This window comes from Jaculus jaculus, chromosome 2 (assembly GCF_020740685.1).
Source record: "Jaculus jaculus isolate mJacJac1 chromosome 2, mJacJac1.mat.Y.cur, whole genome shotgun sequence".
NCBI lineage: Eukaryota > Metazoa > Chordata > Mammalia > Rodentia > Dipodidae > Jaculus > Jaculus jaculus.
The window spans coordinates 48048173-48192351 of NC_059103.1; the positions used below are offsets into that span (position 1 = coordinate 48048173).

The following is a 144179-nucleotide window of genomic DNA, read 5'->3' on the forward strand; positions in this document are numbered from 1 at the left end:
TTTAATAATAAAGGTGGAAGATTTATATGGTCTGAAGAGAAAACAGAGTATATATACCTTTTTGGTGGGTTTTTTTGTTGTTGTTTTTTCCCCCCTAGGTAGGGTCTCACTGTAGTTCAGGCTGACCTGGAATTCACTATGTAGTCTCAAGGTGGCCTTGAACTTTCAGTGATCCTCCTACCTCTGCCTCCCGAGTGCTGGGATTAAAGGCATGCACCACCACGCCCAAAAATAAACACTTTAAAAATATTTTTATGCAGAGATAGAGAGTATGGACACATGCCAGGACCTCTAGCCACTGCAAATGAACTGCACGTTGTGTATATGTAGCTTTTTTATTTTTTAAATTTTATTTATTGTGTGTGTGTGACAGAGAGGGGTGACAGATAGAATGAAAGTGTCAGGGCCTCTAGCCACTGCAAAAAAAAAAAAAAAAAAAAAACTCCAGATGCATATGCCCCCTTCTGCATCTGGTTTACGTAGGTACTGGGGAATCAAACCTGGGTGCTCAGGCTTCGCAGGCAAACACCTTAATTGCTAATCCATCTCTCCAGCCCTGTTTGTTTTGTTTTGGTTTTGGTTTTTCTTCAGGTAGGGTCTCTAGCCTAGGCTGACCTAGAATTCACTATGTAGTCTTGGGCTGGTCTAGAACTCATAGCAACCCTACCTCTGCCTCCTGAGTGCCGGGATTAAAGGTGTGCCACCACCATGCCCAGTCTGCAGCTTTCTAAATTTTATTTATTTGTAAGTAGAAAAAATGAGAATGGGTGCTTTATGTGGGTACTAGGGAATTGAACCCATGCCTTCAGGCTTTGCAAGCAAGTGCCTTTAACCACTGAGCAATTTCTCCAGTCTGTATATGGCTTTTTTTTTTTGATAACCCTTAGAATTTTATTAGCTCCAAGTCCAAAAGGATAATTCTAAAAGTATGTTTAGAAAACATCTTTTAAAACTAACATTAGTATTTACTATGTAAGCAATACAGCACCCCAGAAATCTGATCTTATTAAATCTCAAACAATGAAAGACATGTATTAAAATGTCCCTTTCCTCAGTGTAGATAGTCTTCCATCAAAAATAAAGTCTAGGGCTGGAGAGATGGCTTAGCAGTTAAGCGCTTGCCTGTGAAGCCTAAGGACCCCGGTTCGAGGCTCGGTTCCCCAGGTCCCACATTAGCCAGAGGCACAAGGGGGCGCACTCGTCTGGAGTTCATTTGCAGAGGCTGGAAGCCCTGGCGCGCCCATTCTCTCTCTCTCCCTCTATCTGTCTTTCTCTCTGTGTCTGTCGCTCTCAAATAAATAAACAAATAAAAATTAAAAAAAAAAAAAGTCTAAATGCTTGGGTGCCATTACTATGTCACACCAGCTATGCTTATACAATTTCAGGATTTTGCTTTACAGAAAAAAAAAATCAAAACAGAAGTCAGAAGTCTTCAGAGAAGGCTTGTATTTATCATCCTGTACCAAGAAAGTTCAAGAATATAATATTTAGGATATCTTTATACCAGATTGCTTTTTATTTACACTGATTTCCAGAAAGATCTGATCTCTATATGCTATCATGTCTTGTACAAGCATTTCCTCGAAAGACAACAGCTTAAAGTCATTCAGGCTGAATACAGTGCTATTCTTCACAGCATTTAACATCTTCAGGGATGCTGCAAATGACTCTGTCCTCGAAGAACACACTGGGAAAATGTGAGCATTCCACAGACTCAGACGCACCTTGCTCCCGGAGAAAAGTTCCTCTGTAACTTTAAGATTCTACCTAGCTAAGCAGTTTGGAAAACAGACTCCAAAGAACTGAAGTTCCTTCATATCTGATAAAGTTTTTACAGTGTTTTTCAGGTTGTCTTGCATGCCAAATACCATAGTTGAATACTGTGAGTGTCCATTTATCTTTAAGCTTAAAGAACACACAAAAGAATTTGCAGGAAGGACAGTGTGTGGTGTGAAGTGTGAGCTGCTGACAATGCAGTTTTCCCCAATGGACACATTGGTCCCCAATCTGGAATAATTGACCGCTGAGCCAGGTGCCACGGAACATCTTGAGTCAAGTATGCTGTGAATGATGCAGGACACTCTACCAGAGCACACTGTGTTATCAGGAAGGACACTGAATGCTATGGGCTGTAAGCCAAGCTCGGTCCCCAAACTGCTACCTGAAGTAAAATGAAAGATACTCTTCTGTTGTTCCCAGATGATAAAACTTGGAGTCATTAAGAGCAATGACATCCAGTGGTGTTCCTTTAAGATGAAATATTCTCTTCCTCATATCTACTAATGGTGATTCTTCTTTCATGACATTTGATGTGTTTCTGGTGTATTCCACAGTTGCCCCACGTCCCGGTGCCTGTAGAAAGTCACCATAGGCATCAGTCTCACAGTTCAAGGTACCTGTGTCTTCATAGAAATCAAGTAACTTTTGCAGATTTGTGATCCATGTAAAATAGGCTATCTGTGTAGACATACTCAGAATCCAACTGAAGACAGGCAGTGGCACCCAACCCCCAAGCCAGGTCCTGCTGAGGCGCATTTCCAGGTCCTCACACAGCATGAAAGTGCTGCATCTCTTCGACACTCGGCTTATCAAGGAAGCGATGGCAGAGCCTATATTCAAGGTCTCTGTGTTCCAAAGGATTAGAAGAAACCAGGACAAATACTCCACGTGTGGTACCTACAGCCACACTGGAAGGACGGGCTAGAGCAGTAAAGCCAGGCTTGTTGAAACTAATACACTCAAACTCCCCAATGCTGTAAAGTTTGATATCATCAGCACTGGTAAACAAAACCCCAGGACTCATGCGTGCGGGGAAATCAATGTACACAGCCAGCTTTTTTTAAATCTTTTTTTTAAATTTTATTTGAGAGAGACAGGCAGAGAGAAAGACAGATAAAGGAAGAGAGAGAATGGGTGCGCCAGGGCTTCCAGCCTCTGCAAACAAACTCCAGACGCGTGCGCCCCCTTGTACATCTGGCTAACGTGGGACCTGGGGAACCGAGCCTCGAACCGGGGTCCTTAGGCTTCACAGGCAAGTGCTTAACCGCTAAGCCATCTCTCCAGCCCCACAGCCAGCTTTAACTCCAGCATCTGATAGACAGGGTTGCCAAGGGGCATAGCCATGAAGATTTTTCCCAGGACACTTGCATTGGGAAGGCGCTGATTGTAGCCACCGGAGTGAATTAACAGAACAGTGAAAGAATTCCATGTATCTCCATACAGACTTTCAAAACACTGAAGAGCACAAGGTGTTGACCCTCCATTTCCAATTTTCGTTCCAGCAGGATCAACAAAAACATGATATCGAACGCCAAGTGGTACCTCCTTCCTTCTCAGCTTTTCAGTCAATTGTTGCTTATAAGCAAGTTCCTGCTTGTCATCAGCTGCTGTAATAGCAACTATGTCCCAGAATTCCCTAGCTGCCACAGGTTTTCCTTTTCTGGTTTTGTTTTTGTTTTTCTAGGTAGGGTATCAATCTAGCTCAGGTTGACGTGGAATTCGCTCTGCAGTGTCAGGCTGGCCTCGAACCCAGAGCCACCCTCTGACCTTGGCCTCCCCAGGGCCGGGATCAAAGGTGTACGTGACCACACCTGGCTACTTTTCTGTCTTCTGCTTTACTTTTATTCGTTTGCTTATTGATTTGGTTTTCGAGGTATGGCGGCTGTGCCCTCTAGGGTCCGCATACGCCCGGCGTGGCGGCACTTTCCAGGCCCCAGCCGAGTCCGGCTTCTTAAATGCCAGGTCAGATCTCCCTTCAGAGTTAAAAAAAAATCTAATTTTCAGGCTGGAAAGATGGCTTACTGGTTAAGGTGTTTGCCTGCAAAGCCAAAAGGACTCAGGTTTGATTCTCCAGGACACACTTAAGCCAGATGCACAAGGGGGTGCACACATCTGGAGTTCATTTGCAGTGGCTGGAGGTCCTGACACATCCCTATTCTTCCTCCCTCCATCCTTCTATCAAATAAAGAAAACTAAAATACTAAAAAATCGAATTTTCTAATTGGATGCTTAAACCTCAAAATCGAAAAAAGTTATAAATAGCTGTAAAACTGAACGATATCCATCATCTCATCTTGCCACATTGTTCATCTGGCTTTACATGGGTACTGTAGAATTGAACCTCGGGTCCTTCGGTTTTGCAAGCCATCTACTTAACCACTGAGCAATCTCTCCAGCCCCCTCCTTTTTAAAATTTGTATTTATTTACTTTATTTGAGAGACAGAACAGAATGGACATGCCAAGGCCTTCAGCTGCTGTAAACGAACCCACAATGCATGTGCCTCCTTGTTCATCTGGGTTATGTGGGTCCTTTCACAGGCAAATGCCTTAACCACTAAACCAGCTCTGCAGCCCTTGTTTTGAGAGAGAGAGAATGGGTGCACCAGGGCCTCAAGCCACTGCAAATGAACTCCAGACCCGTGTGCCACCTTATGCAATTGGTTTTATGTGGGTACTGTGGAATTGAATCCAAGTCCTTAGGTTTGCAAGCAAGTGCTTAACTACTGAGCAATCTCTCCAGCCACTCCCTTTTAAAATTTTTATTTATTTGAGAGAGAGAAAGAGACTGATAGAGAAAGAAAAAGAATGGGCATGCCAGGGCCTTCAGCTGCTGTAAATGAACTCAAGATGCATATCCCACCTTGAACATCTGAGTTCATGGATCCTGGGGAATTGAACCTGGGTTCTTTGGCTTTGCGGGCAAACGCCATAATTGTTAAGCCATCTCTCCAGCCATCCTCCCCCACCCCCGCCTTTTTATGGTTTTGTTGAGGTAGGATCTCACACTAGCCAAGCATGACCTGGAACTCACTCTGGAGCTTAAAGCTAGCCTTGAACTCACAGTGATCTTCCTACCTCTGCCTTCCAAGTGCTGTGATTAAAGGCAGGTACCACCATGCCTGGCATGTGTCTACTTTTTTTCTTTTTTTTAATTTTTTTTTTTTTTTTTTTTGAGAGCAACAGACAGAGAGAGAGAGAGAGAGAGAGAGAGAATGGGCGCGCCAGGGCTTCCAGCCTCTGCAAACGAACTCCAGACGCGTCCACCCCCTTGTGCATCTGGCTAACGTGGGTCCTGGGGAATAGAGCCTCGAACCGGGGTCCTTAGGTTTCACAGGCAAGCAGTTAACCATTAAGCCATCTCTCCAGCCCTACTTTTTTTCTTGAAACAATTTTTCACGGCCTGGAAGCTCTACCATCTGGTCAGCAAGTCCCAAAGGCCTATATTCATCTCTCCAGTCCTGGGATTGTAAGTGCATGCCACAACATCCAGCTTTCCCTGTGTGGGTTCCTGGGACCTACCTCAGGTCCTTGTGCTTACAAGGCAACCGCTTTACTGACTGAGCTATTTGTCTAGCCCTCTTTTTTGCTTGTGTATGTACTGTGGTGTGTACATGTGCCTGTGCACTTGCCTGAGGCAACTGCTAGTTGATTGTGGTGGCTGGAGCTAAATGTTGAGAGTCTGGCTCCATCACTTTTGTGCCTGTTATCTGAGCTGGAGTGTTTATTATTATTATTTATTTATTTGAGAGACTAAGAGAGGGAAAGAGGCAGACACAGAGAGAGTGAGACAGAGACAGAAAATGTGCCTTCAGCCACTGCAAACAAGCTCCAGACACACGTGCCACCTTGCACATCTGGTTTATGTGGGTCCTGGGGAAATCAAACATGGGTCCTTTGGCTTTGTAGGCAAACCATCCCTTTAGCCCTGAGCTGTAGTTTTCTGTGATACTGGTGCTTACTACTTTTCAAAAGCCTGGGTAATTTCATGGTCTCTGCTCCCTGTTGCAGAACTGGGATTATATGGGTATGTGGTCATGTGCAGCTGTTTTCATACATCCGGAGCTCCAGACTCAGGCAGTTCCAGACCCCTAAGACTTCGATGCTTGCAAAAAGCACATGTAACCTCTGAGCCACCTCTCCAGCCTGACCACAAGCAGCTGATGGAAGGAAAGGTATTTATTTTGGTTTACAGTTTCAAAGGGAAGCTTCATGATGGCATGAGCGGAGGCTGGACAATCACTTCCACCACAGCAGGTGGAAAAATGCAGCAGGAAAGGAAGCAAAGTTCTAGCGAGGGAGAACTGGCTATAACACCCCTAACTCCACCCACAACAACACACCTCCTCTGGTAGGGCACCACCTGAGAACCACACAACACACCTCCTCTGGTAGGGCACCACCTGAGAACCAAACATTCAAAACACATAAGTTGCTAGGTGTGGTGGCACATGCCTTTAATCCCAGCACTCAGGAGGCAGAGGTAGGAGGAGCGCCGTGAGTTTGAGGGCACCCTAAGACTCCATAGTGTATTCCTGGTCAGCCTGGGCGAATGAGACCCTACCTGGAAAAACCAAATAATAAATAAAACAAAACAAAACACATAAGTTTATGGGAGACATCTAATTCAAATCACCACAGATGGCCTATCTAAAGATAATAGCAAGGGGGCTAGAGAGATGACTCAGTGGTTAAAGGTGCTTGCTTGCAAAGCCTAAAAGCCTGGGTTTGATTCATCAGCATCCACATAAAGACAGATGCACAAAGCAGCTACATCTGCACAGGCAGGGCCTCTACAGGAACAGCCATAACAACAGCTGGATTTTTTAGCCTTGTAAGACTGATCATTGGGCACGTGACTTCTACAACTGCAGGTACAAATAAACTGCTGTTGCTTTACACTACTAAGTTCTTGATAATTTATTATAACAGCAATAGAAAGCTAGTACAATATTGGTCTAAAATAGAGATACTTGGGGATGGAGAGATGGCTTGATAGTTAAGGTGCTTGCCTGAAAAACATAACAACCCAAGTTTGATTTCTCAGTGCCAATGTAAAGCCAGATGCACAAGGTGGCACATGTATATGGAGTTCATTTACAGCAGCTACAGGCCTGGTGTGCCCATTCTCTCTCTCTTCTCTCTCTCTGCTTGAAAATAAATAAATAACTTTTAAAAAGAGTAAATAGGGCTGGAGAGATGGCTTAGCGGTTAAGCGCTTGCCTGTGAAGCCTAAGGACCCTGGTTCGAGGCTCGGTTCCCCAGGTCCCACGTTAGCCAGATGCACAAGGGGGCGCACGCGTCTGGAGTTCGTTTGCAGAGGCTGGAGGCCCTGGCGCGCCCATTCTCTCTCTCCCCCTCTATCTGTCTTTCTCTCTGTGTCTGTCGTTCTCAAATAAATAAATAAATAAAAATTTTAAAAAAAGAGTAAATAGAGATACTGTTAAGACAAATTGATTATGAAATAAAAGGTTATTATAAAAAATTTATATTTATTGTACAGGATGACAGACAGCAATTTTTTTTGTTAACTCTGGTGCTTTGAGGTTTTCTGGAATAACACACATTTGGTAGCATATTTACCAGCTGTGTTGGTAATGACTATCTTGGGATATGTGGCATAAGACTGAAAGCAGATCAGAACAGTGCAGGGGGAAGCCCACTGCCAAAGAGCAGCCTCCAAGAACTTGGGAACTTCCATGGCAGGGTAGAGGGTTTGGAGTCACTCTGCAAATGAAGAATGAAAATACTTTACTCCTTCAACCTTGTCATCACATCTCCCTTCATTCCAGTCACTCTGCTAGGCTTCATTGTTAGAAAAAGTAAAGCAGTAAGTTTCTATGTCTTTCTATTGAATGAACATAATTTCAAGTTTCAACTCATAAAGATACCAGAACAGCTACTGACAATATCTATTTGGTAAAATAAAATTTGAAAGGAGTAGGGTGACAAGTGTGGTGGTGCAATTCCAGTGCTGGCAAGGTGGAGGCATGAGGATCAAGAGTTCAAGGTCACTCTTGACAAGGTGACTGAGACCAACCTGGGCAATATGGGATGTCTCAAAAACAAAAGCAGACAGGCGTGGTGGCGCACACGCCTTTAATCCCAGCACTTGGGAGGAGGCAGAGATAGGAGGATCATATTAAATTTGAGACCAGCCTGGGGCTGTAGAGTGAGATCCAGGTTACTCTGAGCTACACTGAGACCCTTCCTCAGAAAATACACATATACACCCGCCCTCCCTGCAATTTGTGATAGTTATCGGTCATTATAAAGGGCAGTCTTGTAAAAAGCTCATTTCCCACACATACTGCATTCATTCAGAGAGAAAAATCTGTTAATTATAACACACCCAACAGCTACAGTACTGCTAACTTTATGCAACAATTTTGCTTCCTTCAAACACTGGGTTCGAAGAATATTTATTTATCCTCATAAGAGGCTTTCGGGCATTATTAGTGTAACAGGAACCATGAGTACAAGAGAAATTGGGGTTTTCCTGTCTGGAAAGTTAGTCTTCATGAAACTGTAAATAAATTTTCATCTAACGATATGACTTTATTTAACATAAACCTTTGCTTATTCTGTCTATGTAGTCATAAAACACAACATAAACATACACCCAGACAAATCAGAGGCTCGTGCTGTACAACTTACACAGGGCTTGGTTATCTGAAGCCACTCATTCAGATACTCGACAAGACCTATTGCATCTGGGATGTTGTCCCCTTCTGAAGCGAATTTCAGCAGGACTGCCATCTGGATTCCTTTTGAACAGCTGGAAGAAATAAAAAGATAATGCTCCCTCATATAAGATATTTATACTTGTGTGGTGGTTTGAAGGTAAGTTAACCTGTTTGGTTTTAGATGGAAAAGAGAGAGAGAGAAAAAGAGATAGACAGATATCACATCATAAGAGATTTCTGCCTTTAATTCCAGTACTCAGTAGGCAGATGTAATAGAACTGCTGTGAGTTCAAGACCACCCTAAGACTACATACATAGTGAATTCCAAGTCAGTCTGAGATACAGTGAGACCCTACCCTGAAAAACCAAAAAAGTAAGTAAATAAAAATAAGTTGGGTGTGGTGGCGCACACCTTTAATCCCAGCATTCAGGAGAAAGAGGCAGGACGATCCCTGTGAGTTTGAGGCCACCCTGAGACTACATAGAGAATTTCAGGACAGCCTAGGCTAGACCAAGACCCTACCTTGAAAAACCAAAGAAAGAAAGAAGAAGGAAGGAAGGAAGGAAGGAAGGAAGGAAGGAAGGAGGAAAGAAAATCAGGGCTGGAGAGATGGGTTACTGGTTAAGGCGTCTGCCTGCAAAGCCAAAGGATCCCGGTTTGACTCTCTAGGACCCACGTAAGCCAGATGCACAAGGTGGCGCATACACCTTGAGTTCGTTTATAGTGGCTGGAGGCCCTGGCGTGCCCATTCTGTCTCTCTCTGCCTCTTTCTCTCTCTCAAATAAACAAGTAAAAATAGCATAAAAAGACTTCCTTATATTTTTCTACTTCTCTCCTGGGGAGTTGTGGGGAATTGCAAGTTTATACCTCACCCAAAATTGCAGGAAAAGCCATCCTTCTCTTCTTGGTTGTAACACAAGAGGTATGTTCTGATCTACTCCAAAAACATTTAGAAGATTGTGATTTTCAGAAGCACCATACCAAAAATTGCCCTTAGTTTTCTCCTTGGTTTTGGTTTTTCAAGGTAGGGTCTCGCTGTAGCTCAGGCTGACCTGGAATTCACTACATAGCCTCAGGGTGGCTATTTTATTTTATTATCTTATTTTATGTTATTTCTGAGACAGGGCCCCATGTAGCCCAAAGTGACCTCCCACTCACTATATAACTAATAACAACCTCAAATTCCTGACCTGCCCACCTCTAGCTTCCAAGTTTTGGGATCACAAGCACATACCATCAAGCTTGGCTCTTCCCTTGTAATTAATTCATCACTTAACAGAGTTAAAAAAAAAAAAAAAAAAAAAAAAACTAAGGGCTGGGTGTGGTGGCGCACACCTTTAATCCCGGCACTTGGGAGGCAGAGGTAGGAGGGTCGCCATGAGTTCAAGGCCACCTGGAGATTGCATAGTGAATTCCAGGGCAGCCTGGACTAGAACAAGACTCTACTCAAAAAACAAACAAAAAAAAAAACTGAAAGCAGAGAAAATGAAATGATGAAGGGAAGAAAAATCACTCCTTATAGACACTATTTAATATTTATTATGTACTTAGCATTAGTATCATTCATTCGCTACAATAACTATTAAGGAAGTTATAATTATATCCATGTTATAAATGAATCATATGAAATAATGGGAACAAAGAATGCCAAGATTCAGGGGTTGGAGAGATAGATGGCTTAGCAGTAAAGGCATTTGCCTGCAAAGCCTAAGGACCCCAGGTTCAATTGCTCAGTACCACATAAACCATAGGTACAAGGTGACACATGCATATGGACTTCATCTGCAGCTGCTACAGGCCCTGGCATGCCCATTCTCTCTTTCTCTATCTGCCTCTTTCTCTCTCTTAAATAAAAAGAAAATAAGTAATTTTAAAAATTAAAAAAAAAAACCATAGAGGGAGACTAGAGCGATGGCCTGGGATTGATTCCCCATTCTCCATGTAAAGCCAGATGCACAGAGGCGCATGCGTGTGGAGTAATCTGTAGTGGTAAGTGCCCGTTCTCACTCCCTTTCTTTCTCTCTCTCCCTCTGCTTGCAAATAATCATAAAAAAAGATTTGTTGGGCTAGAGAGATAGCTTAGTGGTTAAGGGGTTTGCCTGCAAAGCCAAAGGATCCCTGTTTGATTCTTCAGGACCCACATAAGCCAGATGCAGAAGGGAGCACATGCATCTGCAGTTTGTTTATAGTGGCTGGAGGCCCTAGATGCCCATTCTCTCCCACCCCCTTTCACTCTCAAATAAATAAATTAATTAAATTTTAAAAAGGATAGGGTAACAGAAAAAAAAAAAAAAAAGATTTGGCTGGGCCTGGTGGCACACGCCTTTAATCCCAGTATTCGGGAGGCAGAGGTAGGAGGATCGCCGTGAATGCGAGGCCACCCTGAAACAATAGAGTGAGTTCCAGGTCAGCCTAGACTAGTGTGAGAACCTACCTTGAAAACCCCAAAATAAATTACTTAATTTTAAGAAATTAATTAATTTTTAAAAAAAGGCTGGAGAGATGGCTTAGCTTAGTTAAGGCACTTGGACCCACATAAGCCAGATGCACAAGGTGGCTTATGCATTTGGAATTTGTTTGCAGTGGCTAGAGGCCCTGGCAGGCCCCTTCTCTCTGTCTATCTCTCCTCTCTCTATCTCTCTGCTTGCAAATAAGTAAAGATATATTATTTTAAAAGTTTTTTTAAAAGGGGGAGCTGGTTTAGAAGAACTGGAAACCAGTTATGGTGCCACGTTTACTTTTGGTGCTTTTCCCTTTTGTAAAATAAGGATTTTTTTTTCTTTTGTTGGTAAATAAAATTTCTCCTAACTTGTGAGAAACATCTTAATAAAGTCCCATTAAAAAGCTTCCATCATCATAGTGTGTTCTCTACCCAATTTAAAAAATAACCTTCATTGCACTCAATTGATAATAAAATAGAAATTGGATTCATGAAATAAATTATTAAAAATGTTAAAAAAAAAGGGGGGGGAGCTGGGCATGGTGGTGTACAGCCAATGTCCTGTTTTGTTATTTTAAATATTTACTTTATAAGCTGGAGAGATGGCTTAGCAGTTAAAAGGTTCTTGACTGCAAAGCCAAAGGACCCAGGTTCAATTCCCCAGTACCCATGTAAGCCAGATGCACAAGGTAATACATGCGTCTGGAGTTCGTTTGCAATGGCTGAAGGCCTTGGTGCACCCATTCTCTTCTCTCTCATTCAAGTAAATAAAATAGATTTCAAAAAGGTAACATAAACAATTTACTTGAGAGGGAGAGAGAATGGGCACACTAGGGCCTCTTGCCGCTGTAAATGAACTCCAGACCTCCAGACACATGTACCACTTTGTGCATTTGGCTTTCCATGGGTATTTGAGAAGTGAAAATGATCAGCAGGCTTCTTTTTTAAAAAACAGGGACTCACTCTAGCCAAGCTGACCTGGAACTAAGCAAGCTGAGTCATCTCCTTAGCCCAGGTTGTATGTTGTTGATGTTTTGAGATAGGTTCTTTTTTTAAAGCATTTTTTTGTTCACTTATTTTTATTTATTTATTTGACAGCGACAGACACAGACAGAAAGACAGATACAGAAAGAGAGAGAGAGAGAGAGAGAGAGGGAGGGAGGGAGGGAGGGAGGGAGGGAGGGAGGGAGGGAGGGAATGGGCATGCCAGGGCTTCCAGCCACTGCAAATGAACTCTAGACGCGTGTGCCCCCTTGTGCATCTGGCTAACGTGGGTCCTGGGAAACTGAGCCTTGAACCGGGGTCCTTGGGCTTCACAGGCAAGCGCTTAACCGCTAAGCCATCTCTCCAGCCCTTGAGACAGGTTCTTGCTATATAGCTCTGGCTGGTCTCATACTGGTAGCAATCTCCTGCCAAAGGTTTCTGAGTGCTAGGATTATAGGTATGCACCAAAACATCCAGTTTTTTTTTCTTCAAATATTTTTATTTATTTATTTGCAAGCACACATGAAGAGAAGAGAGACAGAGAATGGGTACACCAGGAACCAGGACCTCTAGCTGCTGGAAACGAACTGCAGATGCATATGTCACTTTGTGTATCTGGCTTACATGGGTAATAGGGGAATTGAACAGGGTTGTTATGCTTTGCAGGCAAATGCCTTACCCATCTTTCCAGCCTGTTTGCTGTGTTTGAGATAAGGTCTCACTGAGTAACAGAGGTTGGCACTGAATATGCAGTTCTACGGCCTCCGCCTCCCAAGTACTGGGATTGTAAGTAAGTACCGCCACAGTACTAGCCTCTCTCCAGTAGGTGGCAGAGGAAGAACCTGAACCTAGGTTTTTCTAACTCTAAATCTAAAATGGGACTGGGAAGGTGGCTTAGCAGGTAAAAACACTTGCTGTACAAGCCTAAGACTGTCGGGGTTCAGTTCTTTAACACCTGTGTAAACTGATGGACATGGCCATGCATGCCTATAACCCCAGTGCTGTGGACAGCACAGACCAGACAACTGCTGGGGCTTTCTGGTCACCCAGTCTTCCTCTATGTTCTCCTCTGGCCTCCACACATACACACATGGAGCACATGCATCTGCACATATGTGTGTACATCACACACACACAAAAAACAAAACACAAAATTGTCTACTATGCTATGTATGCCTCAAAGCAAATGACGATGGAAAAATGCTAATGTAAGCAGTTTCCTGTTAGTAGCTGGGTAATGTGCCAAAGGATGGATCAGAACTTAGTGTCTCTACTGCTGAGCTGTCACACAACAAGCAGAAAGACTTTTTTTTATTTATTTATTTGAGAGCGACAGACACAGAGAGAAAGACAGATAAAGGGAGAGAGAGAGAATGGGCGCGCCAGAGCTTCCAGCCTCTGCAAACGAACTCCAGACGCGTGCGCCCCCTTGTGCATCTGGCTAACGTGGGACCTGGGGAACCAAGCCTCGAACCGGGGTCCTTAGGCTTCACAGGCAAGCGCTTAACCACTGAGCCATCTCTCCAGCCCAGAAAGACTTTTTTGATAATACCCTCTGTTAAAAAAAAAAGAAGACGCTGGACGTGGTAGCGCACACCTTTAATCCCAGCACTCGGGAGGCAGAGGTAGGAGGATGGCCATGAGTTTAATGCCACCCTGAGACTACACAGTGAATTCCAGGTCAGTCTGGACCAGAGTCAGACTCTACCTCAAAAAAAAAAAAAAAAAAAAAGAATAGGAGCAGAGAGGCTGTAGAAATGGCTTAGTGGTTAAGGCATTTGCCTGCAAAGCCAAAGGACTCTGGTTCGGTTCTCCAGGACACACGTAAGCCTGATGTACAAGGTAGCACATGTACCTGGAGTTTATTTTCAGTGGCTGGAGGCCCTGGTACACTATTCTCTCTCTCTCCCTCTCTCTCTCTTTCTCTCTCTCAAGTAAATAAATAAATAAAAATTTTAAAAAGGGTGGAGGCTGGAGAGATGGCTTAGCTGTTAAGGTGATTCTCTCTCTTAAGTAAATAAATGTTTTTATTTTTTCCATTTATTTTATTTATTTAACAGAGAGTGAGAAAGAGGCAGATATGGAGAATGAGTGTGCCAGGGCTTCTAGCCCTACAAACAAACTCCAGACACATGCATCACCTTGTGCGTGTGACTTACATGGGTCCTGGAGAATCAAACCGGGGTTCTTAGGCTTTGCAGGCAAGCGCCTTAACTGCATAGCCATCTCTCCAGCCCTAAGTATTTTTTTAAAAAAGGTAGTGGCAGCCGGGTGTGGTGGTGCATACCTTTAATCCCAGCACTTAGAAGGTAGGAGGATCATGAGTTCAAGGCCATCCTGAGATTACATAGTGAATCCCAGGTCAGCCTGGGTCAGAGTGAATCCCTACCTTGAAAAACAAACAAACAAACAAACAAACAAACAAACAAAAACAAAAACAAAAACAAAGGGAAAACGATTTATTTTTTTCACAGTTTGTAGCCCTTCATTTATTCCACACAGTATACAGAGTTTGGGCAGTGCTGTGACAAGTTTATTACTATTTCTGATATTAAGTCTAGCTCATGAGAGATTTCCTTATACGGGCTGAGCATGGTAGCACAATCCTTCAATCCCAGCACTTGGGAGGCAGAGGTAGGAAGGTCACTGTTAGTTTGAGGAGAGCCTGACAGTACATAGTGAATTCTAGGTCAGCCTGTGAGTCTGGCTTTACATGGGCACTAGGGAATAAAACTAGGTTAGTAGGCTTTGCAAACAAGCACCGTTCACCTTTAACCACCTCCCTAGCCCTGGATCACTATAATTAAGAAAGGTCTCACTGCACTGCCCAGGCTGGTTATGAACTTCCACACGCAAGCGATCCTCCCGCCATAGCGCTGCAGGTTCTCACACTACAGACCTGACATAGACGTCCTCTCTCTACCCTCTATCTTTTTCTCTGCCTTCCTATCCACCTATTTTCTCCCTCCACTGCATACCCCACACTTTATTTTACTTTATTTATTTTTTGCTCATTTTTATTTATTTATTTGAGAGTGACAGAGAGAAAGAGGCAGAGAGAGAGAGAGAGAGAGAGAGAGAATGGGGGCACCAGGGCCTCCAGCCACTGCAAACGAGCTCCAGACGTGTGCGCCCCCTTGTGCATCTGGCTAATGTGGGTCCTGGGGAATCAAGCCTTGAACCGGGGTCCTTAGGCTTCACAGGCAAGCGCTTTACCTCCAGGCCATCTCTCCAGCCCTAATTTCATTTTTAAATGATATAAGAAAAGCTGGGTGTGGTGGCACAGACTATTATCCCAGCATCCAGTAGAAAGAAGAAAGATCAGGAGTCCAAGGTCATCCTTGACTATACAGAGTCCAAGATCAGCTCTGTCTCTAAATATAAATTAGTTACTTACATGAAATTAAATTAAAAAGGTGAAAAACAAATAGACAAATAAACTCACCTTTCATCATACAGTGTTTTTGTGATACCACCTCCAGGAATACGGATACAAAGTTCAGAATCTTTCATTTCAGGAATACAGGGACTTTTCTCCATTTCTTGCCAGTTAAGGTTCTTCATTTTGTTTTGAACACTCTTTTGCATGGAAGGTGTAAGTAGGTACCGGAAAGGAGCACTAAAAATAACCATATAATTATGTTTTAAAAAATTAAACTTGCTGGCCTGGAGGAATGGCTTAGTGGTTAAGGAAAAGCCAAAGGACCCAGGTTCAATTCCTCAGGATCCACGTTAGCCAGATGCACAAGGGGGTGCATGCATCTGGAGTTCATTTGCAGTGGTTGGAAGCCCTGGCATGCCCATTCTCTCTCTACTAAATAAAAAGTATTTAAACCCCCCCCCCAAATAAACAAAATTTATAGATAACATTAAGGCAAATACCATGTTTATATCATCATCATCATTTTTGGTTATTTGAGGGAGGGTCTTGTTCTAGCCGAGGCTGATTTACTATGTAGTCTCACGGTGGCCTCGAACTCACAGTGATCCTACCTCTACCTTTCAAGTGCTGGGATCAAAGGCATGCATCTCCATGCCTGGCTTTATTTTTGTTTTGTTATTTTTAGACAGGGTCTCACTTTGTAGACTATGCTGGTTTTGAACCTGTAGCAATTCAACTGCCTCAGCCTTTTGAGTGCTGGGATTTAGGTATGACCCACCATGTCCAGCTCCAATACCAGTTTTTTTAACTAAAACCTTGTCTCCATATACTCTGTCACATAAGGCAAAGTATGAACAACAGCAAACCATGGAAAGATAACTTATACAAAGAAAATCATTCTGGCTTGCTGATCACGTATTTATGAGAGAATATAAAGAAGGGAAATCATAAACCAAGGCAAAGTCAATGTAAAAATAAACCTGTTCTTGGGCTGGAGAGATGGCTTAGCAGTTAAGTGCTTGCCTGTGAAGCCTAAGGACCCTGGTTCAAAGCTCGATTCCCTAGGACCCACGTAAGCCAGATGCACAGATGGCACATGCATCTGGAGTTCGTTTGCAGTGGCTGGAGGCCCTGGCGTGCCCATTCTCTCTTATCTATCTGCCTCTTTCTCTGTCACTCTTAAATAAATAAAAATAAACAAAATTTAAAAAGTAAAAATAAATCTGTTTTCTATAGCTATGCTCCCTATAATCTAGTGCAAGGTTTCTCATTTTGAAAGTTAACTTGATATTTTCCATTTGACTTCATAGGTATATTAAATAATAAAATTTATGATCTAGGGTTGGGGACATGGCTCAGCAGTTAAAGATGCTTGCTTACAAAGCCTACCAGCACAGGTATGATTCATACAAAGTGTTGCATGTATCTGGAATTTGTTTGCAGTGACTAGAGGCCCTGGTGTGCACATTCTCTCTACCTGCCTCTTTACCTCTCTCTCTAAAAAATAAATTAAAAACTAAATTAAAGTATTTATTTAGCTGGGCATGATGGTGCACACCTTTAATCCCAGCACTCAGGAGGCAGAGGTAGGAGGATGGCTAGTGAATTTGAGGCCAGCCTAGGTCTACAGAGTGAATTCCAGATCAGCCTAGGCTAGAGCTAAAACAAAAAGAAAAACAAATCCTTATTTAAAAAGTATGATCTGGGCTGGAGAGATGGCTTAGCAGTTAAGCGCTTGCCTGTGAAGCCGAAGGACCCCAGTTCGAGGCTCGGTTCCCCAGGACCCACGTTAGCCAGATGCACAAGGGGGCGCATGCGTCTGGAGTTCGTTTGCAGTGGCTGGAGGCCGTGGCACGTCCATTCTCTCTCTATATCTGCCTCTCTCTCTCTGTGTGTCTGTGGCTTTCAAATAAATAAATAAAAATAAACAACAACAAAAAAATAAAGTATGCTCTTTCCAGGTGTGGTGAACACCTTTAGTCCCAGTAATCTAGAGGCAGAGGTAGGAGGATCACTGAAGCCATCCTGAAACTACACTGTGAATTCTAGGTCAACCTGGGCAATAGTGAGACCCTACCTTGAAAAACCCAAAAATAAAAAATAGAAAGTTAGCTGGGCATGGTAGCACACACCTTTAATCCCAGCACTCAGGAGGCAGAGGTAGGAGGATCACTGTGAGTTCAAGGCCACCCTGAGACTACATAGTGAATTCCAGGTCAGCCTGGGCTAGAGTGAAACTCTACCTCAAAAAACAAAAACAAAAAATCTGGGTGTGGTGGTGCATGCCTTTAATCCCAGCACTCAGGAGGCAGAGGTAGGATGACTGCCATGAGTTTAGGCCACCCTGAGACTATATAGTGAATTCCAGGTCAGCCTGGGCTGGAGTGAGACCCTACTTTGACAAACCAAAAAAACAAAAATAGAAAGTTATGGTCTAAATGAATTTTGAAGTCAGATCCTAGAATATAATAGTAGTAGTCCACGTAATATCTTACTATTTGAAAATGATAAAACATAAGTGCTTATATTTCTATTCCTGGAATACTGTCCTTTTTCTTTTTTTTGCTTGAAAAAGCCTTTAATTAACTGTGTATGAAAATGAAAAACATTAACAACTAACATTAGTATAACAGAAAACCAGAAGGTAATTATTGAAAATTTATTTTCATTTTTCATTTTAAGTTTATTTGTTTTGTCAATGTATTATTAACAATGCTCGTAACTGGTCCTCACTTTGTGTTTTCCTTAGCTTTTCAGTGTTCCTGCTGTGGAGGGGACCTGGATATTTCCCTGCAAGCTGACAAGACGAGCTGATAGTGGAGGCAGCGCCTCTACTGTTATGGAAGGCACACTGAAAGCCTAGAGAGGCTTACCCTAGAGTGTCACTATCTCTAATGACGAGTGTCACTATCTCTAATGACAGATTTTCTGCATAAGAAGAAATGTAAGGGGTTGTCTTTAGCAAATGTTCCTGGCAGTCCACTTAGCTGGAAAGATAGCTTAGCAGTTAAGGTGTTTGCCTGCAAAGCCAAAGGACCTCAGTTCGATTCCCCAGGACCCATGTAAGTATTTCTGGCATACTGTCTTATATTTAATAATTTATTTTGGGGTCAGGCAGAGAACCTGTACAAGTCCTTTGGCTTAATCCCCAGTGCCAAGATAAAAAAAATAATAATAACAGAAAAAGAACTTACTCAGACACAATAAGGAGTTATACTTAAAGGCAACTGGATTTCTATTAATACAAACGTTGCATATATAGAAACAGATTGGTGTCAATTTAACATTTCAAAAATTCAATATGGCTGGGAGTAGCTCCCTGAGATCGAGTGCTTTCTAAGCATGCACAAGGCCCTGGTTTGACCCTCAGAACCACCTAAAAGAGTTATCCATCAGCAAATCTCCTCTCTTCATCAAACTCTGTTGTTGCCACATGTAAGACCGTGAACAATGTGGTTCTAAAATCCCCTTTATACCAAAGCCTTCTTTTGCTCAACTGCACTAGCCTCACAGGAACTGAGAATATCTGTGCAACTATGTACAGCCCCTCCTTTTCCTACTTTTCTCTGATCTTCCTCTTCCTAAATACCAGTTAGGAGAGGACAGGACACGCAGGCTTTAACATTTCATTTTCAGCACAGTGACACAGTACAAGCAGTAATAAAGCAAGAGCACACCTGCGGAGCTGTAGGTCATTACGGTGGTAGGAATGGCTGCTTGAGAGCACGATGACCCTGGAAAAGCCACTACTCTTCACCCAGGCCAGCAGTTTTTCACAGAATGACTTGGATTTATACTTTGGATACCATCGAGATAGTGAAAAGAAAATGTGAACGTGAGGTCTATGTAACATTTTACCAACTTTATGTAATAACATATAAGTTAGAGACACCAAACTCATTAGAATGGCCAAGACATTTGCTGCTTTTAAATTGAAAATGAAAGATAAAAAGAATCAGTTAATTCGTATCTTTGCAGTCATGAAATAAATTGTGAGAAATAGCTGGGTGTGGTGGTGCATGCCAATCCCAGCACTTAGGAGGCAGAGGTAGGAGGATCGCTATCAGTTCGAGGCCACCCTGAGACTACATAGTGAATTCCAGGTCAGCCTGGGCTACAGTAAGACCCTACCTTAAAAAAAAACAAAACCAAAAATATTGTGAGAAATATAAATGATATGAAATTATAAAATAAATTGTGAGAAACATAATAACAATACAGGCTTCTATATATTTACTTTTATTATTTGGGGTTTTTTTTGTTGTTTTTTTTCAAGGCAGGGTTTCACTCTAGCCCAGACTGACCTGGAATTCACTATGTAGTCTCAGGGTGGCCTCAAACTCACAGCAATTATATCAGGATGAAAGCCAAAAATTGATGTGGCAAAATATGAAAATGTTATCAGCTATCAGGGAAAAGCTTGGGAAGCCAGGTGTGGTGGTGTACACCTTTAAAACCAGCAATCAGGAGGCAGACAAAGGATTGCTGTGAGTTTGAGGCTAGTCTGGAACTACAGAGTGAGTTCCAGGTAAACCTGGGCTAGAATGAGACCCCCCATCTCAAAAAAACAAACAAGAAAAACCCCTTGGGTATATAATACTGTTACCTTAAAAAAAAAAAAAAAGAGTAATTTATTTGCATGTGTGTGTATATACACCAGGGTTTCTTTTTTTTTTTTTTTTAAGTTACCACCAGATCCAGTTTATTTTGATGGCACTGACGGGAAAGCCACTTGGGGCCAGGTACCCACACAAGCCTCTTAATGCATTTATTTTAGAATCTGACATCTGCAGTTTCCGTCAAGAAAATGACAAGCCCAGGGGTCCCACCCGCGCCCCACACCACTGGCCGCCAGTCCCTGCAAAGGGTGTCCACTGCCTTGGAACCCCAAAATAAATAGAAACGCATTAAGTGTTGGCGCTGGGCCATGGCACAAGACGATGGCACAGGCAGCCAGGTAGCCCGTGGGACAGTCCGAGGGGCTGGGACGCAGGTGGGCGTATTGCACCAGGGTTTCTTGCCACTGCAAACAAATGTTCATCGAGCTTGACCTGTGTGGCTGGCAAATTGAAACTGGGCTGGGAGGCTTTATAAGCAAGCACTTTTAACAGTTGCTGAGCAATCTCCATAGCTCCAAGAAAGGAGTGATTCTAATATAAATATTAAGAAATAACTAGTTGGGCGTGGTGACACATGCCTTTAATCCCAGCACTCCAGAGGCAGAGGTAGGAGGATCACCGGGAGTTCAAGGCCATGCTGAGGCTAGAGAGTGAATTCCAGCTCAGCCTGGGCCAGAGCAAGACCCTACCTCAAAAAAATCAAACAAAACAAACAAACAAAAAAAAGAAATAACTGAGGGGTTGGAGACATGGCTTAAAGGTTAAGGTACTTGCCTGTGAAGCCTTAAGGACCCAGGTTCAATTCCCCAGTACCCATATGAGCCAGATGCACAAGGTGGCACATGCATCTGGAGGTTGTTTACAGTGGCTGAGGGTCCTGGTGTGCCCATTCTCTCCAGCTCTGCCTTTTTCTCTCTCACTCTCAAATAAGTAAATAAATAAACTATTTTAATAAAAAAATTAAAATATAATTGATAGGAAGATTGCTGTGAGTTTGAGGACAGCCTGAGACTACATAGTAAATGCCACATCAGCCTGAGCTAGGGTGAGAGAGACCCTACCTTGAAAAAAAAATTGGATGCCATGTGTGGTGGTATGCCTTTAATCCCAGTACTTGGGAGGCAGACGTAGGAGGATAACTGTGAGTTTGAGGCCAGCCTGACACTCCAGAGTGAGTTCCAGGTCAGACTGAGCTAGAGACAGACCCTACCTTGAAAAAGAAGGCTGGAGGGATAGCTTAGTGGTTAAGGTGCTTGCCTATGAAGCCTAAGGATCCAGGTTCAATTCTCCAGATTCCACGTAAGCCAGATGCACATGATGGCACATGCACCTGCAGTTCATTTACAGTGGCTAGAGGCCCTGGTATGCCCATTCTCTCTCTCTAATAGATAATTTAAAAATAAATAAATAAATAAAGCCAGGCGTGGTAATGCACACCTTTAATCCCAGCACTCGGGAGGCAGAGGTATGAGGACTGCTGTGAGTTTGAAGCCACCCTGAGACTACATAAGTGAATTCCAAGTCAACCTGGGCCAGAGTGAGATCCTACCTTGAAAAAACAAAAATTAAATTAAAATTAAAAAATCAGCTGGAAAGATGGCTTAGCGGTCATGGTGCTGGAAAGAAGTGACCGGAGCATTCGGTACTATAATTTCTCTATCACACCTTCCAAGGTTCAGGGTACATTATGGAAGAGGTGACAGTAAGAATGTAAGAGCCAAAGGAAGGGTAGGACTCCTTACAACGTGCTCCCCCCAGACACAAAATGGCCTGGATATCCATGACCTCACAGTGCCTGACACTACCTACACAAGACCTTCATAAGAGGAGGAAAAGATCATGACATCAAAATAAAAGAGAGACTGATTGAGATGGGGAGGGGATATGATGGAGAATGGAGTTTCAAAGGGGAAAGTGGAGGAGGGAGGGTATTGCCATGGGATATTTTTTATAACCATGGAAGTTGCTAATAAAAATTTGAAAAAGAGTAAAGGGGACTACAGTTTTGTTTTTTTAGAGGTAGGGTCTCGATCTAGTCTAGGCTAACCTAGAATTCACTATGTAGTCTCAGGGTGGCCTTGAACTTACATCCATCCTCCTACCTCTACCTCCTGAGTACTGGGATCAAAGGAGTGTGCCACCATGCCTAGCTCGAAACTTAATTTTTAATGACTCTGAGTTTGTATGTTGTTATTACACTTTAGTCTATAAAGGTAAATATTATATACCAACCTTAATAAAAATGGATCTTAACTGAAGAGCCACTAGCTTCCGTGAAGGCAATGAATAAACTATAAAGATAAGAAGACAATGAAATTATAGGAAAGGTACAAGGAAGGCAATATGCAAACTGAAATTATTTGTATGATAAATACATTCTGAATTATAATAGCTTTTGCATCTGAATACTTTTATTTTTTATTTTATTTAATTTTTTTTTTTTTTTTTAAGGTAGGGTCTTACTCTAGCTAAGCTGACCTGGAATTCACTATGTAGTACCAGGGTGGCCAATCCTCCCACCTCTGTTTCCTGAGTGCTGGGATTAAAGGCGTGTGCCACCAAGCCCATCTTAACATGTGATTTTTTTCCTTTTTCTTCAAAATACATATATATATTTTTTTATTTGAGAGAGAAACAGGTAGAGAGAGAGCGAGAGAGAGAATGGACGCACCAGGGCCTCTAGTCACTGCAAACTACCTCCAGATGCGTGCACCCCCTTGTGCATCTGACTTACGTGGGTCCTAGAGAATTGAACCGGGGTCCTTTGGCTTTGCAAGCAAACGCCTGAACCATCTCTCCAGCCAGACATCTGAATATTTTTAATAAGCCATGTGTGATGGTACATGACTTTATTTCCAGCACTTGGGAGGCAGAGGTAAGAGGAAGGCCACGAGTTCAAGGCCTTCCTGAGATTACATAGTGAATTCCCAATCAGCCTGGGCCAGAGTGAGACCCTACCTCGAAAACCAAAAATAAAGAAGAGGGGCTAGCGAGATGGCTCAGTGGTTAAGATTACTTGCTGCATAAGCATGAGGGCCTCTCAGGCCAGAGACCTCTGAGTTTGACTCCACAGAACCCAAGTAAAAAGCTGACTATGCACATTTGTAATCCTAGTCTGTGGAGAACTGAGGTGTTTCACTAACAGACAGGAGCTCTAGGTTGAGGGAAAGATCCCTTTTCAAGGTAAGAAATACGTTAATAAAGACCCTGCTTACATGAGCAAGGTGTGCACATTTGCATGCACACATGAATATAACACACACCATCAAACCATACCTACTACACACACACACACACACACACACACACACACACACACACACAGAGAGAGAGAGAGAGAGAGAGAGAGAGAGAGAGAGAGAGAGGGAAGAAAAAGACTACATGTGATTTCTCAGTACTTGGCATTCTGCCCCAAAGTGAGACAAAGAGGGTGAGAGGAGCCTGAGCCTACCTTGACCTTGGCCCTCGCTTACACTCACTTGCATTGGATCTTTTCTTTACTAGCCTCTCCAGTCTTGAAGAATGCATTTTCTTGGACCAGAAGTCAGGTATATCACTATACCTCTTACGTGTTTTTCACCTGAGGCCTTTCTTTTTTCCATTGAAAATAAACTATCAGGGCTGGAGAGACTGCTCAGTGGTTAAGGTGCTTGCCTGCAAAGCCTAAGGACTGAGGTTCAATTCCTTAGTGACCACATGAAGCTGGATGCACAAGGAGGTGGTACATATATCTGGAGTTCGTTTGCAGTAGCTAGAGGCCCTGGTTCACCCATTCTCTCTCTCCTCTCAAATATTTTTTAAAAAAATTTTTTAAGACTCTTTTTTTTAATTATTGTTTATTTATTTATTTGAGAGCGACAGACACAGAAAGACAGAGGGAGAGAGAGAGAATGGGCGCGCCAGGGCTTCCAGCCTCTGCAAACGAACTCCAGATGCGTGCGCCCCCTTGTGCATCTGGCTAAGGTGGGACCTGGGGAACCGAGCCTTGAACCGGGGTCCTTAGGCTTCACAGGCAAGTGTTTAACCGCTAAGCCATCTCTCCAGCCCCCCCAAAAATATATATATTTTTTAATTATCAGAAGCTGGGCGTGGTGGCACATGCCTTTAATCCCAGCACTCAGGAGGCAGAGGTAGGAGGATTGCCATGAGTTCAAGGCCACCTTGAGACTAAATAGTGAATTCCAGGTCAGCCTGAGCTTGAGCAATATCCTACCTCAAAAAACAAAAAACAAACAAACAAGAAAAAAACTTAACATTTTTATTTTGTCATTTAGCACTGACATCCACTTTTTACCTGCTATCCTTAGCTCTGCCTTGATGGATCTTTTAGTAGAAAAATCATGCCAAAGGCATACCTTCAGTATTTATGCTGAGTTCTGCTGAATTCTCTTCTGCAGTTGCATACGGATTGTTTCCAACCATTGGCACAAGGCAGTCAGTATAGAAATAACCAATCTTACACATATTCAGTGTAGAAATGATTAGATCCATTGCAAGCTGGCCAACATTTCCAACGGATACAGCTGGCTAAAAGTTAAAAAAAGATATGACCAATGAGTCAACAATAATAGTAGTGCTATTAAAAGTATAGATGATGGGGGAGGGGGGCTGGAGAGATGGCTTGGCAGTTAAATGCTTGCCTGTGAAGCCTAAGGACTCCAGTTCAAGGCTTGATTCCCCAGGTTCCATGTAAATCAGATGTACAAGGTGGCACATGCATCTGGAGTTCATTTGCAGTGGCTGGAGCCCATTCTTTCTCTCTTTTTCTCTCTCTCTGTCCATCTCTCTGTCACTCTCAAATAAATAAGTAAAAATAAACAAAAAAAATTTCTTTAAAGTATAGATAGGGAGGGAGGAGCTGGAGAGATGACTTAACAATTAAGGCACTTGCCTGCATAGCCTCAGGACCCAGGAGTGACTCCCTAAAGACCACATAAGACAGATGCACATGGTGACACATGTGTCTGGCATTCAGTTGTGGTGGATAGAGGCCCTGGCACGCCCATTTTCTCTCTCTCTCTCTCCCTCATGAATGAATAATTTTTTTTTTTTGCAAATTTCTCTACCTCTTTCTCCCTCTCAAATAAATAAATAAATATTTTTTAAAAGAGAAAACACATACATATACACTTGCTTTTTAAAATATTTTATTTTCATTTATTTATTTGAGAGAGAGAGAAAACAAGGCAGAGGAAGAGAGAGAGAGAGAGAGAGAGAAAGAACGCGTGTGTACTGCAAAAGAACTCCAGATGTATGCATCACCTTGTGCATCTGGCTTAAGTGTGTCCTGGGGAATTGAATCGAGGTCCTTTGGCTTTCCAGGCAAGCACCTTAACCGCTAAGCCATCTCTCCAGCTCTATACTTGCTTTAAAAAAAAAAAAAGTGTTGGAGAGATGGCTTAGCAGTTAAGGCATTTGTTTGCAAAGCCAAAGGATCCCGGTTCAACTCTCCAGGACCCACGTAAGCCAGGTGCACAAGGGGCACACACATCTGGAGTTCGTTTGCAGTGGCTAGTGGCCCTGGTGTGCCCATTCTCTCTGTGTCCCTCCTCCTCTGTCAAATAAATACATAAATAAAAATAAAATATTTTAAAAATATATTTAAAATATATATATATATATACATGTATATATATATAGCTGGAGAGATGGCTTAATGGTTAAGCGCTTGCCTGTGAAGCCTAAGTACCCTGGTTTGAGGCGCAATTCCCCAGGACCCACGATAGCCAGATGCACAAGGGGGCGCACGCATCTGGAGTTCATTTGCAGTGGCTGGAGGCCCTGGCGTGCCCATTCTCTCTCTATCTGCCTCTTTCTCCATCTGTTACTTTCAAATAAATAAATAAAAATAAACAAAAAAAAATAAAAAATATATGTGTGTTTGTGTGTGTGTATAATTTACTTATTTGAAAGAGAAAGAGAGAAAGAGTGCATCAGGGGCTGTAGCCACTGCGAATGAACTCCAGATGTATGTGCCACTTTGTGCGCCTAACTCATGTGGGTCCTAGGGAATTGAATCTGAGTCCTTTGGCTTTGCAGGCAAGTGCCCTAACCTCTAAGTCATCTCTCCAGCTTTGCACTTGCTTTTTTTTTTTTTTTTTTTTCCCATAGCACTTGCTCCTGTATGATTGATTGATTGATTTTGCTTTTTGTTTGTTTTGTTTTTGGTTTTTTTGAGGTAGGATCTCACTCTAGTCCAGGCTGACCTGGAGTTAGTCCCAGGCTGGCCTCAAACTCACAACAACCCTCCTACTTCTGCCTCCCAAGTGCTGGGATTTAAAGGTGTGTGCCACCATGCCCAGCCTTTTGTTTATTTTAACGTAAGTAAACAACTGACATACTAGAACGGAAGCTCCACAAGGCAGAGATTTTCATTGGCTTGTTTTACTGCATGTAAGATAAGCATCTTGCTGTGTGTCTGAGCATGAGCCTTGGGTTCTTCTGGTATGATTTGCTTCTGCTGTCTACACTTAATTTTTCTTTTTTAATTGAGAGAATGGTGCACTAGGGCTTCCAGCCACTGCAAACAAACTCCAGATGCATGTGCCGCTTTGTGCATCTGGCTTAAGTGGGTTCTGGGGAACCAAACCTGGGTCAATTGGCTTCATAGGCAAGCACCGTAACTGCTAAACCATTTCTTCAGCCCCATACGTTTATTTATTTATTTATATATATATATATATATATATATATATAGTAACTTTTTTTATTAGAGACAGAGAGAATGGGCTGACCAGAGTCTGCAGCCCCTGCAAGGAAATTCCAGTCTTGTGCGCCACCTTGTGGGCATGTGCAACCTTGCACTTGCATTACCTTGTGCATCTGGATTACGTGGGATCTGGAGAGTCGAACATGGGTCCTTAGGCTTCGCAGGCAAGGGGCCTTAACCACTAAGCCATGCCTCCAGCCTGTTTTCTTTTAAGTAGGGGGATCAAGAGGGAATGACTAGAGACCTGAAAGAGGACAGCCACACAGGAATCTGGAAAAAGGACCCTCCAGGCTGTGGCAAGCAAATGGAAGGGCTGTGACATGAGCAGCAACAAAGCCTTGGGTATCCTTTCAGTTTACTTTGCTAATGTCTCCTACTCTCTCCACTCTGAGAGGCTGTAGTGTCTCCTACTCTCTCCACAACCAGAGGTTGTAAGTGTCTCCTACTCTCTCCACTCCCAGATGTTCTAGTATCCCAAAGAGTTTCTGATAAACACAAACAACTCATGATCTGATCTGATGTGAACTGGTGATTTCTCTTGTGCTCAGACTCCCCAAAGCTTTGGCTGCCTGAAACAGTAACAGCTGACAGTACACTCAGTTCAGGGAGCACTCCAGTGCATCCCCTTTGCCCTCCTTTAAATCATTAAAAGAAATTGTGTCATTTATTTATTTGTGATAGAGAGAGAAAGAAAGAATGGGCACACCAGGGCCTCCAGCCACTGCAAACTGTAGATGCATGCGCCACCATGTGCATCTGGCTTGTGTAGGTTCTAGGGAATGGAACCTGGGTCCTTGGGCTTTGCAGGCAAATGCCTTAACTGCTAAGTTTATCTCTCCAGCCCCTTTAAACCACTTTTGTGTGTCAGTGTGTTCATTTTGTGTCCTCCCAGGCACCTCTGGACGGTGGTGACACAGGACCTATGTACACTCTGCAATGTACACACATTACGTCTTACAGGCAACAGGGACTACAGCTTGTCTACCACTGCTGTTTGGCTAAGTGGATATAGTGTGCCCAGGTTGCCCTCTAAAATTGTTCTGCTCATGTTCATATATGAAAGCCAAGCTCACTTTTGGTTTAGAGAAAATCCTTTTTAGGACAGCGATGGAGTCACGGGGAGATTCCAAATTCATCAGAGTGCTGAGAAGTGACAGTTCAGTGTTCAGCACCGAGACATTTCTATCCTACCCTCCAAGGCTGGGGGAGAGGGCGGGCTGTAAGAGCCACAGGATGGGGAAGGCGCTTTGGAACGTTGGCTTCCAGACATGAGGTGGCCATCGCATTCATGACCTCACAGACGCTGACCACACAAGACCTGCATAATGACGGCATAAAAAGTGATGGCATCAAGATAGGAGAGACACTAGCTGGAAAGATAGGGTTCAGTGGAGGAAGAAACAGGACGGGAGACAAACGAGGGGTGGTGGAAGGGATTATGCTCAGGGTACATTGTGTATGTATGCAGACTGAAAATAAAGTTCTTTCTTTTTAAAAAAAAAAAAGATTACAGCTTGTAGGTGATTATGTATATAGCAATGACAAGAAAAAAGAAAGTTCTGTTTGGACAGATGCTTCTGACAACAACTTCCCTTCCATTTTTTTTTTTTTAGGCTCTGAAAGGCTGAAACAAGAACGCGTGGGACTTGCAAGGTCAGGGTAGCCCCAACCCCAAGCTCAAGCGGAGACTCACCATGAGGAGGGTACAGCCCGTCAGGTCGGGGGCGGAGTCGGTGCAGGGAACGAACATGGTCGCGGAGGGGCGGGAGGGACGGCGCGGCACGGGCCCGAAAAGCAGCGGGACGGGGCGGCGGCGGAAACCTGAGCGCGGTGCTCTCGCGCCGCGGCGGGGTCCTTCGGGGCCCTGGGTTCCGGGGGGCGGGGCGGCCGGCGCGGTGCCTGAGCGGCGCGCGGGGCGGACGGGCACCTCGAGCGGGCCGGAGGGGCCGGGCGCGCCGCTCTCTTCTCCGGAGAAGCTCGCGGGCCGGGCGTCCGAGCGCTCCGGGGCCCCGCGGGTGCGTACGGCCCGTCGGCAGGTGCGGCGGATCAGGCACCGCGGAGGACAGCTCCCACGTCTGTCGGTCCCACGCCGTTTGAAAACAGTTGGTGGCGCCGGTTCCCGCCCAGCCGTGGGCCGGACGCGGCTGCGGCCCCCAACCCACCCCCACCCCCGGAGCGGCGCGCGGAGCGCGGCCCAGCCGCTTTGTGCTGCAGCCGGGGATTGACGCGCTCCGCGACCGCGTCGCGCCTGACCTCGCTGCGGGGCTGTGACGCGCAGGAGCGGGCAGCAGGCGCCGGCCGCCGGCATGTCGCTGCCTCCGGAGAAAGCCTCCGAGCTGAAGCAGCTCATCCACCAGCAGCTGAGCAAGGTGAGCGCGGCCGGCGCCGCCGCCGAGCTTGGGCTTCGCTGCCCGCCGTGGCTCTCGACCGGGGATGCTGGGGAAGCCTGCCGAGCTTCTAGCCTCGGTCTAAGAGAACCAGCGAGGGAGCTCTGCGGGGTTTGAATGGATAGCCTGAACCTTTTAAGGCAAGGAATTTCTCAAAGCCAGACCCAGTTTTAAGTTGTTTGATTTGTAGTCTGAGGAGACATATACGGGCTCACTTAAGAAGTGTGGATACTGTTGAAGTTATTCAGGACTTCCAATCACCTTTTCCTCCCTCTCCCTCTCTCTCTTCTCTCTCTCTCTCTCGGTTTGTTTGCTTGCTTTTCATTTTTTAAATTTTTTTCAAGATAGGGTCTAGCTCATGCTGACCTGGAACTCACTGTGTAGCTCCAGGCTGGCCTCGAACTCAGCTTGATCCTCCTCCTATTTTAACCTCCCTGGTGCTGGGACTTAAGGTGTTTGCCATCATGCCCAGCCTAGATGAGCAATTCTCCAAGAAGTTACCGGAGAGAAGAAGGCAATAAAATGATTTATAATGAAGGTATTTGTCCCACGTTGAGCTTCTGGAAGAACCCTGTGTTCAGATACACTCCATTTATTGCAGTAAGCTGAAGTTATGAAAGCTTTTTTTTTTTTTTTTTGGTGGTGTGTTTGCTCTCTGGAATTTATGTTGGTTTTTAACTTATATGGAATACTCCAAAACTGACTTATTTTTTCATCTTAGAGGTGAAGAAACAATGCGATGAATAAGTTAGTTCAAGCTTGCAAATTAAGTTGAAAATTGAAATAATATGCATACTCCAGATCTAAACTCCATGTCAAGAGACTTGTTTTTATTGAGTCATTTTTTTTGGGGGGGGGGAGGAAGAAGTTTAAAGAAGGTAGTAGATATGCAGATTATTTCTACAATTTTATTCAAAAGTTTCACCTTTTAAAAGCCACCTGCCTTTAAAGCCAGGTGTGGTGACTTACACCTATAATCTTAGCGCTCAGGAGTCTGAAGTAGGGGGGTTGCCTGAGTTCAAAGCTAGGCTGGGCTACAGAGTGGGTTCCAGGTCAACCTAGGCTAGAGTAAGACCTCAGTCATGGTAACAATTAAACATTTACTGTTTGTTCTAATAGCCTAAAACTCCAGAAGGGGTACTTAACTGTTTTGTAATTCTGGCTGTAAGTTATAATAAGAGCTTTCTACACAGATGGATGTCCATGGTAGAATAAGAGAAATTCTTGCTGAGACTATACGGGAAGAATTGGCGCCTGATCAACAACATTTATCAACAGAAGATTTGATCAAAGCTCTTAGACGTCGAGGAATCATTGATGATGTGATGAAGGAACTTAATTTTGTTACCGTAAGTACTTTTAAAAAATATTTTGTTTGCAAGGAGAAGGATACAGAGAGAGAGAGAGACAGACAGACAGACAAAGGGGAACACCAGGCCTTTAGCCACTGTAAACAAACTCCACTACTTTGTGCATCTGGCTTTTGTTTTGGGTACTGGAGAATCAAACCCAGGCCCTTAGGCTTTGCTGGCAAGTGCCTTAACTCCTGAGTTCTCTCTCTCGCCTTCTGTGAGTACTTCTTTATAGTAACGAGTTGATACTATAATACCTGCTTGGTCATAGCACTGTTTATGGGGTCCATACTTCGTATTTTCTCCTTTTGTAAAACCACTAGTAATTCTGTCTAGGAATGAATACCCTTGTTTTAATGTTAGGCTGGCTCTACCTTGAGTATTGCAAGCAGTGTAAATGAAATTTGACTAATACTCTATTCCTTTCTTTGAAGTGACAGGTTATTTTCTGGATCTGTCACTATTTAATCTTGGTCAAATTCATTCACCATTTTGCAAAGTTCTTTTTCACTAAGATTGTTTTTTGTTTAGATTAAGCTTGATCTTAATATCAATACACTAACAAAATTCTTTAAGAAAATAATTAGCTGCATAAGCACCCTTAGATCTAAATACAAATAGGTCAATAGTGGGATATCTCTCAGTGCAGTTAGGAAGTAGACCTTATTTTGAAAATGAGGAAATAATGAAACACTATGGCCTCAATACCTGGGTTAGTACACTATAAAAATAGGATAGACATCATAACACACCAGAGAATTAGGTATTTTAATACAGCACCCACTTTTGGTTTTTGAGGTTTACAAACCTATTTGTTATAAAAATTGACCTAATAACAGTCTCTACTGTGTGAATGTCACTTTATGAAAGTCATTTCATGGTGGAATTCTACGTCAAGTGTTATGTAATGTTTTCAAAAACTTTAACCTCATCTAAGGTGTTAAGAATTTGTTTTTAGCCGGGCGTGGTGGCGCACGCTTTTAATCCCAGCACTCGGGAGACAGAGGTAGGAGGATCACCATGAGTTCAAGGCCACCCTGAGGCTCCATAGTGAATTCCAGGTCAGCCTGGGCTAGAGTGAGACCCTACCTCGAAAAAACAAAACAAAACAAAACAAACAAAAAAAAAAAAGAATTTGTTTTTAGGGCTGGGGAAGATTGCATGTGAAGCCTAAGGATCCAGGTTCAATACTCCAGGACCCACACAAGCGAGATGCACAAAGTGGCACATACATCTGGAGTTTGTTTGCAATGACTAGAGGTCCTGGTGCACCCATTCTCTCAGTCTTTCAAATTAATAAGTATAATATTTAAGAAACTTAATAAAAGAGATTTTGTTTTTAGTATTCTGTGAATAGCAAGACTTAAAAGCAGTTAAAGTTTAGTATTAAATTTTGGGTGACTAGTTATACATCTTTCATTCTTTTTTTAATATTTTATTTTTATTTATTTATTTGAGAGTGACAGACAGAGAGAGAAAGAGGGAGAGTGAGAGAGAGAGAGAATGGGCACGCCAGGGCCTCCAGCCACTGCAAACAAACTCCAGACGCGTGTGCCCCCTTGTGCATCTGGCTAACGTGGGTCCTGGGGAACCGAGCCTCGAACCGGGGTCCTTAGGCTTCACAGGCCAGTGTTTAACCCCTAAACCATCTCTCTAGCCCTTTTATTCTTTTTTAAAAAAAAAATTTTATTAACAACTTCCATGATTATATTCTTTTTTTTTTTAATGTTTATTTTTTGAGAGAGAGAATGGGTGTGCTAGGACCTTCAGCCTGCTGCAAACCAACTCCAGACATATGCATCCTCTTGTGCGCATGTGCAACATTGTGCACTTGTGTCACTGTGTGTCTGGCTATGTGGGACCTGGAGATTTGAATATGAGCCTAGCTTCACAAGAAGATGCCTTAACCACTAAGCTATCTCTCTAGCCCACATCTTATTCTTTTAGGCAAGTTTGTTTTTTTTTTTTTTCAAGGTAGGGTCTCACTCTAGCCCAGGTTGACCTGGAACTCACTATGGAGTTTCAGGGTGGTCTTGAACTCCCAACAATCCTCCTACCTCTGCCTCCCGAGTGCTGAGATTAAAGGCATGCACCACCACACCCAGTTCTTAGGCAAGTATTTTTATTGTAACCTACAAACATAAGATTTTTTTTTTTTTTTTGAGACTTTGTAGCTCAGGCTGGCTGTGAAGTTATCATTTTTTTGCCTCCACATTCCAGAGAATGATGTTATTATTATTTTTTTTTCCTTTTTGGTATCTTAAGATAAAGTCTCACTCTAGTCAAGGCTGACCTGGAATTCACTATGTAGTTTCAGGGTGGCCTTGAACTCATGGTGATCCTCATACCTCTACCTCCCAAGTGTTGGGATTAAAGATGGGCACCACCATGCTCAGCTCTTTTTTTATTTAAAATATGTTCTTTCTTTTTATTTATTTTTTTATTTCTTTTGAGGCAAGCCCAACAGACTGGCCTTTTTTTTTTTTTTTTTTTTTTTTAATGAGAGAGAGAGAGAAATAAAGAATTGGTGTGCCAGGGCTCCAGCCATGGCAGTTGAACTCCAGACATGGTACCACTTTGTGTACATATACGACCTTGCATGCTTGCATCACTTTGTGCGTCTGGCTTATGTGGGACCTGGAGAGTTGAACATGCGTCCTTAAGCTTTGCAGGCAAGTCCTTCGACTGCTAAGCCATCTCTCCAACCCTATTTATTTCTTAGAGAGAGAGAGAAAGAATGGGCACACCAGGGCCTCTAGCCACTGCAAATGAACTCCAGATGCATGCGCCACCTTGTGCATCTGGCTTACTTAGGTCCTGGGGAATTGAATGAGCCTCAGTCCTTTGGCTTTGCTGGCAAGCACTTTAATTGCTAAGCCATCTCTTTAGCCCTGTTAACATTAATTTTAATTTCTAATTTGTTTTGATTTTTTCCCCATTTTTCTAGGACAGTGTTGATCAAGAACCCCCTTCCTCTCCAAAACAACCTGGTGGTTTTGATAAACAATCAACATTAAAAAAATGTATGTATATATCTATATCTGAATATTTTTTAAGCATCAGTTTAGTTGTTGTTAGAAATGGATATGATATAGCATACATAGTGTTTGTCATATGATAGAAAACATTCCGAGTTTTCTTTCCAAAATGAAATGCTTAAAGTTTGTCCTGAGTTAGCCTGAGACTTAAGCCCTATTTCCATAAAGTATATCAGAAGGTTTCATGTAGAACACAGCAGGTACAGGGTCAGGAACATTGGTTCCTTTTTTTTTTAAATAACTGTGTGGGTCAGGCCTTTAATCCCAGCACTTGGGAGGCAGAGGTAGGTGGATGGCTGTGAGTTTGAAGCCACCTAAGACTGCATATGGAATTCCAAGTCAGCCTGGACTTGAGCAAGACCCTAACTCAAAAAAAAAAAAAAAAAAGTCAGAAAAACTGTATGGCTTTGCTCTTTTAATGTAATTATTTGACAGATACACTTACTAAGTTGATAATGTTCTGATGTGGTTTTGGAAGTGATAGGATGTAAGCAAAGGTACATTGAAAGGTCTGACCCATTCTTGAAAGTAGCCAGAATATAAACTCAAAAAAGAATGTCATATTATATATCTTCTCCCAAATGCAAATGATTCAGTTCCACTGTAAATTGCTATTCTTTTTCTTTTCTTTTTTTTTAAGTTTTTTTTTTTTTTTTTGCCAGGCGTGGTGGCACACGCCTTTAATCCCAGCACTCGGGAGGCAAAGGTAGGAGGATCACCATGAGTTCGAGGCCACCCTGAGACTACATACTGAATTCCAGGTCAGCCTGGGCCAGAGTGAGACCTTACCTCAAAAAAATGGGAGCTGGAGAAATGGCTTACCAGTTAAGGCATTGGCCTGTGAAGCCTAAGGACCCAGGTTCAATTCTCCAGGTCTCATGTAAACTGATCCACCTGGTGGTACAAGCATCAGGATTTCATTTGCAGTGGCTAGAGGCCGTGGTGTGCCCATTCTCAACGCACTCTCTTTCTCTTTCCTTCCCTGTGTCTCTAATAAGTAAATAAATAAAAATAAATCATTAATTTTTTTTTTAATTTTTTATTTATTTATTTGAGAGCGACAGACACAGAGAGAAAGACAGATAGAGGGAGAGAGAGGGAATGGGCGCGCCAGGGCTTCCAGCCTCTGCAAACGAACTCCAGACGCGTGCGCCCCCTTGTGCATCTGGCTAACGTGGGACCTGGGGAACCGAGCCTCGAACCGGGGTCCTTAGACTTCACAGGCAAGCGCTTAACCACTAAGCCATCTCTCCAGCCCTCATTAATTTTTTTTTAAGTTTTTTTTTTTTAAATACTGTTTCAAGGTAGGGTCTTACTCTAGCCCAGGCTGACCTGGAATTCACTATGTAGTGTCAGAGTGGCCTTGAACTTCTGGCAGTCCTCCTACCTCTGCCTCCCGAGTGCTGGGATTAAAGGCATGCACCACCACACCTGGCTAAAAGGTATTTTTATTTGTTTGCATGCAGAGAGGAGACAGAGAGAAAATGGGTGTGCCAGGGCCTCTAGCCACTGCAAACAAACCCCAGATGCATGCATCACTTTGTGGATCTGGCTTTATGTGGGCACTGGTGAATCAAACTTTTGTTGTTAGGTTTTATAGGCAAGCACCTTAACCACTGAGCCATCTCTCTAGTCCATGTTTTGGTTTTATTTCTGTCAAGTTGTTGTTTCCTAATGTCTTAATCACATTAAGTTATTTGGCAGTTTCCTCATATGTTGCTGCACTTTACAGCTAATATTGATCCAACACGGAGGTATCTTTACCTTCAGGTTTTGGGTGGAAAAGCGTTCTTGGAACATCTGCAAGAACCAGAGCCTTTACCAGGACAAGTCTGTTCAACCTTTACTCTATGTTTACATTACCGGAACCAACGCTTCCGATCCAAACCTGTCCCATGTGCCTGTGAACCAGATTTCCATGATGGCTTTTTACTTGAAGTACACAGAGAGAATTTAGGTAAGGAACTTAATTGAGCAACTCTTTGGTTTTATTGCAAAACAATTGCAACAGCTTGTGCTATAAAGGCAGATGGTAGTGGATATATCTCTCTTCTCATTTTTGTCCCATTGCTGTTTTTTTATTGGACTTTTACCCACCTTTTAACTTTATTGTCAATTTGCTAATTTTTTCTAAGGGCTAATTATTATTGTGTTAAATCTTAACTATTGGTTCTTCAGTTTAAACAAACAAACAAAAAAAAAAACCCGGGGCTGGTGAAATGGATTAGCAGTTAAGGCGTTTGCCTGCAAAACCAAAGGATCCCACATAAGCCAGATGCACAAGGGGCGCATGCATCTGGAGTTCATTTGCAGTGGCTGGAGGCTCTGGTGCACCCATTCTCTCACTTTCTGTCTCTGCCTCCTCCTCTCTCTCAAATAAATAAAATATATTAAAGAAAAAAAAGCTAGTTATGGCACACACCTTTAATCCCAGCACTTAGGAGGCAGAGGTAGGAGGATCGCCATGAGTTCAAGTCCAACCTGAGACTACATAGTGAATTCCAAGTCAGCCTGAGCTAAAGCAAGATCCTACCTTGAAAAACTGTGGTGGTGGGAGGGAACAGAAACTTCACTTATATGCCTATTGTGTAAACATATTGTGCAAGGCTGGAGAGGTAATGGAGGGAGTACTTAAGACTGAGCTTAAACTCCTAACCCTCTTGCCTCCATCTCCCAAGGAATTATAAGCATGGGTCACCATGCCCAACTTTATAATTTTCTTTTTAGTTTTTCTTTATTTCCTTTGTGTGTACACACACTAGGGTCTCTTCATGCTGCAAAGAAATGCTAGATTTATACGTCACTTTTTGGCTTTTCGAGGTAGGGTCTCACTCAGGCTAACCTGGAATTCACTGTGTAGTCTCAGGGTGGCCTTGAACTCATGGCAATCTTCCTACTTCTGCCTCCCAAATTCTGGGATTAAAGGCGTGCACCACCATACTACGTCACTTTTTTTTTTCGAGGTGGGGTCTCACTCTAGCCCACGCTGACCTGGAATTCACTATGGAGTCTCAGGGTGGCCTTGAACTCATGGCAATCCTACAACCTCTGCCTCTGGAGTGCTGGGATTAAAGGTGTGCACCGCTACAACTGGCTATATCACTTTTTATGTCCAGCTTTATATCAGTGGTTGGGGATTTGAACTCAAGCAGGCAGGCTTTGCAAGCATTTGCCTTTAAATGTTGGGCCATCTTCCCAGCCCTGGGTATAAATTAAGTCAAAGTTTAAAGCAGGGTATGGTGGCTCCTTCTTGTAATCCTATCATTTGGGGGTCTAAGGCAGGAGAATTGCCAGTTTGAGGACAACCTGGGCTACAGAGTGAAACCTTGACACCAAAAACAAACAAACAAAGTCAAACGCTTAGATGTGTATAAAGGCATTTGATGCATTTTACTTATTAACCTAGAAAATGTTGTAGTCATAAACTAAGTAAAACTGCAAATTATGCCTTAATAATTTTAAGAGTTTAAAATGTATTGAATACATTTTCCTGGCTTTTTTTTTGTTGTTGATTTTGGTTTTTCAAGGTAGGGTCTCACTCTAGCCCAGGCTGACCTGGAATTCACTATGTAGTTTCAGGTGGCCTTGAACCCACAGCGATCCTCCTACCTCTGCCCTCTTAAGTGCTGGAATTAAAGGTGTGCACCACCAAACCAGCTCATTTTCCTTATAAAATTTGTTAATAGAATAAATTGCTAGCTTTAGGGTATTGAGTCTTTCAGTTTTTTTTTTAAATTATTTATTTATTTATTTGAGAGCAACAGACACAGAGAGAAAGACAGGTCTTCCAGCCTCTGCAAACGAACTCCAGACGCGTGCGCCCCCTTGTGCATCTGGCTAACATGGGACCTGGGGAACCGAGCCTCGAACCAGGGTCCTTAGGCTTCACAGGCAAGCGCTTAACCGCTAAGCCATCTCTCCAGCCCTGAGTCTTCTTGAACCGAGCCTCGAACCGGGGTCCTTAGGCTTCACAGGCAAGCGCTTAACCGCTAAGCCATCTCTCCAGCCCGTCTTTCAGTTTTATATGGACAATGTGGTGATATTTTTTGGAGGTTAAAGAAAAACGGTAATTAGAGGATTAATGTTGCTATTATTTATTTATTTAGGCAAGATCTCACTCTAGCTGAGCCTGACCTGAAACTCACTCTGTAGTCCCAGGCTGGCCTGGAACTGACAGTGATTCACAATGATCCTCCTAACACCTGTACCTCACAAGTGCTGGGATAAAAGGTGTATGCCACCATGCCTGGCCCAGGACTATTCTTTTTATTAGGAATGTACTTTTGTTACTAGTCTTCAGCATGCTTTCTGGAACATCACCAAATTATTATCTGGTTTTATATAAGCTTATTTTTAAAAATATTTTATTATTTATTTATTTGACAGAGAAAGAGGAAGAGAGAGAGAGAACAGGCACGCCAGGGCCTCCAGCCACTGCAAACAAACTCCAGACACTTGTGCCCCCTTGTGCATCTGTTTAACATGGGTTCTGGGGAATTGACCCTGGGTCCTTTGCCTTTGTAGGCAAATGCCTTAACTGCTAAGCCATCCCTTCAGCCCTAAGATTATTCTTTAATATACTTTTCAGTAATATTATTACTGTTATGTGTGTCATGCTGGGTTTGGATCCAGGGCCTTGGGCATGCTAAATAATCACTCCACCACTGAACTGCATCCTCAGCCTGCAACATTCTTTGATGTTCCCTAACAATATGTAATGTGATGTATTTTTTCTTTGGTTTGTATTGCTGCTAGGTGATGGAACTAGAATGGCTGATTCAACAACAATGCTATCAATAAGTGATCCAATTCATATGGTACTAATCAAAACAGACATATTTGGTGAGACCACTTTAGTAGCATCCTACTTCCTGGAATGGCGATCAGTTTTGGGCTCAGAAAATGGAGTGACTAATCTGACTGTGGAACTTATGGGTGTAGGTATGATGATCAGTGTCATTGTTGCCTTTTTACAGATACTCTAAACACAGTTTATGTCTTCAGAGTAGTTCATAAGACAAGAGAGAGACCTATAAAACAAAATTTCATTAGAATTTGAGTACTAAGTAGATTTAGGTGCTGTCTTAAAAAAAACAAAACAGTATAGTATTTCAAAGTCAATCTGACCTATCTTAAGGAAGGTCTTTATCTTTAGAAAATAAATATAGAAATTTTAATGATTTAAAATTTTGTTTACTTGAATAAATATAAGGCTATAGAAAAAATAAGACCATTTGAAACATAAATACACATAATGCAAAAAATTTAAAGACCATATCCTATACCACCAGCAATGCTCTGTTTTAGAGGGAAAAGGCTATTATTATTATTTTTTTGGGGGGGGGGTAGGATCTTATAGTGTAGTCTAGGCTGTCCTCAAACTGGCTATCTTATCCCAGCCAGACTGCTTCATGCTAAGATTACATATGTATGCTGCTATGCCAGGATTAGTACCAGTGGTTCTTGAAGAATATGGAGTAGGTATTCTTCCAGCCTTTTGCAGTGGACAAGTGAGACCTGAAAGAGGTGATAACTGTCAATGTCAGCATCAATGAATAGTAAGGACAAAGATTGTACATGTCTTTTTTTATCATTGTCTGAGCAATCTTGTGTATTGCCTATATGTAATAAATGTTTGCTTATAAAATAAAGAAAAACCCAAAGCCTATTAATATTTTATGCATGATATGTATTGGGATTGCATTGGTGTATTGCAACATATTCATAGAGTTAAACTTAGCTAGTAAACAGGAAGGCCTTAGTAATTTGAATACTTTTTAAGGATTAGAGAAATTTTATTAGATTATAGATATAAATTAAAGTGCTTAAGAAACAAAAAGAGAATATAGTGAGCTCTTGCTCATAAGAAGGTAGGACCTGAGTAAAACTCCTCATTTGGATTTTAAATCATACCCATAATAATAATTTTTCCTTAAATGGAAAGTAAAGAAAAAGTTCTCTTTACAAGCAAGCAAACAAGCACCTTTAACCACTGAGCTATCTCTGTAGCCCCTAAAATTCTTTTTTTTTTTTTTTGTTTGTTTGTTTGTTTTTTGTTTTTCAAGGTAGGGTCTCACTCTAGCCCAGGCTGACCTGGAATTCACTATGGAGTCTCAGGGTGGCCTCGAACTTAGGGCAATCCTCCTACTTGTGACTCCCGAGTGCTGGGATTAAAGGTGTGCACCACCACACCTGGCCCTAAAATTCTCTTATAGGAGATTTATTTTCAGAAGTGATATCCCAGTTGCTTGTCTTTAAAAAAAAAAATGGGGGCTGGAGAGATGGCTTAGCGGTTAAGCGCTTGCCTGTGAAGCCTAAGGACCCCGGTTCGAGGCTCGGTTCCACAGGTCCCACGTTAGCCAGATGCACAAGGGGGCGCACGCGTCTGGAGTTCGTTTGCAGAGGCTGGAAGCCCTGGCGCGCCCATTCTCTCTCTCTCCCTCTGTCTGTCTTTCTCTCTCTGTCTGTCGCTCTCAAATAAATTAAAAAAAAAAAAAATGGGCCCAGGGATGAAGAGATGGCTTAGCAGTTTAAGTGCTTACCTGTGAAGCATAAGGAGCCATGTTCATTTCTCCAAGTTCCATGTAAGCCAGACACACAAAGTTGACTCAAGTGTGCAAGGTTGCACATGATGGTGCGCGTGTCTGGAGTTTGATGGCAGTGTCTGGAGGCCCTGGTATACCATTTCTCTCTCTGGCTCTAACACTCTCACTCTCACATTAAAAAACAAAAAAAACAGACTGTTAGGTTTGCCTCAAGGGAAAAAAAAGTTGGCCTAGAATGATAATCAGTAATGATCTGGAAACAAATACATAAATACATACTGATGAATTGATTTAAAAAATTAAATAATTATGGTGTGAATTTATGGTGTGGATTTTGTTTATCAATTATTTTAAGTCTAGGCATGGGTTTAAAATTTGTTCTCATGTGATATAAGAAAGGATAAATGAAATTACTGTACATGGTCGACAATACATTCTCTCTTTTATAGAGATAGGATAACTTGTTAACAGTTGCTTTAGCTCTGCATTTAATGTGAATCTGGTTGGTAGTGTACATTTGGTGAAAATAAAAACTGAATTCTAAGTTTATCAGATCAATGAAGTTTATTAAAATATGATTAGAAAGCTAAGAAAAGAATCTCCTTGTAATTAAGTAAATGCCATTGTATAAAAGAGTTCTAATTTGATTTGGTTTATTTCATATGAATATTAAATGTCATATTGAATATTATTATTCCATTTAAGTGATAAGCACCTCTTAAATTATTTTGATTAGACTTTAGTTGACTAAATATGCATAGAAAGTTCTGAAATTTTTAATATTCATTTATATTTGTAGGCACAGAGTCAAAAGTTTCTGTGGGAATTTTAAATATAAAACTTGAAATGTACCCACCACTGAACCAAACATTATCTCAAGAAGTAGTGAACACACAGGTAAATAATTCTTTGTGCTTTTCTTGTCATTGTAATATTAATCTGAGGAAGTACTTCTTTTTAGAAAAATAACCCTTTCTTTCTTTGTGGATTAGTGTTCTAAGACAAACAAAAGGAGGGCCTGGGGAGAAGCTCAGTAGATAAAGCACTTGCTATTGCTAGCGTATAGGCCAGAGTTCAAACTCCCAGGACCCATATAAATGCTGGATGGGCAGGTATGGGTGGCTCGTGTATAATCCCAGCCCTGGAGAGGCAGAGATGGGATCCTCTGGGCAAGCTGGCAAGCTAGACTAACCAAGTCAGTGAGCTCTGGGTTCATGTGAGACACACTGCCTCTGTAAATCAGCAGGAGGGCAATGGAGGAAGACAGCTCACATCAACCTGGGACCACATAGATAAAAAATTAACAAAAGGAATGAGAAAGAAAGTAATAAGGATGTTTCTCTCCAGGAATCCACTGTCTAGTTTGGGAATGGAATGAGTATTCAGTGGAACCAGACGAGACTAACAAGATAAAAACTACATAGCTAGTGCTGGGGATATAACTCAGTGGTGGAGTGCTTTCTTAGTGTGCAAAGGCCTAGGTTTTGTCTCTAGAACCAGTGGAGAAGCATCATTAGGATGGGATCTTTCATATCATTTCACAAACCGTTACTAAGAGTCTGGTTTTCCATTTCACTTCTGCTGTGTATTGCCAGTATTTAACACAGCTGAAATGTTTGGAGAAGCTTTCTTTCCTAATTCCATTGTTAAGTCTCTGCAATTACTTTCTTCCTGGCTTTTATAAGATCAGCAGATGTCTTTAACCCTTTGAGTTGGATTTGCCATCTGTGTTCTTGTTAATCTTTTTTTTTTTTTTTTTTTTTTTCTCAAGGCAGGGTATCACTCTGTAGTACCAGAATGGTCTTGAACTTACAGAGATCTTCCTACCTCTGCCTCCCAAGTGCTAGGATTAAAAGTGTGCACCACCACACTGGCAAGTCAAGTGCTCTGCCACTGAGCTATGCCACTAGACTTCTTGTTTGGTTTCTCAGTTTTTTATTTTATTATTATTTTTTTTTTTTTTGAGAGAGAGAGCGGGTGGGAAAGAGGCAGACAGAGAATGGGCACACCAGGGCCTTCAACAGGTAACGAACTCCAGATACATGTGCCACCTTTTGGATTTGGTATATGTGGGTCATGGAGAATCAAACCTGGGTCCTTTGGCTTCACAGACAAGCACCTTAACAGCTAAGCTATGTCTCCCGCCTGGTTTCTCAGTTTTTCATTTTTATTTTTATTATTTATTTATTTATTTTTGGTTTTTCGAGGTAGGGTCTCACTCTAGTCCAGGCTGACCTGGAATTCACTATGTGGTTTCAGGGTGGCCTCGAACTCACAGCAGTCCTCCCGAGTGCTGGGATTAGAGGCGTGTGCCACCATGCCCAGCTTCATTTTTATTTTTTAAATTTTATTTATTTATTGTGTGTGTGTGAGAGAGAATATGTGAATGGGCATGCCAAGGGTCTCTTACTGCTGGAACAAGCATGAGATGTTGCACCATTTTTTGTGTACAGTTTACATGGGTCACTTGAGAATTGAAACCAGACCTGCAACTTTGTAAGCAAATGCCTTTAAATGAGCCATCTTCCCAGCCCTAGTTTCTCAGTTTCAGATTATTAAACCAGGAATCTGTTTTAAGTCAAGTGATTAGGGAAGGGTCTGAATGGCAAGAAGCAGTCAGTCATGCAAAGACAGGGCCCTTAGGAAAATGGTACCCTGCCCTTTTTTTCTGAAATAACTTCTTTCTGTTCTGAATTCTCATTTTTGGTTTATGGTGTCTGTAGTCCAGCATCTCAGATGTATAAGTGGTATTTATACCTAAAACCATATGGAACCAAATTGATGATATACCTATGATAAAAAATATACACCTGCATTGTATGTATAAGAGTTTTAGTTATGCTATATAAATGTATGTGATATAGAAAGAAGTAAAGAAAATGTTTTTTAGGCAAGCCCATCAGACTGCTTTTTTAAATTTTATTTTAATGAGAGCATGAGAGAGAAAGAGAATTAGCATGCTAGGGCCTTCAGCCACTGCAGTCGAACTTCAGACGCATGTACCCTTTTATGTGCATCTTCAGTCTTGTGTGCTTGTGTCACTGTGTGTCTGGCTTACGTGGGACCTAGAGAGTCAAACATGGATCTTTAGGTTTCACAGGCAAGCATCATTACCACTAAGCCATCTCTCTAGCCCTTGTTTGTTTTTCTTCAGATAGGGTCTCATGTAGTTTAGCCTGGCCCTGTACTCATCTTTTTTTATTTTTATTTTATTTTATTTATTTATTTACTTTTAAAACATTTTACTTACTAGTTAGCTAAGAAGGAGAAAGAGACAGATATATAAAGAGAATGGGTGCACCAGACCTTCAGTCACTGCAAATGAATTCCAGACACATGCATCACCTTGTACAGGTGGTTTACATAGGCACTGGGGAATCGAACCTGGGTCCTTAGGCTTCACACCTTTGTATTTTTTTTTTCTTTTTCCCTTCTTTATTTTTATTTAACATTTTCCATGATTATAAAAATTATCCCATGGTAATACCCTTCCCCCCCCACACTTTCCCCTTTGAAATTCCATTCTCTATAATATTACCTCCCCATCTCAATCATTGTACTTACATATATACAATACTAACCTGTTAAGTACCCTCCTCCTCTCCTTTCTCTTCCCTTTATACCTCCTTTTTAACTTACTGGGCTCTGCTACTAAGTATTTTCCTTCTCACGCAGAAGCCCAATCATCTATAGCTAGGATCCACATATGAGGGAGAACATGTGGCGTTTGGCTTTCTGGGCCTGGGTTACCTCACTTAGTATAATCCTTTGCAGATCCATCCATTTTTCTGCAAATTTCATAACTTCATTTTTCTTTACCACTGAGTAGAACTCCATTGTATAAATGTGCCACATCTTCATTATCCACTCATCAGTTGAGGTAGGGTTTCACTCTAGCTCAGGCTGGCCTCCAACCCATGGCGATCCTCCTACCTCTGCCTCCTAAGTGCTGGAATAAAAGGCGTGCACCACACCTAGTGCTCATAATCTATAGTCCAGGCCAACCTCAAACTGAGGATTCTGCTCCCTCTGCCTCCCGAGTGCTGGGATTAAAGGCATGGGCCATCATGACCAGCTTGTTTTTTTTTTTAGAGTTTTACATTAGTTTAGGTTGACCTGGAATTCACTGTATAGTCCAAGGCTTACCTTCAATTCATGGTAATCTTCCTACCTCTGCCCCTGTTTCTGATATATAAACAACATCTAATTTATCAGGTTTTCTTTTTCTTTCTTTTTTTTTTTTTTTGTTTTGTTTTGTTTTTCAAGGTAAGGTTTCACTCTAGCCCAGGCTGACCTGGAATTCACTATGGAGTCTCAGGGTGGCCTCGAACTCACAGCGATCCTCCTACCTCTGCCTCCCAAGTGCTGGGATTAAAGGCGTGTGCCACCACGCCCGGCTTTTTTTTTTACTTTTTTAAAAAAAAGCTGTTTATTTACTTACTTGAGAGAGAGAGAGAGAGAATGTGTGTGCCAGGGCCTCTAGCCACTGCAAACGAACTCCAGACACATGTGCTACCTTGTGCATCTGGCTTGCGTGGGTCCTAGGGAATTGAACTGGGGTCCTTTGGCTTTGCAGGCAAACACCTAACCACTAAGCTATCTCTCCAGCTCAGGCTTTCTCTTTAAAAGTACATTGTTATTAAACTTTTGGGGTTTTTTTGGTTTTTCTAGGTAGGGTCTCACTCTAGCCCAGGCTGACCTGGAATTCACTATGGAGTCTCAGAGTGGCCTTGAACTCATGGTGATCCTCCTACCTCTGCCTCCTGAGTGCTGGGATTAAAGGCATGCACCACCACGCCTGGCTTGTTATTAAACTTTTTAAAGTCAGAAATATTTGATCCCAAATTTATGTTATACCATGACTTTTCCATGTCCCAGAGCTGTAACGGTGCATAAAGCAGGTAGCTTGTTCTCAGAAAGTCTAGATTCTAATAGAAAGACAAATACATGAGTGAGCAAGTAAAATGTCAGGTATTGGAGTTGAGTGAAAAGTTACTACAGGGTGCTAAGTGATAGAGTGGTTAGTGCGAGGTGAGTTAGATAAGTGATTGGGGTAGAGAACTCTGAATAGCAAGAGGCCGTGCTAGGATGAGGCCTGGATATTCCAGGCAGTAGGAATAGCAGGATCCTGAACAAATTCACTCAGGCAGTAGTTTTCACTGTGGTGGAAATGATTTAAGTGCTTCCAACAAGGAAATCACACAACATGGTTTGTTATTTGAACATTTCTATCTTAGAGAATAAAATCACTTTGTTTATCGTATTGGTGTAATTACAGAAATGGAAATATTCAGGTTCTTGAGATAAAGTGGTACTGGCTCAGATTAAAGTGATGGAGGGAAGAATTGCTTTGTGTGTTTTAGTGGTTATGGAAATTGTGTAGAAATTGAAAATGTTCTTTTTTAATTTCAAGCTTGCCTTGGAACGTCAGAAAACCGCAGAAAAAGAACGATTATTTCTGGTGTATGCAAAGCAGTGGTGGAGAGAATATTTGCAAATTCGACCGTCGCACAACTCACGACTAGTTAAGATATTTGCACAGGTTTGTATACTACGTTAAAATTTTTTTTTTTTTTTTTTTTTTTTTTTTGGTTTTTCGCAGTAGGGTCTCTCTCTAGCCCAGACTGACTTGGAATTCACTCTGTAATCTCAGAGTGGCCTCGAACTCACAGCATTCCTCCTATCTCTGCCTTCCAAGTGTTGGGATTAAAGGTGTGCGCCACTACGCCCGGTTGTTGGAAAAATTTTATGCTATTTTTGATGTGTAGTATTGTATGTATAAATATTTACTATATGCATATATTTTTTAAATTTAAATTTTTTTAAATCTTTTTCTTTATTTATTTGAGAGTGACAGAGAGAGAGAGAGAGAGAGATAATGGGCATGCCAGGGCCTCCAGCCACTGCAAACAAACTCCAGATGCGTGCGTCCCCTTGTGCATCTGGCTAATGTGGGTCCTGGAAAATCAAGCCTAGAACCAGGGTCCTTAGGCTTCACAGGCAAGCGCTTAATCGCTAAGCCATCTCTCCAGCCCCTTGTTTTGTTTTTTGAGGTAGGGTCTCACTGTAGCCCAGACTGACCTGGAATTCACTATGTAGTCTCAGGGTGGCCTCGAACTCACAGTGATTCTCCTACCTCTGCCTCCCGAGTGCTGGGATTAAAGGTGTGTGCCACCATGCCCAGTTTATTTTTTTTGTTTGTTTTTAGTCTAAGGCTTTTATTAACATTCATATACAATTATTTGTCTTCTGGTTTGTTGAAGCAGTTAAGCCAGACAACACTTGCCACAATAATGTTTATCAAAGTGGCTGGCCATAAAACGCCCAGCCCAACACTCATCAGAAGGACACTGTTGATGAAGGCAACTGATTTTACCATTTTCATCTACCTTATAATATTTCAGGACAGCCAACTTAACCTTCTTTCTCCTGTGCGTGTTTTTCTTGGGAGGGGTGTAAGACTTCTTCCTTTTTTCAGCACCACCATGAAGTCTCAGCTCAAGATGAAGGGCAGACTCCTTTTGAATGTTGTAGTCAGACAAAGTATGCCCATCTTCCAGTTGTTTTCCAGCAAAGACCAGCCTCTACTGATCAGGAGGAATTCCTTCCTTACCCTGGCTCTTGGCCTTTACATTTTCTGTAGTGTCCAAGGGCTCAACCTCGAGTGCGATGGTCTTCCCTGTAAGGGTTTTCACGAAAATCCGCATCTTGGCGGCAGCCACCTGAGATGGCGGATCTGAAAGCTTATTTTTTTGTTTTTGAGGTAGGGTTTCACTCCAGCCCAGGCTGACCTGGAATTCACTATGTAGTCTCAGGGTGGCCTCGAATTCATGACAATCCTGCTACCTCTGCCTCTCAAGTGCTAGGATCAAAGGCATGCACCACCACACCTGGTTTAATTCATATTTGTAAAACAGAATGCAGATTTTGTAATACTCTTTATTGGGTGGATAGGTCAGGGGCATATTATAGTTGTTGTTTTATTTTACTGCCATCATTGAGCTTTCAAACCTTTTTTGGAGCCAAGTGTGGTGGAACTTGCCTGCAAAGCGTAAGGACCCAGATGTGATTCCCCAGTACCCACATAAAGTCAGATGAACAAAGTGGTGCATGCACCTGGAGTTCATTTGCAGCAGCTAGAGACCCCAGTGTGCCCATTCATATTCTCTCCCCCTCTCTCTTCTTACAAATAAATAAAAAATTAAAAATATGTATATTAAAATTTTCATTTATTGATTTGCAAGCAGAGACAGAAAGAGCAAAAGAGAAAGAGTAAGCCAGAGTCTCCAACCACTGCAAATGAACTCCAAATGCACGCACCACTATGTATCTGGCTTTACATGGGGGAACGGAACCCAGGTTGTTAGGCTTTGCAGGCAAGTACTTTAACCACTGAGCCATCTCTCCAGCCCCAGGGATATGTTTTTTAAAACTATTTTTTGTTTTCATTTATTTACTTATTTAAAGAGAGAGAGAGAATGGGCATGCTTTCTTTCTGCCTCTTCAGTATTCCATGAGCCTTCGAGGGGATGATAAAGATGTCTGGTTTAGAGCTGAGCACATAATAATCACTTTCAGCACTTTTGCCAGCTATGTGGCTCTGCATTCACTTCTGTGCACTGCAAGAGGAAACTTCTGTGATCTGTGCTGACATTAGCATTAATTTATGGGTGTAGATATAAATGCTCAGAAGGCCTATCATCCTAGCACTTGAGAAGTGGAGGCAGGAGGATCAAGGTTATCCTTGGCTACATAGTGAGTTTGAGGCCACCCTAAGACTACATAGTGAATTCCAGGTCAGCCTGAGCTAGAGTGAGACCCTACCTCAAAAAACCAAAGCAAAACAAAACAAGGAGCTACAGAGATGGCTTAGCAGTTAAGGCACTTGCCTGTGAAGCCTAAGGACTCATGTTCAATTCTCCAGGACCCATGTAAGCCAGATGCACAAGATGATATAAGGGCATACATGCACACAAGCTGGCGCATTTATCTGGGGTTCAACTGCACTGGCTGGAGGCCCTAGTGTGCCAATTCTCTTTCTGATAAATAATAATAAAAAGAAAAAAAAAATGAGTGTGGTGGCACTTACCTTTAATCCCAGCACTTGGCAGGCCAAGGTAGGAGGCTCACTGTGAGTACAAGGCCAGCCTAGGACTACAGAGTGAATTTCAGGTAAGCCTGAGCTAAAGTGAGACCCTACCTCAAAAAAAAAAACAAAACAGAAAACAGAAAAGTATCAAAAGCAAAACAAGAGGTGATCGTGGTGACACACACCTTTAATCCCAGCATTCAGGAGGTAGAGGTAGGAGGATCACTGTGAGATTAAGGCCACCTGAGACTACATAGTGAATTCCAGGTCAGCCTGGACTAGAACAAGACTTTGCCTCAAAAAAAAAAAAAGAAAGAAAAAGAAAAAAAGAAAGAAAGAAGTCTTGTATACACACTAAATTATGAGTAATGTTAACAAAGATCACCGGGGCTGGTGAGATGGCTCAGTGGTTAAGACCATTTGCTTATAGTCTGCCATCTGGAATTTAATTCCCAGTACTCATGTACAGCCAGATGCACAAAGTGGCACATGTATCTTGAGTTCATATGCATCAGCAAAAGGCTATGGTATTCCTATTCTTTTTCTCTCCCTCTCTGTCATAGGTAGACAGACAGACCTACCCGTTCTCTTTTTCTCTATGTCTTTCCCTCTCAGATAAACAGACAGATAAAAAATGAAATCATAGTTTTCAAGTGTACCTCACAATTACAATCTTAATTTTCTTTTAAAAGTGGTTGCTGCTGGGTGTGGTGGTGCACGCCTTTAATCCCAGCACTCATGAAGCATAGGGGGATCACTGTGAGCTCAAGGTCACCCTGAGAGTCCATAGTGAACTCCAGATCAGACTGAGCTAGAGTGAGACCCTACCTTGAAAAACCAAAAAAAAAAAAAGATTCATGGTCTGGGGCGCATAAGTTCTGCTGCATAAGGGTGCTGATCTTGGTTCAGATTCCTAGGACCCAATTGGAGTAACCAGTGTCTGTGATACTGTGGTGAGATGGGAGAATGCCAGAAGCTTGTGGGCAAGCCAACTTTATGTTTACAGCAGTGAACAGTAAAAGATCCTGCCTCAAATAAGGTGGACATTAAGGACCAACATTGAGAGTTGTGCTCTTTGGTGGTCTGAATCAACTGTCCCCCATAAACTCATGTGTTTTGAATTCTTGATCTTCAGCTGGTGGCAATTTGGAAGGTAGAGCCTTGTTGGAGGAGGTATGTTTCTGAGGACAGGCTTAGGGTTTTATAGCCAGCTTGTCCTTGCCAGAGTTCAGCTCATTCTCTTGCTGCTGTTTTCCACACCTGCTGTGGCAAGGAGGTGATGTCCAGCCTCTGCTCTGTCATCTTTCCCCTGCCATCATGAAGCTTCCTCTTGAGACCGTAAGCCAAAAGAAACCTTTCCTCCCATCAGCTGCTTTTTGTCAAATGTTTTGTCTCAGTAACATACAGGTAACTACAGCATGCTCTGACCTCCACACCTGCAATATGGTACACATATTCCCATACTCATACTCACACATAACAAAGACTTAACAAAAGGGGCTAGAGAGATGGCTTGGTGGTTAAGGGTCTTGCCTGTGAAGCCTAAGGACCAAGGTTTGGTTCCCCAGAACTCACGTAAGCCAGATGCACAAGGTGGCACATGCATGTGAAGTTCATTTGTAGTGGCTGGAGGCCCTAACATGCTCATTTTCTCTCTCTCTCTATTTCCTTCTCTCAAATAAATAAATAATTTTTTTTTTCACTGTTCCCACTTTTATTCAATATAGTACTGGAAGTCTTAGCTATAGTAATAAGGCAAGAGACACACATAAAATGGATACAGACTGGAAAGGAAGAATCAAATTATCATTATTTGCAGATGATATGATTCTATACATAAAGGACCCTAAAGACTCTACCAGCAAACTCTTAGCACTGATAAACATTTTTAGCAATGTAGCTGGATACAAAATAAACACATAGAAACCAGTAGCTTTCCTATATATTAACAAAAAACATGCAAAGGATGAAACCAGGGAATCTCTCCCATTCACAATGCCTCAAAAATAATAATAATAAAGTATCTTGGAATAAACCTAACCAAAGAAGTGAAGGATCTCTACAATAATAAATAATTTTTTAAAAACCACGAAAGCTAAAAAAAGAAAGCTTCCAGGCATGGTGGCATATGACTTTAATCCTAGCATTTGGGAGGCAAAAGCAGGAGAATCGCCATGAGTTCCAGGCTACCCTGAGACTACATAGTGAATTCCAGGTTACTGGGGCTATAATGAGGTACTACTTCGGAAAAAAAAAAAAAAAAAAAAAAGCTCATTGAAGGTGCTGGTAGCTTTTGGGGGTGTGTGCAGTTTCTTCATGAGCAGTTGGGCCTATGCACAAGCATCCATGTCTAAAGAACCTATTGTTGGCTTTGATCTTGGCATCACCTACTCTTGTGTGGGTGTCTTCCAGCTTGAAAATGTGGAAATAATTGCCAACAATCAAGGCATTCAAACCATACCAAACTGTGTCCCCTTTACTGACAGCAAACAATTGATTGGTGATGCTGCAATAATCAGGTTGCGATGAACCCCACCAACATGTTTGAAGCTAGACATCTAGTTGGATGGAGGTTTGATGATGCTGTTGTCCAGTCTGACATGAAGCATTGGCCCTTCATGGTGAATGATGTTGGCAGGTCCAAGGTCCAAGTAAAAAGAGAGATAAAAGCTTTTATCCACTTCTAACAAAGATGAAGGAAATTGTAGAGGCATACCTTGGGAATACTGTTACAAGTGCGATGGTCACAGAGCCAGCATACTTTAATGACTCCCAGTGGCAGGCAGCCAAAGATGCTGGAACCATTGCTGGTCTCTACGTACTTAGAACTTAGAACTATCATTGAGCCAACTGCTGCTGTCTTAGACAAGAAGGTTGGAGCTGAGAGAAATGTGCTGATTTTTGATTTAGAAGGTGACACTGATGGGTCAGTCCTCACTATTGAGGATGGAATCTTTAAGGCCAAATTTGCAGGTGGAGACACCCACTTGGGTGGAGAAGACTTCAACAACCAAATGGTCAACCATTTCATTGCTGAGTTAAAGCGCAAGCATAAGAAAGACGTCAGCGAGAACAAGAGAGCTGTCCAATGGCTCCGTGCTGCTTGTGAACCAGCTAAGCGCACCCGCTCCTCCAGCACCCAGGCTAGTGTCGATTTAAAGAGCTGAATGCTGACCTGTCCATGGCATTCTAAATCCTGTAGAAAAGGCTGTTCAGGATGCAAAACTGGACAAGTCACAGATCCATGACATTGTACTGGTTGGGGGCTCTATCGGGATTCCCACTATTTAGAAGCTTCTGTAGGACTTCCTCAGGGGAAAGGAACTGAACAGAGCATCAACCCTGGCCAAGCTGTTGCCTGTGGTGTAGCTGTCCAGGCAGCCATTCTATTTGGTGACAAATCTGAGGATGTTTAGGACTTGCTGCTTGTAGATGCTCTCCTATTTTTTGGTTTTTTCGAGGTAGGGTCTCACTCTGTCCTGGCTGACCTGGAATTAACTCTGTAGTCTCAGGGTGGCCTTGAACTCATGGCAATCCTCCTACCTCTGCCTCCCAAGTGCTGGGATTAAAGGCATGCGCCACCACGCCCGGCTGTGCCCTCCTATTTTAGTATTGAAACTGTTGGTGGAGTCATCATGACTGCGCTTCTGAAGCAGAATACTACCATTCCTACCAAGCATACCCAGACCGTCACACTCTATTCTGACAACCAGCCTGGTGTATTAATTTAGGCATATGAAGGTGAAAGAGCCATGACCAAGGATAACAGCCTGCTTGGGATGTTTGAACTCACAGACACACCTCCTGCACCCTGTGGTGTTCCTTAGATTGAGGTTACTGTGGATATTGATGCTAATGGTATCATCAGTGTTTCTGCTGTGGACAAGAGTACAGGAAACGAGAACAATAACCGTCACCAATGACAAGGGCCGTTTCAGCATACAGTCCAGGAAGCTGGGAGGCACAGAGCTGAAGGTGAGAAGCAGAGACAGTATCCCCTAAGAATTCCCGGGAGTCCTGTGCATTCAACATGCATTCAACTGTTGAACATGAGAAACTTCAAGGCAAGATGAACAATGAGGATAAATGGAAGATTCTTGATAAATGTAATGAATTCATGAGCTGGCTAGGTAAGAATCAGACTGAAGAGAAGGGAGAATTTGAGCATCAGCAGAAAGAATTGGAGAAGATCTGCAACCCCATCATGACCAAGCTGCACCCAAGTGCTGAAGGCATGCCAGGAGGAATGTGCGGGGGCTCCCTGGTGGTGCTTCCTCAGGGCCCACTGTTGAAGACATTAACTCAGCCTAGGCAGCTACAACATGGTCAAATATTTGAAGGACCTAAACTAGCACATTCTGAGCAGTTTAAAAGCTTAGCTGCTGTAAATTTTATTGAGCATTCTCAAAACTTAAATATGGAACATAAGTGCATAGGGAGAGGAAGTAACATTGCACTTTATAAGCACTGTATGAAAGTGAAAAATGCAGTGTCTTAAATAAAAACTACTTAAAATTGGCAGCAAAAAAAAGTTACAAGTGGGGATGATTAATAATGTAATTCTAGCCGGGTATGGTGGTGTACTTTTTTTTTTAATTTGAGAGCGACAGACACAGAGAGAAAGACAGGGAGAGAGAGAGAATGGGTGTGCCAGGGCTTCCAGCCTATGCAAACGAACTCCAGACACGTGCGCCCCCTTGTGCATCTGGCTAACGTGGGACCTGGGGAACTGAGCCTCGAACCGGGGTCATTAGGCTTCACAGGCAAGCGCTTAACCACTAAGCCATCTCTCCAGCCTGGTGGCGTACATTTTTAATCCCAGCACTTGGAAGGCAGAGGTAGGAGGATCGCCATGAGTTCAAGGCCATCCTGAGACTACATAGTGAATTCCAGATCAGCCTGGGCTAGAGTGAGACCCTACCTCAAAAGAAATGTGTGTGTATATATATATACACACATACATCTATCTCTATCTATTTATATATGAAATTCAGATGTTTTCTTCCTCCTTCCTCTAGGATGAAAATGGGATAAATAGACCAGTCTGTTCTTATGTTAAACCACTTCGAGCTGGACGTCTTCTGGATACCCCAAGGCAAGCAGCAAGATTTGTTAATGTACTTGGTTATGAACGAGCCCCTGTTATCGGAGGAGGAGGTAAACAGGAACAGTGGTGCACTCTGCTGGCCTTTCTCTGTAGAAACAAGGTATCATATACGCAGAATTAAATAGTAGTACATCATAATTATTCTGAATTTATACCACACTTATAAAAGAAGCTACTTAAGAAAAATGTATATTCTATCAACTTAAACAAGTCACATCACCATTTTTGTAACATTTATATATCAGTGCATAATGAAAATTTATCTCTCTTATGAATTTCTTATTTAACTGAATGTGATTTCTATGAGATAGAGACATATAAGTGTTTGTCAGAAACAGTTATAGAACTGGATGTGGTGGCTCATGCCTGTTATCCCAGCATTTAGTAAGCTGGAGCAACATTAGCTTCTTATAAATCCTCAGGGAGGGTGAGGCCTCATGTTCTCCCCTATCCATGACAGAATGTTAATTGGCTCAGTCTTGTCCATGTCTTCCCCCCAACCCCAGGTCAGGTCTCACTTTATTTAGCACAGACTGACCTGCACTTCACTATGTAGTATCAGGGTGGCCTCAAACTCAGGGTGATCCTCCTACCTCTGCCTCCCAAGTGCTGGATTTAAAGGCGTGCGCCACCACAGCTGGCTTGTCCATGTTTTGAATGGTGAGCACAGCTGCTGTGAATTCATGAGTGCAGTAGCCATGCCACGTCTAGAAGATAGCATTCTACAACACTCCTTCCTTTCCTCCAGCTCTTACATTCTTTCCACCCTCTTCTGTGAGAATGACTTGCCCTGAGCCTTGGAGGGATTGATGTTGGTGTTCCATTTAGGACTGAGCACTCAGCATTCACTTATTCTTAACACTTTGACCAATTATAAGACTCTACAGTAACTACTGCATCTTGTAAAAAGAAGCCCCAGTGTTCAAAGCTGAAAGCACCACTGATATAGGCAGAAATGTAAATATTTAGAAGCCATTGATTATAGGACCTTTTGGCAAAGCAGGAGCCCAGAAAAATCCATGGTTTGTGAGGGCAACATTAGCCACCCATGCATAGTATTTCTGTTTATAATCTTATAAAACAACACCCCAAGGCTGGGCAGCTGTGCTTCTTGCAGAGCCTGCTGGTCCAGGTTCAAGTCCCCAGCCACCCGTATAAAGATGGATAAGTGTTTGTTTAAGCAGCAAGAGACCCTAGTGTATAAGCATGAATACATAAATGTTTTAAAAGTACATGTGTATAATTTTAAATTTTTAATATAGTTTAATATTACATTAGATAATGTAATTAGGATTATAGGCACGTACCATCTCATTTATGTGGTATTAGGGGTTGAACCAAGGGCTTGTACCCAAAACCAGTCCAGGATTCTACCAACTGAACTATATCTTGATCTCCAATTGTATACTTTTAAATTGTAAAGATAATATAACCAGGGTCTGCCATGGTGGCACATGACTACTATTCTCAGTGCCCAGGTGGCAGAGCTAGTAGATTATTGTAAGGTGGAGGCTATTCCAGGCCAATCAGGGCTATATAGTGAGACCCTATCTGAAAGAAACAAATAAAACAAAATACGTATCTGTAAGAATCTAGAAAGTAGACGGGAAATTTTATGTAACCTTCCCTGATAGTAAGCATTGTTGTCATTTTATTGTTCTTTTCCCATTTTCCTATTTCTTTAGAATTATATGCAAGTACTATATAACTCATTCGTTTAATTTGAGCTTTTTTCCATTTATTTACATTTCCTGCTGCATGATTTCTCAGTCATCTTTTAACCCTTCTTTGTGCATTAGAGTCCTTTAACATGGGTATTTTTTCCCATCATTGTTTCAGATTAATTAACACTGACTGATGACTAAACTTGAAAATTTTTATTAATGTTCACTGCAGTTTTTTATTTTGTTTATTAATAAGGATACTATGAATGAGTAACATAATATTGTTTTCACTGATTTTTGTCTGTTAGGGTGATTGTGAAGATCATGCTAACCTTCTGTGCAGCCTCCTTCTTGGATATGGACTAGAAGCTTTTGTCTGTGTGGGAACTAAGGCCAAAGGAGTGCCTCATGCATGGGTTATGACCTGTGGAACTGATGGAACCATCACTTTCTGGGAGAGTTTAACAGGACACAGGTTAGTCAACTAAGTTTACAAGCAGATTAAAATACAGGTATATGGCCTGGAGAGATGGCTTAGCGGTCAAAGTGCTGGCCTGTGAAGCCTAAGGACCCTTCCCCAAGACCCTTATAAGCTGGAAGCACATGGTGGCATATACGTCTGGAGTTCATTTTGCAGTGGCTAGAGACCTTGGCATGCCCATTCTCTCTCTGCTTCTTTCTCTCTCTGTCTCTTTTCCTTCTTCCCTCCCTCTCTCAAATAAATAAAAATACAGGTACAGTGTTTTTATTTTTGTAGTGCTAAATATTAAATCCAGGGCCTCACAAGCATTATACCTCTGATATACACTCCCAGTCTTAAATATTTTAAGTTACAGCAGTTATATTCTTTGGGTGGTTCTCAAATGTTTATAATTGTTGTTACCAGAGACGTTTTGGAAACAATGTAAAAATTATTTATGACAGGTTAAGTCAGTGACTTCTAAGAAAGTCTGAAATTGAATGTAAGTTGTAAATGAAAATTTAAAGTAGATACTGACTCCATGTTGATAAGTCCACTTGGGCATTCCTTTTAGTAATTCATCTTGTCATCAAAGTGTGAGAGTTGAACTCTCTTTCCATCCTGGACCATTCTTTCTTCAGCTTCTGTCATATCACTTTTTTAGTTTTCATTCTTTCTGGATATTCCATGTCTATCTTATCTTTAGACAAAGAGAGAGAGTGTGGGCACACCAGGGCCTTTAGCCACCGCAAATGAATCTAGATGTATGTGCCACCATGTTCATTCAGCTTACATAGGTTCTGGGGAATTGAACTTGAGTCTTTAGACTTTACAGGTAAGTGCCTTATCCGCCAAGCCATCTGTTCAGCCCTTCAGCATTCATTATTCTAAAGACAGCCCTGGACTACCTCTTCATTTTCCTGTTTTCTCTCTCCCTGGATGATATTCATATCATATAGTCCTACCTCATTATGTATAGTTACTTTAATTATGTTATCTGAGATAAAATTTCTTGACTTTTACCATATGTATTGTATTTTTTTTAAGTATATGCATATATATATATTTGAGAAAGACAAAGGCAGAGATAGGGACAGAGGAGAGAAAGAGAAAATGGGCGTGCCAGGGCATCCAGCCACTGCAAACTTACTCCAGAGGCATGCGCTATCTTGTGCATCTGGCCTATGTGGGTCTGGGGGAACCTAGCGGTTAAATGCTTGAACCACTGAGCCATCTCTCCATCTCTGAATATTTATTTTAATGGAGAAAACTGTCCAATTCAGTTTTTTAAAATATTTTATTTATTTTTATTTGAGAGGGAGGGAGAATGGGCACACCAGGGCCTCTAGCCACTGCAAACAAACTCCAGATGCATGCGCCACCTTGTGCATCTGGCTTACATGGTTCTGGGGAATCAAACTGAAGCCCTTTGGCTTTGCAGGCCAACACCTTAACCATTAAGCCATTTCTCCAGGTCCCCTCCCCACCTTTTTTTTTGGCTTGTTTTTGAGGTAGGGTCTCACTCTGGTCCAGGCTGACCCAGAATTCAATATGTAGTCTCAGAGTAGCCTCGAACTCATGGCAATCCTCCTACCTCTGCCTCCCAGGTGCTGGGATTAAAGGTGTGCGCCACCCTGCCTGGCTACGATACAGTTTGTTTGTTTGTTTTGTGTGTGTGTGTGTTTCAAGGTAGGGTCTCATTCTAGCTCAGGCTGACCTGGAATTAACTATGTAGTCTCAGGGTGGCCTCAAACCACAGTGATCCTCCTACCTCTGCTTCCCAAGTGCTGGGATTAAAGGTGTGCACCACCACACCAGGCCAATACAGTTTTTTGTTTTTTTTTAAGTACTCTTATTTATTTATTTGAATAAGAAAGAGAGAAAGGGAGAATGGGTGTGTGCTAGGGCTTCCAGCCACTGCAAACGAACTTCAGATGCCATGTACCACCTTGTGCATCTGCCTTACTTGGGTCCTGGGGAATCAGACTTTCATCCTTTCTTTTTTTTTCTTTCTTTCTTTTTTTTTTTTTTTTTTTTTCTGGTTTTTCAGAGGTAGGGTCTTACTCTAGCCCAGACTGACCTGGAATTCACTATGTACTCTCAGGGTGGCCTTGAATGCTCGGCGATCCTTCTACCTCTGCCACCTCAGTGCTGGGATTAAAGGCATATGCCATCACGCCCGGCTGGTTTTGAATATTTTCCATTATTAAAGGAAGAAAGTTGGTATCTCTATTATTAGATATACCATGCAGTTAAGACAAAGAGATCAGATTAGAGATACAGAAGGAAAAGCAAATACTAAAACTCTGGTCTTGGGATGTCATTATGGCCTTAAATGTTGGGATTTTTTTTTTAACCTTAGTAAGATTTTGCCTATGTTGTTTAGAATTCTCTCTATATGAAATTATTGTTTAATTTTTAGGTACATCCACAAGCCTGTTAATCCCGATGAACCTCCACTTACTGAGCAGCCCAAACCACTGTATCCATATCGAACAATTGGTTGTGTTTTCAATCATCAGATGTTCCTGGGAAATTGTCAACCCTCAGATGCAGTAGAAACCTGCATATTTGATTTGAATGATGAATCCAAATGGAAACCCATGAGTGAAGAAGCAATCAAGTCTGTGTGCGCTCCTGGAGCTACCACAGCCCTTCCTCCCTTCCCACCCCTGTGCGCGTCCACCATAGATGCCTCGGTCACAAGTAATGAGATAGAAATGCAGCTGAGGCTCCTGGTGTCAGAACACAGGAAGGTAACACCAAAGTAGTAGACAACTTCGAACCACTTTTCCTTTGTTTGTGTTTAACTTTATTTTGCTGTGTGCAAAATAGTGCCAGTTACTACTCTAACCTTGAGCAAAAGCAAACATAGTCCCTGCTTTATGAATATGATGGATGGCCTTGAAGGGTGTGAGAGATCACGCTGAGACACAAAAGTTGCCCAGTCAACTAAACTGTCTAAAATTATTACTCCTGCCAATGAATAATGATAGATTTGTTCACATCTGAAAGCCACTGTTTTTTTTTTTTTTTTTTTTTTTTTTTAAATTTTTATTTATTTATTTGAGAGTGACAGACACAGAGAGAAAGACAGGTAGAGGGAGAGAGAGAGAATGGGCGCGCCAGGGCTTCCAGCCTCTGCAAACGAACTCCAGACGCGTGTGCCCCCTTGTGCATCTGGCTAACGTGGGACCTGGGGAAGTGAGCCTCGAACCGGGGTCCTTAGGCTTCACAGGCAAGTGCTTAACCGCTAAGCCATCTCTCCAGCCCCCTGAAAGCCACTGTTTTGATTTCCTCTTTGTATCTGGCTTATTCAGATAATTACTTTATTAAAGATATTGGGTTTTTCTTTTGCCTTTTCTCCTTATCCCAGGTTTATTTCTCTTATTTTGTTATGCCACTACATTCATGTAGGTAGATGTAAAATGATACCCTCATTGTAACTTAAATTTGCATTCCCTGGTTGATAGGATCACATCTTTTTGATTGTTTTGGTTTTTAAAGGTAGGGCCTCAGGGTGCCCTCAAACTCACAGCGATCCTCTTACCCCTGCCTCCCGAGTGCGGGGATTACGTCCTGGCCTTAATCTCTTTTTTCATTAGCTATATAGATTTCTTTTGTAAAGGGACTAAAGTAAGACATAAAATGTACTACTTACGAAGGGTGAGATTAATATATTTTGCAGACTTACCTAGAGCTGGGAGTATAGTTCAGTGATGGAGTACTTACTGCAAATACCACAAAGGCCTGAGTGTAAAGCTGAGCACCATCCAAAAAAAAAAGGGGGGGTTGGGGATTTAGCTCAGTGGATGAGTGCTTGCCTAGCAAGCACAAGGCCCTGGGTTCGGTCCTCAGCACCGAAAAAAAAAAAAAAAAAAGACAAAATCACCAAAAAAAAAAAAAAAAATTAGGGATGGCTTAGTGGTTAAGGCATTGACCCATGTTAGCCAGATGCACAAGATGGTGCATGTGTCTGGAGTTTGTTTGCAGTGGCTGCAGACCCTGGCATGCCCATTCTCCCCCGCCCTTTTTCTCTGTCAAATAAGTAAAAATTTAAGCCAGACATGGTGGCACACGCCTTTAATCCCAGCACTAGGGAGGCAGAGGTAGGAGGATCGCCGTGGGTTTGAGGCCACTCTGACACTCCATAGTGAATTCCAGGTCAGCCTGGGCTAGAGTGAGACCTGACCTCGAAAAACCAAAAAAAAATAATAATAATAAATAAATCCTTAAAAAAATATTTCAATACTTCTGTTTATCTTCTCATTCTAGGCTGACCTGGAGCTCACTATGGAGTCTCAGGTTTGCTTCAGATTCATAAAGATCCTCCTATCTCTGTCTGCTTGCTGAGTGCTGGGATGAAATGCATGCGCCACTGTGCCTTGCAACAAACTCAAGAAAGAAAAAAACAGGAAGGAAGGAAGGAGAAAGAGAGAGAGAGAGAAAGAAAGGAAAGGGAAGGAGGGAGGGAGGGAAGTGAAGGAGCAACAAAAACAAGCTCTTAAGAGACTGAAGCCTTGTAATGAAAAAAGTTACTTATAATGTATATAACTAATGAAGAGCTGAAATCCAAAATTCCTATCAAAAGATTTATTTCTAACTCATCCTTTTTTTTAGTTTTTAAGGTAGAGTCTCAGTGTAGCCCAGGTTGTCCTGGAATTCAGTATGTCTTCTCAGGCTAGCCTCAAACTCATAGCAGACCTTCTACCTGTACCTCCCAAGTGCTGGGATTAAAGGCATGTGCCACCACGTCTGACTCAAAAGTACTTTTTTTAAAAACAAACTTTTTGTTTTTTGTTTTTTGTTTTTTCAAGGTAGGGTCTCACTCTGGTCCAGGCTGACCTGGAATTAACTATGTAGTCTCAGGGTGGCCTTGAACTCATGGCAATCCTCCTACCTCTGCCTCCCAAGTGGTGTGGGATTAAAGGAGTGTGCCACCACGCCCAGCTCAGTAAACAAACTTTTATATTTATTTATTTTTTGAGAGAGAGGGAGAGAGAAAGGATGGGTGTGCTAGGGTCTCTAGTCAACTGCAAACAAACTCCAGATGCATGCACCACCATGTACATCTATCTGGCTTACGTGGGTACTGGGAAATTGAACTTAGGCCCTTAGGTTTTACAGGCAAGCGCCTTAACTTGAAGCAATCTCTCCAGCCAGTAATATAAAAGTACTTTTACAGAGCCAATGTCCAGTAAATATTTGAGTTTAACTGATAGGATTGATTTATTAGCTTTTTCCCTGACTGCAGGTAAATCTATGTAGATTGTCTTACCAAACATTTTCTTTTTTGCTTTATTTAGTTTTTCAAGGTAGGATCTTTCTCTAGCCCATATTGACCTGCACTTCACTATGTAGTCTCAGGGTGGCCTCAAACTCATGGTGATCCTCCTGCCTCTGCCTCCTAAGTGCTGGGAATTAAAGGCATACCCACTATACCAGGCTAAATTTTTTTTTAATTCGAGAGAGAGAATGAATGCACCAGGGCCTTTAGCCACTGCAGACGAACTCCAGACATTTGTGATCCCTTGTGTACATGTGTGACACTATGTGCTTAGGTCATTGTGAGTCTGGCTTATGTGGGACTTGGAGTTTCAAGCATGAGTTCTTAGACTTCATAGGCAAGCACCTTAATTGCTAAGCCATCTCTCCAGCCCTTTTTTCTCCCCCCTTTTAATCAATTTTTTAAAATATTGCCGATGTTGTGGTACACACCTTTGATCCCATCACTTGGGAAGCAGAGGTAGGAGATTTGTCATGAATTTGAGGCAACCATGAGACTGCATCGTGAATTCCAGGTCAGCCTGGGCTAGAGCAAAACCCTACCTCAAAAAAAATGATTTAGGACTGGAGAGATGGTTTAGTGGTTAAGGCTTCAAAGCCAAAGTACCCAGGTTCCATTCTCCAGTACCCATGTAAGCCAGATACACAAGGTGCCACAAGTTTCTGGAGTCCATTTGCAATATCTGGAAGGCCTGGCACACTAATTGTCTACTTCTCTCTCTCTCAAAATATAAATAAATTTTAAAAAATATTTATTTGTGTGTGAGAGAGAGGTGGAGGGAAAGGGAATGAGAATGGGCACACTGGGACTTTCTGCCACTATAAATGAACTCCAGACACATGTGCCACCTTGTGCATCTGGCTTTACATGGGTACTAGGAAATTGAACCCAGGCTGTCAGGCTTTACAGCAAGTGCCTTTAACCTCTGAGCCATCTCCCCTGCCCAATATTCTATTTAACTCCAAAGGATTTAACAAGGCTACATTAAGTGCTTGCCTAGTAAGCACAATGCTCTGGGTTTAATCTGCAGCACTGCACAAATGATGCATGCCTGAAATCCCAGCACTCGGGAGGTAGAAGAAGGGTCATGAGTTCACGGTCACCTTGGACTATAAGTGAGTTCAAGGCCAGCCTGGAATAAATGAAATGCAGTTGTCGTGAGCAAATAAATAAAAATAAAACAAAGGGTGAGCTTCTCCAAAGAAAACATTATTGTTTTTACTTGGCTTTGAAATATTAATTTATTTCACTTTTTTGTTTTCTCTTTGGATTGCTGTAGGATCTTGGCCTCACTACGGTGTGGGAAGACCAGCTTTCCTATCTTTTATCGCCGGCCTTGGCTTCTTACGAATTTGAGCGAACAACAAGTATATCTGCAGGCAATGAAGAATTTCAAGATGCCATAAGGAGGGCTGTGCCTGATGGGCACACATTTAAAGGGTTCCCAATACATTTTGTATACAGGAATGCAAGGCGTGCATTTGCCACATGTCTTCGGTAAGGCGTTTTTTTTTTTCCCCAGTAGGGGTTTTATGGATTCATAATTTTAAGGAATTTAAAATGTTTTTTGACTTAATAATCTCAAAAACTAGTTGGTCTGCTATTATTAGGAGTGACTACATAATTATTGTGACTTGCTTTACATCAGATTTTGATTGGTTATGTCTGAAACAGAGCCCTTAATTTTTCATATATTTATTTGAGAGAGAGAGAAAGAAAATGGGTATGCCAGGGCCTCCAGCCACTGCAAACAAACTCCAGACACATGCGCTACCTTGTGCATCTGGTTTACATGGGTACTGAGTCCTTTGCCTTTGCAGGCAAATACCTTAACTGCTAAGCCATCTCTCCAGCCCCATGACTAGGTTTTAAATATTTTAAAATCATGCTTCTTCTATCAATGGCTCAATAATTTTGGTTGAGTTACTCAAGCTGTAGACTATATCCTGGTAGTCTTTTAGAATAAAATGTAAAGGGCTGGAAAGATGACTTAGCAGTTAAGGTATTTACCTGCAAAGTCAAAGGACCCCATTCGATTCTCCAGGACCCACATAAGCCAGCTTCACAAGGGGGCACATGTGGCTGGAGTTCATTTGCAGTGGCTAGAGATGTTGGCATGCCCATTTTCTTTTTCTCTCTCCTAAATAAATGAATAAAATATATTTTAAAAGCTAGGCATGGTGGGTCACCCTGAGTTCAAGGTCAGCCTAGCCTATAAAAGTGAGTTCCAGGTCAGCCTAGGCTAGAGTGAGACCCTTCCTTGAAAAGAAAAATTAAATAATAAAATACTGACTTAGTTGGAAATAAAGTAAAGCCTATGGTCATTTCTCCAATGATTGTATTTTCATTTTGCATAGGTCTCCTTTTTGTGAAGAAATAATCTGTTGTCGTGGAGACCAGGTGCGACTGGCAGTTCGAGTTCGGGTGTTTACTTATCCTGAATCTGCATGTGCTGTTTGGATCATGTTTGCTTGTAAATATCGCTCAGTACTATAGGACCAACATTTCTATAAGAATTACACCTGTGTTTTATTGGAATTGTATAGTATTATTTGTCTGAAGGTTTATTTTAAAATCAGCATCTATCTTAGATATCATTATTTCAGTTTTGTACAGACCAGACTGATAATGTTTTTTTTTTTTAAATCATGTATATATTTAAAAATTAAGAATGAAAAACTTGTATAAATCTTAGTTGCATGTAGTATAAATGAAGTATATATTTTAATAAATGCTGCTTTATTTTTAAATTTTATTTTAATTTTTTTAGTATATTTATTTATTTATTTTAGAGAAAGAGGTAGAGCGTGAGAGAGAGAATGGGCATGTCAGGGCCTCCAGCCACTGCAAACGAACTCCAGATGCATGCGCCTCTTGTGCATCTGGCTTACATGGGTGCTGGAGAATCGAACTGGAGTCCTTAGGCTTCCCAGGCAAATGCCTTAACTACTAAGCCATCTCCAGCCCTGTTTTTAGATATTTACTATTTTATGATTATAAAATCGGCATAGTTTTTTCTTCAATAATAAGCAAAGAGATATTTACATAAGGGCTTTAGGTCATAGTAAAATCAAGTAATCATATTTTTCATAGGTGAATGAAATTATTTTACACAAATTAAGAGAAATAAACCTAACAGTGGCTTATTTATTACATAGATGAAAATACTTTTTGCTGAGTTGTCATTTTTAGCTTACACAGGGTACTAGGTGGATATTTAAGACTTCAGAAATTTAAGAGAAGACTGAGTAAGAGTAGGAAAAAGTAATATCAGAAAACAGATGTTAATAACCCCACATGAAAGCACCTGTACAGTTTATAATTATAATTGAGTATTTCAGAAAATCATTTATTGTCTCTCTGTTATGCACATTGCTATGTTTTTCATTGTGATAAACATCAGTATATATGTGACTAATCTATTGAGAATCATTGTAAGACGTTATTGAAAATAAACATGGAGTGACTCTGTGCTTGTTTGTTCTTAAATTGAACATATTTTAGTTGTTTTTTGTTTTGTTTTGCTTGGTTGGTTTTTTTTTTGCTGTTCATTTTTATTTATTTATTTTAGAGTGACAGACAGAAAGAGGCAGATAGAATGGGTGCGCCAGGGTCTCCACCCACTGCAAACAAACTCTAGACATGTGGGCCCCCTTGTGCATCTGACTAACGTGGGTCCTGGGAAATCGAGCCTCGAACCGGGGTCCTTAGCCTTCATAGGCTTAACTGCTAAGCCATCTCTCCAGCCCAGTTTGTGGTTTTTTGAGGTAGAGTCTTGTTCTAACCCAGGCTGACCTGAAATTCACTATGTGTCTCAGGCTAACCTTGAACTCACAGAGATATTCCTGCCTCTGCCTCCCTAGTGCTGGGACTAAAGTTGTGCACCATTATACCCTTCCCAACTTGTAGTTGTGGTTTTTTTTTTTAGTTCATCAAGGTAGGGTCTCACTCTAGTCCAGGCTGACCAGGAAATTACTATGTAGTTTCAGGGTGGCTTTGAACTAACGGTGATCCTCCTACCTCTGCCTACCAAGTGCTGGGAATTAAAGGCATGCGCCACCATGCCTGGCTTAATATATTATTAAATTTTATTTTGTGTTTATTTATTTATTTATTTGAGAGAGAGAGAAGAGGCACCCCAGGGCCTCTAACTGCCACAAATGAACTCCAGATGCACGTGATACCTTGTGCGTCTGGTTTACGTGGGTACTGGGGAATTTCATGGAATGACTATATTGAAAATATTTTCTAGGGCTGGAGGGATGGCTTAGTGGTTAATGCATTTGCCTGCAAAGCCAAAGGACCCTGGCTCGATTGCCCAGGACCCATGTAAGTCAGATGCACAAGGTGGCCAATGCATCTGGAACTTGTTTGCATTAGCTAGAGGCCCTGGCATGCCCATTTGTGCGTTCTCCCTCTCTCTTTCTCCCTCTCCCTCTCCCTTTCTCTCTCTCTCTCTCTCAAATAAAAATAAACTTTTAAAAATATTTTCTATGCCTTTGGCATGGATTTCTCTCTTTTTTATTTATTTTTTGAGGTAGGGTTTTTCTCTATCCAGTCTGACTTGGAATTCACTGTGTAGTCTCAGGCTAACCTCCAACTCACAGTGATCCTCTTCCCTTGGCCTCCCGAATGCTGGAATTAAAAGTGTTTGCCACCACTCCCAGCTTCTTTTTCTTTTACACTAAATAGATTTGTTCTTCTCATGGTGTCCCAATAATCTTGCATGTTCTACTTATACTTAAAAAAAATTATCTTTGACTGAATGCACTAATTCCTGTACCTTCTCTTCAGGCTCTAATATCCTATCTTCCTCATGATTCATTCTATTAGTGAGGCTTCCCACTGAGGTTTTTTTTTCAAGGTAGAGTCTCACTATAGCCCAGGTTGACCTGAAATTCATTATGTAATCTCAGGCTGGCCTTGAACTCACAGTGACCCTCCAACCTCAGCCTCCCAAGTGCTGTGATTAAGGCATGTATCACCATACCCAGCTGAGATTAAAAATAAATAAATAAAAAGTTATTTGGGGGCTGGAGAGATGGCTTAGTGGTTAAAGTGTTTGCGTGCAAAGCCTAAGAACCCTGGTTAAATTCCCCAGGTCCCATGTAAGCCAGATGTACAAGGAAACACATGTATCTGGAGTTCCTTTGAAGTAGCTAGGAGCCTTGGCGTACTCATTCTCCTCCTTTCTCTCTCTTTCTCTAGGAGCCTTAGCATACTCATTCTTCTCTCTCTCTCTCTCTCTCTCACACACACACAAATAAAGTTTAAAACTTTATTTACTAGCCAGGTGTGGTGGCACATGCCTTTAATCCCAGCACTAAGGAGGCAGAGGTAGGAGGATCGCCATGAATTCAAGGCCACCCTGAGACTCTATAATGAATTCCAGGTCAGCATGGGCTACAGTGAGACCCTACCTTGAAAAACAAAATAAACAAACCAAAAAACCATTTACTTATTTAAGAGAGAGAAAATCAAATGAGCGTCCTCAGGCTTTGCAGGTAAGCACCTTAACTGCTAAGCCATCTCTCCAGCCCTGATTATGGCTCATTTAATGGAGGGTCTACCATTAGATATTGACTGTTACAGACAGTATTGTACTCATCGGGGATTGCTGGCAAAAGAACCTTGCATCTGGAATTACAGTCTAACAGAGGAAAACGACACATCAACCTGTGTACAACCTAGTCCTCTAAAACATTTGCACTGAAGGAGGAGGGGTGACCTGAATTTTAAAAAAATTAATGAATGATCTAATTCCTGGTGTGTAAATCCCAGTGCAAAAACGTAAGAAACATGTCAGTCCCAGAGAAGTGGTTCCTAATAAGTATTAGACATAATTCTAAATATTAATAATTCAATATTTTTATTTATTTACTTTCAAGCAGAGCAAGACAGACAAAATAGGTATGCCAGGGCCTCCAGCCAATGCAAGCCAACTCCAGATGCATGCACCACTTTGTACATCCAGTTTTACATAGGTACTGGGGAACTGAACCCAAGTCCTTAGTCTTTGCAGGCAAATGCCTTAACTGCTAAGCCATCTCTCCAGCCCCCTACAAATCAAAATAATAAAAATGTTCAAAAAAATGAAAGGGCACATGAATTCCTAGAAAACACAATAAACAGAATAAAAAGGTCAATGCAATTGGGCTGGAGAGATGACTTAGTGGTTAAGCGCTTGCCTGTAAAGCCTAAGGACCCCGGTTCGAGGCTTGGTTCCCCAGGACCCACGTTAGCCAGATGAACAAGGGGGCGCATGCGTCTGGAGCTTGTTTGCAGTAGCTGGAGGCCCTGGTGCGCCCATTCTCTCTCTCTGCCTCCTCCTCTCTGTCACTCTCAAATAAATAAAAAAATAAATAAATAAAATACTTAAAGTCAATGCAAGATGTGAAAATGGAATTCAATAAAGAGATAGAAGTACTGAAGAAAAACCAAATGAAATGATGGAATCAAAAACTACAAAAGTCAAGCGGGGCATGGTGGCGCATGCCTTTAATCCCAGCATTTGGGAGGCAGAGGTAGGTAGATCGCCGTGAGTTCGAGGCCACCCTGAGACTACATAGTGAATTCCAGGTCAGCCTGGACTACAGCAAGACCTACCTTGAAAAACAAAACAAAACAAAACAAAACAAAAAAACAAAAACTATAAAAGTCAAATAAAAATCCTAATGGAGGGGCTGGTTAAAGGAGTTTGCTTACAAAGCCTAATGACCTAGGTTTGATTCCCCAGTACCCATGTAAAGCTAGATACACAAAGTGGCACATACATCCAGAGTTAGTTTACAGTGGAAAGAGGCCCTGGTGCACCCATTCTCCATTCTTATTCACACTCATTCTCTCTCTACTCGTGAATAAATAATTTTTTTTTTTTTTTTAAATCTCAGGCTGGAGAGATGGCTTAGTGTTAAGGTGGTTGCCTGAAAAGCTAAAGGACCCAGGTCAGTGTTTAAAGCACTTGTCTGCAAAGCCTAACGACCTGGGCTAGATTTCCCAGTACCCATGTAAAGCCAGATGCACAAAGTGGTACATGCAGTGGAGTTCCTTTGCAGCTGTTTAGAATATCTGTTGTTGCTTTTGTTATGGCTGTTTCTCAGCATTCTCTGCAGACCCTGGCTGACTATTGTCTGCCATCACAATTGATTTTTATATATTGATCAAATATTTTACAATCTTGTTTTAAATAGTTTTTTAATATTTTTATTTATTGAGAGAGGAAGAAGGGGTGCTCAGAGCCTCTAGCCACTGCACAGGAACTGTACACACATGCGCCACCGTGTTCATCTGGCTCACATGGGTTCTGGGGAATCAAACCTAGGTCCTTAGGCTTTATAGGCAAGTGCCTTAACCACTAAGCAACCTTCCCAGTCCTTGTTCTTAATCGTTTTTTTTTTTCCCCCCTCAGATAGAGGTAAATGAAGGCACTGCCTAGTCACTCCCACCCCTACTCCATTTATTGTATTTTTAAAAAAAATTTTAGGGCCGGGCGTGGTGACGCACGCCTTTAATCCCAGCACTTGGGAGGCAGAGGTAGGTGGATTGCCGTGAGTTCGAGGCCACCCTGAGACTCCATAGTGAATTCCAGGTCAGCCTGGGCTAGAGTGAGACCCTACCTCAAAAAACCAACAACAAAAAAAAATTATTGACAACTTCTATACTTAAGACAACAAACCATGGTATTTCCCTCCCCTCCCCCACTTTCCACTTCATAATTCTGCTCTCTGTCATATCCTCTCCCTCTCTCCATTAGTCTCTCTTTTAATTTAATGTCATCATCTTTTTCTCCTATTATGAGGGTCTTGTGTGGGTATTGCTAGGCACTCAGAGGTCTTGGATATTGAGGCCAAATTCTGTCTGGACAGTTGTATGTAGGGAGTGGTACCCTTCCTTTAGCTCTTACATTCTTTCCGCCACCTCTTCCGCAATGGACCCTGAGCCTTGGCGGGTGTGAGATGTTTCAGTGCTAGACACTCCTCCGTCCCTTCTGCTCAGCACTATGTTGCCTTTTGGGTCATCCCAGTGGTCATCGCCATCTGAAAAGAGAAGCTTCTCTAACCAGAAGTGAGAGTAACATTAATATATGAGTATGAACATTAAGTGTAGTGCTTTCAGGGCAATTTGGTGAGAGTAATATATGCATTTATCCAGACAAGAGCAGGCTTTATACCCCTAAGGCTCATGACCTCCCTGCTGTAGACTTTTGATTAGGTTTTCAGTACCAGGCATGTGTTCCCTCCCATAGAGCAGGCCTTCAGTCAAATTAGAGAGCATTTATTGGTGAAAGCCATGACCCAAGGGAATTCAGGAAGCTATTTACTAGTAGATGGTCTCTCCTTTGAAACTAGAGATAATTTAAGAGAACACTTGCAGAAATGAATGGTACTCACAGATTATATGGTGATGACAGACTCCTCAAACAAAATGCCTCAGGGTTTGGGTTTTTTTTGGGGGGGAGTGCTTTGATTTTCTTCTTCTTTTTTTTTTTTTTTTTTCAGTTTTTCAAGTAGGGTCTCACGCTAGCCCAGGCTGACCTGGAATTCAATATCGAGTCTCAGGGTGGCCTCGAACTCATGGCAATTCTCCTACCTCTGCGTCCTGAGTGCTGGGATTAAAGGCATGCGCCACCACGCCCGGCTAAATTTTCTAAGTTATTCGTGTTTTAAAGAAAAGGATAAAACAATGTGTACTAAACCCTACAAGGTTGATGGTCATGGAACCAAAGAGAACTGTTTCTACATTCTTTTTTGTTTATTTATTTGACGGAGAAAGGAGGCAGGGATAAAGAAAGAGAGAACTATGAATGGGCGCACTAGGGCCTCCAGCCACTGCAAGTGAACTCCTTTGTGCATCTCACTAACATGAGTCCTGGGAAACGCCTTAACCATTAAGCCATCCCTCCAGCCCCTCTCTCTCTATATATATATACTTTTATTTACTTGAGACAGAAAACGAACGGCACGCCAGCACCTCTACCTACTGCAAATGCCCCAAATGCATGTGACACCATGTGCATATACCTTACATGGGTACTGGGGAATTGAACCTGGGTCTTTTTTTAAATTTATTATTTTTTTATGAACAACTTCCCTGATTGTAAAAAATATCCCATGGTAATGCCCTCCACTGCCCACACTTTCCCCTTTGAAACTCCACTCTCCATGATGTTCCCTCCTCCTCTCAATCAGTCTCTCTTATTTTGATGTCATGATCTTTTCCTCCTGTCATGATGGTCTTGTGCAGGTAGTGTCAGGCACTGTGAGGTCATGGATATCCAGGCCATTTTATGGCTGCAGAAGCACGTTGTAAGGAGTCCTACCCTTCCTTTGGCTCTTACATTGTTTCCACCACCACCAATGGACCCTGAGCCTTGGAAGGTGTGATAGAGATATTGCAGTGCTGAGAACTCCTGTCACTTCTTTCCAGCACCATGATGCCTTCTGAGTCATCCCAAGGTCACTGCCATCTGAAAAGAGAAGGTTCTCTACCAAAAGTTACACCCCTCAACCTCATGTTTTAGGTTTTCAGTATCAGGGATATATTCCCCTCCATGAAGCAGGCTTCCAGTCCAATTAGAGGGCAGTTGGTTTCCCCCATAACAGACATGCCACTATTGCACCCATTGACTCATTTGCCCTGGCTGGCAAAAATATCAGGCTTTCAATGTCCACTGTTGAGTGTCTTCACTGGTGATTTCTCTTTCTCCCATTGAACTGCATGCAGAATGGCTTCTTCCAGCTTTCTGTCAGCTGGTCTACATGGAGGAGGCTATCAGCTTAGTTCCAGCAGGATTTCTCAGTGGCCTTGCAGCATAAGTATGTGGAGTCTTCAACAATAGGGTGTTACCATCTATTCCTGGTGGGAAACCAAGGGCCTCAGCAATGGCCCATAATGTTTTGGGGGCATCAGGGACCTCCATGGCCAACAACTCACTGGAAGGCATCCTATCCCTGGCACTGAAAATTTTCTAGTAACAATCTAGTAACAAAGTGTAAGTGTTCCATTGTCCAAAAAAGTAGGTTTCCATATTATTTATTTATATCCTCTTAGATTTTGATTCGCCCTCTCTATCCACCTTTCTTTTACTCAATCTCTTCCCCTTGCCTCACTTAGGCCTTTTCACCCCAATCTATTTTTCTACTTACATATATACAATACCATCCTACTAAGTACCCCCCTCCCTTCCTTCCTCTTCCCTTTATATCTCTTTTCTAGCTTACTGGTCATTGCTACTGAGTTTTCTTCCTACTCACACAGAAGTCCAATCATCTGTAGCTAGGATCCACATATGAGAGAGAACATGTGACACTTGGCTTTCTGGGCCTGGGTTACCTTACTTAGTATAATACTTTCCAGATCCATCCATTTTCCTGAAAATTTCAAACTTCATTTTTCTTTACCGCTGAGTAGAACTCCATTGTATAAATGTGCCACATCTTCATTATCCACTCATCAGTTGAGGGACATCTAGGCTGGTTCCATTTCACAGCTATTATAAATTGAGCAGCAATAAACATGGTTGAGCACATACTTCTAAGCAAATGAGATGAGTCCTTAGGATATATGCCTAGGAGTGCTATAGCTGGGTCATATGGTAGATCAATTTTTAGCTGTTTTAGGAACCTCCACACTGATTTCCACAATGGCTGGATCAGATTACATTCCCACCAGCAGTGTAGAAGGGTTCCTCTTTTTCCACATCCTCACCAGCATTTATGGTCATTTGTTCTCATGATGGTAGCCAATCTGACAGGAGTGAGATGGAATCTCAATGTAGTTTTGATCTGCATTTCCATGATGACTAGAGATGTAGAACACATTTTATTTTATTTTATTTTATTCTCAATTTTTATTAACATTTTCCATGATTATAAAAAGTATCCCATGGTAATTCCCTCCCCCCCACTTTACCCTTTGAAATTCCATTCTCCATCATATCCCCTCCCCATCTCAATCAGTCTCTCTTTTATTTTTTATTATTTTTTTTTGAGTAAAATTAGAGGAGTTTATTTACCTTGGGGCTAAAGAGGTTAAGATAGCTCTCCAAAGAAGCTCTGACCCTGAGCTGAGATTTTATTTTCATTTTATAGTTTTCATAGCCAATGGGAAGGGCAAGTGAACAAACACGACATGGAAATTTGCATATCAGTCCTTTCTGTAGTCAGGCCATCCTGACAATGAACTTCATTTTTTTAGCCTACACTGTCTTTTTCTTTTTTTTTTTTTTTAATTTTGTTACATTTATTTCTCTTGTGCTAAAAACTTTAGACAGATAGGTCTGAGGGAGGAGGACACAAATATGTAAACTTTCATACAGATTAGTGCCAAGGCTGTTTCCTGACTCTTTTTTTTTTTTCTTTTTCTCCTCTTATGATGGTCTTGTGTAGGTAGTGTCAGGCACTGTGAGGTCATGGATATCCAGGCCATTTTATGTCTGGAGGGAGCACGTTGTAAGGAGTCCTATCCTTCCTTTGGCTCTTACATTCTTTCCGCCACCTCTTCTGCATTAGACCCTGAGCCTTGGAAGGTGTGATCAAGATGTAACTCAGTACTCCAGTCACTTCTTTCCAGCACTATGGTACCTTCTGAGTCATCCCAAAGTCACTGCCATTTGAAAAGAGAAGATTGTCTACCCAAAGTGAGACCAGTGTTAATATAAGAGTATAAATATTAAGATAAGTACTTACTGGGCAGTTTGATAAGCATAGTATATACATTTTTCCAGACATCAGCAGATGTTACACCCCTAGGGCTCACGACTATGCCTGTTTTAAGTTTTCAGTATCAGGGATGTGTTTTCCCCCCTAGAACACTTTTTAGAATTTTATATGCCGTCCATATTTGTTCTTTTGAGAACTCTCTATTTAGTTCCATACCCATGTTTTAATTGGCTTGTTTGATTTCTTATTATTTAATTTTTTGCGTTCTTTGTATATCCTAGGTATAAATCCTCTATCAGATGTATAGCTTGTAAAGATTTTTTTCCCATTCTGTAGGATGCCTCTTTGTTTTATTTACAGTGTCCTTTGCCATACAAAATCTTTGTAATTTCATGAGGTCCCAGCAGTTAATAGGTGGTTTTATTGCCTGAGCAATTGGGGTTATATTCAGAAAGTCTTTGCGAAGATGAATATAGTGAAGGGTTTCCCCTACTTTTTCCTCTAGTAGTTTCAGAGTTTCCAGTCTGATGTTAAGGTCTTTAATCCATTTGGATTTAATTCTTGTGCATGGAGAGAGAGAAGAATCTGTTTTCATCTTTCTACAGATACATATCCAGTTTTCCCAGCACTATTTGCTGAAGAGGCTGTCTTTTTTCCAACGAGTAATTTTTTTGGCATTTTTGTCAAATATCAGGTGGCTATAGCTACATGGGCTTACATCTGGGTCCTCTATTCTGTTCCATTGATCTACATGTCTGCTTTTATGTCAGTACCACGCTGCTTTTGTTACTATGGCTCTGTAGTATAGGATAAAATCAGGTATGGTGATATCACCAGCCTTATTTTTGTTGCTCAGTATGGTTTTAGATATTTGAGATTTTTTGTGATTCCAAATAAATTTTTGGATTTTTTTCTAGTTCTGTGAAAAATGCTATTGGAATTTTGATGGGGATTGCATTAAATGTATAGATTGCTTTTGGTAAGATTGCCATTTTCACAATATATTAATTCTTCCAATCCAGGAATAAGGGGTGTTTTTCCATTTCCTAGTGTCTTTTGCAATTTCTTGCTTGAGTATTTTAAAGTTTTCATTGTACAGATCCTTTATTTCCTTGGTTAGGTTTATTCCAAGGAACTTTATTTATTTACTTATTTTTGATGCAATTGTGAATGGGAGTGATTCTCTGATTTCATCCTCTGTGTGTTTGTTGTTAGCATATAGGAAGGGTACTGATTTCTGTGTGTTTATTTTGTATCCTGCTACATGGCTGTAGGTGTTTATCAGTTCTAACAGTTTGCTGGTAGAGTCTTTATGATCCTTTATGTATAGTATCATGTCATCTGCAAAGAATTATATCTTTATCTCTTCCTTTCCAATTTGTATCCCTTTTATGTGTGTCTCTTGCCTTATTGCTATGTGTAAGATTTCCAGTTCTATATTAAATAAAGGTGGGGTCAGTGAACACACTTGCCTTGTTCCTGATTTTTAATAGAAAAGCTTCCAGTTTTTCCCCATTTAGTAATATGTTGGCTGTAGGCTTGTCATAAGTACCCTTTATTATGTTGTGATATGTTCCTTCTATTCCCATCTTTGTAGGACTTTTATCATGAAGGGATGTTGGATTTTGTCAAATGCTTTCTCTGCATCTAATGAGATGATTATGTGATTTTTGTCCTTCAGTCCGTTTAGATAATGTATTACATTTATTGATTTGCATATGTTGAATTATCCCTGCATCTCTGAGATAAAGCCTAGTTGGTTGGGGTGAATGATCTTTCTCATATATTCTTGTATTCTGTTTGCCAATATTTTGATAAGAATTTTTGCATCTATGTTCATGAGGGAGATTGGTCTGTAATTTTCTTTTTTTGTCTGGTCTCTGGTGCTTGCTGGTGCTTGAGCTGGTGGTGGGGGAGGGGAAGCTGTGGGTGGGGGCTCTAGTTCTCCTGGTGTTCCACATGATCCTCTACCTCATGATCTGCTCCTCTGTTGGTTGCTGCAGTCCTACTTTCAGATTTCTTGAGTTTCTTAGGCGCTCTGGTGTGAGTGGAAAACCCTTTATTTAAAAAAAGTTTTTGTGGGCTGGAGAGATGGCTTAGCAGTTAAGCGCTTGCCTGTGAAGCCTAAGGACCCCGGTTCGAGGCTCGGTTCCCCAGGTCCCACGTTAGCCAGATGCACAAGGGGGCGCACGCGTCTGGAGTTCACTTGCAGAGGCTGGAAGCCCTGGCGCGCCCATTCTCTCTGTCTCCCTCTATCTGTCTTTCTCTCTGTGTCTGTCGCTCTCAAATAAATAAATAATTAAAAAAAAAAGTTTTTGTAAAGGTAGTGCTTAATTCTAGCCCAGGCTGACTTGGAACTCAATGTGTAGTCTCAGGCTAGCCTGAAACTCACATCAGTCCTCCTACCTCTGTCTCCCAAGTACTGGGATTAAAGGCATGTGCCCCCACACCAGGCTGGTTCTTTTTAAAAAAAGAAAAAGATTATATATATATGTATTTGCAATTAAAGCGAGAGAGCAGCAAGGTCTACAGGTGCTGCAAACAAACTCTAGATGCATGCACCACTTTGTGTATCTGGCTTTACGTGGGTACTGGTGGAATCAAACCCAGGTTGTTAGGCTTTGCAGGCAAGCACCTTAACCCCTGAACCATATCCAACCTGCTTGTAGTATTTCTTTTCCTTCTTTCTTTCTTCCTTTTATTTATTTATTTTTTTAGATTATTATTATTATTTTGGTTTTTTGAGGCAGGGTCTCACTCTAGCCTGGGCTGACCTGGAATTCACTCTGTAGTCTCAGTGTGGCCTCGAACTCATGGTGATTTTCCTACCTCTGCTGGAACTAAAGGCATGCTACACCATGCCTGACCTGTTCGTGCTATTTGTATTCTTTAAATTTTTTTTTTTTTCGTTTTTCATTTTTCGAGGTAGGATCTTACTCTAGACCAGGCTGACCTGGAATTCACTATGGAGTCTCAGGGTGGCCTCGAACCTCACAGCAATCCTCCTACCTCTGCCTCCTGAGTGCTGAGATTAAAGGCATGCGCCACCATACCCGGCCTATTCTTAAATTTTATCAGAAAGCTAGGTGTAGTGGCTTATGCCTTTCATCTCAGCACTTCAGAGGCTGAGGTAGAAGGATCTCCATGAGTTCAAGGCCAGCCTTGGGAATAAAGTATGAGTTCCAGGTCAGCTTAGACTAGAGTGATACTCTTAAAAAAAAAACAAAAAACTTCACAAATGCATATATGTTTTCTGGGCTAGCATCTAGCTTATCTTGGGTTGCTGGGTGGAGTGTTGTGTAGATAGGTGGTAAGTGTAATTGGTTTATAGTGCCATTCAAGTATTTCCTTCCTTGTTGATTTATCTTAGCTGTTGAAGTCTTCAACTAATTGTTGAATTATCTGTTTTCTTCTTCATTTCTGTCACTTTCATACTAGACTTGTATATCTGGGTGATTCATAATTATATAATGTTTTTCTATAATTAACATTTTTTCCTAAGGTCTGTTTTGTTTAACATTGCTACAGCCACTCCACCTTTCTTTTTTTTTTTTTTAATTTTTATTAACATTTTCCATGATTATAAAATATATCCCATGGTAATTCCCTCCCTCCCCACCCCCACACTTTCCCATTTGAAATTCCATTCTCCATCATATTACCTCCCCATTACAATCATTGTAATTACATATATACAATATCAACCTATTAAGTATCCTCCCCTCTTCCTTTCTCTACCCTTTATGTCTCCTTTTTAACTTACTGGCCTCTGCTACTAAGTATTTTCATTCTCACGCAGAAGCCCAGTCCACTCCACCTTTCTTGCTGATTTTTGCTTTATGATTATAGCTGATAATATGACTGGATATTTATTAGATTCAGGGAGTATTGAGAATTTAACCCAGGACCTTTCACATCATTTTATCTTTGATATATTTACCCTTATACTTTATATATCGGTATACCATATTTATATTTAAACTTTCAACTGATTTGAGTCCAAAGTATGTCTTTTTTTTTTTTTTTCCAGTTTTTTGAGGTAGAGTCTCACTCTAGCCCAGGCTGACCTGGAATTCACTATGTAATCTCAGGGTGGCCTCGAACTCACAGTGATCCTCCTACCTCTGCCTCACAAGTGCTGGGATTAAAGGCATGTGCCACCACACCCAGGACCCAAAGTATATCTTATATAGATGACACAGTTGAATCTGGTTTAAAAAATTTTTAATATAATCAAACTGGATTCTAGTAGCATAATTCTTATATCTGACTCAATAACTAGGAATGCAATAAACTAATCTCTCTGGATCTTATTTGCTTCATTAAAAAATGTATTTATGGGAGTTGACCTGCCTGAAGTTATAGATCTGGATTATATTATTCCTTGAGATCTTTTAACAGATATAATGTTTTTGTTACTTTATAAAGTTTCCTAATCAGGAATGGTGTGTGATTTTCAGGTTCTATGGAGCTTTTAAATGTTATGTTCATTCTTCTGCGTGAAGATGAGCTTTCTTGAGTTGGAAATAAGTGTATAGCCACAGCTGCCTGGGCATCTAAATATCCCTAGACTCCTAGGACTGCTGGAGTAGTGAATGTTCTCTCTCTTATGTGTTAAACTGGAGTAAAGATGGAAGAGTTGGCTTCAATTACCTAGGTGGCTGCCTTAGTCCTGTGCATTAGCTAAGGAAAGTTGGCCTAGGATTTATAATCCCACCATGTAAGTAAATGAAAAGTACTGACTCTAGGGACTGAAGAGGTGAGTCTGTAATTAAAGGCACTTGCTTGCAAAGTTTGAGGGCCCAGGTTCAATTTTCCAGAACTTATGAAAAACCACATGCACAAAGTGACATGTACATCTGGAGTTCATTTGTAGTGGCAAGAGGCTTTGGTGTGCCTATTCTCCCCCCACCCATTCTCTCTTTTCAGATAAATATATTACTAAAGGGCTGGAGAGATGGCTTAGCAGTTAAGGTGCTTGCCTGCAAAGCCTAAGGACCAAGGTTCAATTGTCCAGTACCTATATAAAGCCAGATGCACAAGGTGGTGCATGACTTTGGAATTCATTTGCAGTGGCTGGAGATCCTGGCACTCCCATTCTCTCTCTCTCACTCTTTTTTTCTCTATATCTTTCAATCTCTCATAAATAGATTTTGTTTTTCAAGGTAGGATCTTGCTCATCCCAGGCTAACCTGGAATTCACTCTGTAGTCTCAGGGTGGTCTTGAACTCAGGCGATCCTCCTACCTCTTCCTCCCTAGTGCTGGGATTAAAGGTGTGTGCCACCACACCCAGCAAATAAATATTTTTCTGTTTTACTTTTTTTGTTTTTTCAAGGTAGGGTCTCACTCTAGCTCAGGCTGACCTAAAATTCACTATGTAGTCTCAGGGTGGCCTTGAACTCACAGTGGTCCCCTTCTCTCTGCCTCCCAAGTGCTGCAATTAAAGGCATGTGCCACCACACCCGCTAAAATATTTTTGTTGTTGTTGTTTTTTTGAGGTAGCGTCTCACTCTAGCCCAGACTGACCTGGAATTCACTATGGAATCTCAGGGTGGCCTTCAACTCACAGCGATCCTCCTACCTCTGCCTCCCAAATGCTGAGATTAAAGGCGTGTGCCACCACGCCCGGCTTCCAGCTAAAATATTTTTTAAAAATATTTATATGGGGGGCTGGAGAAGATGGCTTAGAGGTTAAGGCATTTGTCTGCAAAGCCAAAGGTTCCCAGTTCAAGTCTCCAGGACACATGTTAGCCAGATGCACAAGGGGACGCATACATCTGGAGTTCATTTTTACTGGCTGGAGGCCCTGCGTGCCCATTCTCTCTCCCTCTCTCTGTCTCTTTCTATCTCTCCATCAAATACATGAAAGAAAAATAAAGTTTAAAAAGATATATGTATATATTTTCAAATATATATATTTTATTTATTTATTTGAGAGTGAGAGAACAAGACTGAGGGAAAGAGGAAGAATGGGTGCACCCGGGCCTCTAGCCACTGCAAATGAACTCCAGACACATGTGCCACCTTGTGTATCTTGGCTTACGTGGGTACTGAGGAATTGAACAATAGTCCTTTGGCTTTTCAGGCAAATGCCTAACCACTAAGCCATCTCTCCAGCCCCAAAATATATATTAAAAAATATCTTAGCTGGACGTAGTGGCACATGCCTTTAATCTCTGCACTCAGAGGTAGGATGATCACCATGAGTTTGAGGCCACCCTGAGAATACATAGTGAATTCCAGGTCAGCCTGAATTGAGTGAGACCCTACCTTCTACCTTGAACCCCGCCCCCAGAAAAAAGTACTAATTGAAAATGCTGACCAGGCGTGCGGGCACACACCTTTAATCCCAGCACTCAGAAGGCAGAGGTAGGAGGATAGCTGTGAGTTTGAGGTTACCCTGAGACTATGTAGTGAATTCCAGGTTAGACTGGGCTAGAGTGAGACCTTACCTCATTAAAAAAAAAAGAAAAAGGTGGGGGAAAGAGCAGGAGAGTTGGCTTAGCAGTTAAGACGCTTGCCTGCAAAGCCCAAGGACTCATGTTCAACTCTCCAGGTCCCATGTAAACTAGACTCATAAAGTGATGCAAGTGCGCAAGGTTGTACATGTGCACAAGGGGCACACCCCTCTGGAGTTTGATTGTAGTGGCTGGAGGCCCTGGCACACCAATTATCTCTCTAACCCTCTCTCCTTACTTTCTCTCTCTCTCACATACACACTAAAAAAAAAAAAAAAAAAAGCCAGTGTGTTGGGCTTGCCTAAGGAAAATTATATATATAAAAAGTTTTAAACAGGGCATGTGCATTTAATCTCAGCACTCTGGAGGCCAAAGTAGAAGGATAGCTGTGAGTTCAAGGCCAATCTGAGACTACATAGTAAATTCCAGGTCAGCCTGGGCTATGCCAAGACCATACCTCAATATCCCTTCACTCTTTCCCCCCAAAAAGTTAACTCCTCACAAGCAGAGGAAGTCTATATTATGGTTTTCTTATCTAGTTTAGTTCTGGGTATAAGGTCACATGCCAGTTTTCACTGATCTTAAGGATTATTGGTTCATATCTTCTTTGATTACCAGTAGGTCAGTTTCAACTTGCATTTAGGATTGTTAGTGGAAGTTGGCCTTCACTAAGTAGTGTGAATTCACAGTCCCTTGAAGGGGATGGAACCACACAGCTCACGTGGAAGGTAATTCCCATGGGAAGATCATTGCTGCAGCGAAGTCTAAACAGATTCACAAAATTAGTCCAGGAGGTTGGCTTCATTACACAATTTATGCTATAGTTTTATTTTTATTCTTATTTTATTATTTATTTATTTATTTGAGAGAGAAAGAGGTAGAGAGTGAGGGAAAGAGAGAGAGAGAGAATGGGCACGCCAGGGCCTCCAGCCACTGCAAATGAACTCCAGACTCATGTGCCTCCTTGTACATCTGGCTAATGTGTGTCCTGGGGAATCAAACTGGGGTCCCTTGGCTTTGGAGGCAAACACCTTAACCATTAAGCCATCTTCTCCAGCCCTATGCTATGGTTTAAAAAAAATTTATTTTCATTTATGTATTTATTTGACAGAGAAAGAGGGAGAAAGAGAATGGGCACACCAGGGCCTCCGGCCACCTCAAACGAACTCCAAATGCTCCAGACGTGGGTGCTCCCATGTGCATCTGGCTAACGTGGGTCCTGGGGAATCAAACCAGGATTCTTTGGCTTTTCAGGCAAACACCTTAACCTCTAAGCATCCCTCCAGCCCATATGCTATGGTTTTAGAATATCAAGTTTAAACAATCACATTGGTCTCTACGGATTTCAAAGTCTGTATGTTTTTTTTTTTTAATTTTTTATTTATTTATTTGAGAGTGACAGGCACAGAGAGAAAGACAGATAGAGGGAGAGAGAGAGAATGGGCACGCCAGGGCTTCCAGCCTCTGCAAACGAACTCCAGACGCGTGCGCCCCCTTGTGCATCTGGCTAACGTGGGACCTGGGGAACCGAGCCTCGAACCGGGGTCCTTAGGCTTCACAGGCAAGCGCTTAATCGCTAAGCCATCTCTCCAGCCCTCAAAGTCTGTATGTTTTATGGTCTTGTACTTGGTGGAAAGGAGGCATGAGTGGCCGAAGCAGTGACTCATGAGCTAGCTGCTCAGGAGGCCTGACTCCACTCCTACCTCTTTCACATACCCTCCCTTTATCTTGTCCTATGATTGGATTTCTCATCTGTAAGGTAGGATAATTGTAACTCACCCTTCAAGTTGTCTAACTGAAAAAAAAAAAATCACTTTGAAAGCATTAAAAAATCGCTATAGCCGGGTGTAGTGGTACACACCTTTAATCCCAGCACTCGGGAGACAGAGGTAGTAGGATTGCCATGAGTTCGAGGCCACCCTGAGACTCCATAGCTCCATAGTGAATTCCAGGTCAGCCTGGGGCTAGAGTGAGACCCTACCTCAAAAAACCAAAAAAAAAAAAAAAAATTCACTATACTATATAAGGTATAATTATGGATTTTGGAAATTGAGGTTACAACATTGAAAAAAACTGCTCTTCTATTTTTTTCCCCCCTTTGGTGCACTTTTCTAGGTGAATGTGTCTCTTAGGAATAATTGTGTGGAAGAGTCTGAGATAAGCTTGGGCTACACAGGCTGTGCTTTCTGAAGGCCGTGCTCCCTGAAAGACTCAGTACAGCCCAGCTGCTATATCCAGAACGAGAAACGAGAATTACATTTATTCTACAAGATGATAAGTAAATATAAGAACAAATTTCAAGGATCCTATTTTCATTTTTATTTCATTATCGTTATTATTATTGTTTTGTTTTGAGGTAGGGTTTCACTCTACCCTAGGCTGACATGGAGTTCCTGGCTGCCTTGAACTTTTGTGACTCCTCGCAACTCAGCCTACTGAGGGCTGGGATTACAGGTTTGAGCAACCACATCTGGCTAAACATCCTATGTTTTAAAGGCTCCTTGTTTTAATATTATTCATTTATTTGCACGTGTGTGTAGGGATGCACCAAGATTTCTTGCTTCTGCAAATGAACACCAGACACACATGCCATTTTTTTTTTTTTAATTTGCAAGGAGGGAGTTAGGGAGGGAAGGAGAGAGAGAAAGAGAGAATAGACATAACAGGTCTATAGCCACTGCAAATGAACACCAAATGCATGCACCATTTTGTGCACCTGGATTACATGGTCATTGGGGAATCAAACCTAGGTTGCTAGCCAAATGCCTTAACCAATGAGCCATCTTTCTATCCTGTAATGCATCGTTTTTGTGTCTGGCTTTGCATGGTTGCTGGGGAACTGAACTTTGGCCAGCAGTCTTTGCAAGCATGCACCTTTACAGCTGTGCCATCTCTCCAGCCCCAGGATCTTATTTTTGTTTTAATAAGCATAAGAAAATCAAGGAAAGCTAAAATTATATTCAGAGTAACATATGCCATCATTTTTCACAGACCTCTTCACACATTGAAGACATTTAAATGTTGATTTGGGTTATTTGAACATTTTAACCATATAGAGCAACTTTTTTTTTTTTTTTGCTTTGTTTTGGGGTAGGCTCTCACTAGCCCAGGCTGACCTGGAATTCACTATGTAGTCTCACGGTGGCCTTGAATTCTCCAGGTGATCCTCCTACTTTGACCTCCCAAGTTCTGGGATTAAAGGTGTAAACCACCATGCCTGGCAAATTTTTAAAAAGATTATTTATTTTTATTTATTTTAGAGAGAGAAAGGCAGATAGAGAGAATGGGCATACATGGCCTCTAGCCATTGCAAACAAACTCCAGACGCATGAGCCACCTTGTGCGTCTGGCTTATGTGGGTACTGGGGAATGAAATCTGGGTCCTTAGGCTTTGCAGGCAAATCCTTAACCGCTATGCAATCTCTTCAGCCCTTATTTTAATTAATTAATTTATTTATTAAGAAAGAGAGAGAGAGAGGAAGGGAGGGAGGGAGGGAGGGAGGGAGGGAGGGAGGGGAAGAAAGGAAGATAGAGAGATCGGGTACATCAGGGCCTCTAGCCACAGAAATAGAACTCCAGATGCATGTGGCACCTTGTATATCTGACTTCATGTGAGTGCTGGGGAATCAGACCTGGGCCCTTTGGCTTTGTAGTCAAGAAACTTAACCACTAAGCCATCTCTTCAGGCCCTACTTTTTTTTTTTTTTTTTTTTTTTTTGAGGTAGGGTCTCACTTTAGCCCAAGCTGACCTGGAATTCACTATATAAGTCTCAGGTTGGCCTTAAACTCATAGCAATTTTCTTACCTCTGCCTCCCTAATGATGAGATTAAAGGCATGCACCACCAAGCCTGGCTTTGTCATTATTATTATTAAGCAGTTTTATGTATTTATTTGAGAGACAGTTAGAAAGACACACAGAGAGAGAGAGAATGAGAAAGAACAGGTGTGCCAGGGCCCCTAGCCACTGCAAAGCAACTCCGGGCACATGTACCATCTTGTGCACCTGGCTTTATGTAGATATTGGCGAATTGAACCTGGATCCTTTGGCTTTGATGGCAAGCACCTTTACCACTAAACCATCTCTCCAGCTCCATGTAGACAAGTTTTTAAAAACTGAAGTCATGAAGTTAAAACAAAAAACCAGTGACAGTTGGGCATGGTGGCACACACCTTTAATACGAGCACTCAGAAGGCAAAGGTAGAAAGATCGCTGTGAGTTTGAGGCCAGCCTGGAACTACAGAGTGAATTCTAGGTCAGCCTGGAGTACAGTGAGACCCTACCCTGAGAAACAAAAACAAAACAAATCAATGACAGAAATCAGAATGAAATATACCAAACATAAAGGTCTTTGAATTGAAAATGAGACATCAGAAGCTACCAACTTACACTGATCTCTACCAAAACTGCAGTGTGAGCTCCAGGTCAGCGTGGGCTAGAGTGAGACCCTACCTTGAAAAACAAACCTTCAACTCTTGGCTGGGGACATGGCTCAGTGGTTAAAGACACTTGCAAAGGCTGTCGGTTTTGATTCCCCTGTACCCACATAAAGCCAGACACACAAAATGGCTCATCCATCTAGAGTTTTTTTTGCATCAGTAAGAGGTGGTGGCACACCCATACTCTCTTTCTCTCTCAAATAAATGTTCCTAGATGTATAACTGAACATTACTGTAATTTTAAAGATTTTCCTTCCATCATTTCCTTGTCTATTGAGAATATCAAATAACATTCTAGCTATTGTCTTTCCTCAGTGACACATATGCTCATATCATTACAGTTCTTTGAATCTTTATTGGTTGTCCTATGCAAGTGAATGACTCAGAAAATCCTCATTGGATTAATTCATTTAACTTGTAGTGGGTGGGTAAAACCAGGTCAAAACTGATGTGTGTGTGTGTGTGTGTGTGTGTGTGTGTTAGTTGTCCAAGTACAATGGGGCAGCAGTATTTCACAAAGCCAGAAGGTGGTGGTGGAGTCCATAAAACTAGACTAAATCTCATTGTTGAAAGTATTTTAAACCTGTGTATCTTTTCAAAATCCACACAATGTAGCAGGAAAGTTTTCCCCTGGGGAGACAGGAATGCACACATCTTCACCCCAGATAGGACTCAGATGGCAGACCAAAGTATGATTGCACTAATACCAGTTTTGTGAGCCAGTGAGTTTATTGGGGTCACCTACAAAGCATGGAGAGGGTCTATTTACAGGAACATGGAGTCCCCAAAGCAGCCATTTGGATGGGTTCCCTGTGTCAAGATGACTCCTCTGATGCTCCTCCTTCAGCGCAGAGGGGAGCCCAGAGCAGCTGCACACAGAGAAGTCTCATCCCACCCCGAATGATGACTTTCCTGTGGCCACTCCAAGGAGCTCCTTGTCCCTGTCCAGGAGTGTGGAGACCCCAGAGAAGTCTTATCCCATTCTAGATGACCACCTCCCATGGCTGATTCAAGGAGCCCTCTGAGTCAGGATTACTCCTGTGGGTGCTTTTCCCTTGGTCTCAGAGTTTCACTCTAGACCAGGCTGACTTGGAATTCACTATGTAGTCTCAGGGTGGCCTCAAAGTCATGGTGATCTTCCTACCTCTGTCTACCGAGTGCTGGTATTAAAAGTCATGTGCTACCACAATAGGCCTACATTTTTGTTGTTGTTTTCGAGGTATGAGCTCACTCTAGCCCAGGCTGACCTTGAACTCACTCTGTAGTTCCAGGTTGGACTTGAACTCATGGTGATCCTTCTACCACTGCTTCCTCAGTGCTGGAATTAAAGGCATGTGCCACCATGCTCGGCAAATACTACCCTTTTACAACTGAGATTATGAACCCATAATTAAGTGATTCTCCTTTAAGGGGTTGCTTTCTATCGCCTGAAGTGAAATTAGAAGGTGCCCAGGGAGCTCTTTCCTTCCCCATCTGTTTGTTACTATTTATGACTTGTATGTATCCCTCTACTCCCACCATTTCTGTACGTGTCTGGTGGTGCCATACGGGTTTCTAAAGTGCTGTGATTTTGCCTACAAGCTGTACTAGTTTAACATGGAGTTTCCATTATTCTTCATAAAATGCTATTTGCTGTAATTTTACTTGGTTGATGCTACAACTTCAAGAATTTCATGGGATCAACCTGAATGGAATGTCACCAATCAAAATCATTAACTAGGCAGGGCATGATGGCGCACTCAGGAGGCAGAGGTAGGAGCATCACTGTGAGTTCGAGGCCACCCTGAGACTATATAGTGAATTCCAGGTCAGCCTGGAACACAGTGAGACTCTACCCCCAAAAAACTAAACATTAACCAATAAACAATTTTGTTTAAGAATTACTTATTTTATTATATATATGCTTAATAGGTTTGGGGAGGTCCCTGGAGTTCTCATTCTAAGAACTATTGCCCTCAATTCAGTTTTGTCTCTGGGATATCATTTCCACTTTATATGACAGACTGGGTTTAATTGGGCTAGGACGAGCGTGTTTATTGGAGACATTACCTCAACGAAGGTCTATTCTAACGTTACAAGTGAATGCAAAAGGAAGCCTTAATGAACACTTGAACATTACACGCCATCACAGGCTCCCTGACACAGGTTTTTGAGGGAAAGCACTGGAGAAAATATATTGAAATCATTGTCCTTATTGAAGGTGGCATTGAGTACCCACTAAATAAAGAATTCTAAAAATTACCTCGGGCCATAGGTGGTGCAGGTTTGTAATCCCAGCACTCAGGAAGGCAAGGCAGGAAAGCCTGCAAGTACATGACAAGTTTGGGTTACACAGCAGGACTATTTTAAAAATAAGTAAATATAAAGATTCATAAGAACAATGAGGCCACCCTGAGACTCCATAGTGGATTCCAGGTCAGCCTGGACTAGAGTGATACACTATGTGGAAATTATCAAAAAAAAAAAAAAAGATTCATAGAACAAGGTGCAGCACAGTATGGAGATCTAGTGGTCAGAAGTTGCAAGGAGGGGGATGGAGAGATGGTTTAGCAGTTAAAGTGCTTGCCTGCAAAGCCAAAGGGTCCAGGTTCCATTCCCCAGGACCCATGTAAGCGAGCTGCACAAGGGGACCTGGAGGCCCTGGCTTGCCCATTCTCTCTATCATTAAAAAAAAAAAATAAATAAAAAAGTTGCAAGGAGGTTTCAAGGAGTCGCAGGCCCAGGGAACCCTAGAGCCAGAAGCCACTCCAATGACCCTTTCTGAGCAATTCGCCCCCAGTGTGCGTTCACGTTCCTAAGGAGACTTTCGGCCAGGAAGCATCGGTGACAGCGATTCCCGGGCTCCGCAGGGTGTGGCCCGGCCCCAGTCCGCGTCTCCTCGGCACCTTGCGAACTCGCCGCCGCCACCCCGGTGGTCTCGCGCCCCCCACAGAGGCCCCCCCCTCCGGCCCACGCCACGCCCCCTGCGCGCGCCGGCTCGGACCAACGCCGCCGCCGGGCCCCTCGCCCGTCGCGCATCCCTCGGCGGGGGGCGCCGTCCCCAGGCAGGCGGAGCGCAGCTCCGGGCCCCGCGCGGTCCCCAGGGGCGGGCTCGGGGCGGCGCGGCGCGGGGCGGGGCGCGGCGAGCGGACGCCATCGCGTCGTTACCGGCCGGCTGACCGAGACCGAGCGAGCGAGCGAGCGAGCGCACGACCCGGCCTCCGCGGCGTCCCCGCCGCCCTCCCTCCGCTCGCCCACGCCGTTCCCTCCATCTGTCCCCGCGGCGGCGGCGGCGGCGGCGGCGGCGGTCAGCCTGGGCGGCGGCCGTCCGCGATGAGGGCGCGGCGGCGGCGCGTGGACGCGATGCTCGCCAGCTGAGGAGGACGGAGCCGAGGAGCCCGGCGAGCTGCGTCCGCCCGCGCCGGTCCGGTCCGGTCCGGTCCGGTGCGCGTCCACCACAGCCGCGCCATGGCCCAGCCCGCAGGCCCGGCCGGCGGCTCGGAAGCCGAGCGCTGTCCGGAAGCGGGCCCGCAGGACGACGCGCTGAGCCTCGAGCAGATCCTGCGGCTCTACAACCAGCCCATCAACGAGGAGCAGGCGTGGGCCGTGTGCTACCAGTGCTGCGGCTCCCTGCGCGCCGCCGCCGCCGCCCGCCGCCCGCCCCGCCGCCGCGTGCGCTCGGCCGCGCAGATCCGCGTCTGGAGGGACGGCGCCGTCACCCTGGCGCCCGCCGCCGCCGGCCACGACGGGCCGCCGGCCCCCGCCACCGGTGAGGTCGCTGGGACGAGCCCGACCCCTGCCCACCGTCCCCACCCCACCCCCCTACGGGGCGGCCTCCCCTTCCAACCCCGGGAGGACGGGCCTGGGAGCCCGTCCTCCCCACTCCCCCGCCCCCCGCGGGGCCTGCGGTCCACGGGCCTGGGATGCGGCTGAGAGCGCGGAAGAGCATCCCGCCCCGCTCCGCTGCGCTTCTTCTCTGCGCTCCGGAGGGGGAAGCAGCCCTGGGGGCAGGGGGAGAGGGTAGCTCTTTGCTGGATCAGTGTGAGGGCGCTTATTTATTTATTTATATATATATTTTTAATCTGCGAAGTGGGCAGATGTGATAAGGTATCAGGGATGGTTCACCTGAGATCTTCTCAGGATCCTCCTGTCTTCATTCCCAGAGTCGGGAAAATTACACCCTTGCGAAAGAGGAGTCAACTCGCAGCATTGTATATTTGACAGGACTCAGACTTGGGAATAGGAAGAAGAAATCTGAGCCATGGGAAGTCTACTGTCTTGGGAGAAATTATATGTATACAAAAAAGGTGGGGGGAAAAAAGGTGGGGTGGTGGTGGTGGTGGTTAATGATTGGGAGTACGAGAAGTTAGGAAATAACTATTATTGACATGTCAGAATTTATTGTGATGAAAATCATGCTCCTAGAAAGTTGACAAGAATATTCACATAAAAGAAAACTTGAGTTTCCTTAGGTATTGTCTGCTGTCAGTTCTAAATGATTTGTCACCTAAACAGTGACACATCCAGGTGCTTCATTGGTAAGACTCATAATAAGTTTCTCCTACCCAACTTTTAAAACTCAATTCAGTCTTTTGAGAGGCAGATCTATTGAAAACAGAAAAACAACCCACCTTCACTTTGGCAAGTTGATAGACGTCAAGAAGGTGAGAGATGTAATTAAGAAAACCCTTTTCAAAAAAGAATGAAAACATTCAATATTATCACTTCTTTCAGTTCTGCTAGAGCAGGTTTCTCTCTCTCTCTTTTTCCTACTTTGGTTTTTCCCAGGTAGGGTCTCTTTCTAGCCCAGGCTGACTGGGAACTCACTCTGTAGTCGCAGGCTGGCTTCAACCAGAGAATCTTCCTACCTCAGCCTTCTGAGTGCTGGAATTAAAGGCGGGCACTACCAGACTTGACTTCAGGTTTCTTTCTTTCTTGTTTTTTTTTCTTGTTTGTTTTTTCCAGGTAGGGTCTCATTCTAGCCCAGGTTGACCTGGCATTCATTATGGGGTCTCAGGGTGGCCTCAAACTCACAACAATCCTCCTACCTCTGCCTCCTGAGTGCTGGGATTAAAGGTGTGTGCCACCATGCTAGTTCTTTTTTAGTGTAAACATGTTTATTTAAAACTAGTCTTAATTTTGTATTAAATTTATTTTTATGGTGATGCATTAAAAACTTAAGCATTTGCTGGGTGTGGCAGTGCATGCCTTTAATCCCAGCACTCAAGAGGCAGAGAGGTAGGAGGATCGCTGTGAGTTTAAGGCCATCCTGAGACTACATAGTGAATTCCAGGTCAGCTGGGGCTAGAATGAGACCCTACTCCAAGCCCCTCTCCCCCACCAAAAAACTTAAACATGAGTACCATTTTCCAGGTGCCATGTGGTGTTTTGATGAATATATACACTTAAGGATATTTAAAACCACCTCTTAAAAGTTACTTTTTTGAAATTATTTTTTTTTCCAATAGTTTTTAGATTTGATTGTTGCTTTACATTTGGACTTAGTAGTAAATTACATTTTCATTTGTAATTTATTTACACTAGACTAAAATGGCATGAAAAGGTACTTTAAAAAAATAATGAAGGGTTGTAGAGATGGCTTAGCAGTTTAGTCGCTTGCCTGCAAAGCCTAATGGATCCAGGTTCGATTCCCCAGTACCCATGTAAGCCAGATGTACAAGGTGGCACATGCATCTGGAGTTCGTTTGCAGTGTCTAGAGAACTTGGCATGACCATTCTTTCTTGCTGTCTGCCTATTCCTCTGTCTCTCTCAAATAAATAATTAAAAAAAAATTAGGCTGAGAAACCAGTCTTCTTTCAAACAAAACAAACAACAGTGAAGCTTTGCCTGCTTTCAAAAGCATCATTGACAGTGGTGAGAGAACAAACTCAGTTTATACAGTTAGGTTTATTAAGAGATAATCTTGGGCTGGAGAGATGGCTTAGTGGTTAAGGTGCTTGCTGGTTTAGGTTTGAATTCCCAGTACCCACGTAAATGCACAAGGTGACGCATGTGTCTGGAGTTCCTTTGCAGTGGCAAGAAGGCCCTGGTGTGCCCATTCTCTGCCTAAGTTAAAAGAGAGAGAGAGAGAGAGAGAGAGAGAGAGAGACAATTTGTCAAGAACTATTTAGAAACTTAATTCTAGAAGAGTATATTCTTTAGTGCACTTTCTTTTTTTTATGTGCATCCCAAACTTTATTAAAATTGAAAAATCTCCAACATACATGCTGTTGTAATCATTAAGGTATATCAGTGGAGGGAAGAAAAGAGAGGGAATGAGAATGATGATGATAATGCACAGACTATCACTGTCACTGACTGTTTTCTGGTGGCTCAATGATGAGATGGGTTAAGGAGGATTTGTTTGTTTCTTGTTCACATCTCTCTATGTTTACCTGGTTTCTGTTTGAATATGGTTTTTACAATTAAAGGAATCTGTCATCAACTATACTCTCCCTTGCACACACCACTATTACAATGAGCAACACTGTGATGGAGGAAATTGCCCCATCCTAGTGCACTTTCTGTTAGTATTGGTGCTGGAACCTTATATTGAAATTAGTATTTTTCCCCCATCATTACTATGGTAATAACATGATGGCTTCACTGTAATACACTATGAAGAAAAAAGTAAATAGAGGTTTTCTAGAAACCACAATGTATTTATAATTAATGGTCATCTTTATATTCCTGCTAATGATCTCTGCTACCAGTTGTGGAGAGAACCTAATCAACGTTGTTGATATAGTCTGGAGCATTTCAGAGCTTAAGATTAAGTTATTGAAGGGAGGGCTGGAGGGATGGCTTAGTGGTTAAGGCACTTGCCTGTAAAGCCAAAGGACCCAGATTCAATTCCTCAGGACCTACGTAAGTCAGATGCACAAGGTGGTGCATGTGTCTGGAGTTCGGTTGAAGCAGCTGAAGACCATCATGTGCCCATTCTCTCTCTCTGCCTCTCCTCTCACAAATAAATAAAATAAAATGAAATATTTAAAAGAAAAGATACTGAAGGAATTCAGCCTAAAATGTAATGTTAGCTTATTTCTTACTAGGATTTAAGAGTAAAACACATTGTCTTTAAACCTTTGAATTTTGTTCTGTAGTGCTGAGGATGGAACGTTGGGCGACGTTGTGCGTGGTAGGCAAGTGCTGGGCCACTGGGCTACATAATCAACCTGTGAGCCATTATGCTGTAATCTTGTTTGTTGTTGTTGGCTTAAGACAGGATCTCAAACTCATAGTGTAGCAGAGGCTGGCCTTGAACTCTTGACATTCTTGCCTCAACCTCACAAATGCTGAGATTGCAACTCTGCCAGTACACCCAGTTTGTAATCTTGGTTTTCTTCTTTTTTTATTTTATTGTGAGACAGAGAAGGGAGCAGAGGGAGACACAGACAGAATGGGCACGCCAGGGCCTTCAGCTGCTACAAACTCCAGATGCGTGCGCCCCTGTGCTTGCGTCACTGTACATCTGGCTACATGGGACGTGGAGATTTGAACATGTGTTCTTAGGCTTCACAGGCAAGCACCCTAACCGCTAATCCATCCCAGCTCATCCTCCCTTTCTCCTCTCTCTCTTTCTCTTTCTTTCTTCTTTCAGTAGGGTCTTAACTCTGTAGTCCCAAATCCTTCTGAACTCACAGCAATCCTTCTGATTGCTGGGATTAAAGGCATGTGCCACCATACCTGGCTGTAATTTTGTCTGTTAAAGTGATTAGTAAGTAGTGCCAGGTGTGGATGCATGCCTGCAGTTCTAGCACCTGGGAGGCTGAGAAGGCAGGTCAGCATGGCTACATGAGGCATTTGAGCCCAGCCTGGGGTCCCAGAGGCCTTTTCTCAAAGTGATAGTAGCTTGGTACTGTGCAAACATGTAATGTTCTCTTTTCTTTTTCCCTTCTTGTTCTTCCTTCCATCTTCTTTCCCCTTTCCCTCTCCTCTCTCTCTCTCTTTTTTTCTTTTTTTTGGTTTTTCAAGGTAGGGTCTCACTGTAGCCCAGACTGACCTGGAATTCACTGTGTAGTCTCAGGTGGCCTCGAACTCATGGTGATCCTCCTACCTCTGCTTCCTGAGTGCTGGGATTAAAGGTGTAAAGGTGTGCATCACCATGCAGGACTCCCACCCCTTTCCTTTTTTTTTTTTTTTTTTTTTTTTTTGATTTTTTGAGGTAGGGTCTTGTTCTAACCAAGGGTGACCTGGAATTGGAATTTACTGGGTAGACTTAGGCTGGCCTTGAACTCACAGTGATTCTCCTACCTCTGCCTCCTGAGTGCTGGGATCAGAAGTGTGTGTCATAACACCCAACTCCTTGTCTCAAAGAAAACAGGTGTATTGAAGTGTGCCAAGGGCAGCAGGCTGGGCAGTAATAAGAGACTGCCTGTTGGTTTTCTTTCTTTTCTTTTTCTTTTTTTTAAACAAATTCCAGATGCATACCAGTTTGTGCAGGCTTTATGTGGGTACTGGGGAATTAAACCCAGGTCTCTAGGCTTTGTAGGCAAGTGCCTTAATCACTGAGCAATCTCTCCAGCCCTGTTTTTAACTTTTTGAGATGGTCTCACTGTAGCCCAGGCTGGCCTTCAATTTACAGTGTCTTCTTGCCTCCTAAGTGCTGGGATTACAGGCATGGGCATCATACCCAGCTCATTTATGTATTTTCCAGTATGGTAGAGGAGTCCAGTAACATGTTTAAAGTCATACTGGTAAACTCTTGGAATCAGTTTTTTTTTTTTTTTAAAGGAATTTTTATTTATTTATTTATTTGAGAGTGACAGACACAGGGAGAAAGACAGATAGAGGGAGAGAGAGAGAGAATGGGCGAGCCAGGGCTTCCAGCCACTGCAAACGAACTCCAGACGCGTGCGCCCCCTTGTGCATCTGGCTAACGTGGGACCTGGGGAACCGAGCCTCGAACCGGGGTCCTTAGGCTTCACAGGCAAGCGCTTAACCGCTAAGCCATCTCTCCAGCCCTTGGAATCAGTTTTAACCTCTGGCTTTGTAGCATCATGACAAGACAGAGATTTTTTTTCTTCCCCGAGGTAGGGTCTCACTTTGGCCCAGGCTGACATGGAATTACTGTGTAGTCTCAGGGTGGCTTCAAACTCAGGGTGAGTGCTGGGATTAAAGCATGTGTCACCACGCCCTGGCTCTAAAACAGATTTGGTTTGGTTCCTCTTAGTTGCTGAATGACCTTGAGTAAATTTCTTAACCTAGCTGTGCGTGGTGTTGCATGACTTTAATCCAGCCCTCGGGGAGCAGAGATAGGAGGATTGTCATGAGTTTTAGGCCACCCTGAGAGAGTACAGAGTGAATTCCAGGTCATGGGGGAGGGAGAAGTAAGGGAACTTTCTTAACTTTTCCAGCATCTAGCCATCTGAAAAATCAGAATCTCTTGCTCTTTTTTTTTTTTTTTTAATCGGCACAAAGTGTGAGGTAATCTGTATGCAGTGACTAAATAGGTTAGTTCTTCCTCCTACACTGCCACGGCTTACCTCTGCAGTCTCTTCAAATCTTGACTCAGAATTGGGGCAGTTGTCTAGGTCAGGATGTCTGAACTCAGGCACTACTGACATTTTGGCCCAAAGAATTCTTTGTTGTGGGGTCTCCCTCGTCACAGCGTCTCAAGCTGTACCACTGGATATCAAGAACACCTCTTCCCCAGTGTGACAATTAAAAAATCTTCAGATATTGCCAGTGGTGAGGTGCAAAATCATCCTGGCTGAGAACTAGTCCAGCAGACGACAGACGGGTGAGGCCCAGGGTGTGGTCAGCGTGTAGTAGTGGGTCCTGGCTGTGATTGGCAAGTCTGTGACTCCTGCCACTGCCCTTTCTGCTGTGGAACAGTGAGTGAGTGAGGGCCTTTGGCTCTTGGTACTGCCAGTACTACTCCATGAGGAGACAGAGCACCTCTCAGCTTTACTGACTTGTTTTGGAGATAAGTAGAACTGACTTTAGTTCTTGTTTCCTTTTTTTTTTCTACTTTTAGTGCTGGGGGTTGGACTCAAGGCCTTGAGTATGCTAGGCAATTACTAGTCCAGCAGAGCTCCTGTTTACTTGTAGTACTGTGGTCAGGTTGTCCCTTGGGATATGAGATGGATTGGATCCAAGATTACTATAGATATCAATGTCCTATAAATTAGGTTAGATTAAATCCTAAAATGGTTATAAGCAAGCAGTGTTTTATTTAGTTAGTTACTTGAAATATTAATAGTGAGTATGGGCACATCAGGGTTTTACTACGTGGGGACTGGGGAGTTGAACCAAGGCCATCAGGCTTTACACACAAGTTACTTTAACCCATGAACCATCTCTTCAGCCCCTCTAAAATTGATATAAAATGGCATGAAGTGTTTGCATAGAAGCTATGCAATTCTCCCTTATACTGTAATTTATTTCTAGAATACTTACAATGCAGTATAAATCCTAGATAGCGTTTGTGTCTTTTTTTTTTTTTTTCAAGGTAGGGTCTCACTCTGGTCCAGGCTGACCTGGAATTCACTATGTAGTCTCAGGGTGGCCTTGAACTCACGGCGATCCTCCTACCTCTGCCTCCCGAGTGCTGGGATTAAAGGCGTGCGCCACCACGCCCGGCTCGTTTGTGTCTTTTTACCTCGGGTATAATGACAAGGAAAAAAGGTGTATGTGTGTATTCAATATAAATGAATTGTTTTCTTTTGTAAAGATTACACCTTTTTTTTTTTTTTTTTTTTGGTTTTTTGAGCTAGGGTCTCACTCTAGCCCAGGCTGACCTGGAAGTCACTATGGAGTCTCAGGGTGGCCTTGAACTCATGGCAATCCTCCTACCTCTGCCTCCCAAGTGCTGGAATTAAAGGCGTGCACCACCATAGTCAGTAGATTGCACCTTTTTAAAAATTTATTTTTTAGTTTTTTGAGGTAGGGTCTTACTCTAACCCAGGCTGACTTGGAATTCATTATGTAGTCTCAGGGTGGCCTCAAACTCATGTCAGTCCTTCTACCTCTGTTTCCTAAGTGCTAGGATTAAAGGTGTGTGCCATTATGCCTGGCTTCCTTTATTATTTAATTTATTTGAGAGAAAGAGAGTGAAAGTGAGTGTTATATGAGCACATCAGGGCTTCTAGCCATTGCAAACTAACTCTAGACTCACGTACTACTTTGTCTAGCTTTACATGGCTACTGGGGAATTGAACACAGGCTGGTCGGCTTTGCAAGCAAAGTGTCTTTCATCACTGAGCCATCTCCCCAGCCTTCAATACAAATGCATTATTAAAATTTTTTTTGTTCATTTTTATTTATTGAGTTGAGAGTGACAGAGAAAGAGGCATATATATATATATAATATATATATATATGTATATGTATTTGTGTATATATACATACATACACACATATATGGAGGGAGAGAGAGAGAGAGAGAGAGAGAGAATGAGAATGGGCATGCCAGGGCCTCCAGCCACTGCAAACATACTTCAGATGCGTGCACCCCCTGTGCATCTCATTAACGTGGTCCTGGGGAATCGAGCTTCGAACTGGGGTCCTTAGGCGTCACGGGCAAGCACTTAACTGTTAAGCCATCTCTCCAGCCCCACAAATGTATTCTTATTTCCAAACATTTTAATCCATAGTTGGTTGATGCAGAACCTACAGTAGTAGCAAAAGTGACTGTATAGATCTATCCCGGAACACGTTCATTTTGAACACAGAAAACAAGCATAAGAGAAGCAGAAAAATGATGAAAAGTGATAGAGGAATAGAAATGAGGCCAGTTTGGGGAGAATGAGTGATTTTACTTAGAATGTAACTGTATTTTAGGCCTGTAGTTGCATTGGCCATGCAAGCAATGTATATGAAGCTGTGGGAGATGCAGAGGGGAAATTACAAGTTAGGATCATAAAATGAGCAGTGTGTGATGACAGGGAGCAGAGATTGCTTTTATGATTCGATACAGTTTTTATTTTACTTTTTAATTTTTTTTTTTTTTTGGTTTTTCGAGGTACGGTCTCACTCTGGTCCAGGCTGACCTGGAATTAACTCTGTCATCTCAGGGTGACCTTGAACTCATGGCAATCCTCCTATCTCTGCCTCCCAAGTGCTGGGATTAAAGGTGTGCGCCACCACGCCCAGATTTATTTTACATTTTTATTTCCCCTGGTCTTTACACAATATAGTAAGGTAAGATCTGATTGAGGAGAGTTTATTAGATACAAGTTAATGACGTTTTCATTTTCATAGTTCTTTTAACTGAGGAGTTAAGTACACTTGAGTAGCCAGGCAGGCCTGGTGGCAGCATGTCAATCCAACATTTGGGAGGTTGGAGGCAGGAAGATAAAGAAGTCAAGGCCAGCTGCCACTAAATGAGACTATGGGAAACCCACAAGACTGGGCTCTGTTCTCCCTAGTGTACCTGCGATTTGGAGCACAGTGTGGTAGCTTAAGACAGTGGTAACTGATAAAACCTAGTTAATATCCCGGATCTTTCTAGAGTAAAACACTTATTAGTGAGAATATCACAAGTAAGCCTTATTAATGTCATACTAGAGATGATACTTGGTCTTAGCCAAAAGGCTGAGAAATGATTAGTGTTAGAGATGAGACTCCTGCATAGCCTCGTCAGCCTTCTGAAGTTTATATACTCATTGGAAAACAGTCATGAACTTCAAATTTTGGTTATAAAATTTTTGATGTACCTTTAAGTTTTAGGTATTTAAAGAACATTTAGAGAATTATTGTCACATCTTGATTTTCAACAACCTTAACTTGTATAGTGGGATAGGTTTTCCTGGGAGGAACAAAGGAGGTCTGTTTGCATACTAATCAGGGGGTCCCTAGAGAATGTTTTCTTAGCTAGGGAACATTCAGGCTTTGTTTGGGATTTGAAAAAAGGATATGACCAGTCAAGCTTCTCAGCAAAGTTCATGCTAATTTGGTTAGAAATGTGGTCTTGAAATAATACTTGATTTTAAAGAGAATATTTGTGGAGAAGGTAGATACAATTACATTTTTTGTCCACTTTTGGTATATTTCTTGAGTGTGCACAAGCTAGTCATTATCAGGTATATAATATGTAAAAATCTATGTGTATGAGTCCAGGATAGTTTTTAGGGGTTGATGATAGAATTATGGACAGCTAAAATACCTTATTGATTATAGGCGTAAGAATTGGCCTCTGTGTGCAGTATGTTTACATGTCAGATTCTTTCTTTTTTGTTTATTTATTTGAGAGTGACAGAGAGAGAGAGAGGGAGGGAGAGAGAGAGAATGAGCACACTAGGGCCTCCAGCCACTGCAAACAAACTCCAGGCACATGCTGTATGTACCCTGTGCATCTGGCTAACGTGGTTATCGGGGAATCAGTCCTCAAACCAGGGTCCTTAGGCTTCACAGGCAATTGTTTAACCAGTGAGCCATTTCTCTATCCCTGAGATTATTTCTAAGAGCATGCCTTGAATTCCTACCATGGGTTCTATTTTCCCTGTCTATTGAATTCAATTAGCAATACTTGTGCCTCTGATAAACCTTATTGGTTATAATACTGCCACTGCTCCCTGCGTAATTCAAATATAGTTATAAGAAGAATGAAAGTATAAACATAGTGATAAGTTTACTGTGAGGTTAATATAGCTTAAACTTGAAGCTTCTCATTCACTCAGTCCACTTTTAAGCACCTGAGAAAGGTTTTAAACAGTATGTTCAAATGATGATTTTCAAAATTAAGCTGTAATTGGTGTGGAGGTTTGATTCAGGTGTCTGTTCTCAATAAATTTAGGTGTTCTGAATGCTGGGTTCCCAGCTGATGGAGATTTGGGAATTAATACCTCTTGGAGGCAGTGTATCGTTGGGGGCGGTCTTATGGGTGTTATAGCCAGTTTCCCCATGCCAGTGTTTGGCACACTCTCTTGTTCCTGTTGGGGGTGATGTCTGCCCTCTGCTCATGCCGTTGTTTCCCCCTGCCATCGTGGAGCTTCCCCTGAAGCCTGTAAGCCAAAATAAGCCTCTTTTTCCCATAAATTGCTCTGGTTGGATGATTTCTCCCAGCAATGTGAACCTGACTGCAACAATTGGATAAGATTGTTGTCACTTTCAACTTTGGTTTACTCTTCAAATAGTTCCACTTATACTGAACTGTATTGGACTGCCACAGAGTTTTGGGGGAGAAATTTTGGAAAAAAATACCATGTAGCTTTGTATCTGTTTCTGCCTTATGCAGAGAGAGAATAGTAAGAACGTAGATGCTGAGTTTGAACTTTGTAAAGGAAAGATTTTTTTTTTTTTTTTTCCTCCTAGGTAGGGTCTCACTCTAGCCCAGGCTGACCTGGAATTCACACTGTATTCTCAGGATGGTCTTGAACTCACAACAGTCTTACTACCTCTGCCTCCCAAGTGCTGGGATTAAAGGCATGCACCACCATGCCTGACTTTGTTATTATTATTATTATTTGTTTTCAAGACAGTGTCTCACTCTAGCCCAGATTGGAACTCACTTTGAACTGATATTCTTTTTCTTTTTCGGGTTTTCATTATGGGGTCTCACTCTAGCCCAGCTGACCTGGAATTAACTGTAGTCTCAAGGTGGACTCAAACTCATGGTGATCCTCCTACCTCTGCCTCCCAAGTGCTGGGATTAAAGGCGTGTGCCACCATACCCTACTGTAGTGATAGTCTTACCTTGATTAGCCTTACATGTTCTGGAATTAAAGGTGGGGACCACCACACTTGGTTAAGAGTTTTGACTGAAATTTAGAAGAGAAAAAACAAAACATTCAGGGACTATGGCGATAACTCAGTGGGTGAGAGGGCTTGCTGCAAAAGGACCTGACCAGTTTGATCCCAGCACATGATTCCCCAGGATCCACATAAGCCAGATGCACAGGGTGGCCCATGGGTCTGGAGTTTGTTTGCAGTGGCTGGAGGCCCTAATGTGCCCATTCTCTCTCTCTCTCTCTCTTTCTCTCTCAAATAAAAATAAAATATTTAAAAAAAAGAAGCAGGGGTTCTAGTAATTGAACTAGCTCCCGGAGGTGTGAATATCTACTTAACATTATTTGGGAACCAGGGATATAGCTGTGTGGGTACAGAGTTTGCTATCATGCACAAGTCCCCTGATTCAGTCTAATATAGTCCTGCAAATAAAAAGTTGAAAATGTTATTTCAAATTCTTCCGTGAGGATGATTTGTCCCTTTCTCCCAGTTACTTAATTTTCTTCAGTCATTTATTTTTGTTATTCTGGACTCCCAATTTTGTGTACTTGGGTGGTTATCCATTTTACTTTATTTTGTTGCTCACCTTTTTCCAGCTGTGTCCGTTGTGCTGCTGCTTCTGGTTGCGTGTCCCTTTGACATTTAGCCATCTTTCTGTTTTGTGGAGCCTGCCTTTGCTTTTTGGCAGTACAAGTTGTTTTGAAGCTCCTCTTGTGTGTTTCCTTCCACTCCTGGAATCAGCCTATCTTACTCCAAGGAGCCCTGGCTCCCTTAATTGGAGAGTGGTACTTAGGAACCAGGCTGGAAGCGCTGAGGATGCTTCTTGTGGCTGGACTCATTGTTTTCTACACAGAGACACTGAAATGTAGGGCTGGGGATCTGGCTCAAGCGGCAGAGCACTTTGCCTGGGTTGCATGAGGCTCTGGGTTTGAACCCCAGCACCACATAACCTGAGTGTGGTGGCACACCTAGGACTCTGGAGAGGGAGGCAGGAGGATCAGGAATTAAGTGCCATCCTTAGCTACATTGAAGCCAGTGATCAAAAAAAGAAAGAAAACTTGAGGGGCTGGAAAAATGGCTTAGCAGTTAAGATGTTTGCCTGCAAAGCCAAAGGATCCCAGTTTGACTCTCCTAAACCCATGTAAACCAAATGCACAAGGGGGCGTATGCATCTGGAGTTTGTTTGCAGTGGCTGGAGGGCCCATTCACTCTCTCTCTTTGCCTCTTTCTCTCGCTTGCAAATAAATAAATAAAATTATATTAAAAAAAGAAAAGTTGAAATGTTAATAAGTTTCCATATTTAAATTCCTTTGTTTTTTTTTGGGGGGGGTTCAATGTAGGGTCTCACTCTAGTTCAGGCTGACCTGGAATAAACTATGTAGTCTCAGGGTGGCCTTGAACTCACAGTGATCCTCTTATCTGTCTCCTGAACACTGGAATTAAAGGCATGTGCCACCATACCCAGCAAGTTTCCATATTTAAACTGTTAGATTTGGAAAGCAACTTTTGTTGTCTTTTTTTAAATCTCCACTATTAGGGATTGAACCTAGGGCCTTGCACATACTAGGCAAGCATCTTACCATTGAACTCTATCTTCAGGCCTTTATACATTTTTTATTTTAAGAGGGAGAGTGAGTGATAGCAAATGTGAGAGAGAATTGGCTCACCAGGGCCTCAGCCACTGAAACCGAACTCCAGTTGCTTGCACCACCTAGTGCTCATGTACGACCTTGTGCTTGCATCACCTTTGTGCATCTGGCTTACGGGGGATCTGGAGAGAGATTGAACATAGGTCCTTAGGCTTCGCAGGCAAGCACCTTAACCACTAAGCCATCTCTCCAGCCCCAGTTTTTATTTTGAGACAGGGTCTCATGTAGCCCAGACTGACCTCAAACTCACTATGTAGCTGAGGATGACTTTGAACTCTTGATCCAACTGCCTCTACCTCCTGAGAGCTGAGATTTTAATATTTTTAATTATTATTGTTATTTTTTAAAATTTAATTGATGTTTTTATTGACAACTTCCATAATTGCAGACTCATGGTAATTTCCTCTCCCCCCTCACTTTTCCCTTTGAAACTTCACTCTCTGTCATATCCCCTCCCCTCTCAATCTTTTATTTTGATGCCATGATTTTTTCCTCCTATTATAATGGTCTTGTGTAGGTAGTGTCAGGCACTGTGAGGTCATGGATATCTAGGCCATTTTGTGTCTGGAGGAGCATGTTGTAAGGAGTCCTACCCTTCCTTTGGCTCTTACATTCTTTCTACCACCTCTCCTGCAATGGACCCTGAGCCTTGGAAGGTGTGATAGAGATATTACAGTGCTGAGCACTCCTCTGTCACTTCTTCTCAGCACCATGGTGCTTTCTGAGTCATCCCAAAGTCACTGCCATCTGAAAAGAGAAGGTTCTCTAACCAAAAGTGAGAGTAGAATTAATATATGGGTATAAACATTAAGAAAAGTGCTTATTAGGCAGTTTGGTGAGCATAGTATATACATTTAGCCAGACAGCAGCAGGTGTTACACCCTTAGGGCTCATGACTATCAGTATCAGAGATGTATTCCCCCCACCCCATGGAGTGGGCCTCCAGTCCAATTAGAGAGTGGTTGGTTTCCCCCATAACAGACCTGCCACTATTGTACCCTTTGGCTCATTTGGCTTGGCTGGCCAACTTCAAGTCTTGTGGTGTCCACTGTTGAGTATCTCCATTGGTGATTTTTCTCTCTTCCATTGAACTGCACACAGCGTGGCTTTTTTCCAGCTTTCTGTCAGCTGGTCTGCATGGAGGAGGTTTTCAGTTCAGCTATAGCAGGATTTCTCAGTGACCTTGTAGCCTAAGTATGTGGAGACTTCAGCAATAGGGTCTTATCATCTATTCCTGGTGGGAAACCAAGAGCCTTGGCAATGGCCTGTAATATTTTGGGGGTATCAGTGACCTCCCTGGCCAATGTTTTCTGAGGTAGGGGCTCGCTCTAGCCCAGGCTGACCTGGAATTCACTATGGAGTCTCAGAGAGGCCTCGAATTCACAGTGATCCCCCTACCTCTGCCTTCCAAGTGCTGGAAGTAAAGGTGTGTGCCAACATGCCTGGTGAGCTGAGATTTTAGACCCATGTCCCCACTCCTTACTGGCTTCTGTCCTACCCTCCCTCTCCGTCTTTCCACTGGCCTTGAACTTGCCATGTAGCTGAGGTGTTCCTTGTCTGCCTGTATATTGGACAGGCATGCGCCGCTGTGCCTGGCTTGCTTACTCTCTACAAGTTTTGGTGTTTGAATATCTGGATGTGAGCCATTTGCAGTTACATGTGCTACAGATACTGTTTCCCATTCTGGCTCATTAATGCAGTGTTTTGGTTAAATAGAAAGGTTTTTATTGTGTTTGTTGTTTTTATGTTTTTCCTGTTTTGCAGTGTTGGCCACCAAACTCAGGATCTCATGAATGCTAGGCAAGTGCTTTTCTACTGAACTATGTCCCCAGCCTTGAAAAATGTTTTGCTGTATCACATTTATTATTTATTTTTATCACCTTTTATTTATTATTGCTATTAATTACTATTACTATTATTATTAAACCCTTTTTTTTAATTTTTTTTGTTCATTTTTATTTATTTATTTATTTGAGAGCGACAGACATAGAGAGAAAGACAGATAGAGGGAGAGAGAGAGAATGGGCGCGCCAGGGCTTCCAGCCTCTGCAAACGAACTCCAGACGCGTGCGCCCCCTTGTGCATCTGGCTAACGTGGGACCTGGGGAACCGAGCCTCGAACCGGGGTCCTTAGGCTTCATAGGCAAGCGCTTAACCGCTAAGCCATCTCTCCAGCCCTATTAAACCCTTTTAGATGCATACCTATTTAGAATCCTGTCTGAGGAGACTGACCCTTTAACATTGTAACTACAGTTATATGTGTACAGTAAACACTACCTTTCTTTCACTAATGTTTGCACTTACACAATTTTCATAATTTTACTTTTGACTTTAAAACAATATTTTATTTATTTATTTGAGAGAGAGTTAGAGAGAAAGAGACAGAGAAAGAAGGGATGTGCCAGGGCCTCTAGCCACTACAGACATACTCCACTCCAGATATATGCGCCACCTTGTGCATCTGGCTTATGTAGATCCTGGGGAATTGAACCTGGGTTCTTAGGTTTTGCAGGCAAGTGCCTTGACTACTAAGTTATCTCTCCAGTCCACTTTGACTTCTTTTTCTTTTTTATTTTTTTGAGGTAAGGTTTCACTCTTAGTCTAGGCTGACCTGAAATTCACTCTGCAGTCTCAGGATGGCCTTGAACTCATGGTACCCCTTCTACTTCTGCCTTCTGAGTGCTGGTATTAAAGCGCCAGCATGCCCGGCTCACTTTTGACTTTTTAAAAAGTATTTTTATATATGTTTTTACATAAATATATAAAACATATATTTTATATATGTCTTTTATTTATATATGTTTAGATCTAGATTCCATATATGAGATCAAAACTTTTCTTAAGTACTACTAAAACATTGTAGCTTTTCCTAGACTTGTTCCAGGGTTCTACATCTTATCTCCCCAGGTATCAAAGTCCACAAATGGCCAGGCATGGTGATGTACACCTTTACTTCCAGCACTCAGGAGGGTGAGGTAGGAGGATTACTGCAAGTTTGAGGCTAGCCTGAGACTACAGAATGAGTGCTAGGTCAGCCTGGGCTAGCATGAGATCCTACCTTGAAAAAGCAAAACAAAAAGTAATTCACAAATGTGGGCTGGAGAGATGGCTTGGCATTAAGGAGCTTGCTTGCAAAGCCTAAGGATTCATGTAACTCTCCAGGTCCCATGTAAGCCAGATGCACAAAGTGACACAAGCATGCAAGGCTGCACATGCACACAAGGTGGCACATCTGGAGTTCAATTGCGATGGCTGGAGGCCCTGGCACACCAATTCTTTCTCTCTCATAAAATAAAAAAGAAAAAAAAAAAACCAAATGCTCAAGTCCCTGTATAAGATGATAAGACATTTGTATATAACCTATGTGCATACTTCCTGTATAAGTCATCTCTAAATTACTTATACCTATTATAGTATGAATGCTGTATAAATAGTTGCATTATTTAGGGAATAAGAAAAAAGTCGGGACTTAGTTTTTTTTTTTTAATACTTTATTTATTTAGAGAAAACAGGCATGCCAGAGCCTCTAGCCACTGCAAAGGAACTCCAGGTGCATGTGCCACTTTGTGCATCTGGCTGTATGTGGGTACTGGGGAATCAAACCTGTGTCCTTTGGCTGTGCAGGCAAGTGTCTTAACTGCTAAGTCATCTCTCCAGTCCCCTCCCCTTTTTTTCTTTTTTCTCTTTTGAGGTAGGGTTTCCCTGTCTAGCCTAGACAGACCTAGAATTCACTCTGTAATATCAGGGTGGCCTTGAGCTCATAGTGAGCCATCTACTTCTGCCTCCTGAGTGTTAGGATTAAAGGTGTGAGTCACCACAACTGTTTTTTTTTAAATTATTTAATTAGTTAACTTGCAAGCAGGGAGGGGGGAATGGAGAGAATGAGTGTGTTAGGGCCAGAAGCCAAAGCAAATGAACTCCATATGCATGCACCACTTTGTTCATCTGGCTTTACATGGGTACTGGGGACTCAAACCTTGGTCATTAGGCTTTGTAGGCAAACGTATTAACCACTGAACCATCTCTCTAGCCTGGGACTCAGATTTTTAAAAATATTTTCCATCTGTGATTCAATTTACTTACTTTTTTTTTTTCATTGGTTTTTCGAGGTAGGGTCTGCTATAGCCCAGACTGACCTGGAATTCACTGTGTAGCCTCAGGGTGGCCTTGAACTCATGCCAGTCTTCCTACCTCACCCTCCCAATGCTAGATTAAAGGCATGTACCACCATACCCAGCTATTATTATTTTTTTTTCACTACACACTTCTCCCCTGCCCCCATGTGTGTGCAAGCCCAATGACAACATGAGGTGTTGTTTCTAAGGTGCCCTCCACCTTTTTTAGTCAGGGTCTCTCACTGGCTTTGGAGCTCAGTAAATAAGCTAGACTTGCTGGCTAGTGAGTTTCAGGGCTGTTCCTGTCTCTACCTCTCTAGCCCTGGAATTACAGGTGAGCACCTCTTCACCTGGCCTTTTTTTTGGGGGGGAGGGGGTGGGTTTGAGGTAGGGTCTCACTCTAGCCCAGGCTGACCTGGAATTCACTATGGAGTCTCAGGGTGGCCTCGAACTCATGGCAATCCTCCTATCTCTGCCTCCCGAGTGCTGGGATTAAAGGAGTGCTCCTCCACGCCTAGCTCTCGCCTGGCTTTTTTATGTAGGCTCTAGAGATCAAATTCAGGTCCTCATGCTTATAAGGAAGCCAAGCTCAACTGAGGCATCTCTCCAGAGCATGCACTACATACTCCCCCCTCACCCCCAAGTAGAGTTTCACTCTAGCCCAGGCTGACCTAGAATTTACTATGTAATCTCAGGGTGGCCTCAAACTCATGGCAGTCCTTCTACCTCTGCCACTGGAGTGCTGGGATTAAAGGCGTGCACCATGCCTGTCTCCATCCTTTGTTGTGGTACCAGTTTTCTCTTGCCTGAAGAACTCCCTTTAGTATTTCCTATATTTCTGTGTACCTATCACTGTTAAATTCACTCAGGTTTTTTGTTTGTTTGTTTCTTTGAAAGCAACTGTATTTTGTCTTTTTTTTTTGTTTGTTTGTTTTTTTGTTTTTTCAAGGTAGGGTCTCACTTTGGTCTAGGCTGACCTGGAATTAACTATGTAGTCTCAGGGTGGCCTCGAACTCTCGATGATCCTCCCACCTCTGCCTCCCAAGTGCTGGGATTAAAGGCATGCGCCACCATGCCCGGCCTTTTTTTTTTTTTTTTTTAAATATTTATTTATTTATTTATTTATTTATTTGAGAGCGACAGACACAGAGAGAAAGACAGAGAGAATGGGCGCGCCAGGGCTTCCAGCCTCTGCAAACGAACTCCAGACGCGTGCGCCCCCTTGTGCATCTGGCTAACGTGGGACCTGGGGAACCGAGCCTCGAACCGGGGTCCTTAGGCTTCACAGGCAAGCACTTAACCGCTAAGCCATCTCTCCAGCCTGTGCCCGGCCTTTTTTGTTTTGTTTTGTTTTGGATTCAGTGTCTCATGAGTCCCAGGCTGAATTTGAACTGACTATATAGCTGAGGAGGACTTTGAACTGATCCTCCTTTCTCCACTTCCCAAGTGCAGGAAATATAGCCATTTATATGAGTCTTGACATTGAACCCACAACCATGTGTGTGCCAGGCGAGCACTCTGCCAACTGAGCTTTATCTCCAGCCCTTTTTATTTTTTTAAAGTTTTTCGAGGTAGCCCAGGCTGACCTTGAATTCACTATGTACTCTCAGGATGTCCTTGAACTCACAGCTGTCCTCCTACCTCTGCCTCCCAAGTACTGGGATTAAAGGTGTGGGCCTTTTCTATCAATTAAAAAAAATATATTTATTTGAGCGAGAGAAAGAGGCAGATAGAGAGAATGGGCATGCTAGTGCCTCTAGCCACTGCAAACTCCAGATGCATGTGCCAACTTGTGCATCTGGCTTACATGGGTAATGGGGAATTGAACCTGGGTCCTTAGGCTTCACAGGCAAGTGCCTTAACTGCTAAGCTATCTCTCCAGCCCCCTTTTCTGGCAAATTTTAATTAAAATTTAATGTGTAGATGACATCAAAGTAAAAGAGAGACTGATTGAGAGGGGAAGAGGATATGATGGAGAATGGAGTTTCAAAGGGGAAAGTGGGGGGAGGGAGGGCATTACCATGGGATATTGTTTACAATCATGGGAGTTGTTAATAAAAAGATAATAAATTAAAAAAATATATAAACAAAAAATTATGTATAGAAAATATACTTAGGTTCTTAAGTGTTTTATGCTACTTATGCTTATGCAGTTTTTATTCTTGTGTGTGTGTGTGTGTGTGTGTGTGTGTGTGTGTGTGTGTGTATGTGTGTATGTGTGGGTGTGTGTTAGGTATGGTGTGGTATGTGTGGGAAGATGCAGGTGTCCCATGCACATGTGTGTGGAGTCCAGTGGAAAATATTGGGCGTCTTCCTCATTGCTCCTTTCTGCTTTATTTCCTTAAGACAGTTTCTCTCTGAACTGGGATTACAGGTGCATGGCTACACCTAGCTACTTGCATGGGTGCTGGAGAATCAAACTCAGTGTGAATCAGGCATGTGTTAGCGTTCTCTAGAGGAGCAGAACCGATAGAATGAATTGCATTAAAAGGGAATTTATTAGATTAGTTTATAGCAGTCCAGCAACAGCAGTTTGCAGGCCTGAAAGTCAAGGAACCTGGTAGCTGCTCAGTCGAAGAGGCTGGATGCCTCAGCAGTCCTGGTCAGCACTGAAGGCCTGGGGGCTTCCTGGAGAGCCCCCATCTTCAGTCTTGCTGGAGGGCAGTGAGCAGCACTGCAGCCAGGTGGGAGGAAAGGATTCTTGCCCCCACCCCACCAACTTCCTGAGATAAAGCTCCACCCTGGGGGAAGGACTTCCTCCTCCTGTTAATCATTCCTAGAAGCAACCTCAGAGACCCACTCAATAGGAATGTCTGGATTCCTGAACAGATCAAATTGACAACAAACTTGACCATCATCTGACCCTTTCAGGGGCCCTCATGCTTGCTTGGCAAGCACTCTTACCCAGTGAGCCTACTGGTGTAGTCTGGGTTAACCTCAAACTCCTCATCCTCTTGCCTCCACCTATTTAGCAATTACCTCTCAGTGGTGTGTTCCACCACAACTGGCCTTCTAAAATTTATTTATTTATTTGAGATAGAATATGAATGGGCACGTCAGGTCTTCTTACTGCTGCAAACAAACTCCAGACATATCTGGCATTATGTGGGTAATGAGGAATTGAACCTGGGTCCTTTTGGCTTTGTAGACAAATGCCTTAACCACTAAGCCATCTCTCCAGCCCACAACTAGCCTTTAAAAAAAGTTAGGGGGTGGGGCAGACATGGTGGCCCATGCTTTTAATTGCAGCACTTGTGAGGCAAAGGTAGGAGGATTGCTGTGAGTTCAAGGCCACCCTGAGACTACATAGTGAATTCCAGGTCAGTCTGGGCTAGAGCAAGACCTACCTTGAGCACCCCCCCAAAAAAAGTTAGGGGGCTGGAGGGATGGCTTAGACATTAAGGCACTTGCCTGCAAAACCAAAGGACCCAGGTTCTATTCCCCAGGACCCATGTAAGCCAGATGTACAATGTGGTGCATGTGTCTGGAGTTCATTTGCAGGACTAGAGGCCCTGGTGCACCCATTTTCTTTCTCTATCTGCTTCTTTCTCTCTCTCAAATAACTAAGCAACAGTGAAATAAAATAAAATAAAGATAGGGCTGGAGAGATGGCTTAAGTGTTAAAGTGCTTGCCTGTGAAACCTAAGGACAAAAGTTTGACTCTCCAGAACCCACATAAGCCAGTTGCACAAGGTAATATATATGCACAAGGTGGCACACACTTCTGGAGTTTGATTGCAGTGGCTAGAGACCCTGGTGCCCCAATTGTCTCTCTCTTTCTCTCCCTCTCTCTCATAAAAAAAATGACATTTGCCAGGTGTTGTGGTGCATGCCTTTCATCCTAGTACCTGGTAGGTATAGGTAGGAGAATTGCAGTGAATTCGAGGGCATCCTTAGACTACATAGTGAGTTTCAGGCCAGCCTGGGCTGGCATGAAACTCTACCTTGAAAAACCAAAAAATAAATAAAAATGAATTAAACAAAAAAAAAATAGTACTGTGAGTTTTTTCTCATTTCCCCAACTTTTTCTCTTACCCCCAATGTAATTTAAAGCCAAATTCCTATCTGATATACTCCTTAAATCTTACATTTTAATCTTTTTTAATCTTAATAAATCTTATATTTCTGAGAGATAATCATAGAGTTGACAAGTATTAGTACAGTGTAGTTAGCACAGGCCATACATAGGCTCACTGATCCTGGGTTTGGCCTTCCTTGGTTTTCCTAAAATAGCATGTTTGTTCATTTACTAATTTCATCAGTATTCAGAAGGACGCCTTGTAAGTGTACTGTACTAGACGCTGAAGATGCAGAGAGGGCTAACATACACAGAAGAAGCTAATGCCTGCAGTGTCATGCAGTAAATTCAGAACAGTAGCAGCACATAGGAAACTGAGTCCATAGAAGACAAGGGCCAAGTTCGCCTCGTGACACCTGGCAAGTCTCTTTGAGTCTCAGAGGTCATGAAGGATGAGCCTTGAAGGGTAAGAAGATGCCCATGCAGGTGGAAGTACATACTCCGAAGGGTTTAGAAATGTGGAAATGCATCGAGTATTCAAGGACAACATAGCACGCATACGGATGCTAAGTGTGTCATTGTGTGCCACCCACTTCCCTGTGCTAACAGCAAACAGTGCTCACTAATCAGCCATTCCATTTTAGCTGCTGAGTTTATAAGCAGCCTAGGAGTTCTAGGGAGGACGCTTCGGGCAGCCACCACCAATTATTTGGACTTGGTATGAGCAGTCAAACCTGTTTGTCATCTTTGGTGGGTGTTCACTGTGCCTGGAGCATAGGATGTGTGTGGGAGTGGTGGGGGAGTGAGACAGGCTGGAAAGGCATGTTGGCTGCATCATAATGTTGAGTTGTGTTTATAGATTGGATGGACAGTGGACAGCATCTAAGGAATTTAAACTGGAAACAATGTAAACAGATTAATCTATTCAGAATGATAGCCATGCAAGATTTTGTGAAGATACACATCTTCCGTATGCCTGAAATCTCAGCTCTTGGGAGGGTGAGTTCAAGGACAGCCTGAGCCACATAGTTTCAGGCCTGCAAGGGCTATATAGCAAGACAAATCAAAAACAAGAATCAAATATAAAAGCTGGATGTTGAGGTTTATGCCTTTAATCCCTGCCCTCCAGTGGCTATGGTCGGAGGATCACCTGGACCTACAGAGTGAGTTCCAGATTAGCCTGGGCTCGAGTGAGACCCTACCTCAAAGAAAACAACACAAACACCAAAAACCAAATATGAAGACACCTGTTGGTATTTGAGTTGCCAAACCAGTCATCCAAAGGAGATGGTGGAGGGCTAAACTAGGGCAGTAGGAATGAACAGTCAGACTGAAATTGCCTAAGGAAGTGGAATATGGTATGTTTCTTTAGTTTTGATATGTGCATGAGAGGAAGGAAATTTAGGAGGCCCTCAGATTCCTACCTGAGTGATGGTGAAGTTAGGAGGGGCAGATTAGGGTGCGAAGATAATGACTTAGGCTTCAAGGAAATTGTCCAGGAAAATACTTTTCTAGTGAAGTCATGTTCATCCCTCCCAAGTTCTTGTGCCCTTCCATATAGGTGCATATTACCTGATGTAAGGTAGCAGCATGTAGAGAGCTTAATAATTGGCTATGTCAGATGGTTTTTAGGTTGTTTTTTTTTTTTTGGTTGTTTTGGTTTTTTTGAGGTAGGGTCTCACTATGGTCCAGGCTGACCTGGAATTAACTCTGTCATTTCAGGGTGGCCTTGAACTCATGGCAATCCTCCTACCTTTGCCTCCCAAGTGCTGGGATTAAAGGCCACGCCCGGCTTTTGTTTTTTAGGTTTTTGACTCTGAAGGTCATTCTTTACTGTAATCTTGGGCAAGCCATTGGCCCTCTGACTTTTTTTTCAAGCTATAAAATGGAAGTATTTGTCCAGCTCTTGAAAAATTGTAAAAAACAAATGTGGACTGAATATGAGGGTATTTTATTGGTTCCATTATATCGCACAAGTGTATATTTTATTTTTATTTATTTAATTTTTTTACAAGTGTATATTTTACTGAGCCTTTGCTACCTTTTGTGAAAAGCTGAATATTTCAAGATTTTTTATTCAAATTTGATAAAGAAAATCTAAAGCTATTAAATCTGTATTTAGAAGTCTATAAATGGTTCTCAATTAACAGAAGAATATTCTGGGCTGGAGAGATGGTTTAGCAGGCAAGGTGCTTGCCTGCAAAGCCAAAGGACCCAGGTTCAACTCTCTAGAACCCATGTAAGCCAGATGCACAAGGTGGTACATGCATCTAGAGGTCGTTTGCAACAACTGGAGGCCCTGGTGTGCCCTTTCTCTCTCTCTCTCTCTCTCTCTCTGTGCCTCTTTCTCCCTTAACTGAATAAAAATAAAAACATTAAAAAGAAAAAGCATATTCATAATTGCCTTACTACACTAGGGTTTTATAATTTTTAATTTTATAATTTTTATAATTTTTTTAAATTTAAATTTTACTTATTTGAGAGAGAGAAAGTGGCAGGCAGATAGAGAAAGAGAGAAATGGGCATGCCCGGGCCTTTGGCCACTACAAATTGAACTCCAGATGCAGAATTGTGCATCTGCCTTACATGGGTCCTGAAGAATTGAACCTGGGTTCTTTGGCTTTGTAGGCAAGCACCTTAACCACTAAGCTGTATCTCCAACCCCAAATTTTATTTTCTTACTTTATTTTTAGAGAGAGAATTGGTGCACCAGGACCTCAGCCCCTGCAATTGAGTGCCAGACGCTTGTGCCACCTAGTGGGCTTGTGCCACCTTGTGCTTGCCTCACCTTTGTGCATCTGGCTAATGTGGGATCAGGAGAGTCAAACATGGGTCCTTAGCTTTGCAGGCAAGCACCTTAACCGCTAAGCCATCTCTTTAGCTCCACACCAGGGTTTTATTTATTTATTTTTTTCTCAATTTTTATTAACATTTTCCATGATTATAAAAAGTATCCCATGGTAGTACTCTCCTTTCCTTCCCCCCTTTCCCCTTTGAAGTTCCATTCTCCATCATATCCCCCCCATCTCAATCAGTCTCTCTTTTATTTTGATGTCATGATCTTTTCCTCCTATTATGATGGTCTTGTGTAGGTAGTATCAGGCACTTTGAGGTCATGGGTATCCAGGCCATTTTATGTCTGGAGGGAGCACGTTGTAAGGAGTCCTACTCTTCCTTTGGCTCTTGCATTCTTTCCAGCACCTCTTCCGCATTAGACCCTGAGCCTTGGAAAGTGTGATCGAGATGTTACTCAGTACTTCAGGACTTCAGTCACATCTTTCCAGCACTATGATACCTTCTGAGTCATTCCAAGGTCACTTCCATCTGAAAAGAGAAGTTTCTCTACCAAAAGTGAGAGTAGCATTAATATAAGGGTATGAACATTAAGAGAAGTGCTTACTGGGCAGTTTGATAAGCATAGTATATACATTTATGCAGACATCAGAAGATGTTACACACCTAGGGCTCATGACTACCGTGTTTTAAGTTTTCAGTATCAGGGATGTGCTCTCTCCTGTGGAGTGGGCCTCCAGTCCAATTAGAGGGCAGTTGGTTTCCACCATGATAGGCATGCCACTGTTGCACCTGTTGGCTCATTTGGGCTGGCTGGCCAATTATAAGGCTTGCAGTGTACACTGTTGAGTATCTTTACTGGTGGTATCTCTTTCTCCCATTGAACTACATGTAGAATGGCTTCTTCCAGCTTTCTGTCAGCTGGTCTACATGGAGGAGGTTATCAGCTCAGTTCCAGCAGGATTTCTCAGTGGTCTTGCAGGTCAATTATGTGAAGTCTTCAGCAATAGGGTCTTACCATCTATTCCTAGCACACCAGGATTTTAAATAGACTGTAATGAGCTACAGAGAGTTTCTTGCAGAAGGTCTGAAAAAGTTTGATCACCTTTTTAAAGTTTTTGATTTTTTGAGGTAGGATTGCACTCTAGCTCAGGCTGACCTGGAATTCATTATGTAGTCTCATCTCAGGGTGGCCTCGAACTCACAGTGATCCTTCTACCTCTGCTTCTCAAGTGCTGGGATTAAAGGTGAGCACTACCACATCCATCAGATCAGCATTTTTATACGATTTCCATGCATATTGATTTTTTTTTTAATTTTATTTTTATTTATTTATTTATTTGACAGAGAAAGAGGGAGAGAGAGAGAATAGGCATGCCAGGGCCTCCAGCCACTGCAAACAAACTCCAGATGCATGTGCCCCTTCTGCATCTGGCTAATGTGGGTCCTGGGAAATTGAACCTGGGTCCTTTAGCTTTGAAGGCAAACGCCTCAGCCACTGCAATCAAACACCTAGTGGGCATTTGCAATCTTGCACTTGCCTCACCTTTGTACATCTGGCTTACATGGGATCTGGGGAGATGAACATGGGTCCTTAGGCTTCACAGGCCAGCACCTTAACTGCTAAGTCATCTCTCTAGCCTTCAGTGTATTTAAAAAGCTTGTAATTTAGGTCATCAGCCCACTGGCTAAAGGAGGTGTCACTGTGGGTGGGTCCTATGGCTCAGCCCCATTACTGGGGGCAGATCTGAATTCCAGCTTAAGGTATATGCATATTGATTTTTTTCATGATAGCATTTTTATGAAATAGCTAGAAGAGGAGACAGGTTATTGATAGCACTATCACTATGACTAATGAAGCTCTGTAGATGTCTGGTCATGGGCCATTTGGGGTAATGTCTATCCAAGTCCTTTGCCTCCCTCCCGCCCCATATAGGGTCTCTCTCTAGCTCAGGCTGACTTGGAACTCACTCTGTATGCCCACTCTGGTCTCAAACTCACAGTGGTCCTTCTACTTCCCAAGTGCTGGGATTAAGGGCATGTGACACCACCCCTAGTATTTGCCCTGTTTTTTGTTTTTTTTTTTTGAGGCAAGCCCAATAGACTGGCTTGGCTTTTTTTTCTTTTCTTTTCTTTCTTTTTTTTTTTTTTTTTTGTTGTGAAACTATTTTATTAGACAGGAAGGTGGAGATGGGCCTTAAAACATCCACAGAGTCCCACATCCTTCGCAGATTGCCATGTTCCCCTTATCTCTGAAAACACAGACTGGCCTTCCCCCCTTTTTTTTTTCTTTTATAAATAAATAAATAAATATATTTTCTTTTTTTCCTTTTACATATATGTGTGTGTGTGTGTGTGTGTGTGTGTGTGTGTGTGTATATATATATATATATATATATATATAATGTATATATATTTTTTTCAAGGAAGGAAAGATCTTTAGTAATCCACACCCAAATTCATATTTCCATGGATGTAAGCAATGATTCCTTAAACCATATTACTTAGAATAATCCTGCCATGTTGTGTGGGTCAAATTTGGAAGGGTATAAATGGACTCTGGGCCTTAGACCATTTTCCATGTTCCAGGCACTTTGCTATTTCTCTTTATCTTCCTCTCAGCTTTTTTAAAATTTTTAATTTTTTAAAATTTTTAATTTTTTATTAACATTATATATATATATATATATATATATTTTTTTTTTTTTTTTTAATTAGAGAGTTAGAGAGAGAGAATTGGCATGGTAGGGCCTCCAGCCACTATAATTGAACTCTATACACATGTGTCACTTTGTGCGACCTTGCTCATATGTCACCTTGGGCCTTTGGCTTACAAGTGATCTGGAAGTGTCAAACATGGGTCCTTAGGCTTCACAGGCAAGTGCCTTAACCACTAAACTATCTTTCCAGCCTCCTTCTGCCCATTTTTGAATAATGTTTTTCTTTTTGTTGTTGTTGAGTATATTCTCTTCTGTTCACTTTCTCAACCATGGTTTTTCATGCAGAAAAGTCTTTATTCTGATGGAGATCAATTCCTGTGTTTTTGTAGCTGATGTTGCTTGGACTATGGTCTTTCTTTTTGTTGTTTGTTTAATTTTGTTTATTTATTTGAGAGTGACAGAGAAAGAGGAAGACAGAGAGAATGGGCACACCAGGGCCTGTGAATGAACTCCAGATTCATGCGCCACTTTGTGCATCTTGCTTACATGGGGCCTGGGGAATCGAACCTCCAACTGTGGTCCTTAGGCTTCACAGTCAAGCACTTAACCACTAAGCCATCTCTCCAGCCCTGGACTATGGTCTTTTATCTATACACTTGTTGCTGAATCCAGTATCTCAAAGCATTTCCCCAGTGTTTTTTCCTAAGAGTTTAATCATTTTTTAACTTTTTTTTTTAAAAAAAGATTATTTATTTATTTATTAGAGACACCGTGAGGGAGGGACGGAGGAAGGGAGAGAGAGAGAGGGAGAGAGAGAATGGGTGTGCCCAGGGCCTCTAGCTACTGCAAATGAACTCCAGATGCATGTGCCACCATGTGCATCTGACTTACATGGGACCTGGAGAATTGAAACTGGGTCCTTAGGCTTCACAGGCAAGTACCTTAACTGCTAAGCTATCTCTCCAGCCTTCATTTTTTAACTCTTAAGCTAGATCTTTGATAAATTTTCAGTTAATTTTTGTGGTTGAAGTGAAATATATACTCATCTTCATTCTTTTGCTTGTGGGCCATTTGTTGGAGAAACCATCCTTTTTCTTTTTCTATTGTCTGGTCTAGGCAGTTTGTCAGAAATTGACTGGTACTGGCATGTATGTAGTGGCACCCACCTATAACCTCAGAACTCAAAAGTCTGAGGCAGAAGTAGTAGGAATTCCAGGCTTACCTTTGGTTACAATTTGGAAGGTCTCAGTTCATCACAGTGGATGCTCATTTATTGACTAATTAACTTCCTTGAACCTGTGGACAGTGCAACAAATTTCATTTGAAATTTATAGCTTAGATGAGACATTTCTTTCTTTTTTTACAATTATGACTTATTAAGTTTACTTAAGGGAAAAGTCACAAATTGTGGGGTTTATTTAAGGGAGATTGAAATCTCTGAAGGCTAGTGCAGAGTCATAAGCACGTGGGAAGTAGGAAACACTGCATCATTTATAAGGTGCAGTTTAAGATTATGGCTCACTAACTTGTAAGTTCTTTTTTTAGTTTATGATCATCTCTCATTCTATTTATACTTAAAAATCTAGGCTGAGAGGAGATGCTATTGAGTTTGAGACCAGGTTGAGCAACATAGTGAGATCTCCCTCCCTCCCCCCCCAAAAAAAAACAATTTACACAGTTAGTTACAAAAGCTTATTTTGCTTTTTATTTATTTATTTTTAATTTTTGAGGTAGGGTCTCACTCTAGCCAAGCCTGACCTGGAATTCCCTGTGTGGTCTCAAGGTGGCCTCAAACTCATGACGATCCACCTACCTCTGTTTCCCAAGTGCTGGGATTAACGGTATGTGCCACCATGCCTGGCTAGAAAGTTTAAATTTTGGCAGTATACATAATAAAAGTCAACCAGCTAAAAATCTGTGCTTATTTTTTAAATTAAATCTTTTTTTCTGTGCTTATTTTTTGTTGGTTTGTTTGCTTTTGTTTTCTTTTTTCTCTCTTTCACTGTTAGAGATTGAACCCGAGGTCTTGCACATATTAGGCAAGTACTTTTCGAGCTACCCCCAGCCTGAGCTAAGTCATTTTTATAGTTGAAATTGTGCTACTGAGCCCCGGCTGGTCTGGAACACTCCATGTAGTTCCAGTTGGCCTCAGACTCACAGCGATTCTCCTACCTCTGCCTCCTGAATGCTGGGATTACAGGTGCATAGTACTGTCCATTTTGGTCTTGATAGAGGGTTAGTAATGAGTGCTACAGAAGGCAGAGTTGGACTCTTCATTACTGGGTGATCTCATTGTTGACCAGGGGCCTGGGCAGAGGGGAATTCTAAGGAGATGGTAGATGGGAGAGTGGAACATGCGAAACCTGGAACTTTTTCTTCCCTTGGTAGAGAACAGTGGAGAATTGGGATTGCTGGTCAATCTCTTGTGTTTTTTTTTTTTTCTTTGAGGTAGGGTCTCACTCTAGCACATGCTGAACTAGAATTCACTATATGTAGTCTCAGGGTGGCCCTGAACTCACAGAATTCCTCCTATTTCTGCCTCCTGAGTGCTAGAATTAAAGGCATGTGCCACCATACCTAGTTGGTGGACCTCTTTTATAATTTAATTTGGGAGAGTTCCTATCCAAGATCAAATTTTCCTTATTCTTGAAAGAATTGATGTTGTATTAAGATTTCAGTGTGTTGCTTTTTTTTTTTTTTTGATGTTTCATGAGTTTTTTAAAAAAATATTTATTTACTAGAGAGAGAGAAAGAAAGAAAGAAGCAGAGAGAGAGAGAAAGAGACAGAATGGGCACACCAGGGCCTCTAGCCATTGCAAATGAACTCCAGATGCATGTACCACCTTGTCCATCTGGCTTACGTGGGTACTGGGGAATTGAACCTGGGTCCCTAGGCTTCACAGGCAAGTACCTTAACCACTAAGCCATCTCTCCAGCCCCCAGTTTTTTTCAGAATATAGTTTGTATAGTTTTTTGTTTGTTTGATTTTATGAAGCAAGCCCAACAGACTGACCTTTTCTTTTATGAGAGAGAATGAGAAAGAAACAGAAAGAGACAGAATTGGCACACCAGGGCCAACAGCCACTGTAGTCAAACTCTAGACGCATATGCTCCCTTGTGTGCATGTGCAACTTTGCACATGTATCACCTTGTGCATTTGGCTCACATGGGATCTGGGGAGTTGAACATGGGTCCTTTGTCTTTACATGCAAGTGCCTTATCCGCTAAGCCATCTCTTCAGCCTGGGATATAGTTTTTAAATTTTGTTTTTATTTATTTGAGAGATTGAAAGAGATAGAGCTGGGGGAGAGAGAGAATGGGTGCACGAGGCCCTTCAGCCACATGCACCACCTTGTGCATCTGGTTTACATGGGTCTTGGGGAATTGAACCTGGGTCCTTAAGCTTTGAAGGCAAGTGCCTTAACTGCTAAGACACCTCTTCAGCCTGACTAAATTTTTAAGTATTATTTGTATTACTATCACTAGAGCAAAAATTAATTTAAATCTATATGGTTTACCAAAATACCACAGATTCTGTTATCTCTGACTTCTTTTTAAAAATTTTTTTGTTCATTTTTATTTATTTATTTGAGAGTGGCAGAGAGAAAGAGAGAGAAAGAGGCAGATATATAGAGAGAATGGGCACGCCAGGGCTTCCAGCCACTGCAAATGAACTCCAGACGCATGTGCCCCTTGTGCATCTGGCTAACGTGGGTCCTGGGGAGTCGAGCCTTGAACCAGGGTCCTTAGGATTCATAGGAAAGCACTTAACTGCTAAGCCATGTTTCCAGCCCTATCTCTGACTTCTAACATAGTGTCAGACATGTGCTTATGTCTGTTACCCCCTGCTTCTGCGGCTAACATTGCAGACCAGTCATGAGCATCTCAGAGCCCTTCTGAAGATAATATTCTAGATAGCTATTACCAGCAAGGTGCATTTAGCATTAGAGATGAAGCCTGATTATTCTATAAGCTTCCAGTGTTGCCAAGTTTAATAAAATATACCAAGACAGGACTGGAGAGATGGCTTAGTGGTTAAGTTCTTGCCTGTGAAGCTCAAGGATCCCTGTTCGAGGCTCAGTTCTCCAGGACCCACATAAGCCAGATACACAAGTTGTCGCATGCGTCTGGAGTTCGTTTGCAGTGGCTGGAGACCCTGGTGCGCCCATTCTTTCTCCCCCTCCCCTCTCTCTCTCTCTCTTGCTCTCAAGTAAATAAATGAAAACAAACAAAAAAATATACCAAGACAGCTTAAACCGAAATAGTAATTATTTTTGTTTTGTTTTTTCAAGGTAGGGTTTCACTGTATCCCAGGCTGACCATGAACTCACAGCAATCCTGCTACCATGCCCAGCTTTTTTTTTTTTTCTTATGGTAGGGTCTGGCTCTAGCCCAGGCTGACCTGGAATTTACTATGTAGTCTCAGGCTAGCCTCGGAACTCATGGCAGTCCTCTTACCTCTGCCTCCTAAGTGCTGGGATTAAAGGGGTGCTCCACCCTGTCTGGCTCTTGCTCCCCCCCCCTTAGTGGTTTCATTTATCTATCTGTTATGGAGGGGATGGGGTGGGGAAGGCAATGAATGGTCATGCTAGGGCCTCCTGCCACCAAAAATGAACTCTAGACGCATGGGCCACTTTGCATCTGGCTTTACATGGGTATTAGTGAATTGAACCTGAGCTGTCAGGCTTTGCAAGTGTCTTTAACCCCTGAGCCATCTCTCTAGCCCTGACATAATTATTATTATTCTTTAAATTTTGTTTTATCTATTTACTTGAGAGACAAACAGAGGAAGAGACAGAGAGAGAAAGAGAGAATGGGCGCACTAGGGCCATCCTCTAGCCACTGCAAATGAACTCCAGGTGCATGTGCCCCCTTGTGCATCTGGCTTATGTGGGTCCTAGGGAATCAAACTGGGGTCCTTAGGCTTCGTAGGCAAACAGACTTATTAGTGGCTAAGCCATTTTCCTAGCCCCATAATAATTATTATCATTATTATTATTATTTTGTTTTTTTGAGGTAGGGTCTCACTCTAGCCCAGGCTGACCTAGAATTCACTGTGGAGTCTCAGGGTGGCTTTGAACTAATGGGAATCCTTCTACCACTGCCTCCTGAGTGCTGTGTTTAAAGGCGTGTGCCACCATGCCCAGCCCATAATTATTTTTTAGTAAGGAATACTTTTAATGCTTATTCTATGAGGTAATGTTAACATTGCTGAATAAAAAGAGGAAAATAGAGTTGTAGCATGTGAGGAAGGAGTAGCTGGTGTCATGTAGGGCTGCAGAGGTGGCAGCAAGAAGCCCCTGGAATAGACCAAGAAGCTGGAGATGGATTAGAAAGATAAGTCTCCCAAAGAGAAATAAGAGGAGCAGAAGAAACTTGAGGAAGTGAAGGCTATGGAGGAGGTCCCCTGGCCACAGTGGAATGAACAACTGTGGCCAAGAGCAGACTGGTCCTGTGTCCTGAAATGATGGTGACTTTTGATTCCATTCCTTTCTATGTATCTGGATTCCCTTCACAGCATCTTTTGCCACTTAGAACTAGAGTAAAGTATTGTCTTGGAATCTATTGTACATTATAATAAACTTTTTCCCAGCATTAAATATGGGTTCTTTTCCTTTTCTTTTCCCTTTCTTAATTAATTTATTTATTTCCTCCCTCCCTCCCTCTCTTTTTCTTTCTTTCTTTCTTTCTTTCTTTCTTTCTTTCTTTCTTTCTTTCTTTCTTTCTTTCTTTCTTTCTTTCCTTCCCTCCCTCCCTCCCTCCCTCCCTCCCTCCCTCCCTCCCTCCCTCCCTCCCTCCCTCCCTCCCTCCCTCCTTTCTTTCTTTCTTTCTTTCTTTCTTTCTTTTTTTCAGGTAGGGTCTCACTCTAGCCCAGTCTGACCTGGAATCTACTATGTAGTCTCTGGGTGGCCTCGAACTCAGGGCGATCCTCCTATCTCTGCCTCCTGAGTGCTGGGATTAAAGGTGTGTGCCACCACACCCGGCTTGGTTTTTCTTTTTTCTTTTCTTTTTTAATATTTATTGGAGAGATTCTGATATTTATTTTGTTTATCTGGCTTTACATGGGTACTGGGGAATTGAACCCTGGCCGTCAGGCTTTATAAGCAAGCACCTTTAACTGCTGAGCTATCTTTCCAGTCCCAAACCTTCCCCCCCCCCCAATATATGGTCTCATTCTAGGCCAGGCTGACCTGGAACTCTCTGTAATTGCAGGCTGGCCTCAAACACAGCAAGCAGTCTTCCTACCTCTGCCTCCTAAATGCTGGGATTAAAGGCATGCCCTACCACACCAGGCAATATAAACTTTTTTTTTCAACAAAGAAAAACATAATTAAGAACACTTTTAACGCTGGGCGTGGTGGCGCACGCCTTTAATCCCAGCACTCGGGAGGCAGAGGTAGGAGAATCGCTGTGAGTTCAAGGCTACCCTGAGACTACAGAGTTAATTCCAGGTCAGCCTGGACCAGAGTGAGACCCTACCTCGAAAATCCAAAAAAAAAAAAAAAGCAAAAACAAGAACACTTTTAAGGGATGAATAGATGGCTCAGTGGCTAAAGTAGTTGCTTGCAAAAAGGGACCCAGGTTTGATTTCCCAGGACCCATGTAAGTCAGCTGCACAAGGTGGTGCATGTGTCTGGAGTTCACTTGCAGTGGCTGAACTTGGTGTGCCATTCTCTGTCTCTCCCAAAGAGTTAAAAAATAACATAAATTAAACAAAAACCTTTGTAAGGCTGGATAGATGGCTTAGCGGTTAAGGCGCTTGCCTGCAAAGCCAAAGGGCCCTGGTTGGATTCCCTAGGACCCACATAAGCCAGATGCACAAAGTGGTACATGTATCTAGAGTTTGTTTGCAGAGTGGCTGGAAGCCCTGGTGCACCCATTCTCTCTTTCTCCCTCTGCCTCTTTCTCTCTCTCAAATAAATAAAAATAAAATATTAAAAAAAAAAAAAACCCTTTGTAGTGCCGGGCATGGTGGCGCATGCCTTTAATCCCAGCACTTGGGAGGCAGAGGTAGGAGGATCACTGAGAATTCAAGGCCACCCTGTGAGTACACAGTGAATTCCAGGTCAGCCTGGGCTAGAGTGAGACCCTACTTCAAAAACCACAAATAATAAATAGATAAGTAAAATGGAGACCAATTGAGAGAGGCATCCAAAGTTAATTTTAAAAACTTTTATTTATTTGAGAAAGAGAGAGAGAGAGAAAATAGGTGTGTCAGGGCCTCTGGCCATTATAAATGAACTCCAGACTCATGCACCACCTTATGCATCTGGCTTTATGTCGGTGCTGGGGTATTGAACCTGGGTCCTTAGGCTTTGTCAGCAAGCACCTTAACCGCTAAGCCATCTCTGCAGCCACACAAAACAAATTTTAATAAACTACCATAGAGGAAGTTGGGAGCATCTGAACCAAACTTACTCCTGGGTTTGGGGTTAGTTGTATAATGCAGTCAACTTCAGTGTGCTGTGGCTGGGTGCAGGTCTGATCTCAGACAGCACCAGAAGGGTCAGTAGCCCAATAGTGGCTTTGAAGAACATGGTGAACAAGCATAAATGTAAATTGGTTACAAAATCTTATGATATAGCTACCTTTTTTTTTTTAATTTTGAGAGAGAAAGAAGGAGAGAGAGAATGGGCACACGAGGGCATTCAGCCACTGTGAGTGAACTCCAGATGCGTGTGCCCCTTGTGCATATGTGTGACATTGTGCAATTGTGTCACTGTGCATCTAGTTTACATGAGACCTGGAGATTTGAACTTGAATTCTTAGGCTTCACAAGTAAGTGCCTTAACTGCTAAGCCATCTTTCTAGCCCATGATAATAGCTATTTTTATTTAAAATCTAAAGCTATTCAAATGTATTCTAGTAAACATTGTGTTCTATTAATGTGTATGTGTGTTTGTTCTAGATTTACATGGGTAGCTGCAGAATTGAACCTGGGGCTTGCAGACTTTGTAAGCAAGTGCTTTTAACCTTAAACCCCTGAGCAATCTGACCAACCCTTATTATGACTTTATTAAAGTCATATCCCACAGTTGCTAAGAGAATTGAGATTTGAAGCCAGAGTGATCTTCTGTAAAGGCACGTTCTTGAGTTAATTTCTTGTTGCTGGGGTCAAATACCCAAGCAGAAGCAGTTTATAGAAGGAAAAGAGTTTAATTTGTCTTGAGAGACTGAAGGGAAATTTCATCTTTGTATTGTCTGAGGGAGTATAAAGACAAGAAGAAAGTATATATTCAGTATAGTTGCAGTTCTTCCTCTAATATTGATTATATGTTTATTTACTTGAGAGAAAGAAAGAGAAAGAAGGCGTACCAGGGACGCTAGCCACTGCAAATGAACTTCAGATGCATGCATCGTTTTGCATTTGGCTTTACATGGCTACTGGGGAATCAAACCTGGGTCCTTTGACTGCAGGCAAGCACCTTAACCAACCTCTAAGCCATCTATCTCTCCATCCCCTTCTGTAATATTTTTTTGTTTTTTTGTTTTCCCTTCTGTAATATTTTTTAGAAAGAGTTTTATTTGCAAGGAGAAAGAGAATGAATGAATGAGAATATGAATGAGAATGGGCATACCAGCGCCTCTTGTCACTACAAACAAACTCCAGATGCATGCTCCACTTTGTGCATATGGCTTTACGTGGGTATTGGGGTATTGAACCCTGGGCAAGTAGATTTTGCAAACAAGTTCCTTAATCAATGATCTATCTCTTCAGCCCCAAAGATGATTTCTTGCAAAGCCAAATGGCTCTGGTGCATCCATATTCACTTTATCCCTGTCTCTCTCCCTCTCTCTGTCAAATAAATAAAAATAAGGGAAAAAAAAAGTAGGTGGAAGGAGAGGATTGATACCCTGAGGCTGTCCTCTGACCTCCACATGCACCCATGGCATGAGTGTGCGACACACAAGTAAGAACCATCTGTGAAGAAGAAAATTCATCATTACAAGCCTGTTAGTCCAGTGGGGCACTACATTTCATTTTATTTTTCTTGGTAGTAAGGTCCTGAAGGGATGCTTGATTATTATTATTATTATTTTTTTTGTTACCAGTTGTACAAATTTCCCTCCATTTCAAATTCTCTTTAACCTTTGGGCATCTGAACTAGTGATACTATGTGACATCGAGGAAACGGACTTGATACTTTGACAATGAAAGTAAAAAGTATCTTTCATGTGACTGGTTATTTCTTGTATCAAAGACACGATTTTGTTAGGAGAAACAGATTCCATCTAATGAATGCATAGTTTTACGTTCAAGCTTCTTTTTTTTTCCCCATTCAAGGCAAGATCTCACCCTAGTCCAGGCTAATCTGGAATCCCTCTATAGCTGCAGATTTGTCTGAGGCCCACAGTGATATTCTTACGTCCGCCTCTGTAGTGCTGGGACTAAAGGTGTGTGCTACCACACCTAGCCCAGTTCTATCTTTTGATACATTAACACAGAACTAAATAGATGCTGCTTGTGGCGAGGGATAGATTCCAAGCCATTCCAAGTGGCCATGATATTATAGAAATTCAAATGATCTTGTGTGATTAGGTTATAGGAAGATTTTTATTGCTAAATTTCCTGACTGTTAACAGTTCAAAATTATATGCTTTTGTGTTTTCATAATGTGACAACTGTCTCAGCAATCCCTCCCCTCTCCCCTGCTTTCAGATAGGGTCTCATGGGGCCCACTAATCTTTTGACTGCTGGGATTATAGGCATGACCACCACACATGGCAGGGAAATTGAATGTAGGGCCTCATACATGCTAGGCAAGCACTTTACCACTGAGCTGTATCCTCAGACCTTCCTGATTATCTTCTTTTTTTATTTGGAAAAAATATATATTTATTTTCTGGGTGTGGTGGCTCATACCTTTAATCCCAGCATCTGGGAGGTGGAGGTAGGAGGTTCGCTATGAGTTGGAGGCCACCCTAATACTACATAGTGAATTCCAGAACAGCCTGGGCTAGAGTGAGTCCCTTCCTTGGAAAACTGGAGAGAGAGAGAGAGAGACAAAGAGAAAATGAGAATGAGTGAATGAGAAAATAAGAAAGAATATGGACACATTCCAGACATGTACCACCTTATGCTTCTGACTTACATGGGTACTGGGGAATCGAACCTGGGTCCTTAGGCTTCTCAAGCAAGTGCTTTAACCACTAAGCCATCTCTCTAGCCTGCTAAATACTTTTTTGAGATTTTGAAATATTTAAAAAATGTAATGTTGAAGCATCATTTCATATCTTTTATATCATCACATAGGCAATAAACCCTTGTAATGAAGTTGTTACTTCATTGAAAGAGCTAATACACAGTGATTGTAATCTGAAGATTTGGTAAGGCCTACCATCAGTGTAGGTTCCTGAAAATGTAGAAGGTGAAATCATGGATTTCTAGGTTTTAGAGGGATTCCTTAGGTCTGGTCCTATGAGCAGAGGTGGCTTACCCTTGAAGAAAGATTAAAAAATGGTCAAATGAAAATCTCTGTGTAGTGTACAGGCAAGTTCCAACTTAAGGTGGTGGAGGAATGTATTTTCCCAGAAACTGTGAGTACTGGAGTTAGCCAGGTCAGCCCTCCTGCAAACTCCTTCCCAACCCGATGGTGATGGCTGGTGCAGTGGGTAGGGAAGGCATGCCAGCTCACATGACGAGCTGTCTGGAGCCCTGGAGTATGCCATAGCCCTGCCGCCTGTATGCGTGTGTGTGTTTGTGTGTGTGTGTGTGTGTGTGTGTGTGTGTGTGAGTCATTTCACTGCTCATGCGTTCCCATTGCTAATCTACAGACAATGGATTGAGCAAGAGAATTTCCAAGGCCCTTTAAGGGCTGATGTCATGTGATTAGATTTCTGACTGGGTCAGCACCTGGGTGAGGATATGCATGGCTGAGTATGTAGGTGGTCAGAAACTTTGTGCTTCCCTCCATTTGCATGTTTTCTGGAGGTGCTCACCAGTTCATATTGGGTAGCCAAGAGCAGTGCAGTTGCACAGTCTCACACAAAAGTTGTAATATTCTTACAAAAAAGCATTTTCAGTTCTGTAACAGAAATAACTTCTTGAAAAGAATCTCATTTAGTAGACTCTTGTGCTCTTTTTTAAAAAAAATATTTTACTTATTTATTTGAGAGAATGGGAAAGAGGCAGGTAGAGGGAGAGAAAATGGGCGCATCAGGGCATCCAGCCACCACAAACGAACTCCAGACATGTGTGCCACCTTGTGCATGTGGCTTATGTGGGGTCCTGGAGAATCGAACCTGGGTCCTTTGGCTTTGCAGGCAAGAGCTTTAATTGCTAAGCCATCTCTGTAGCCCTCTTGTGCTGTTTTGATGTCACATAATTCCCTAAGCACTTCTTGTTGGGGGTGGGGGAGGAAACATGCAAAAGGTGTCTCAGCCACTTTCCTAAGGATTGCTGAGGCCATTGAAGGGAGTGGGCCCAGGCCTTTGCAAAGTGGTGTTCTCCTATTTTTGTTGGACAGAGCTAGGCAATGTATGAGTTTTTGTTGAGTAACACCTCTGGTTCCAGATCACCACCCCAGAGTTTCCTTCTTCTAAGTCATTACTTCCCAACATTAGTGTATTCATTCATTTGCTCAGTGCTATAATACGTGCAAAATGGGCTTCAGAATTTTCACCAATGCTGCCATCAATAAAAAACCTACTACAAGTATTCCAGATTTCTCTACTGTGATTGAACCTCCACACATCCTTAATGATGTTGCTGTCTCCCATGCTCAAGCTTGGCGTAGCCCTTCCTTCCTCCTTCCTGTACAGAGGAGAGTCGGACTCAGTAAAGATTTCTTCTCACACACTTCATTGCCCTTCTTTGAGCTGTTCCTGTCCAGCGGTGTATTCCTAGATAAATTAATTACCAATTCTATAGGAGTCTTAACTCTTGTAAATAATCTACAAATACATTATGTTCTAAGCAGTCATAGCTGTATTAATAAAGTATGTATAATGGGGCTGGAGAGATGGCTTAGCAATGAAGGTGCTTCCTGCAAAGCCTAAGGACCCAAGTTTGATTCCCTAGGGCCCATGTATAAGGAGGCATATGTGTCTAAAGTTCATTTGTAGTGGCTGGAGGCCCTGGTGCACCCATTCTCTCCATCTGCCTCTCTCTCTCTGAAATAAATAAATAAAAAGTATGTATTATATAACCAAGGTACTATAATTTTACATAACAACAAATATATAATAGTCATACATTTATTAAGGTTTACTATATGAAAGCCTTACAAATTAAGCTCATCTTGTATATATGTTTATAGTGTTTTTATTGTTTATATAGGCTATATTCTCTCTTTTGATTTTGCAAGGTAGGGTCTCATTCTAGCCCGGGATGACCTAGAATTTACTATGTAGTCTCAGGGTAGTCTGGAACTCAAGGTGATCTTCTTACCTTTGCTTCCCAAGTTCAGGGATTTAAAACATGCACCACCATGTCTGGCTTGTTAATACATACTCTTTTTTTTTTTTTTTTTTTAAGGCAGGGTCTTCCTTTAGCCCAGGCTGACCTGAAATTAACTATGTAGTCTCAGGCTGGCCTCGAACTCACAGAGATTTTCCTACCTCAGCCTCCTGTGTGTTGGGATTAAAGGTGTGTGCCATAACACCCAGCATAAATATGCTTTAATTATTTTTTTTTAATTTTAGTGAGCAGGGAGAGAATTGGTGTGCCAGGGCCTCAGCCACTACAGTTGAACTCCAGACACTTGTGCCACCTTGTGGGTATGTGCGACCTTGCACTTGCCTCACCTTTGTGCGTCTGGCTTATGTGTGATCTAGAGAGTTGAACATGGGTCCTTAAGCTTTGCAGGCAAGTGCCTTAACCATTAAACAATCTCTCCAGCCCTATATATGCTTTAAAAGTATTTTTATTTATCTATTTGCAAGCAGAGAGAGAGAAAGGGCTGGAGAGATGGCTTAGTGATAAAGGTGTTTGCCTGAGAAGAGAGACAGAGAGAATTGGGTGTGGCAGGGCTTCCAGCCACTGCAGACAAACTCCAGATGTATGTGCCACTGTGTATCTGGCTTTACATGGGTATTGTGGAATCAAACTCAAGTTATTAGGTTTTGCAGACAAGTGCCTTAACCTCTAAGCCATCTCTCCAGCCCTATATGTATACTTTTATTTTATTGACTTATTTATTTATTTGGGAGAGAGAAAGAGGCAGAGAAAGTGAGGGAGTGAATGGGTGTGCCAGGGCATCCAGCCACTGCAAATGAACTCCACATGCATGTACCATCTTGTGCATCTGGCTTACGTGAGTCCTAGGGAATCGAACCTGGGATTTTTTTTGGCTTTGCAGGCAAGTGCTTTAACCACTTAGTCATCTCTCTAGCCTACACACACACACACACACACACACACACACACACACACACACACGTGTGTGTGTGTGTGTGTGTGTGTGTATGTTATTATTATTTTTTGGTTTTTTGAGTTAGGGTCTTGCTCTAGCCCAGGCTGACCTGAAATTCACTATGTAGTCTCATGGTGGCCTCAAACTCACAGTGCTCCTCCTCTCTCTGCTTCCTGAGTGCTAGGATTAAGGGCATCCTGAGTGCTGGGATTAAGGGCGTGCACCACCACACCTGGCCGTTATTTTATATTTTTATTGACAACTGCCATAATTATAGATAATAAACCATGATAATTTCCTCTCCTTCTTCACTTTCCCCTTCACAAATCCACTCTCCATCATATTCCCTCTCCTTTTCAATTAGTCTGTCTCTTTCTCTCTCTCTCTTTGTTTTTTTGAGGGTGGGTGTCACTCTAGTCCAGGCTGACCTGGAATTCAGCATGTAGTCTCAGGCTGGCCTTGAACTCACAGCGATCCTTGTACTTCTGCCTCCCAAGTGCTGGGATTAAACGTGTACACCACTATGCCTGGCTTCAATTAGTCTCTTTTATTTTGATGTCATCATCTTTGCCACCTATTATGAAGGTCTTGTGTAGGTAGTACCAGGTCTTGTGTAGATCATGAATATCCAGGTCATTTTGTTTGGACGATTGCATTGTAAGCAGTCCTACCTTTCCTTTGGCTCTTACATTCTTTTTTTTTTAAATATAATTTTTTAAAGGTTTATTTATTTATTTATTTGAGAGTGACAGACAGAGACAGAAAGAGGCAGATAGAGAGGGAGAATGAGCGTGCCAGTGCCTCCAGCTACTACAAACAAACTCCAGATGTGTGCGCCCCCTTGTCATCTGGCTAACATGGGTCCTGGGCAGTCGAGCCTTGAACCAGGGTCCTTAGGCTTCATGGGCAAGTGCTTAGCTGATAAGCCATCTCTCCAGCCCTCTTTCATTCTTTCTGTCACTTCTTCCACAATAGACCCTGAGCCTTGGAAGGTGTGATAGAGATATTTCAGTGCTGAACACTCCTCTGTCACTTCTTCTTAGCACTATGGTGCCTTTTGAGTCATTCCAGAGGTCACTGCCATCTGAAAAGAGAAGCTTCTGTAACCCAAAGTGGGTATGAACATTAAGATAAGTGCTCCCTCAGCAGTTTGGTGAGCATAATGCATTTAACCAGATATCAGCAGGTGTTACTCCCCCAGGGCTCATGCCCTCCTTCATCATAGGTTTTCAGTACCAGGTATGTATTCCCTCTTGTGGAACAGGCCTTCAGTCCAATTAGTGAGTGGTTGTTTTCCCCCATAACAGACATGCCACTATTGCACCCATTGGCTCATTTGGCCTGGCTGGTCAGATTTAAGGCTTGCAGTGTCCACTGTTGAGCATCTCTACTGATGATTTCTCTCTCTCATAGAGCTGAATGCAGTGTAGCTTTTTCCAGCTTTCTGTCAGTTGGTCTACAGGGAGGAGGTTTTCAGCTCAGCTCCAAACTGATTTCTTGCCGTCTAAGCATGTGGAGTCTTAGGGCCTTACCATCTATTCCTGGTGAGAAACCAAGAGTCTTGGCAATGGCCTGTCATGTTTTGGGGTCATCAGGGACCTCCTTGGCCAACAATTCACTGAGTGGTATTCCATCCCTGGCACTGAAAATTTTCTAGTAACAAGTCTATGGCTTCTTGGTGTACCATTGTCCAAAAAAGTAGTTTTCCATATGGCTTATTTATACCCTCTTAAATTTTGGTTAATCCTTCCCCGCCCTTCCTTTACTCAGTTTCTTCCCCTGAGCTCACTTAGGCCATTGCATCCCCAGTAACCTGTTCATCTACTTACATATATACAATAATGATGGTTATTTTTATAAACAATTAAACAATATAATGAACTTAGCAATTGTTCCAATAAAAGAGTCATTAAAAGTGTAATGAGAGTTGTCTAGGCATGGTGCCTGGAGACTGGATCAAGAGGACCTCATGCTCCAGGCCAGTCAGAGCTACAGAGAGAGGCCTTGCTTGTTAGTGGAAAGTTTTTGCCCTGAAACCATCTTGGGTTGCAATAAATCAGTCTGGAGCTGAGCTGAAAACTATATCTTTTTTTTTTTTTTTTTTTTAATTTTTATTGTTTTTCGAGGCAGGGTCTCACTCTAGCCCAGGCTGACCTGGAATTCATTGTGTAGTTTCAGGGTGGCCTTGAACTTAGTGATCCTCCTACCTTTGCCTCCCTAGTGCTGGGATTAAAGGCTTGCGCCACCACCAGCTCCCATATCTTACTTAGAGCAACTAAATATGTTAGAAACTCTTTCTATATAAGCGTTCTGTGAAAATGGTTTTATTTTATTTTACTTTTTTGGTTTTTTGAGGTAAGGTCTCACTGAAGTCCAGGCTGACCTGGAATTCACTATGTAGTCTCAGGGTGGCCTTGAACTCACAGCAATCCTTCTATCTCTGCCTCCTGAATGCTGGGATTAAAGGTGTACACAGCTATGCCTAGCAGCATATTTATTTATTTTTATTTGCAAGGAGGGGGGTGGGGGGAGAGAGAATAGGCATACCAGGGCCTTAGTCATTGCAAATGAACTCCAGATCCTTGTGTCACTTTTTGCATCTGGCTTTATGTGGGCACTGGGCAATTGAACCTGGGTCCTCAGGCTTTGCTTGCAAGTGCTTTAACTGCTAAGCCATCTCTCCAGCCTGAAAAAAATTTTTTTTCAACTATTTATTTATTTGCAAATGGTGAGAGAAAGAATGAGAATGGTTGCGCCAGGGCCTCTAGCCTCTGAAAACGAAGTCCATGTGCATGTGCCACTTTGTACATCTGGCTTTACATGAATACTAGAGAATTGAACCTGGGTCATTAGGCTTTGTAGGCAAGCACTTTAACCACTGAACAATCTCTCCCACCCCATCAAATGGTTTTTAATACGTTATAAGAGGTGCTGTCTGGGAAGATAGTTCATTCAGTAAAGTGCTTGCCATGTCAGTGTGAGCACCCATGTAAATGCCATGTGAGCAAGGCCACCTGCATGTAACTCTAGCACATAGAAATGGAGATAGGATCCTTGGGATAAACTGGCTAGCTAGACTAGCCAAGTCATTGAGCTCTGGGTTCAAGTGAGAGACCTGTCTCAATAAGTAAAGTGGAGATTGAGTAAGCTGTTGTCAATCTTTGGCCTACACATACACATGCACACACATACATGTAGACCACATAACACTCCCACACACAAAAAGAAAATGTAACAAGTGGGTCATAGGACCCAGGTTCGATTCCCCAGGACCCTAAGCCACATGCACAAGGTGGTGCATGTGTCTGGAGTTTATTTGCAGTGCCGGAGGTCCTGGCGTGCTCATTCTCTGTGTGCCTCTTCCACTCTCTTTCCCTCTCTCTCAAATAAATAAGTTAAAACATCTAACAAAAAGCCAGGCATGCTGGCTCATGCCTTTAATCCCAACAACTGGGAGGCAGAGGTAGGAGGATTGCTGTGAATTCAAGGCCACCCTGAGACTATATTGTGAATTCCAGGGCAGCCTGAGCTACAGTGAGACCCTACCTTGAAAAACCAAAAAAAAAAAAAAAAAAAAAGTAACAGCCTGTTTATGACCTGTTTCTTTCTTTCTTTCTTTTTTTTTAAATTTATTTATTTATTTATTTGAGAGCGACAGACACAGAGAGAAAGACAGATAGAGGGAGAGAGAGAGAATGGGCGTGCCAGGGCTTCCAGCCACTGCAAACGAACTCCAGACGCGTGCGCCCCCTTGTGCATCTGGCTAACATGGGACCTGGGGAACTGAGCCTTGAACCGGGGTCCTTAGGCTTCACAGGCAAGTGCCTTAACTGGTAAGCCATCTCTCCAGCCCTCTTTCTTTTTTTTTTTTTTTTAAGAGAGAGTAAAGGAAAGAAAATTGGTGTGCCAGGGCCTCAACCACTAAATTGAACTCTAGACACTTGTGCCACCTAGTGGGCATGTGCAACCTTGCACTTGCCTCACCTTTGTGTGGCTTACCAGTGGGATCTGGAGAATAGAACATGGGTCCTTAGGCTTCTCAGGCAAGTGCCTTAACTGGTAAGCCCTCTCTCCAGCCCTGTTTCCCTTTTTAGGGGAAGAGGTAGGAAGGGATCTACAAGTTAAACTATGTTCATTCTAAAAGGGAGGATGGGCTCATTTTGGCTCAGTTTGAAGGGCCTTCACCATGATGCTTGAAGCAGCTGTTCATATTGTCTCAGCGGTTAGCACATAGAGAACAGACAAGAAGTAGGGTAGGGCTGTACAACCCCAGGGCTCAGCCCCAGTGACCCACTTCCTCAGCAATGCTCCTTCTCCTAAAGGTTTCACAACCATCCCAAACAGCTTGCAGAGTTGTGAAGTTCATTTATTGTTCATTTATTACTTCTCTTTACTTACTGGCTGTCTTCCCTCAGCATAGTATAACTTAATGAGTACTGTTGCCAAATGGTTTAAGCAGTGATATCATCCATCTGTCATGGTGGGGAAGGCATAATGGCAGTATCCTTGAAGTGGCTGGTGACATTCCATCACAGCTCAGAAGCAGAAAGTAGAATCAAAATATGTTACCCATATGCTTATCCATAATATGTTCATTTAACTCTTTTGTGTGAGTCTGGGTACGTGTGCCATGACGTGTATGGAGGACAGAGGATAACCTTAGACATTAGCTCTTGCTTGCCACCTTGTTAGAAGCAGGTTTCTGGATTGTTCTGTCTCTGAGTCCCAGATCTTTTGGGATTATAGACATGTGCTACTATTTCAGCTTTATGTGGGCTCTGAGCACCCAAACTCATAAAACCCATTTTTTAAAATTTAAAAAAAAATTTTTAAATTTAATTTATTAGTTTTCTTTTCAGCAAATACAGGCAGTTTGGTACCATTGTTTAGGCTCATCTATGATCTACCCCCTCCCATTGGGCCCTCCTTGTTGATGTAAATGGGTCGTGCATTGGGGAGTTAGCCCACAGTTATTGGTATGATAAATGTCTCTGCAGGGCTGGAGAGATGGTGTAGCGGTTAAGCGCTTGCCTGTGAAGCCTAAGGACCCCGGTTCGAGGCTCGGTTCCCCAGGTCCCACATTAGCCAGATGCACAAGGGGGCGCACGCGTCTGGAGTTCGTTTGCAGAGGCTGGAAGCCCTGGCGTGCCCATTCTCTCTCTCTGCCTCTATCTGTCTTTCTCTCTGTGTCTGTCTCTCTCAAATAAATAAATAAAAAAAAAGTAAAAAAAAAATGTCTCTGCAAATCATGACCCAACATGTGACTCTGACATTCTTTCCGCCCCCTCTTCCGCAAAATTTCCCTGAGTCATGTTGGGTTCATTTTTGGTCTGCTTCAGTGCTGAGGTGTTGGGGGCCTCTGAGGCTCTGGCTCTCTGATTTGGTAGGAGTTGATTTTTCTCTGTGTTGGTCTCCTTCCCCTTTGTGCTGGTATCTGGTTCACAGGAACACATCACCCTTGCTTGTTTCGCCAAATGTCCTTAGTTTCAGTTGGGCCCCTTTTGAGGTATGTTGGGGCAGCTCTCTCCTTAGGATCTGCATCTATCTGGAAAAGAGAAGCAGATTCTCCAACGGAGAGTAAGTTAGCACCCAGAAAATTGAGATAACACTTTTTTTAATTTTTTTTAAATTTTCAGATTAGTTTATTAAATAGCCAAGTGATCTGGATGAGTCAGCTAAAAACTAGAAAGATAAATTTGTCGAAGTAGCTTATTAAAAGAAAATGGTCTTTTGTAGAACGGGGATTATCTTAAAATGTAAGAAGGCATATATTAAAGAATTTTATGAATTTAAAAAGTTGACCTTGTGAAATCAGTATTTCAATCAGTATATGGGGAAATTACAGTAGGCATCCACAATTTTGCTTTCATATTTTTATGGAGAGGAACTAGCTCACCAAATGTAATGAACCAAGTGACCCCAAGTAGTGTTTTGATACCAAATAATGTCAATACTTTTAACAGCTTATGTTAGACAAAGTTAAATTAATGTATAATATAGTTATATCATACCTCTTCCCACAGAATGATTGATATTACTTTAATCAAAATAGTGAGATACAAAGCCGGGCATGGTGGAGCACGCCTTTAATACCAGCACTCGGAAGGCAGAGGTAGCAGGATCGCCATGGGTTCAAGGCCACCCTGACACTACATAGCGAATTCCAGGTCAGCGCAAAAAAACAAAACAAAAAAAATAGTGACATACATGCCAAAGTGTTAGATAAAGACATGCAAACAGGTCTATGTAGTAAGCTGAGCATAGGAGCCAACACAGTAGATGTTGGAAACTAATTAACAGCTAAGCTAGTAAGGAAAACAAAATGACGTACCCAAAACCCCGGTTATGGGCGGAGAGAAAGTGACCCAAATTCTAGGTGTCACAAAGAGTGCTCTCAGCCACAAATTTTAGAGAAAACTTGAGGTCTGAGCAGTGGGAGAGACGCAAGCGGGCACCTCGGAGAAGGAAGTGTGGGTGCCCTGGCTCCACGCTTGGTGCGCAGCGTACCCTAAGTGGTGCTGTATGTGGATTACCTCTCCTTGTTAACTTTCTGACCAGTGTAACTCCCATAGGTCAGAGTCCGCAAGCTGCACTCTCTGGTACCTCACTGATTGCCGTGACTCTTGATTTCTTCTTTATTTAGTTGTATTTATTTATTTGAGACAGATATGGAGAGAGAAAGAGACAGAACAGATAGAGAATGGACATGCCAGGGCCTCTAGCCATTGCAAACCAACCCCAGATGCATGTGCCATCTTGTGCATCTGACTTTGCGTGGGTGCTGGGGAAGAGATAACACTTTTTTGATAAAGAGTTTGATAGGTGTAGGCCCTCTTGTACCCCATGATTGATGGTAGCTTGATATTGGAGAGTGGGCTTGTGTTTGGGTATGGTTCTGACTTGTTTCCCAGCTCCAGCTATGGGTCTCCTACCACTGAGGGGATCAGTTAGCCAAATCAAGAGCAGTTGGTTCCTCACCATGGCTGTGTGCCACTATTGCACTTGTGTGGGCATCACATCAGGTTATTTGTTGCTAATTAGGTTAGACAATGAGTTGCTTGGACAGATATTGGTCATTTCCCCCAGTCGCCATGTAGCACTTTCTGGCACTAGATACGCTGACTGTTTGGGGACTCTCTCCTGGCTTCCCGCCATGCCATTCCATTTTATGTGTCAGCTGCATGTGGAGTCTTCAGCAATAAGGTCTTACCACTGGCCTTTGGTGGGTCATCAAGTACTCTGACAGAAGTCTGTCATTGTTTTGGGAAACCTTGTAGGTTTCTCTGATCAAAAGCTCATTGTGGATGGTAGCCCCAAGCTGGAAGTGGGGGTTACAGGTCAGTGCCCACTAAGAAATTGAGGAAAAACATAACTAATATACAAGAGTTAGAGAGGAGAGAGAGAGAGGGGAGAGGGAGGGAGGGAAGATGTAGGAGATTTAGGTTAGTCTTGATCCTACCCTCTCCAGTGTCTTGTGGTTCAGGTGTTTCCTGTAAGGGTCTAGTGAAAGTTTAGCCATTTGGTCTATCTTTTAGGAAGTAGAATTTTCTGGTACCATTGCCGTTTGGGTCCAGATTACTGTTTTCCACCCTTCGATGCCCTCCCCGCCCTCCCCATCCATCCTATTGTCTAGTCCATGAGGTGTTTGCTGGGTACGTAAGATATCTTGGGTAGATTCAGGTTAGGTGTTGTAGATGAGTGAGACTATGTGTCGATTTTTTTTCTGTGATTGGGTAAGTTCGCTGAGAATGATCTGTTCCAGGTTCAACCATTTTTCCTCAAATTTCTTTGTGTTGTTTTTTTCTTACTGCTGTATAGAATTCCATTGTGTAGATATACCACATCTTTGTTATCCATTCTTCTAATGATGGACATTTGGGTTGATTCCAGCTTTTAGCTATTACGAATTGAGCTGCTACAAACATGGTTGAGCAAATCTTTCTGGCCTGTGGTTTGAAGGTTTTAGGGTAGATGTCCAGTAAGGGTATAACTGGGTCTGTTGGTATTTCTATAGCCAGCTTTTTCAGGAGTCTCCATATTGCTTTCCAAAGTGGTTGTACCATCCTGCATTCCCACCAACAGTGAATGAGTGTCCCTGCTTCTCCACATCCTCGCCAGCATTTATTTTCATTTGATTATAAAACCCATTTTTAAAATATTTTTATGTCCTTGTGCTCGTGTGCAAAGTGAGTATCCCTCTGAGCCATCTCCCCAGACCTGTTCCTTCCTCTGTGTGTGTATAAAAGTGCCTTGCTCATAAATGAATTTTAAAAATAATTTGTTTCTTTCAAAGTAGTGTCTTGCTCCAGCCCAGGCTGATCTGGAATTCACTCTGTAGTCCAGGCTGGTCTTGAACTCACAGTGATCCTCCTTATGTCTGCCTCTCGACTGTTAGTATTAAAGGCTTGCAATACTATGGCTGGTTCTCTCTCTCTCTCTCTTCCTTTCTTTCTTTTTGGTTTTTCAAGGTAGGGTCTCCCTCTTGTCCAGGCTGACCTGGAATTCATGATGTAGTTTCAGAGTGTTCTTGAACTCATGGTGATCCTCCTACCTCTGCCTCCTGAGTACTGGGATCGATGGCGTGTGCTACCATGCCTGGCTCTTTTTTTAAAAAAAATATTTTTATTTATTAGACATGAGAGAGGGAGGGAGGGAGGGAGAGAGAGGGGGAGAGAGGGAGGGAGAAAGAATGGGCATGTCAGGGCCTCTAGCCACTGCAGACAAACCCAGACACATGTGCCACCATGTGCATCTGGCTTACATGGGACCTGGAGAACTGAACTTTGGTCCTTAGGCTTTGCAGGCATATGCCTCAACCACTGAGCGATCTCTCCAGCCCCCCTTTTTCTTCCTTCTTCCTTCCTTTCTTTTTTTCTTTCTTTTTGTTTTTTGAGGTAGGGTCTCACTCTAGCCCAGGCTGACCTGGAATTCACTATGGAGTCTCAGGGTGGCCTCGAACTCATGGCAATCCTCCTACCTCTGCCTCCCGAGTGCTGGGATTAAAGGCGTGCGCCACCATGCCTGGCTTTTCTCTTATTTTTAATAGTTTTACTATGCAATTGGCTGGCCTGGGACTTGCTCTGTAAATTATGGTAGCTTAGAATTTGTAGTAATCCTCCCTCTAGCTCCAGTGTGCTGGCATTAGAGGTGTGGACACCTGGCTGTGGATACATTTTAAAAATATTTTTATGTATTTGTGAGGACCCACACACAGAATGGGTGTGCCGCCAGGGCCTATTGCTTCTGCAGTTAAAATTTATACACATGTGCAACTTTGTACAGCTGGCTTTATGTGAGTAACTAGCAAATAGAATTTGTCCTGGCATGCTTTGCAATTAAGTGCCTTTAGCTGCTTAGCCACATCTCCCCAACCCTATAGATACATTTTTAAAATTTTATTTGTTTATTTGAAAGATAGAGAAAGAGGGAGGGAGAGAGAAAGAGGATGGGTGTGCCAGGGCCTCCAGCCATGCAAACGAACTCTAGATGCATGCCCCACCTTTTGCATCTGGCCTACATGGGTTCTGGAGAATCAAACCCTGGTCCGAGTGCTGGGATTAAAGGTATGTGCCACCATGCCTGGCATCTAGCATTTTTATTTGTTCACAACTTCCATAATTATAGACAATAAACCTCCCCTCTTCCACTTTCTCTTTCATAAATCCACATTCCATCATATCCTCTCTTGTTCTCAAAAGTTCTCTTTTATTTTGATGTCATCATGTTTTTCTCATACTATGAGGGTCTGGTGTAGGTAGTACCAGGCACTGCAAGGTCATGGACAGCCAGGCCATTTTGTATCAGGAAGACTGCATTGTGAGTAGTCCTACCCTTCCTTGGGCTCCTACAATCTTTCCATCACCTCTTCTACAGTGGACCTTCAGCTTTGGAAGGTATGATAGGGATGTCTCAGTGCTGAGGAGTCTCTGTCATTTCTTCTCAGCATTATGGTGCTTTTTGAGTCATCCCAGTGGTCACCACCATCTGAAAAGAGATGCTTATCCAACCAAAAGTGAGAGTATGGTGGGAGAGATGGCTTAGTGGTTAAGGTGCTTGCCTGCAAAGCCTGAGGACCTACGTTCAACTCTCCAGATCCCTCGTAAGACAGATGCACAAAGATGAGGCAAGGGCAGGTCTCACCGGTTGTGGTGGCTGAAGCCCTGGAGTGCTGATTCTTTCTCTCTCTCTCTGTAAAATAAAATAAAAAATTAAAAGTGAGAGTGGAACAATATATGCATTTAGCCAGACAATAGCAGGTGTTACTCCTGTAGGACTCATGACCTCCCCCCACGGTACACTTTTGACTGGATTTTCAGTATCAGGCACGTATTCTCTCCTGTGGAGCAGGCCTACGGTCCAATTAGAGAGCTGTTGGTTTTCCCTGTAGCAGACATGCCACTGTTGCACCTTTTGACTCATTTGGTTTGGCTGGCCAGACTTAAGGCTTACAGTGTCCACTGTTGTTTATCACTGCTGATGACTTCTCTCTCTCATAGGGCTGCATGTAGCGTAGCTTTTTTCCAGCTGTGAGCTGGTCTATAGGGAGGAGGTTTTCAGCTTAGCTTCACATTTTAGCTTTTTTTTTTTTTTTTTCCTTGAGGTAGGGTCTTGCTCTAGCCCAAGCTGACCTGGGATTCACTATGTAGTCTTCTCAGGGTGGCCTTGAACTCATGGTGATCCTCCTACCTCTGCCTCCCGAGTGCTGGGATTAAAGGTTTGTGCCACCCTGCCCGGCTCAATTTTAGCACTTACAAATATTTTTAATTTATTTATGAGAGAAAGAAGCAGACACACACACACACACACACACACACACACACAGAGGGAGAGAAATTGAGGGAGAGAAATTGAGGGAATGGGCATGCCAGGTCATTTGGCCGCTGTAAATGAACTGCAGATGTATGTACCACCTTGTGCATCTGGCTTTACGTGGGTACTGGGGAATTGAAACTGGGTCCTTTGGCTTCGCAGGCAAGCACCTTAGCCACTAAGGCATCTCTACAGCCCCATTTTTGCATTTTACATGCATAGGTATTTTCCTAGGTTCAATTAAGTCATTTTTTGTTTGCATAGGTAGTTTCATAGGTTTAATTAAGCCACATGAAGTTGCTCAGATATATTTATCAATCATTTGAGAAGCCAACAATCCTTTGAAAGTAACTTTTTGTATTTTTATTACAGGTAAATTGGGATATTCACAATGTACAGAAACAGAGGTAAGACAAATGTGACAATGTTTCCAGTAATGCCCCTTTTGGTTCTTTGTAGACTTAGTAGTGATTTCTTATGGTGGGTTCTCCATTTAGAGATAAGGATGTGTTAAGAACAGCTACATACTGTTGATATTTTAGAAGAGTAAACTGAGGAGAAATCAGCTTCCTTGTCCACTTGTTTATAATGTTAAGGAATAACTATGTGTGAAACATTTCCTGTATTATTATTTGTGGAGTTAAAATAATTAAGGCTGAAAGCCATGAATAAAAATAAGTTCACTTATTTTATTTATAATAAGTTTACTTATTTTTTCATAATCTAATCTACTGTGTCACAGTGAAAGCATCACTGAATGTTGTGTTAGACTCCATGGACTGCTGAAAATAATTGGGGGTTTGAAGTTGTTTTGCTGAAATTAATGATGACTAAAATGCTTTGGTAGTTGTACAAGTAGGGTTGTTAGTTTATTGTTTGTTTTTCGAGGTAGGTTTTCACTCTAGCCCAGGCTAACCTGGAACTCACTCTGTAGTCCTAGGCTGGCCTCAAACTCAGTGATCTTCCTATCTCTGCTTCCTGAGTGCTGGGATTAAAGGTGTGCACCATCACCACATCTGGTCTGTGCTTTTTTCTTTTTTTAAGAGTGAAAGGGATCCTAAGGCAAACAGTGTGACAGCTATTGGGCCGCAGTGCTAGCGGCAGTGGTGGTTCTTCCTGGGAGTGGAGGTTCGGGTCCAGAGGAAGCTAGAGTGCTGAGGCAGGCTGCAAGGCCAGGGGGTCTCCGCTGGGAGATTTGAGCCCGTTGTGGGAGCGGTGCTGTGCTAGGTTAGAGAAGGTATTGTAAAAGCCTGCCTTGGCTCTTAAGTTGGTTTTCTGTTGAGAAAATAGGTTTTCAGATCCTAGCGCGTGGCAGAAGCCCACCACACTCTTGCTAGCCTGTGTGTAGAGTGTGCGGAGGTAGCTGTGTGCAGGACTGAGCTTCGGAGTGGGGTGGGGGGCAGTGCACCTCTGCCAGGTTGGGCAACAGTACTTCCTTCTCCCTGCTCCCTAGAGTCCTCATCTCAAGATGGTTGCTGGGAAGGAAGGCTTGCTGAGTGTAGCATGTGTTATTTGGAAGGGAGAAGGAAGGTCCCGATTAAGCACAACCTGCTGAGGACAGCAGAATCACTGTCTTGAACTGTAGGACCCTAATCAAGGCAGTTGATACAGAGATTTAAAGTGTCTGGCTTTTTTGTTGTTGTTGTTTGTTTGCGGTAGGGTCTCACTCTAGCCCAGGCTGACCTGGAATTCACTATGGAGTCTCAGGGTGACCTTGAACTCATGGCAATACTCCTACTTCTGCCTCCCGAGTGCTGGGATTAAAGGCGTGCGCCACCATGCCTGGCTTTCTAGCTATTTTTTATTTTGGTATTTCTTTCTTTTTTTTTTTTTTTTCCAAGGTAGGGTCTCACTTTAGCCCAGGCTGACCTGGAGTTCAATATGTAGTCTCAGAGTGGCCTTGATCCTCCTACCTCTGCCTCCCAAGTGCTGGGATTAAAGGTGTGTGTCACCAGGCTGGGCTGATAGTTCTTATAGTACATAAAATTCATACTAGGCTGGAGAGATGGCTCAGAGGTTTAAGAGGCTTGTTTGCAAAGCCTGCTAGCCTGGTTTCAATTCCGCAGTGCCCATGTAAAGCCAGATGCACAAAGTGGCACATGTGTCTGGAGTTTGTTTGCAGCGGTAAGAGGCTCTGGTGTGCCCATATTCATTCTGTCTCAAATAAAAATGTTTAAAAATCATGCTATTATTATTTTTGTGTTTTTAGTAATAATTCACTATAAGAAATAACTTCCTTTTTAATATTTTTCTAAATTCATAAAAACCAAACTAAAATTGAGTAGAAAGAAAGTGAGAGCATATATACGTATTCAGTCAATTTTTATGAGGTCTTTTACCTCAAAACTACCCAGTATTTCTTTTTTTTTTCTCTTTTCTTTTTTGTTTCTTTTTTTTTTTTTTTTTTTTTTTTGAGGTAGGGTCTCACTCTAGCTCTTGATGACCTAGAATTCACTATATAATCTCAGGGTGGCCTCAAACTCATGGTGATCCTCCCACCTCTACCTCCCAAGTGCTGGGGATTAAAGGCATGCGCCACCACGCCCAGTTTACCCAGTATTTCTGATTACCCTTTTGCCACCTATTTTCAATGCTGATAATGAACCGAGGGAGGGCCTTGCGCATGCTCAGTCAATGCTCAGCTGCTGAGCTACACCCTGCCAACAGGAAAATGTCTTGATATATTTGATTATATTAGTGTTTCTTAGTATTTGAATTTGTGAGCTCAGTCCCCCTTTCTTTCTTCTCCTCTTCCATCCTGGCCTGGAACTCAGAGACCCTTCTGCCTTCACCTCTCAAGTGCTGGGGTTACGGGAGCCATCCTCAAACTCACAGCCATCCTCCCACCTCTGCCAGTGCTGGAATTAAATGTGGGCACCACCATGCCTGGTTTCCCCATGTTTTGAAAGTATAGTTCACATTCATAAGTCACCCTTTTAATTATAGTTCTTCAGTGATTATAAAAACATCCTCTTATTGTCCATCTTCATATCAAATTCCATTGCCTTCCCCTTCTCAAGGTAATCATTGCCTTTCATCCTCTGCTTCAAGACGACGTGTGAGCTTACACTGTGTGACTTGCACTTCTTCCTAGATTTGCTTCACAGCTCAGGCTGCTGACTTATAAACTCCTGCATGACTACCTCTACTTGTACCTGCCTGTCCAGAGAAGCAATTCTGCTTCAGGTTAAGAGTGGCTTTTACCATCATTTTATTAGTTTTTCTTACTATCATTATTAAGTAGTGTTATATATTATAATCCTTGAAGAAAATTGCTAAACATAGAATTACTAGAACATAACTGATTTGAATTTTCAAGTATTTCAATTGGAGCTCTTTTAATTTCAAATTTCATCACATTCCTGTCTTGTATTAACTGCCACTAATTATGTAGCACATAGAGGCCCTTTCCCTTTAAAAAGAAAGAAGGCTAATGAATAACTAGAACAGTCTTGCTGTATTGTAAGGGGAACAGGTTAAAATATTAGGTAGAGGTAAATTACTTTTTATCATTGCTTAATCCTGATAGAGCTGATTAAGTGAGCTTTCGTTGATGGAGCTGCTCTAATTTGTACCACAGTAGCCAAACAGACTTCACTGGAGGAATATAATAAGATTCGTGCTTACACCTGAACAACAGACTTCAGAAATACTGTATCTAAGTACTTATGCTGTCTTTCATTTCTTTAGAAACTACTTCAGCTGGGCATGTTGGCACACACCTTTAATCACAGCACTTGGGAGGCAGAGGTGGGAGGATTACCATGAGTTCAAGACCACCCTGAGAATACATATTGAATTCCAGGTCAGCCTGGGCTAGAGTGAGACCCTACCTCGAAAAACCAAAACCAAAACAAAACAAAAACTACTTCAGGGCTCAGTGTACTGGGTATTGATAGAGACTAATTAATTCTCATAACAAATTTGTGAATTTGCTATTAATATTGACATTTTTGGAGATGAGAGCTAAAGAAGAGAGACAGTAACTTGCTGGGCTGGTTAATCTTCCCTGTCAGCTTGACTGGATTTAGACTCGACCAGGGGGCATCTTTCTGTGTGCATCTATGATGATGATGCCAGAGAAATTTCAATGAGGAGGCAAGCCCCACCCAGAACGTGGGCAGGGGTCCTGGATTGAAGAACAAGAGACAATGAAAGCGAGCTGAGCACCAGCCTTCTTCTCCCTCTGCTTCCTGTGATGAACCCTGTGCCACCTTCCACCTGCTGCCATGCCTTTCTCAGCTGGGGAACCTCGGTTTTTGAGCCAGAACAAAGCCTTTCCTGAAGCTACTTTTGTATTTTGTCATATTAATGATGAAGGTAATTAGTATACTTGATGGCCAGTTAGTAGCAGAATCACTCACCTCACACATCCATGTGTTAGCCTGCAGTGTGTGGTATCTGCATAATGTTGATTATTAATTAATTTAGAGCCCCTTTCAGAGCAGTGAATAGTGTTTGTCCTCTTAATTTGTTCATGCATTTTTTTTTCAAGGTAGGGTCTCACTCTGGCCCAGGTTGACCTGGATTTCACTGTGTACTCTTAGGCTGCCCTTGAACTCAAAGCCATCTGCCTCCTGAGTTCTGGGATTAAAAGCTTGCACCGCCACGCGCAGTTGTTCAATGGCTCTTAATGTAACTGCTTCAGTTCTTGGCTCCACAAAGACAGGCCTGTGCTTCAGCTAAAACAAATCTTTTTAAATTCTTTTTTTTTTTTTTTTTTTTTTTGAGGTAGGTTCTCACTCTAGCTGAGGCTGACCTGGAACTTACTATGTATTCTTAGGGTGGCTTCAAACTCATGGCAGTCCTCCTACCCTTGCCTCCTGAGTGCTGGGACTAAAGGTGTGAACCACCACACCCAGCTCCTTTAAAAATTTTTTTAATTAAAATATTTATTTATTTGAGAGAGAGACACGTAGAGAGAGCGAGAGTGAGAGAGAGTGAGTGAGTGAGTATGGGCAAGTCAGGACCTCCAGCCACTGCAAACGAACTCCAGATGCCACGTGCCACGTGCATCTGGCTCACGTGGGTCCTGGGAATCAAACCTGGGTCCTTTGGCTTTACAGACAAGTGCCTTAACCTCAAGGCCGTCTTTCAGCCCTAAGATGAATCTTTGAAGGAGGCAGAAATGACAGTCCATGAGCCTTCAGCTGCCTTGTTGTTTTTTTTTTTTTTAAAAAAAGACATGTTTTTTAAATTAAAAAAAAAATTTAAATTATTTGAGGTAGGGTCTCACTCTAGCCCAGACTGACCTGGCATTCACTATATTGTCTCATTCTGCCCTCAAACTCATAGTGATCCTCCTGATCAAACTCATAGTGATCCTCAGCCTCCCAAGTGCTAAGATTAAAGGCATGCTGACCACCATGCCTGACTTTTTTTTTTTAATTTATTTTTATTTGTGACAGAAAGAGAGGGAGAGAGAATTGGTACACCAGGGCCTCTAGCCACTAAAAACGAACTTCAGACACATGCACCACCTTGTGCATCTGGCTTATGTGGGACCTGGAGAATCTAACCTGGGTCCTTAGGCTTTGTAGGCAAGCACCTTAACCACTAAGCCATCTCTCTCCAGCCCTGTTTTTCTTTTTTTTTTAATGGTACAGCAGTAAATATAGATAAGCAAATATCTCTATGCTGTGTTGACTTTGAGTCCTTGAGCATACATCCAGGAGTGGTTTAGGTGAGCCATAGGAAGTTCTATTATTAGTTTTTTGAGGAACCTCTGTATTTTGATTTCCCTAATAGATTATGTTCCCACTGGCCGTGTATAAAGTTCCCTCATATCTCACATCCTCATATACATGCTTGTTCTCTTGATGATAGACAATTTGACTAGAGAGAGATGGACTCTCAAAGTACTTGTAATTTACATTTCCTTGATAAGTAAAGATGTTGAACACTTTTTCAAATGGCATTTGTATTTCAAATGGTTTGTATTTCTTCCTTTGAGAACTGTCCAATTCATTAGCTTATTTGTGTGTGGGCATGTTCGTATGTGTGCACACACACCACAGCACATGTGAGATTAGAGGACAACTTTTAGGTGCCAGTCCTTGCCTTCTACCTTGTTTAGGACTCTATCCCTCTCTTTCTCTCCCCTTCTCTACTGCTGTGTTTGTCAGGCTAGCTGTCCATCTCCTGTCTCTACCTCCTATTCCCCATCAGTGTGCTGAGATTACTGAAGTTCACCATGGCTCCAGCTTTTATGTGGGGTCTGATTCTCTGAACTCATGTACTCAGGTTTGAAGAGGCAGATTAGGGGGGGGGGGAGGGAGAAAATGGGCATGCCAAGGCCTACAGCCACTGCAAACAAACTCCAAGTGCACATGCCACCTTATGCATCTGGTTTACATGGGTACTGGGGAATCAAACCTGGGTCCTTAGGCTTCTCAGGCAAGAACCTTAACTGCTAAGCCAGCTCTCCAGCCCATTAACCAATTAGTTTTAAAGATATTCACAGAATTATTTAACAATCACATAGTTTAAGAACATTTTTGTTACCTCAAAAAGAAATTTAATTGGTCCATCATAACTGGATTTGGGGCTGTTTTTGTTTCCATTTAGGTTCATTTGCTCTTTACAATACCAATTTGCTGTTTATAGACTCTAAACTAGGCATAGGGAGTACAGTTCTGTCCTAAAAAAGTTGACAAGGAGGCCAGCATGGTGAAAGCCAGGCAAGTTAACACTGAAGTCAGGAGGAAATGCATACACATTCCCTTAGAGATGATGTTGGATTAGGTTTAATGTCTTGAAATGAACTAGAATGATTCTGAAATTACTCATCTTAGGACAACACCAGTTTGTTTGCTTCATTTATTATTTATTTATTTATTTTGTTTGTTTTTGCTGTTGGTAGGGTCTCACTGTAGCCCAGGCTGACCTGGAACTCAAATCTGTAGCCTCAGGCTGGCTTCCAACTCCCAGTGACCCTCCTACTTCTACCTCCCACGTGCTGGGATTAAAGTCATGTGCTGCCATGTCCAGCTGCTTTAAATTTCATTTATTTGAACATGTAAGTGTGCCAGGGTCTCTTGCCACTG

General features: G+C 42.4%; 3 protein-coding genes and 3 pseudogenes across 8 annotated transcripts in view; 3 read left to right on the forward strand and 3 right to left on the reverse strand.

The window, feature by feature from the left end:
• Positions 1-1487: 1487 nt before the first annotated feature.
• LOC101615821 lies at positions 1488-5196 on the reverse strand (annotated as a pseudogene).
• A 2053-nt stretch (positions 5197-7249) lies between these two features.
• On the reverse strand, positions 7250-28410 carry Psmg2 (proteasome assembly chaperone 2). The gene is made up of 7 exons (XM_004656827.2): positions 28292-28410; positions 24245-24416; positions 22122-22180; positions 18948-19066; positions 15334-15507; positions 8435-8555; positions 7250-7504 (listed from the first exon to the last, which is right to left on the reverse strand). The coding sequence occupies exons 1-7, from the start codon at positions 28346-28348 to the stop codon at positions 7415-7417; spliced, it is 792 nt and encodes a 263-aa protein (XP_004656884.2). The 5' UTR covers positions 28349-28410; the 3' UTR covers positions 7250-7414.
• A 429-nt stretch (positions 28411-28839) lies between these two features.
• On the forward strand, positions 28840-63146 carry Cep76 (centrosomal protein 76). Of its 2 annotated transcripts, XM_004656828.2 has the most exons (12): positions 28840-28967; positions 30179-30334; positions 33285-33360; positions 35108-35332; positions 38131-38316; positions 40720-40817; positions 45334-45462; positions 53028-53216; positions 55089-55255; positions 57663-57996; positions 61807-62024; positions 62885-63146. In XM_004656828.2, exons 1-12 carry the CDS (start codon positions 28905-28907, stop codon positions 63021-63023), a joined length of 1980 nt encoding a protein of 659 aa, XP_004656885.1. In that variant the 5' UTR covers positions 28840-28904; the 3' UTR covers positions 63024-63146. The 2 variants fall into 2 exon arrangements, with proteins under 2 accessions (XP_004656885.1, XP_045000033.1); XM_045144098.1 differs by lacking the exon at positions 28840-28967 and having other exon boundaries at positions 30272-30334; positions 35146-35332.
• LOC101613146 lies at positions 46159-46627 on the reverse strand (annotated as a pseudogene).
• LOC105943901 lies at positions 50356-52320 on the forward strand (annotated as a pseudogene).
• Positions 63147-86780: 23634 nt separating the features above from the next.
• The window catches only part of Spire1 (spire type actin nucleation factor 1), a 218781-nt gene continuing 161382 nt past the window's right edge, over positions 86781-144179 (forward strand). For 2 of the 5 annotated variants that reach the window (XM_045143068.1, XM_045143067.1), the window contains exons 1-2: positions 86781-86832; positions 137506-137540. The gene's annotated coding sequence lies outside the window, so the exon portion shown is untranslated. Of the gene's footprint in view, positions 86833-137505; positions 137541-144179 lie in introns of those variants that run through there. The other 3 variants (XM_045143066.1, XM_045143069.1, XM_045143070.1) reach the window with 2 other exon arrangements.

What these genes read in the sequence shown, in the direction of transcription:
- Psmg2 (XM_004656827.2), bottom strand. Translation starts at nt 28,348, where the DNA reads ATGTTCGTTCCCTGCACCGACTCCGCCCCCGACCTGACGGGCTGTACC. An exon ending in ACTCAGCATAAATACTGAAG is followed by an intron (nt 22,181 to 24,244) that starts GTATGCCTTTGG and finishes TTATCTTTATAG; the next exon opens with TTTATTCATTGCCTTCACGG. An exon ending in TAAGATCCATTTTTATTAAG is followed by an intron (nt 19,067 to 22,121) that starts GTTGGTATATAA and finishes TGGTATCCAAAG; the next exon opens with TATAAATCCAAGTCATTCTG.
- Cep76 (XM_004656828.2), top strand. Translation starts at nt 28,905, where the DNA reads ATGTCGCTGCCTCCGGAGAAAGCCTCCGAGCTGAAGCAGCTCATCCAC. An exon ending in TCCACCAGCAGCTGAGCAAG is followed by an intron (nt 28,968 to 30,178) that starts GTGAGCGCGGCC and finishes CTTTCTACACAG; the next exon opens with ATGGATGTCCATGGTAGAAT. An exon ending in AGGAACTTAATTTTGTTACC is followed by an intron (nt 30,335 to 33,284) that starts GTAAGTACTTTT and finishes CCATTTTTCTAG; the next exon opens with GACAGTGTTGATCAAGAACC.